Source organism: Myotis myotis, unplaced genomic scaffold (assembly GCF_014108235.1).
Source record: "Myotis myotis isolate mMyoMyo1 unplaced genomic scaffold, mMyoMyo1.p scaffold_m19_p_2, whole genome shotgun sequence".
In the NCBI taxonomy this organism is placed as follows: domain Eukaryota; kingdom Metazoa; phylum Chordata; class Mammalia; order Chiroptera; family Vespertilionidae; genus Myotis; species Myotis myotis.
The window spans coordinates 194,469,974-194,614,152 of NW_023416324.1; the positions used below are offsets into that span (position 1 = coordinate 194,469,974).

The window sequence follows — 144,179 nt, forward strand, 5'->3', positions numbered from 1 at the left end:
GTCTCTGGGGACCCAGGACTCATACGGGGAGAAACTGGACTGTCTGGCAGCAGGCAGAACTCGGAACTCGGAACTCGAGGGCAGCTTTCCCTCAGAGGTGCCTACAGCAATTAAATTATCAGGACACTGAGATGTGCGAGGCCCCTTAGGGCAGGGCTGAGAATCCACCATAGTTCCTTGCTCTGCCCTTTGATTCCCTGAGACCCCGCCCCACCCAGGCTGCAGCAGAGGCTTTTGCATATGAATGCCCTGGCCCTTTGTAACCTGAAAATTACCTAACAAACTGCAGCTGGGCCACAGACCCAGAACTTCCAAGAGAAGGCCCAAGGCCCCACAGCAGCTTGCATTGCTTCACAGCTGGGCCTCATCAGGGCCCCTCCAAACTCCAAAAAAGGAAGGGGAATCTGCAGTTCTCTTCATAGCTCCTGCTGGGTAACCTCCAAGAGCCAGTGTACCCAGTGGTCAGAGGGGGACCATCCCGATTACAACTCCTCAGATCCATAAGGGACACACCCAGGGGGCAGACTCAGTGAGCACCAAAGCCCCACTGAAGCAAGTCTTGCCCCAGAAGGGTGTCTTCAGCACAGAAGTTCTCCCACTGCAGACACAGCCGATTCTCACTGCCAATTGGCCTGGAGGTCAATTCCTCCCAGTGATCCTACAACAATCAAGGCATAACTACAACAAGACTGTGCACAAAGCCCACAAGGGGTTGCACCAAGAGTGTCCACCTCAGGTAATGGGGGAGGCTGAGCCACTGGGCCCTACAGGACACCTAGCACACAAAACCACTCTACCAACACAGGGAAGCATAAAAAATGCAGAGACAAAGAAACAGGTCACAAATGACAGAAATGGAGGAAAGCAAATGACTGGATATAGAGTTCAAAACCACGTTTATAAGGTTTCTCAAGAATTTTATGGAAACCGCCGATAAATTTAGTGAGACCCTCAAGAAATCTAGTGAGACCCTCGAGGATATGAAAAAGGACCAACTAGAAATTAAGCATACACTGACTGAAATAAAGAATAATATACAGAGATCCAACAGCAGACAAGAGGATCCCAAGAATCAAGTCAAAGATTTGAAATACAAAGAAACAAAAAATACCCAACCAAAAAAGAAAAAAGAAAAAAGATTCCAAAAATATGAAGGTAGTGTAAGGAGCCTCTGGGACAACTTCAAGCGTACCAACATCAGAATTATAGGGATACCAGAAGAAGAGAGAGGGCAAGATATTGAAAACCTATTTGAAGAAATAATGACAGAAAACTTCCCCTACCTGGTGAAAGAAATAGACTTACAAGTCCAGGAAGCGCAGAGAACCCCAAACAAAAGGAACCCAAAGAGGACCACACCAAGACACATCATAATTAAAATGCCAAGAGCAAAAGACAAAGAGAGAATCTTAAAAGCAGCAAGAGAAAGAAACTCAGTTACCTACAAGGGAGTACCCATATGACTGTCAGCTGATTTCTCAACAGAAACCATGCAGGCCAGAAGAGAGTGGCAAGAAATATTCAAAGTGATGAATAGCAAGAACCTACAATCAAGATTACTTTATCCAGCAAAGCTATCATTCAGAATAGAAGGTCAGATAAAGAGCTTCACAGATAAGAAAAAGCTAAAGGAGTTCATTACCACCAAACCAGCATTATATGAAATGCTGAAAGGTATTCTTTAAGAAGAGGAAGAAGAAAAAGGAACTCTTCCATTTGCCACAGCATGGATGGAACTGGAGAGCGGATAAATACCACATGATCTCACTCATTTGTGGAATATAATGAACAACATAAACTGATGAACAAGGACTGATCCAGAGACGGAGAGGCATTGATTGGACTGTCGAGCCTTGGAGGGAAGGTAGGGGAGGGTGGGGGTAAGGGGGAAAGATCAACCAAAGGACTTATATGCAAGCATATAGGCCTAACCAATGGACACGGACAACGGGGGGGGGGGGGGGTGTGAGGGCATGAGCAGGGGGGGTAGGGGGTAACGTGGGGATAAGGACACATATGTAATATCTTAATCAATAAAAAATATATATATATATATATATATATTTTTTTTTTTAAAAAAAACAGACAAAAAAAACCACAAAGGAATTTAAACATTTTATTTCTATTATTCACTAAGGAAAATAATTTGGATATGTCTGTTACATCATATGATTTCGGGATGAAGCGATTCTGAACAATATGGTAGAATTGCCAGGGAAGTCCAACTTATTTCAAAAACAAAAGCTTAACATTTGTTCTTTCATGATCTCAATGAGTATAATATGACAAATTCCAAATTCAACTAGCACTCAGTAGGTGAATGAACTGATTAGGCAGGAACTCTGAAACGTGTATTTCATTATTTAGAGCTGCAGAAACCTTCAGATGAACATAAGTGAGAACTACATGTGCAAGGGCCTGTTTTTTACCTCATAGGTCCACAAGAAAGAAACATCAACACTCCTAAAAGAAGGCAGCTACACATTTGCAGATGAAAACAATCAGCTCTACATAAAACAGCTGGAAATTTAGCAGGCATTTTAATATACCAATGAAGAATCTGAAAAATGTACTCTATTAAGACCATATGGAACCTACTCTTAAATAAAAAAGCCTGCCTGTTAAAGATGACATTCCAAGAAGTATCATGATATGTGCAATTCACTTTCAAGTGTTTAGCAAAAAAATAATTTTTTAAAAATTAAAAATATAAAAGTATGAGACATATAGACAACAAAAAGATAAAACAAATATTGCAAAACAAATAATCAGATTAACAAATTGTTAACAAAATTGCTCACTGTTGAAACTAGATAGAAGGTATATGGTTGTTCTTTCAGTTTTTCTTTGTTAAAAATTCTTATGATAAAAATTTGAAAAGGAAGGTTACATACATCCTAAGCCTAGACGAGTAACTGATATATCTCTTCCCGCTTAAAATAAATATAAAATATATAACAGTAATAATCATATTTTATTTCAGTTTTTTTTCAGTGAACTATAAAAACCATTCAATAGAGTTGAGATATACCTGGTACACAGAATTAACTTTGATATGATAGGAGCTCCTGAATATAATAGAAAGGGCTTCTAAAATTTCTTGTTTCTGCCTGGATTCATTCCACTGGGAGCATTTAAATATCCAAGCCCTACAGATTCAGTTAAAGTTAGCCAATGTAAATGAGAAAGTTAGTTCTTTGCTTTTCCTTTTTTTATAGGAAGTTGACCTGTAGCTTCCAAATACTTATTAATGAGGTCCTCTTGTGTGGCTGGTAAACATGGCTGGTATCTGCAGTACTCCATTGTGTACTCTCCCTTCCCCTGGGAGTTAAAAAAAAAAAAAAATAACAGAGATTTAAGAAAACTTTTTATAACTATCAGGTAAAGTCATGCAGACAAGATTTCACAAATTCCATCCTTTTGTAGAGTAGTCTCTTAAAGGGCACTAAAGTAAAACTTAAAACACTTGCTTACCTCTGTACATGACCTAAGCTCAGTGGAATAACCAAACATATCATTTAGAGGGACCTAGAAACAAACACAGTAGATATTTTAGCACTGCTTATTGAAAATATTTGAGAAAAAAACAGAGAATAGCCATTTAATTCCTTTAGACCAGTGGTCGGCAAACTCATTAGTCAACAGAGCCAAGTATCAACAGTACAACGACTGAAATTTCTTTTGAGAGCCAAATTTCTTAAACTTAAACTATATAGGTAGGTACATTGTTATTAACCTAATTAGGGTACTCCTAAGCTGGCCTTTGCTAAAAACGTGGTATTTTGTGGAAGAGCCACACTCAAGGGGCCAAAGAGCCACGTGTGGCTCGTGAGCCGCGGTTTGCTGACCACTGCTTTAGACTTAGGTTTCTACTAACAACTCTTATTTTAAAAGAACTTTAGCCAAAGAGAAACTTATTTTTGTTTTACTCCAAGTAGAAATCCTATTTGAATATAATTTCATTTGACAGTCACAACTAGAGACCAAATGTTTCGGTTGCATACAGTGGCCATCACGGACAGCCTTCCCCCATCCCCACTCCACTCTCTGGCCAGCTCAGCACTCAGAAGTGTTTCTCGTGTGAATTTGTTCAAACAACTTTCCTTGGGACACCTTGATGACATGCTGACCGCACTGTCTTCTAGGAAGCCTTATGGAATGTGATAAAAGACTTTCTCCCAGGAGATTTAAGTCAAGAAAGGAAATTAAATATTAGCCCAACAAATTAGAACATAAATAAAGCACCTTTGCAAATAAAGCTATAATGAGAAAGATAATTAAATATCTAAGAAAAGAACTATATTTTCAGCTTTTGCACTTAAGAATGGCTCTAACAGCAAATTATAGAAATTGCCATATATATATAAAAGCCGCAAATTCAACACTCAAATAGCCAGGGAAATGTGTCAATTCGTTCTACAATTTCCCAAAACAAATGCTAACTCTAATTTCCTGCTGTAGTTAATAAAAGCAAGACTGGCAGTGACCAACAGTACTTACATCTGCATACAGTGTGAAATAGTCCTCAACTCCGTCTTGTCCGGTGATTACCCCATGGCGCCGGTTAATTCCTGCAATCACTGTTCCCTGAAATTCATTCGGGGCCACAACTTCCACAGACATAATGGGTTCAAGAATACATAATGTTGCATTTGCTAAGGCTAGATTTAAAAAAAAAATAGTTTATTAATATTTAAACAAACTGGAACAATTTTCCATCAGATATACAAAAAGGGAGATAGAAGGTACTCTCCCAAAGGTACCCACAAAAATGACAAGGTTAAAATATTTAATCTGGTCTCATTTTTCTGATATCAGTAACAGTCACTCTTCTAAATGGAAATTTCAATAAGACAAAGCTAAGTTTTAGTATTTCATTACTGTATTTTTGACCTTAAAAATCATTAAGCTACAGAGGATAATATAAAAAAGGGGTCTTAAAACCATACTAAAGTCCTTTACCATTCCAATCATGCAGTTGAGAGTTACTTATTCTCTCTGAAAATCTGCAGGAGTAAAGACACTAACTGTTAAGTCTTTGACCAAGGTAAGCCAATTCTTTCTTGTTGGTAAGCAATAGATGATAATTGAATTGAGAAGTTTGGTTACCCAAAATGTTCACCCTAAAACTCTCAGATGGCATTCAATGGAGATATATGCTTAAAAGCTGATTTTCTTACTGAGCTTGGCAAAAACTTTATTTTACCCTTTATATTTCTGTCTTTCATGGAGAAATAAGAATTAGATGAAGAAACAGCAAAGTAATTCACTTTTCACGTTAACACCCTGCCTATTACCTGGCAAACAACAATAACGCCCCCCCCAAAAAACTTCTCAATTCAATTATCATCTAGTGCTTTTCCTTTGCATATCCATACTTAATCATATCTATACACTTAAATAATTAAAAATTAAATAGTACATATTCAACTTTTAGTTAATATTCACAGATATACAGGCTTTTCTCATGGATGTATATGTGTATATTATAGGCATATACATCTATATCTATATTTCAAATAGGAACAATTAAAAAAGACGAGGCTTTGCTAATTGATAACCATACCAATTCTCTTGCTTTATGTAACCTCTAACCTCTATCTCCAGGAAAGCTACCAATTTCCAGTTGAGAACCAGCATAGAACTATTGGTGACTTCTAATTTGGTTTAACTGTACTTTTAAAAAGTATCACAAGGCATACATTTACCAAATCATCACGTTACACACTTTAAATATCTTACAATTTTGTCAATTATCTATACTAATAAAAGGGTAATATGCTAATTAGGGCAGATGTCTTCCGGACGTCCATCTGGACATCCATCAGACAAAGCCACAGCGGCTCTAGGCCTGGGGCTCACGGCAGCCATGGGCTCAGGCAGTGTGAGCCCCAGCGGCTGCGAGGCCAGGTGCTCAGGCCTTGGAGCCGCTGCCACCGGCAGCAGCAGCATCAGCAAGGTGATGGGGGTGGTGACTTCCCCTGATCAGCTCTGTCGCCTCCTGCAGAGGGAGACCAGACTGCGGCTTAGGCCCGCTCCTAAGCTGTCAGTAGGACATTCCCTGAGGGCTCCTGGACTGTGAGAGGGGGCAAGCCAGGCTAAGCCCCCCTCCCCCCCAGTGCATGAATTTTTGTGTATCGGGCCTCTAGTTCTCCAATAAAGCTGAAAAGAATATTAAGTTAATCCAACTAAGCTATCAGCTTAAGATTAAAGTGAAGAGGCAGGTGTTTTAATCTCAACCATGGCTAAAAAAGTCTTATTTTCTTTGTAACTTTATTTCCCTTTTCCTGGCCTATATAATAAAAGCCTAATATGCTAAGTGTCCAGTTGTCTGTTCAACCAATCAAAGTGTAATATGCTAATGATATGCTAAGGCCACTCAACCGCTCGCTATGACGTGCACTGAACACCAGAGGGCAGACAGTCGACCTGTCACTATGACATGCACTGACCACCAGGGGGCAGACGCTCCGACTGGTAGGTTAGCTTGCTGCTGGGGTCCAGCCGATTGGGACTGAGCGAGGCGGGCCGAACACGACCTGGAGCCCTCCCATGGTCCCTCCCCAGCTGGCCAACCTCCCGAGTCCCTCCCCGGCCCTGATCGTGCACTGGTGGCGTCCCTCAGCCTGGCCTGCACCCTCTCGCAATCCAGGGCCCCTCGGGGGATGTCAGAGAGCCAGTTTCAGCCCGATCCCGCAGGCCAAGCCGAAGGACCCCACTGGTGCACACACCAGGCCTCTAGTTTAACATAATCTTCAGATTGACAGGATTTCTAGATCACAGATTTCAACTGCAATTTTAATAGACAGCTGGCATAAAGACAATGGGAAGATTCTCTCTCTTTCACAACTGAGAAACAAAAACACAAATTACTAATATCTTCCATTAGTTTCAGTAAAATAAGAGATTAGCAACCTAGTCAAGATATGAGCAACCTTTTCCAACCATTGCCCCCCACCTGATTTCAGGACACAACTTTGAAATTTCTTCGTTAAATAACCCTGAAGCCAAACTGCTGTGTTGTCATTTGCTTTTCCCTCTTAAAAACAATGAATCAGATATGTTTGCAATTGCTTAGGGGTGTTCATATGCGTTTTAATATGTATATTATTCTGTGCGAGAAAGGCTGGCAATTTTAGCAGTTTAGCAAGAAGTCTGCACTGTGAATAAGGTTTACTGAATTCTTTCAAAATACGGTGCCATCCTCAAAATGTCTAAAAGCCTTCAATGTCCTACAAGAAAAAATTATTTATAAATTTATGGAGTTCCCCATATCTGACTAAATCACAAAGAAATATTATGACTGTAGTTAATGTGTCTTTAAAATATTTCTTAGAAATCTGAATATTTCTATCTTTTTATGAAAAACAACATATAGATTGTGATTTTAAACATATAAAAATTAACAGGTAATTTAGGAGAACAAAGTAGGCTTTTAATTTTATATAGGACTCTATCCTCACTTTTGTTCTATGAATATTTGCTCAGGACTAGCCAGGTTCTCTGGTGTGCCACCCAGTGCCCTGGAGAGGGAAGACCAAACCAGCAAGCAAAAACAGTGAGTGATGCGGCGTGTGCTAGGACACAGCATACCTTGTTTAAGCGCCCCTTCTCCTGCGCGGATGAAAGAGATTTCATTGGAATCAACCATGTGATGCGCTCCATCTTGCAGGACAAACCGGAGCCCAGAGAGTTTGTGACCAGACAGAGGGCCCTTCTCGCAGGCATCCAAAAACCCCTGTTAATGAATGAACACCACTTCTGGAGTGAGTGGATTTCCCTTGCAGATGCATTACCAAGAGCCCCCAAACATTTTAGTATTCAGAAGCTTAACATTTTTATATATGCTATATTTCATGCCTCATTTAAAAAGTTTTAAAAGTTGAACAGCCTACTTAATTATTTTGGCATCTAGATGAATAATCTCTTGGAAAAGGGTATTAGTTAAAGGTGTTAGTTGGTTTGAAAGTGATGCTGAGGGTGATAACAATCACTTTTTCAAAACCTTTTCAGGAATTATATAACTCTCATAACCCACAATAGAGACAGCATGATCTTAATTTTACATGGAGGAAACAGATGAAAGGCAAATCAAAGGAACTCCCCAAAAGAAACCCCCTCCAAAAGTGGCATTTATTTAACAGCTGCAATTCTTCTTTTTTAAAAAAATACCTTGAGGTATAAATGACATACAATAAACTACACATATTTAAAGAGTACAACTGATATGTTCAGTTCTTTTTCACCCAACCCCTTAAAATATACATGTAGAGCGCCTACAATTCAAGTTAGTTTTTCTTGGCAAAACAATCACATGACTGCACATATACTACAATATATTTCTCTGATATTTAAAAACTGTAAACTCTGTATGTTAAAAAACAATCTAGCTCTCATTCATCTACATTAATCTTGAGGAATAGAAGATAATTCAAAAAGTGTGTGAATGACAAAATATTGTCTTGAAACAAAGTATAATGAATAAAATATGCCAATCACAAAAAATGCTATCACCACTGATACCAAAATTATAATCTGTTAATAAAGATATATAAGTTACAAGGTTAAAAAAAAAACAACGAAAAACCTCAATCTATACGAACAGATAGTTGTTAAAAGTTTACAGCTGTCTTAAAGCCAGTGACCTAGAAAGCAAACAAAACACAAACCACTTACATGTGCAGAGCACTTCACACTGGCAAAGAAATGTCACAGTCTTATCTGATCCTCAGTTTTGGGAGGGGTTCAAGTTTAAGTATTTCACTCTCACTTGACAGATAAAGAAACTGTCTCTGAACACTGTGATTTACCAGAGCACAGTAACTAGAGCAGATTTAACAGCAGCACCCAGGTGTTGGGAATCTTAAAGCTCATTCTACAAAGTCGCCTAAAATCTTCATAAACCCCTAATGACTACTGCAAATTTCAATCACTGATTACAATCAATGGAGTAGTTTCAATTTATCAAGAGAAATACAGTGGGGCCTTGACTTCCGAGTGTCCCAACTAACGAGTTTTTTGAGATACCAGCTGTCTCTAGGCCGATTTTTTGCATTGAGTTGACAGAGTAATTTGAGTTAACGAGCTTCTTAACGAGCTCAGTCTCAGAACGAATTAAACTCAGTAAGTCAAAGCCCCACTGTATATAACTTTATCAACTCAACAAGAGAAATAATGATGATTAAGAAACAAAATGATTTCCCTTCATTGTTATACATACATTTATAGCTCTTGAACTTAATGAATGGAAGATTCTAAATTGGATAGAAAGCTTAGCAATTAGATAAAGAAGCAGTACTTTAAAATGAACGAGGGAAGACAATGTGAGAGAAATGTGAGTTGGTACCTAATAAACTCATGCTTTTTATTTTCATGTGTTTTTGTTTTGTTTTCACCTTTTCTACAGCAGGCACAAACTGTTTGGGAACATTTGACCCAAATGTTTCATCTGAAAACTCCAACTTAGTGTAGTTCTCTGGCTCCAGAGGCTCCAGGACACCTATCACTTTTCCAAACTGGCCTGCACCACCCGATTGCTTTTTATGTGTAAACTCAAACCTAAAAGAGATTTAGGAGAAAAAAAAAAATCAACATAGCATTTGATTTACCATATGTACTTACAAATTAAATCATTCCTACCGATTTAAATGAAAAACCACATTTCATTATTTTTACTTTTTTCTTTGAATATGATGGCCTTGCTATAAAATTTTATTGTAGAATTTATTTGAAAAAGGATCCTTTCCTTTCTGTTTTTACTTAAGAAGTGAGGATGGGATATACCACCAAAATAACCCATGGCCTAAATTCCACCAATTCTGAATTTATTCCCCAAGTAGAAAAGTAAAAGTCAAGTAATTAAAATAATAAGTCAGGCTCTGGCTGGTTGTTCTCAGTGGTTAGAGCTCTGGTTGGCCTGCAGACCAAAGAGTTTGATTCCCATCCCCAGCCCTGGTTGGGGTACATGTGGGAGGCCACCAATCGATGTGTCTCTCTCACATCGATATTTCTCTCCCTCCCCCCCCCCCCCGCCCCCCTTACTCTCTTTAAAAAATTCAATGGGAAAAATCCTCCAGTGAGGATTAAAAAAAGAAAATAATTAAGTCAGTCAGTCTAAGGTTCTTGTTCTAGGAACCGACATTCTGAAAAGCTTACCCATTTCTTTGGAATGCCTCCCTTTCCTAGGATAGTATTCTCTCCTTAAACCTCTACAACCAAGGACAGTTATTTGAAAATGGAAGCTCAGCAGTTAATTTATTCAGATAGTTCCTATCTGGTTTTATTACTTGGACATTATGGACTGATGCAATACAAGAGAAGGGAGTTTTAGGTGAAATAACACCCCAAAAAGATTAATAGCAAAAAGATAACGACTAAACATAAGTCATTCAAAGAGACACATATATAAACCCAGGTTGGTGTCTACTTTGAATCACTAAGAGCAATATAAATAGAACAAAGTGAGCAGTTTACACACATACTAAGCATATGCACTGAGCCAAACCGGCTAGGGCCATACTAAGCATATTTACATAGGCTACTATTTCATTTAAAAAACATTTCATGAGTATCTACTGTTTACAAGGCATTTCTTCCTTTAAAATAAAACCTTCCTCAAGACATCAGGTAGAAGAGATCAGCTCCTTTCAAAATTGTCTGAAGGTAACTGTAGAGTGGTGGACATTAATGAGTGCATGTTCCTGCATACATATCTTCGAGTGGTTTGGAAAATGTAAATATCAATTTTGGTAGGAGATGCTAGCTTAGAATAAGTAGATTTCATAAAGAGGCCCCGACAGTGTCTGATGAAATGCCTTTAAATAATCTTCCAGTGGTCAAGAGCTTCAGGATGGCCTGGGATAAACAAAATGCTAAAAGGTTAATCACTGGGAGGGATGTAAACAGCCATCAGAACGAAGAGAAGGAAAGCAGAAGAGAAACAACTGCCAAGTCACCACAGGTTTACTGAAGGTTCCAAAACTGTGGTCCACTGACATATTCTCGGGTATGCCTGAGTTTTTGAGACATTTTACATTTTGTTCTCAATTTATAATAATATAACATCTACACAATATAATCTAGATCTGTGCTATCTATATGGTAATCCATAACCACCGATATTTATATTTAAACTAGAGGCCCGGTGCACGAATTCGTTCACGGGTGAGGTCTGGCCAGCTGGTCCTGACCCCCCATCAGTGTTGGGGGCGCTGATCAGGACTCCAGTTGGGCCAGCTGGCTGCCACAGTGCGCGTCATAGCGACGGGTCTTTCTGGTCGTTCCAGTCGCTTGGCTTTTATATATATATATATATATATATAGATAGATAGATAGATAGATAGATTAATTGAAATTAAATAAAATGTAAAATTCAGCTCCTCAGATACAGTAGTCACATTTCAAGTGGGCAACAGCCACATGTGGAGAATGTCTACTGTACAGGACAGCAAGACAACATTTTCATCACTGCTCAAAGCTCTATGGCAGAACTGCTGCAGAAGACCCACTCACAAACAAGTCACCCATGCAGCTTCAGGGACCACGTGTGAATTTAAAATCAAGTGGATGTCAAATAACAAAACACCTGTGTGCCAGGTTTGTACCAAGCACTTACTTGTTCTATACCACCAATTGATGTACTGTTTTTATCATCATTTTACAGATGAGAAACCTAAGGATCACAGAAGGTTCGTAACTTGCCAAACATGATATAGCTATATCATGTGCAAAATCCAATGCTCTTAATCAAACATTTTTCTAGAAGGCTAATAAAAAAAGAATATAAAGTGATTTAATCTGCAAATGATGCAATCACTTCAAGAGCCGTTAGAGGGTGCTGCACAAATAGACTGTACACTACTTCAAATAGAGAACAGGTGGGAGACCATAGGCATGCTGAGAGTTAAAGAACCCAGGCGCCTGTGGTCAGCTCACTGACGTGCTGCAAAAAGCAATTTCGTTTTGGCAAAACATCACGTCTCACATTAAAATTAATGTTAGTTAGAATTGTGCTGGTTTTGTTGTTTATTTCTACTTTATAGATTCATTTGGACTTTATAGTCAGACCAAAGTTGTAAACAATAGGTGTTTTTACTTAGTTTTATGTTTATAGTTATATAAAATCATAGTTTAATTTATCTGATCCCAGAGACCAATAATAATTTTGTTCTTTTTAAGATAACCCATATGTTATTTGAGGATAGTGATCTCTTGATAACCATTCATGAAGCTTTAGTAAGATTTCAAGGACTCAAATATAGAAATTATATAAGGAGATTTTCTTAATGTAGTTTATTTAACATTTAAATAGGCAGCTAATTTTTTAATGCAATTATATTTTTAAAAAACTTAAATTGAGATGTGTGCTTTTAATAAATGCTGGTTACATCACAAGCTTTACTATTAACCTTGATCTACAGAGATGGCAATTGTATTCATAAAGCTTCCAAATGGTGACCTTATCTAACACAGACGTTAACTAGCTATTTGAGAAACTTTAAAGTTCATTTTCAGGAAAAAGCTCTTTCTGCATCATCAAAAGGTGATAATCACTCTTTCCTAAACACTATCAAAGGAGCATACAACTCAAACAATTCACACACACACACACACACACACACACACACACACACACACACTCACCCTAAGAGGTTGGCTGATAGATGAATGACTCATACCCTTTCCCCTCAAAAGAAAAACAACCTTCAATTTTTTTAGAAAAAGTCTTGAGGAGAAGCTAACCTCTTTGTCCTCTAGTTGCTTGACAGTTGTTGGCTAATAGTACTAAAAAAGATGGAAATGCCTTACTGCTTCCTTTTTTTAAAAAAATCCATTTATTCCAAAGAAAGACTATAAGTAAACTGAAAAGGGTATTTGAGGAAGACAACACATTACAAATACATTCTTCACTTTTTTAAAATACCACCACAACATATGCCTAGCAAAACACAAAAACAAAAATATACCCCTTCAAAAACCCATTTTTGAGAAAAAGAGCAAAAGAATCTTTATTTCTAAGCCAACAAGCTAAAGGGCAGGTTTGACCATACATCTGATGAAAAGAAACCTTAGCTTTCTGATCTAAAGAAAATCCAAAAAGCCTAAATTATAGCCTCTTTAAAGGTGACCCAAGAAGGTAATTAAAAAATCTAGAGTGAAAATGCACTGCCTACTAAAAGTTTGGGCTTGCTTAAACAAAGGAGATTTAGAAACCCCTGCTTTTGTTAGAAGCTTCTTCAATGTCCTGGCTCTGTATAAGTTCAGTCTTTAAGGGTGCTTTAATCCTTAAAGTTAAATTTTCAGTGACTAGAGGAAGATGGAAGCAGTGTTACATCAAAATCTTATCTAAGTCAGTGATTCTCAACCTTCCTAATGCCGCGGCCCTTTAATACAGTTCCTCATTTTGTGGTGACCCCCAACCATAAAATTATTTTCGTTGCTACTTCATAACTGTAGCTTTGCTACTGTAAACAATATGTAATTATATATGTGCTTTCCGATGGTCTTAGGTGACCCCTGTGAAAGGGTAGTTCCACCCCCAGGTTGAGAATCTAAGTGAAGGGAGACAGGGGTGCCAATGCATTTTTTAAACTTCTCCTGATCCAAATTACATAATCCTCCAAATTAATGCTATAGTGTGCAGTCTCTCATACCCTGATTTGGGCAGAACTGGCCCAACCCCACAAAAGCTGGGTAAGAGCAGGCCTGTCCCTGGACTCACAATGGGAGGGGTTAAGAAGGAACAGGCATCTGTGCACTGCAGGGAGCTCCTTTGCACTTTGTCCTGTGTGTGACACTGTGGGTGGTGCATAAGGAAGTTGTGCTCCAGCCTGCAAGTGAAGCAACCCAACTGTCTTTCCACGGAGAGGAATTTAGAGGCTCCATGAAGGTTAAGGCCAAAAAGCCCCTCCCGCACTTCTGCGAAGGGTGACGTCCGGCCGACCATCCCCCAGCCCCTCCCCACACGGGGCCCTCCCCGCCAGATGCAGGGCTCTCCAGGCGGCGGAAACCCAGAGTAAAAGCACGCAGGGCAGGGCGGGGCACAGGAGCTGCCAGTCCCGCAGCCAGCGCCCTGGCGCAGCTTCCTGAACCGGAAGGAGGGAAGGAAGGAAGGAGGGAAGAAGCAGGCGAGCCCGCCCACGCCCAGCCCAGCGGGGCCAGCCGACTCCTCTGCCTCCTCGGCAACCGGCTGCAGGCTGGGAGGCGAAGGCGGCGCACTCGTACCTACAGACCCGTGCTCTCCCAGCTGCCGCTCGGCAAGGATGGAAATCCCCCCGACCCACTACCCAGCCTCGAGGGCGGCCTCGGTGGTGGAGAACTGCATCAACTACCAGCAAGGGACCCCCAACAAGGTGTTCCTGGTGCAGACAGTCAAACAGGCCAGCATGGAGGTGAGTCTAGCGGCGCCGACACCGGCTCTCAATACTCCCAAGGGTCCCCTCCCTCCCTCTTCGTTCTGGGATTGGCTGCTGGCTTCAGGTCTACAGGGGTTAACATTTCTGGGGAATAGTCGACTCTCCAGTCTCTCGGGATAGCCTGGGGCCTGTTTGTTTTCAAGGGAAGGCAGAGACACGATATTTTTATGGGCACTGTTACAAGGATTTGGGGAAAATGTTCCCAATGAGAGGCAGCATTTTCCTAACGACGAGTGAAACCTGTAGGATCCATTCAAAAGAATCTGAAAACTGCTATGACATTGCTCACCTACTACACAATCTGGATCAACAGAAGCCCCTATCTTGCAAACGATTCATTTTACAACCAATCCTTATTAGGCCCTTTGACCAAAATGATGGGGGAAACAGAGCAAGAGAAACTGACAACCAGTATCAGTGTGGTGAGAAGCTTCGCTTTAACCACCCAAAACACTAGTACAACCAACCGTAAGTGCTGTGCTTGCTCTCTCTGGCTAAAGGGTTAAATTAAATGCATAAGACCTCAGCAATCACTAGTCTTGTTTCCATTTTACTAAAATCTCATGGGTTTGAGATTTTTCATTATTTAACTGACATTAGTTTAACAGCCTTTAAGAGCTGACACGGAGTAGATGTTAACTGCACTAGATAACATAATTAGGTATAAGTGCCCGATTGTATCTTGATTCAAAAGTGAAATACCTAAACATTTGTCTTACTGTTATAAAATTTATTAAAGTATCATTTTTCAGGCCCAATAATATACAGGTAAAATCAAAACTTAACATGTCTAATCACTTTGTAGTAATCTGCTTCAAAATGGAATTCACCGTCACTGAACACGGTTTGGACATAAAGTACCCATAGGACTCTGTGAAAAATCTTTTCAATGATGTATCCTTTTTGCCATCTTTAGACTTAAAAGCTGTTTCAGAATTTCTTCTATAGAGATTTAGGATCTCCTATTCAAAGGTTGAAGTCCTCTGACTGAAAGTGAATTGGAACCCATTTTATTTACATATGGTTTCATCCTACCCTTTTTTTGCATCCAAAATAAACTTGACAGGGGTCCTGCTAAATTAGATGTTATATACATGGCAATATGCTTTTACAGTCCAAGGCTTTAATTACTTACCCCCACCAGTCAGGCACCCACTCTCCCCAAAATCAAATAAGAATGGATTCTTCTAACAATGCAGAGAATTGAGTTATTGTTATAATAACTCACTACATTTTCTTAATTTTAGGATATTCCAGGAAGAGGACATAAGTATTGCCTTAAGTTTTCTGTGGAAGAAATTATCCAAAAAGTAAGTGAAATGTCCTTTATTATTAAATAAAATTTCATTCTAAATAATCCAGATCACCTTAGCTGATCAAATCATAGGATTAATTTGTATTTTGTACGTTGTTAAATTTGTAAGTTGTGAAACCCTGCCTTGAAAAAAAAAAAATGACATACAAGGGTCAGTTTTTACTTTTTTTGTGTATTCTGAGATACATGAAGTATTTCTATTGAGCTTTTTAAAAAGTAGACTCTATATACTTCAGTTCAAATAAATTCCCTTTAAAATGTTATGTACTCATAGGGCAATCTGAACTCATGCCAAATATTAACAAGTGAAATAAATTACTCTCCAATCATCACCTCTTTGCCTTTTTCTCATTCTGCTTTTAATTTCTTGTAATTAAAGAAAGCAAGTGTTTTTAGATATTTATGAGCAATATAATGGCCCACTGATATCGTCATGTTCACATGAGAATCTTTCAGTAATGGGGAGGGAAATTTTTATATACTTCTCAAATTATTAATGAGACAAATTTAAAAGGAAGGACTTGCAATTTGTACTGTAACCATCTTGAAATTTAAAAAAGCTTGCCCTTTTGTTGAGCATATTCAGAAGAGAAGAGATACAGGTTAACATAAGGAGATCCATTAAAAGGCATCTGAGCTGCTAGACAACCATCTTTACAAAGCAGAACCAATGTTACAATCTTCTCATTTTATATCTAGATGCAGGTTGCTGTATCTGAGTTTGAGAAAATTACTGTTATTCCAAGAGCAGAGAGTAAGAGTAATGGAAAGAGTTAAAAAGTAACCAGAGCCCTAGCCGGTTTGACTCAGTGGATAGAGCATCAGCCTGAAGAATCCTGGGTTCTATTCTGGACAAGGGCACAGACCTGAGCTGCAAACTTGATCCCTGGCGCTAGTTGGGCCACATGTGGGAGGCAACCAATCAATGTGTCTCTCTCACATCCATGTTTCTCTCTCTCCATCTCTACCCTTCCATTCTCTAAAAATCAATGGAAAAATATGCCCTGGTGAGAATTAACAACAAAAAGTAACCAGAGTTTGGAAATGGGATACAGTCAGACTAAAATCTAGCATTGAAAATGGACATCTCATTAATACTGAAATATATTCCAAGTTTTAAGACAAATTTAAAAGATAATGAGACGACATGTAGATGTATTTTAGACACATCTAAGAAAATTACTAGGCCAGACCTAATTAGATTACCTCTGGAGTAGGCACTCTGAAGTCAAGACTGAAACAACACTGTTAGGGGCCAATGATTTAAATATTATATCTCAGAGAACAAAAATAGTAATGGATTTACATGTAAAGATCTTTTGCAAAATGTCTCAAACAGCAAGTGATAGTGAACTGCACAGCTGAAGTTCTTTACCCTCCAATGGGACAAGATACTGCACCAGAAGTCAACTTCACATTTGAAGGAGAAATTGGAAAGAACCCCGATGAAGAAGATAACACATTTTATCAAAAACTCAAGTCCATGAAGGAACCACTAGAAGCAGAAAATATTCCAGGTATATAAATATGGCATGGAGAAATATTTTTTGAACTTTAAGATCAATATCAATGATCTATGCTCAAAATTATTACATGTTAATACTGTGTTGGAAACATATGGACTTTTGCAAAAATATCCATTACCAATCTAATTCAACAACAGAATCTCTTGAAACTTTATAGACCCATGGCCTAATTAAATTATTTTCTAAACACATTTGAAGGAAACTAAGAGATGATTTAGAATTTAGATTTTGTAAATGGTTAATACTGTAAATATAAAGTAATTCCATTTATCATGCTTCCCTCTCCAGACAGTTTTGGAAATATATCTCCAGCAATGAAGCCAATCCGACATTTAGCCTGGGTTGCCTGTGGTTATATAATATGGCAGAATTCTACTGAAAACACATGGTATAAAATGGTAAAAATTCAAACTGTCAAGCAAGTGGTAAGTAATGTCTATAAAATTCACTCGTAATAGGGTTAATGTTTACTGAAAGTGCTCTGATTCGTTATTAGATCATTAGTGCCCCATTATAATTTTGCATTTAAAATAGTGTACCACGTAATTTGAAGGAGAGGTCAGTTACAGTCAAGGCCAGAGAAAGTGAAGCTGCAGTTTCAAGAGAGTGAAGTATTGTTATAAATAATTTGGCATCAGTTTCTGTGCTCAGCTTAATACAGATTATTTCGTTTGGCAACCTAAGTTTTGTATACAAATTACTAGCCATGCAATATTGAAACTATCTCTGCTGTTTTCTTCTACTGAAATGGTAGTGCCAGAGCTATTAGAAACATGGCTGCCGTTTTCTCTGGGGATCAGCCAGACCAAAAATATTAGCATCTTAGGGTTGTGGAGCTTGCTGTATGTAATTTTCTTTTATAACCCAATGAGTCATAGTTTACAACCTCTTATCTTACTTGTTGCTAGCCTTGTGTTTTAAGTCTGACTATTCTGAACTGCCTCTTTCTAGACCTTAAAGAGATAAAAATAAATTCTTTGATTTTAGCTTTATTAAGGGGGTTAAAAAGAAAAAAAAAGTCAACTTGTGGTATCTAATGGAAAGAAAGAAGACAGTGTACAAAGAAACCACCACAACAGTTTCAGTCGGCTCCAGAAAGGACAGACTTTCTAGCTTGTTGATACTGCAGCAGCACTTAGAGCACCTTTACTCCAAAGGCTTCTGCAACCAGTTACTAGATACCTATAGGCACCAGAGGACAGGATACCCTATTACAGTACTCAGAGTGTGGTGTCAGATACCTAACATAAATATTAGAACAACATTTTAAGAAACTGCCCTTTTCTAGTGCATTTTTGTAGACCTCAGTCCTGATTGCAACACTCCTATAGGGGTACTGTGGCCTCAAATAACTGTAACTGGTCCAGGTTAAAGAGGCTACATAATCATAATTTTTCAAGCCATGTCTTAATAGTAAAATATGCACAAAGACAGGGCTAGTAGTTTTTATGAAAGAAACTATGACCCTTCACCAAATGTAGTTTTTAAGGCATTAATGAAAATCTCAACACAAGAGTTTAACCCCTGCTTCAGGCTATATATATATTAGTAGAGGCCCAGTGCATGACATTCGTGCGGGGGAGGGGTGGGGGGGGTGGGGGGGTGTGTGCAGAGGGGAGGTGTGTTCCTCAGCCCCGCCTGTGCCTGTTCCCCATGGGCCTAAGCGCTGCCAGCTGCCATGGAGGTGGGCCGATGGGCTCACCAGCTGTCCTCCCGACTTGTGGCTGAGCTATGTTCCCCCTGTGGGAGAGCACTGACCACCAGGGGGCAGCTCCAGCATTGAGCGTCTGCCCCCTGGTGATCAGTGTGTGTCATAGTGACTGGTCATTCCGCCATTCAGTTGATTTGCATATTACCTTTTCATTATATAGGATATCTTACCTATTAAGACCCAACATGTAAGAAACCTTAATACTGATTTTTACCATATCTTTTAAAGGACATTCTTTGCTGATATACTCAAAGAAAGAATTACTTCAGGATACCATAAGGAGAGAATTGTATGCTTTTATTTGACCCTGGGGCCACATTTATAATCACTGTTCACCAAAGGGTGTACTACAGGAGCTTGTGCTGCTTGGAGTCCAGGGCTTATTTCAATGTATCGATTATGTAAGCCCTAAAGAGTCCTGCCTCTGGTGATTGTGGTTTTAACTATGTAGATGCAATATTTGTGTTGCTGATGGTATAAATACTTTATATGCACAAAGCAATAAGCACAGATTAAAGCTTTAATTACAAATTCAGATAACTACACTCACTACATGTTACTATTTTCAGGGTTTTTTTTGTTGTTTTTTTTTTATCCTTACCTGAGGATATGTTTTTCTTGATTTTGGAGAGAAAAGAAGGGAAAGAGAGAGAAACGCTGATGTGAGAGGGGAAACATCGATTAGTTGCCTCCCACGTGTGCCCTGACCAGGATCAAACCTGCAACCTTTTGGTGTACAGGACAACACTCCAACTAACTGAACCACCCAGCCAGGGTTATTTTCAGTTTTTTAAAAAGTATTTCTATGATAAAATTGGTTTCCTTTCACGTAAACACTTATTTCAGTAGTTTATCCCTTCAATTGTGCTTTTCTGAACAATGTAAACATTAAGGCATTTTAAATGACCAACTATAGACTATAATACTCTTAAGCAGCTACCACAACTAGGAAACTATAAACAGAAAGTAAAGTAACAAATGAAAAGTCATAATTTTAAATTGTAGTTTGAAAAAAACATTTGTAAGAGAAAGTTTTTCTGACAGGCTAAATTATGACATTCAATTTTTATTTTTACTTAAGTGGGAGTATTATAAGCATCTAATGAAACATGATTTTTGAAATTAAAATATCGTTTTGCCAATGATATTGTTTTATACACCAGGTTTTTAATTTATTATAGCAAAGAAATGATGACTTCATTGAGTTAGACTACACCATTCTAATTCATGACATTGCATCTCAGGTAAAGTACCATTTATTTACTTTTATTTGATGCCACTTTGAAAATTGAGACGTTTTATAACCACAGTATGCTGTATTAATTTTGACTCTAAATCACAATTCATGTAAATTCAATAGGCACCAAGTTGAAGTATACTTGCAATTTAACTTGTTTTGTGCTCTTCTTTATGAGGACTATTTTGTTTCTAACAAGACATAAACCCAACTCTGTTTTCTTAAGGGTTTTCTGAATTTTATTCTAGCATTAGTTTCCTTTATTTGCAGGAGATTATTCCTTGGCAAATGCAAGTTCTCTGGCATCCACAATATGGCACTAAAGTAAAACATAATAGCCGTCTGCCAAAGGAAGCACAACTGGAATGAAAGAAGACCCCCAACATTGGATGAAGTGTCAGTATGCTTACTAATGACGTGTGTGTCAACCTTCACTGATATCTAGCTGAAGGGCCAAACAAATCCCTAACGTCACTCTGTGTAAATGTCTTAGCTACAGCACAGAACTGTATAGCTTCCATAATAAAGAGTGTCATGATGTAAAAGTGTCTTAATAACAGTAATAGTACTATGTATATCCCACAATAAAAAGCTTCAATTCCAGCCTCATAATAGCTTTGACTGTGTTGCATACTTACGGGACAGGGGCAGTAATGGTCTCTCTGAAAGCAACTTTTGGCTTTCCTGTGATACAAGGGCAGCCATATTCTCTTTCCATCCTCTAAAAATAGCAGGAGAAATAATTTCTTTGGTATATTTAAATTTAAAAAATAAACAGAAAGAAGAAAAATCCTAAGAATCTTAATTATTAGAAGCATTCATTTAAATACAATAGGTAAGCAAATGATTAATCTTAAATCATTTAAATATAAGGATTAGATACATGATATTAAAAAATACAAACTGCTATATAAGTGAATTCTAACTTAGACTGATTAATTTACACATACATCTTTAATATATCCACTAAAACTTCATTTTTTCATCTTATTACATATTAACTGGAATAGTATATGAAACTGTTGTCAGAATTTTGTACTCTCTCAACTTCAAAGGTATGATCATAACCAGAATTTTTAATCTTAAATCATATATCTTGTTTTCATTCAGATATACAGATCTTTCCTAGGAAAGTACGTGTCCCATCTATTCATTCTTTTATCTACATTATGATCTCCAAGTACTGACTTAGAGAATAAAACAAACAAGAAATGTTCTGAAGAGTGGGAATTGGTGGGCCAACGTTCTCAGCAAGTTTCTTCCTATAGGTTGTCTTCCTAAGGCTGGGACCAGGATATACTTAACAGAACTAACCTTGACCTAGGGATGGATGGATGGTGTAATGCAAGTCCCCTGCCCTTGATTCTGGAAGTCTGCCATGTTTTACAAATAAAAAGATTTAGAGATCAAAAATAATTAATTTGTAATACTTGGTAGAGGAAGCACATCTGGATACAAACAAGAGTGAGCTTGAACAACCGCTACTATGGACATTAGAGTTATTGACTTTTGTTCTTAACAAAGCACAGACATAAAGTGAATTTAACTTCCATGCTATTCATTACCTGAGCATAGATTTCCAGGTGTAATTCTCCCATTCCAGATACAATCGTCTCTTTGCTCTCGGTGTCAAAGTGGACTTTAAATGTGGGATCTTCTCTTGTAAACCTGCCAATACCTTTTGAAAATTTCTCCAGATCATTCTTTAAAAAAAAGGAAAGTCATTACATATTTTACTAATTGTGATATGCAATGTGACTGTTGAAAGAACTTTACTGAATGAAATTAAATACGTATGTAGTGAAGAAGTAAAGATACTCTACCATCTAGTTCCCAGGCCATACCCTCTGAATGTGTGAGCTTGGACACCACACAGCGAACAGGGAGGATATTGGTAGCTGATAGAATTTTCTTTCCATACAAGATACAAGAATCCAAGACTTAACTCTGTGTCCTTTCCTATTATATTGACAAAAACTGTCCCTTTGTGGAAAATTGCCCGTAGAGCAGAAAGGAGAATATGTGTTACTGTTACATAATCAAAGGAATCGGCATGTTTACTAAGATTCTATTGTAGACTCAAGAGGACGGTTAAGACCAACAGTAAGGCAAATGCTGCATTGAGACTTTCAAAACAATCTGCTTGGATGTGGTTTCACGCATCTTTATTCTCCTTAGATGTAATCTCCTCATGTGGTAAGCAGAATAATGGCCCTCTAAGGATATGCCCTAACCCCTCCCAAACCCGTGAATGCTACTTTACATGGTAAAGGGGACTTTGCAGATGTGATTGAGGTCACAGATATTAATAATTTGGGTGGGCCCAATGTAATCACATCGGCTTTTAAAAAAATGGAAGAGGAATGCAGAAGGGTAGGTGAAAGAGATGTGAAGAGGGAAAAAGGCAGGAAATATCTGAAGCACAAGAGGGACTCATTTCACTGTTGCTGGCACTGAAGACAGGAGAAGGGGGCCAGTCTCTAGGAGCTAGGAACAGCCCTCAGGTGACAGCAAGGAATGGGAACCCCAGCCCTGCAACCACAAGGAGCTGAATTCTTCCCGCAATCAGAGTAAACAAGGAAATAAATTGTCCCCTAGAGCCTGCAGAAAGGAACCCTGCCAATCAATATCTTGATTTTAGCCCATTAAGAACTGTATCAGATTTCTCACCTACACAACTATAAAATAATACATTTGTGATGTTTTAAGCTACTAAGTTTGTGGTAATTTTTTACAGCAGCAACAGAAAACTAACACACCTTTGAATCACCAGCATTAATAGCTATTACATGTGCGTGGAGCTGTGTGTCATGTATTTTGTATGTGTTACCTCAAATTCTAAGCACAAACCTGCAAGATAGAATTATCCACATTTTACAGGTGAGGAAACTAGGTACAGATAACTCAACTGACTTGCTCAAGGCTACAGAGACAGTACATGGCAAAGCTGAGAATGAACCCTGGGTTGGTCTATCTCCAAAGTCCTTTTCCCTTTCCCCTGCACTCGCCTGCAGGCACTCTCAACTTTCTAGATCATCCCTGCCTCCACTACTGAGATTCATAGCTTTGTGCAGTGATTTCTTCATTTAACTTAATTTACTCCAGCAAGCAGATAATCCTGAGACACCAAAAAAGCCAACCAAACAAACCAAAACAACTTTTTGGATATTGATACATTTGATTTCCCTCCATTATTATAACTATCAAGACAAAAGTCTTATATAAACTCTGAATTTAGGAATGAAGAGCATTACATCTTTACCTTCTAGCCCTGTATATTCTGAAGGGAAAAGCAAACAATTTAGCAAAGCACTCAGAACAAACTGTGGTATCAGCTATAAGACTTGCCTTTCCTCAGATTTCTGAGATGGAGTAATTTAATGTTTCTTGACACCTCAACATTCTCCTTTCTACAATGAAAAGGGTTTGTAAAATCTCAAGTTCCTCAAAATAAAATAAGTAGAAGCTATTAATGCATCCATAAGACAAACCAGAGTATGTTCTGTAAATGACATTTCCCAGATGACAAGAGGTCATAAATGTTCACTCAATGCATGAATGAGTTCATTTCAATACACCATATTAACATGACTGCTATGAATGTCAAAACCAAGACATATCAAAATCATTCATTAAGAACTAAATGATTACAGTTCAAGATCAGGACTAATTCTAAGGGCAAGGTAATGGGAATACAGAACTTATTCAAGTAATCTTGGCTTTGTAAAAAGCTAAATGACATAAAATCCAATCATAAACTTGTTATGAAAGTGAAAAAAAACAGTCTTATTTGCAGGCTCTCCATGTTATAATCAGGCACTTATTTTATAACTACCACAAATTTAGAGATGTATTCTAATCCATGAGGCAGTTAATCTATGCAGTACTTTAAAGTACTCTAAAGTACTTTAAAGTGAGGTTTTTCTACAATTTAGGACAAATGCCCATTTCCCCTCTCCCATCCCTTTATAAATCTAGGAGGTTAACTTACCATTCTGGAGCAAATGTTATACCTTTACTTAGTAAAGTGTTATTAAGCACAGTCTGATGAACACTTTAGTACCATTAATTTCTTCAAAATACTGAGGAGTAATTACTAGTGACTGACTGGTAAATTTTATATAAAAGGTGATCTCAATAGCAATGCCGGGGCTGACCAGCAGACCCTGAGGGACGGATGAATAGATTACTCTGACACTCATTTCTGTAAAAGAGAAGGCTAAGGGGCTTGTTTGACTTTAGGAACCAAAACAGCCCAATTGCCTGCCTCCTTAGGCTTTTTTTTGTAACAACAGCTTGAACTAAAATTAACCTCTAGATACAATCAGCAGGGTAAGTATCCTTGAGAAAGCACATGCTTCTACAACAGTGGTTCTCAACCTTCTGGCCCTTTAAATACAGTTCCTCATGTTGTGACCCCCAACCATAAAATTATTTCTGTTGCTACTTCATAACTATAATGTTGCTACTGTTATGAATCGTAATGTAAATATCTGATATGCAGGATGGTCTTAGGCGACCCCTGTGAAAGGGTCGTTCAAACGCCAAAGGGGTTGTGACCCACAGGTTGAGAACCGCTGTTCTACAAGGTCGGGTCTTAAAGACTAAACATAGAGATTCCAGCAAAATAGCTGGGGGCTCGGACTTGTTTGGAAAAGTCAAGGGAGGGGCTGCCACCTTTAGCAAGGTCCCCCCAGAGGCCCTCGGTCTTTCAGAGAATCCTCCTTACAGCCTTTCTAACCAAGTCCCATGCTTCCTCACACCAAACGAGAAATAGAGACCATAAGATTGCTGGTTACCACAAGGTACCATGTGCATTGTGGAGACAGATGAAAAAGAGCTCAAGTTTTATTGTGATATACTGAGTGTTAAATCAAAGTCCTACCTTGTTAGAAGGCTTCATTGCTATTGAAATGACAGGATCAGGAACATGAATTGACTCCTAAAATATTGTTTAAAAAAAAGAGAAGAATTCAAATATAGCACTGTATGGGTCAGGGTCAGGGATGGATTAACTTTAACACGTTAAGTGCTAAGCCTGTTTTGTCTTCCTTTCCGTTTAGCCCGCAATATCCGATTTCACCAGTGAGTGATGAGGTTTGGACGGAAAATATAGTGTCAGTCACCGATGACTGACATGGTGCTTAACATGTTAAAGTTCTACTTATAAAGAACAAAAGCACTCAATATCTTTAGGCTAGACAATATATATCTTGGTCTGTCTGCATTAAATAAATGAATATATTAACAGAATATTTTAATAAAGGCATCCACTTATATGATCTCCTCCCTCCCAAAACAACAAAAATAAAGTATTTATTTATTTACTTAACTGTTTAAGACCCTTAAGTTTATTGACACTTTCAGTTTAACATAATCATTTAATAAATCCAAATGCTGAGATGTGGAATTCTTATCAGCTGGCAGCTACATTTACTGTTGGTATCTTCTGTTAAGTTATTTAATCAAATTTATTATGATCACTGATAAGAGAAACAGAGAAAAGGCACTAGACTCTTTATACGTGATACCTCATTTAATCAACCACAACTCTGAGAGGCAGATATTATCTCCACTATACAAATAAAATCTTAAAGGCATGGAAAGATCATAAAGTAATGTGACTAAAGGCTAGTGGGTCATATAGTGCAGAGGTGAGACTCTAACCAGGGTCTACTTGCTTCAAAGCCTCAGTATTTTCCACAGCCTCCAGTCCCTTCATATTGTTCATGACAAGCCTGGAGAGAAAGCCTTATAATCATACTCATAAAGCATTCCTCTTATGTACAATCCCGAACAGCCTGTACATATTTATGACTTTTGTAGTGTCTTAAATCAACATTAAAACCAGACATTAGAGAATATTTTATGCAAAAACACTAATTATAAAATTATGGATCTGTTATATGATCTAGGAAACATTATAGTGTGTGCCTGTTCTTACATAAATGGACCAGTTCTTACATAAATGACCCATTGTGAATTTGTTCACTGCAAGTTACCTATCCCCTAATTACTCATACTCTTTCTTTACTGAATTCAGTAGAGGGTCTTACTGTAGCACAGCCTGCTTTCCCTAAAGGGGCACAAATGGAAAGTGAGGGAATTCAAAGTCAAGAACTGCCTAAGCATGTGTGGAGGAGAGACTATTCCATGATGTGACCTCTGTCTAGACCACGAGCTGAACTGGGCCAGAACGGAGATTGCTTGACCACAAGCCCCCCTTAGAGACTATCTGATGGTAATTAATGTTCACTCTGACATTAATAAGCAATGAGCTGGTTCCCAGAACAGGTTGTTGTCCTGACCTGGTCATGCATGTTAAGTAATTTCCACACCAGGTAACATCCATGTACTAGTAACTGTGACTATTCCCCCGTTTTTACCCCATATGATAATTTTCTGGCTCCTGTCAGGAGGGTGGAAACTGTCCACTTCATCTTGCAGCTGCCCAAAAGTGCCTCCTATGTAATTTTCCCTTAAGGAACTCTGTTAGTTGCCAGAATGGAGTGGCCTGCCTCTTTCTCCAGTTTTTCCCTGCTCTCCATTTACAGACGTAGGTTTTCAGGGTCAGGGCCTTTCTAGGGTCTACGTGTAATAAGAGCATGCTCTTCCCTTCAGGGTCCCTCAGTGATGAAAAGGGACCTATGAGTTCCACAGAGCAGGTTGTCACCAGTAAGTCAGACAGTCTAGTTGCATTTGGTGCCCTTCTGTTATGTGATCCCCAAGCCTGCCTAAATGTTAGTCTGGTCTTACAATTCTTGAGGGAAGGGTCTACTCTGGCTGCTGAGTTAGTAAGGAAGGAACATCCCATGGGGACCAGCCTGATGATGGTGATAGCAATTAGAGAGGTACCCACAATGGGGAAAAATCTCAGGGTAGAGTCAGAGCTAGTCAGATGCAACTAAATGTTGAAGAATAATGGAATGACTTTACTAAAAAACACCCAGATAAGTTAGTTTACACAGAGCACCTGTCCACCTGACATTTAAAGAGCCACAACCAAGCTATACTTGATGCCTGCAGCACTGCTCAGTGAAAACTTGTGGTTGTTTTTCTGAAATGTTAAATGTATCACATAAAAACACAGACTTTTGAGACACAAGTGAAACACAGCTTTGAAATTAAATGACTTACCATAGAAAGTCCACTATTATCTTTGTTTGTGAATGTGTCTCCACTAGCACAGTCAATGCCAAATAATGCACAGATGTCTCCAGCAAATACTTCCTCAACATCCTAAATAAAGAAATAACACAAAAATGACAAGTAATTACTTACAAGTAATACCAATCAGAACAGGGTGACTAAAGAGTACTTGCACAATAAGCACACTGCACATAAATAAATATGGCAGAATCTTACCATGGATTTTATAAAGAATTAGCTAAACCAATGCAACATCAACAATCAACCACAGCAAGCCAGACCTTAAACTGGGCCCTTATTTAAGCCACATCTCAATAGACAAGATTTTACTTTAAACAGAAACTCAGAGTTAAGGTATCACTTTGGAGTATCTGCAGTATAGATAAAACAGAGTCTCATAGTTCTAAAGTATTTCTATGGAATTAAAAAGCATGTACTATAGCCCAACTAGTGTGGCTCAGTGGTGAAGCATTGACCTATGAACGAGGAGATCATGGTTTGATTCCCGGTCAGGGCACATGCCCAGGTTGCAGGCTCAATCCTCAGTTGGGGGCGTGCAGGAGACAGCCAATAAATGACTCTCATCATTGATGTTTCTCTCTCCCTCTCCCTTCCTCTCTGAAATAATAAAAAATATATATTTTTTAAAAAGCATGTACTATATGTTGCCACAGTCCAACAATCAGATGTGTATGACAAAGGTGTACAAGAAAAACCTACAAAGGAAGTTTTGAAAACAAAGGCAGGAGAATGGAGCCCACTTTACTTAAATAATCTTAATTTCTCACAGATTCAAGCAGTTAAGAAAACAGGAAATCGAAGAACAAAGCATTGTGCCTCTGAACTTCCTTGTTTTTGTCCTTTTATATGGACAGTTCATTCATAACAGCTGTGGCTGTGAATGAGCAAGTATGTGTGTGTCATACTTCAATAGTTATACAGCTGTACAATTCTCCTAGCTTCTGGTCCATGTAACAGCTGTGACAATCTCTAATCCCTCTGGCTGCCCCCTGCTGCCTATCTCTTAAAACAGTAATTCTGTCCAATTTTGAAAGACTGCCTATTCATCTTCTAGGAGATACAAAGGTTATGGACACCAAAAATTACTGAACATACGAAGATTCTGCTCAGATTAATAAATTTCCCCAGGAATACAGAGCTGAATTGGGAAAGGGTGAGAGTAGGAGGCAACCTTGCACACTCAGTATTCCTACCAAGGCCTAATCACCCTATGGACCACAGAAAGCTAGGACAGATTCAGAGCCAATTCAAATTCAAGAGAAATTTATCTCCCAGACCACACTTTGAGAGGTTTTAAATCTTCAGATAGAGTCTAATACCATTATGGCCCTTCTTGGGGTTGGTTCTACAAATATAAAGCTTTAGTGTTAAACAGAACTTTCGGACCTGCCATATTTTAGAAAGTAAATTCACTGAACAATGTGTGAAATTATATGTGAGTTTACTACTCTCACTTACCTTTGAGAAGCACAGTTCCACTGTCCAGAAACCTATTATCCTCTTTGTAATGATGGCTCTTGAGGAAAATGTTGAATTTGTGGTTCTGAGTCATAGGGAACTAATTGCCCCTTCTCCTTAACCTTGGCCATTGAGGAAATACAGCTAACTCACAAATAGTGGTATAAACTGTGTTAACATCTACTAATTTAGCCTATACTAAAATGCTATATCAAAACTGCAGCACACCTAACTAAAAAGGAAGAAGCTAGGAAAACATTCAACTGGAAGTGATTTTCTTGTGGGGCTCAGAATACCAAGAAGACAGATCTATTTCACCTGCACTAGAGACTTTCTGACCTCTCAGTGACCAGGCACTTGCCTCCATCATGTCAGCATGCATGCGAACCAGCCGTTGCACCCGCACTTTCTTTCCTGTTCTCGTGTTGTAGATAGTGTCCCCCTTCTTCAGCTCTCCTTGATAATTGCGAATATAAGTTAGTTGTCCAAATCGACCTGCCTAGAAGTCAAGATTGGGTAAGGGCAGAAAGAATAAAAAAGAAACATAAGAATCAAAATCAGGAGCAAAACTTCACAACTATCTCCAAATATTCCCTTATCAATTTTAGTAGTTTTCAACACAGGTAAATTAAACGATTGTGTTATTCTTTTCGGCATCACAATCCGAGATACTACTTGTGCTTCCTCTGAAATAAAAGTTACTAGAAAAAATTTTAAAATTACTTATTAAAGGAATTATCCTTTTGTCTTATAATATTACTTTGTAAGTTCAGTTTAACATAAATATAAAAATAAGGTATAATGACTGTAAAGACAAAAAAAATCATTAGAAATAGCAAGACATTTAAAATACTTTGATACCTGGAAAGTTATACAATAAGAGTTTTGTAAAGCGACTGAATATAAAATGAATGATTAAGGATCAATTTCTCCTGAATAACAACTAGGTATGTATTTAAAGGTTGCCAATGCTTCCCATATTAATTTAACATAACAGCAATAAAAATCCCAAGATAAAATTTTAAACATGTAATTAGTGATTTTAAAAGTCACTTAGAAAAATGGATAAAAATAAAAAGTTTTGAAAAACTATGGTAATGAGAAGAAACTAAGACTAATATAAAAACATATTAAATATTCCAAAACTTAAAAAGTATAGAACTAGCACAAATTAGATTGAATAACCCACAGAATATAGTACAAATGTCTAAAATGTTTAATTCATTTATCAATAATGATAAAGAAAGCATGACAGTCAATGGAAAAGTACAACATTGTTCAAAACTGGTAACTGGACAACTGTTCTTGGATTGGAGAAACATTTTGGATCCTGCTTCATAGCACAGAGCAAATCAAATTCCAATTAGATTAACAATAAAAAAAATCCCACCATAAAAAAGTAGAAAAATAAATATTTTTAAATATATTCAAAGAATATTTATTTATAAATATTTAATAAATATTTAATAAATACTTATTAAATATATTCAAAGAAGAGGGTTTCTAAGGTTAAGAATGACTAAGGACAAAGACTGATAGATTTGACTATATAAATTTTAAAGTACTAATTGTTTTTAACAAGTCATCTTTATTAGAGAAAGTTCGTACAAATAATAAGATACTTTGATCCTCATTTTAGAAAAAGAGAGACAATTACAAAAGAGAAAATACAACTGCATAATAAAAACAGTATATGAAAAAAAATATTCTCTATCATTAGGAATTAAGATGAAATATTAAAATATTTTCATTTATGAAGTCAGTAATAATTTTTAATAAATAATATTCATTGCTAATAAAAGATTCACTGAAATAATCCAATACATTAATTCTGAGAGTATGAAAACAATTTGGCAATACAAACCATCAGATATTAATATATTCCATACCTTTAATTCTATAATTGCTATTCTAGGGATCCTAAGAATATATTCCTAAACACATTTTTAAAAGCTTTATGCACAAAAATTGGCACTGCAATGTTACTTCTACTTTTTAATTTAAAATTCTTTTTCCTCATTTTAGAGGTAATAAGAAGTATACTGTAAAGTTTTAAAAATAAAAATCTAGGAAAAAGCCCCCAAAATATAATTCCATCTATACCACTGTTAATACTTCCAACTTATCTACTTTTCTTCTCACATAAAATATTATGAACAGAAGCAACAATACCCCAACAAAAAGCACACCCAGTGATCAAATATTGGTTTATAAAACCATTCTCTCTTAAAAGAAACCAGGACCCCTAAAGAAGTGGCTGATTCTAGGGCTGGGGCAGGGAATATATCAGATAAGCCTGGAGCATCCTGTAGTGCCAGCAAGTGAGAAAGTAGTCAGAAAGCAAACACTGGAGAATCAGAGACTCAGGAGCCAACTGCAAGAGATGCAATGGCCAAATCAGTCAATCTAGGCACCAAAATAAGTAACATACTACTCAACTGTAACTCAAAGTACAAAATAAATACCCATAAGTATTTATGGGTATAAATAAATAAATACTGATATAAATAAATAAATGGGGATGAAAAGACAACTCTCCCATACAGAAGAATCCTATCTAATAAAAGAGAAACATGGTAATTAGCTGTACGTCCGCTACCCTTCCCATTGGCTAATCAGGGCGATATGCAAATTAACTGCCAGCCAAGATGGCGGCCGGCAGCCAGGCAGCTTGAAGCGAACATGAGGCTTGCTTGCTTCAGTGACAGAGGAAACCAACGTTCCCCACCTGCCTTGCCGGCCTCTGAGCTTGCAGTTTGAAACACTGTTACAAATATAGAAGCTAAACAAAACCCCAGAAACCTGCTTTCAGCCCGCCGGGATCTCAGAGCTGGAGTTGATACAGTGTTTCGATTATAGAACCCAAACAAACCAGATACCTGCTTTCAGCAACAGAGGCCTCAGAGCTGGAGCCAGAGCTAAAGCTGGCCCAGAATAAAAAGAAAAAGAAAAAAAGGAGCAGTTGGGAGCTTCAGTCACCCGCCAGCCTGAAAACAGCCCTCCGCCCCTCACCCAGACTGGCCAGGCACCCCAGTGGGGACCCCCACCCTGAAGGGTGTGTGACCAGCTGCAAACAGCCATCATCCCCTTACCCAGGCTGGCCAGGCACCCAAGCGGGACCCCCACCCTGATCCAGGACACCCTTAAGGGCAAACCAGCCAGCCCCCACCCGTGCACCAAGCCTCTATCCTATATAGTAAAAGGGTAATATGCCTCCCAGCACCGGGATCAGTGTGACAGGGGGCAGCGCCCAAACCCCCTGCCAGGAGCCGGTCCATCCTTGCTGCTTGACACAGTCGCTGCAGGGAAGAAACATCTGCACAGCATATGTTTCAAGGGACCTGGTGTATATGGCATACTGTTCTTAATGTTTGCTCACCTTCTTGGGGCTATTTGTTTTAACCAAGGTCACCTCTCCGAGAAAGGTTGTTTCCCCAGGTAGGGATTTTCCCCTGAAGTTAGGGAGGGAATAAAACCCCTTAACTAAGTGCCAGGCGGGTAGTTAATCACTTTAACTGGGGTTGAACCCCAGCAACCCCCTGATCGTCCTGTGGCTCTGTGTGTGACAGGGGGTGGGGCCACAACCTCCCTATCTGCCCTGCTCTGTTCATGACAGGGGAAGGCACCCCAACCCCCTGATCGCCCTGCGGATCTGTGTGTGACAGGGTGAGGTGCCCCAACCCCCATATCGGCCCTGCTCTGTGTGTGACAGGGTGCGGCGCCCCAACCCCTCCCCCCCACAGGCCCTGCTCTGTGTGTGATGGGGTAGAGCCATAACCTCCCCATCGGCCCTGCCCTGAGTGTGAGAGTGGCGGTGCCCCCACCCCCTGATCTGCCCTGCTCTGTGGGTGATAGAGGGCGGCACCCCAACCCCCTGATCCGCCCTGCTCTGTGCGTGACAGGGGGAGCTCCCCAACCCCCTGATCGACCCTGCTCTGTGCATGACAGGGTACGGAGCCCCAACCCCCCTGATGGGCCCTGCTCTGTGCATGACTGGGGGCAGCACCCCAACCCCGATTGGCCCTGCTCTGTGTGTGACAGGGGGTGGCGCCGCAACCTCCCCATCGACTCTGCCTTGAGTGTGACAGGGGGCGGTGCCCCAACCCCCCAATCGGCCCTACCCTGAGCGTGACTGAGGGTGGCATCGCAACCTCCCAATCCGCCCTGCTCTGTGCATGACAGGGGGCGGCGCCCCAACTCCCCAATCAGCCCTGCTCTGAGTCCAACCAGGGGCTGCCCTAGGGATTGGGCCTGCCCTCTGCCACCCGGGAGCAGGCCTAAGCCAGCAGGTCATTATCTCCCAAGGGGTCCCAGACTGGGAGAGGGCACAGGCCAGGCTGAGGGACCCCCCTCCCCCACCCAAGTGCACAAATTTTTGTGCACCGGGCTTCTAATAAAAGCTTAATATGCTAAGTGTCTGGTTGTCCATTCAACCAATCAAGGCATAATATGCTAATGATATGCTAAGGCCACTCAACCACTCACTATGATGTGTACTGACCACCAGGGGGCAGACGCTCCGACTGATAGGTTAGCTTGCTGCTGGGGTCCGGCCGATCAGGACTGAGCGAGATGTGCCGGACATGCCCTGGAGCCCCCCCTTGGGCCCTCCCCGACTGGCCCACCTCCCGCATCCCTCCCCGGCCCTGATCGTGCACCGGTGGGGTCCCTCAGTGTGGCCTGCGCCCTCTCGCAATCCAGGACCCCTTGGGGGGTGTTGGAGAGTCAGTTTCAGCCCGATCCCGCAGGCCAGGCCGAAGGTCCCCATTGGTGCATGAATTCGTGCACTGGGCCTCTAGTACCAAATAAGGGGATACTGCTCCCTCAAGGAGGTAGAGCATAATTCCCCACTCAGGTATGAGATGTGCACAGTAACTTCCTTCTAAAAAGTCAGTATAGAAAAGGGGAAAAAAAGAGTAATATTGGAGAAACATAGCCAAATCTGTCAGAAGAGTCACTTAGCAATAGGAATAAAAGCCTAAAAGAAGATTTCTATAAATAGCAGTTAAGTACATTAGCAAGCAACTTACCTCCAATTTAAAAGCCAGGCCTACAAATGAGTGGGAATTGTCTCTGTTGGAGTTCATTAAGATTTTGGTTTTTTCTTTTGAGTCACTTAAAATAAAAGAAATATAACTGTGAGATGCAACAACTGACATTTCTTTTACATAAATTTGTTTCCTCAGAGTATTATCTGAGAAAAAGCACATCAGTTACTACATTGTGATAAGATCAGAGGAAATGGGGAAAAAACCGCACAGAAATGGTCTTGTAGAGAATTTTCTAAAGATTTAAATCTTGAGGGATAATATATCACACTTCTAACTCACAAATAAGATATAATATGGGAAATGGGATAATAAATATTTTTGTATATGCCAAAATTGTTACCCAAATAGAAATGGTGATTGTTTTTGTAAAGTATGAAAAATAACACAAATACAACATAACTAGAAAAATCATTCTTACATTCTTTCATAGTGCACAATGTTAAAAGTATTTCTGCATAAACTAAGAATCAATTTCCAAGACTTACTCCTCCTGCTTGAGCATAGCATAATTCTGGACTTCAGATGGATTTGGGAGGTAGTCTAAAACAGCATCTAAAAGAGGCTGAACTCCTTTGTTCCTCAAGGCACTTCCCAAAAAGACAGGAGTAAATGACCTACTTAAAGTAGCTCTGCGGATTGCAAGCTACAAAAGAAAAAGAAAAAAAGAAATGATTAGTCAATCTTAAAAATTACATCTGTGTTTCAGATCAATTACAAACCAACAAATAAATGAATTAATACTCTTTGGAGTATTGGCTCTAGTGGAGACTAGGATCATGTAGGCCCTCTATAACTTAAGGTCAAAATTCAAAACAAAGGAGAAAAAAAAACCGAAACAAAACAATTCCTTTTTCAGGCCTAGGAAGCTGCTTTAACACTTTTGAAATGTCACTAATTTTTAATTTGGTAAAAATATATATATACAACGCTGGCCGGTGTGGCTTGGGGCTGAGCATCAATCCATGCACTGAAAGGTCACTGGGTTGGAATTCCGGTTAGGGCACATGTTCTGGTTGCGGGTTTGATCTCTTGCATGCGGTCAAGGGCATATAGCTTGGTTGCAGGCTCAATTCCTGGCCCTGGTAAGGGCACCTGCAGGAAGCACAAATCGATGTGTCTCCCTCACATCTGACATTTCTCTCTCTGTCTCTCCTCGTCCCTTCCACTCTCTCTAAAAAATCAATAGAAAAATATTGAGTGAGGACTTATTTTGAAAGTACTTGCCTTTAAATCAGAAATTGAGGGGATCTTTTCTTCCAGGAACATCTCACCAAGCTGCTCGTCTGAATTAGCAACACTTTCAATCAGCTCCTGGCGGTGGTCAGCTGCCGCAGCCCTGAATTCCGCTGGAATTTCCTCATAGCGAACAATCTGACTAAGAAATGTTTATATTGGTACTTTAAGGATGTACAATCAAATATATAAAGCACCAATGAAAATGTTAAACTAATAGCTAAAATATCTTTTTAGATGAGAAAGAGCTCTGATATATTTGTATTAATATGGCAAATAATACTAATGCATATCTTTAAAATTCAGACAGATAATGGGCAAAACAGGCAAAGCAAATTGCTCCAGATTGAACTATTAGTAAATGGAAGAGCCAAGATGCAAAGCCAACCTGGCTCCATGTGAGTACCTGAAAATTCTATTTACCAAATTATTCCAAACATCTCAGTCTCTTACAGGCAGGATTAGAGACCCAATTATTCCTTTCCAAAGTAACAAACCCAATCACACAATTTTAACACAGAATACTCCTTTTGTAGTAAAAAAAGTTTACTAATATTTGACAAAGGAGGCAAGAATATAGAATAGAGTCAAGACAGTCTCTTCAATAAATGGTGTTGGGAAAATTGGACAGATATATGCAAAAAAAAATGAAACCAGACCACCAACTTACACCATACACAAAAATAAACTCAAAATGGATAAAGGACTTAAACATAAGACGGGAAACCATAAAAATATTAGAAGAACCCACAGGCAGCAAAATCTCAGACATATGCCAAAGCAGTATCTTCACCAATACAGCTCCTAGGGCACTGGAAACTAAAGAGAAAATAAACAAATGGGACTATATCAAAATAAAAAGCTTCTGCACAACAAAAGAAACCATCAACAAAACAACAAGAAAGCCCACTGCATGGGAGAACATATTTGCCAATGTTATCACCAATAAGGGTTTGATCTCCAACATTTACAGGGAACTCATACAACTTAACAAAAGGAAGATAAACGATCCAATCAAAAAAATGGGCAAAGGACCTAAATAGACACTTTTCGAAAGAGGACATTCAGAAAGCCGAGAGACATATGAAAACATGTTCAAAGTCACTAATCATCCGAGAGATGCAAATCAAAACAACATTGTGGTACCATCTCACACCTGTCAGTCTGGCTATCATCAACAAATCAACAAACGACAAGTGCTAGAGAGGATGCAGAGAAAAGGGAACACTCATGCACTGCTGGTGGGAATGCAGACTGGTGCAGCCACTATGGAAGACAGTATGGAGTTTCCTCAAAAAGTTAAAAATGGAACTCCCATTTGACCCAGTGATCCCACTTCTAGGAATATATCCCAAGAAAACAGAAACACAGATGAGAAAGGATATATGCATCCCTATGTTCATAGCAGCACAATTCACCATAGCTAAGATTTGGAAACAGCCTAAGTGCCCATCAGCAAATGAGTGGATTAAAAAACAGTGGTACATCTACACAATGGAATACTTCGCTGCAGTAAAAAAGAAATTCTTACCATTTGCTACAGCATGGATTGAACTGGAGAGCATTATGCTAAGCGAAATATTTATCAGAGAAAGATAAATATTACATGATCTCACTCATTTGTGGAATATAATGAACAACATACTGATGAACAAAATCAGATCCAGAGACAGAGAAACATCAATCAGACTGTCAAACCTCAGAGGGAAGGTAGAGGAGGGCGGGTGTAAGGGGGAGAGCAGGGGTAATGGGGAGAGATCAACCAAAGGACTTGTATGCATGCACATAAGCCTAACCAATGGATACAGACACCAGGGGGGTGAGGGCATGAGTGGGGGTGGGGGGTGGGGGGGTGGGCAATGGGGTTATAAGGACACATATGTAATACCTTAATAAAGGGAAAAAAAAAAGAAAAAAAAAAGTTTACTAAAAACGACAGACTCTTCAACTTTAGCCCGTTCTCCATTCCTTAGTAGAGGCCAAATAGGTAAGAGACACAGATAAAATATATACAACCAAGAAGTGAATATACTTGATATTTAGAAATATTAGTACAACAGTTTTCAAAGTATCTTTAAAATGGAAACTAATGTCAAAAAAATAATAATCTTTTCAGAAAACATGTACCTAAATAAAAAAGCAAAAGCCAATTGCAAATACTTCTAAAGAATGTTCTTCATAGTCTTTAGAACTTAATTTCTTCCTTTCTGTTAAGCTCTTTAGTGCTTAGACTTTTATGTCAGAATCAAAATATACAAATCCAGTGGCCCAGGCTGGGAAAGGGTGCAGGTATATTAAGAAGTGCCATCTGTGGTCCTGATGTGCAACAAGTTTAAAAGCCTCTAATTTAGAAGACAGAAACTTGTGCCCTGGTAATTCTGGGGAAGTGGATTTGTTTATTTACAAATATTTTTTGAGTCCCTATTATGTACCAGATACCTCTAGGGCTGGGGAAAATAGCAATGAATAAAGCTGATAAAAAATCTGTCCTCTTGGGCCTTACATTGTAAGGAATAGATAAACTTGTTGTCATTACTCAGTTGTCACACAAGAGGTGTGAGAAACACTTCATCTGCTGGACAGCTCCCATCTTTTTCCTGCCCACAAGATGGCTGATCAAGATAAATTCTGTTTAACTGATCACGACACCCTTTACCTACCTGCCAGACCAGCAATCCTAGTTCCATAGCAAAGGAAGGAAACCCCTCAAGAAGTACCTTTGGAAAAACTGCCAGGCTGCTGAGGCCACTACTCAGAACAAAGGGTCACTTATGACTGACTCCCCCACATTGTCTAGATTAGTGGCACTCAAAGTGTGGTCTATAGACCTGCAACATCAGCGTCTTTGAGAGCTTTCCAGAATGCACATTCCAGGCCCCACCCTAAGAGCTACTGAATCAGAATCTCTGGAGGTGGACACAGGAATATGTGTTTGTTAAAGCTCTCCAGGTGATTTTCCTGAATGCCATGGTTTGATAATCACTGAGAAACCATAGTGATTTACATGCAAAAGTCACTCAAAAGTTGATTGATGAACCAAATACCATGTCATTTACCAATTTGCTTCTTGTATTGCCTAAACCACCTCTGTACAATCTTTAATTGCTTTTTACATAGTAGTCTTTTTATCTTTGCAATACCATGAAGTAGGTAGAGGGAATATTTATGATGCGTATTTTCTTTCCAGTTTTTATCACAATATCCAGGATGTAGCTGCCCCCTAAAAGTTCACAGACTGAATGAATGAATGCAACATTACATTACTAGCTCAGGCTGAAGGCCTCCTTCCACCATACCATGCAAGTCATAATACAATTCAAATATATTACCCAACAAGTAACACACTCTCCCTTGGAATGAATACTAGGCAAAATGGGAAGCAACTAGGATTAAAGGCAGTAAAACAAAATCATCATAGAGGATATTCTTCCAGCCATATTTCAAAAGTTGTTTGTTTAAATAACTCATCCTTTTCCTTCTCGTCAATATCTTTTAAAATGTAAGAGTTATTTAACAGTATATTTTTAATACTTACCCAAAGTCTCCATCAAAATAGATGGCTCGTTCCTCAATAAGATCTATAATACCTTTAAAGTCACCCTCCAAACCAATGGGTATCTGCACAAATGCTGCATTATGATTTAGTTTAGACCTGAAAAATAAAAATACACATTCTTACCTCCTTTTTTCTCCCCAAATCCCTTTGAAATTAAAAAAAAAAAAAATGTAATGGTAGATGCTGTTTACTTTGGGAGGGGGTGTCATCAGCAGTCAGAACAGAAGCTATAAAGCAGTTGAGAACAGACTGACAGCCAAACTCATCATGCTCACGAAGCTACAACCCTATTTAGGCAATAAAAAGAACTCTAAAAGGATAGTAGGATAACTATGTCCACATCTCATTCTTGAACAGCTGACTCTAGCCAAACAGAATATAGCTATCTGAAGGGAAGTTCTTGGGGGAAAACTCTCAGAGCAGGTGTTAAAGTCAGACCCTTATTATCAGCCTATAACTCCATCAGGCACACCTACTGAATAAAACCTACACTCACAGACAGGGATTCTCACTTAAGGAGAAATATGTTCTAGCTACCTAGATTCTACGTGCCCATCTATGATTATGGCTAGATAACTAGGAATCAACAAATATTTGAAGGAAACCAATAACTTGAAAGAGAGGTATGAGCTCAAGAAATAGTACTACACTCCAAGGAGAGAGATAATAGAAGAAAATAAAATGTAAAGGTATGAGAAGTAATTATCTCTATTAATAAAAATACTGCAATAAAAGAGAAAGTGTATGGAAATTAACTATATATAATTGCTGAAATTAAAAAGAACAAACAGGCTAAATAACTGAAGGGATGCGGATGAATAGCAGATTAGTGAACTAGAAGATTGACCTCAAGAATTAGTCATTGCCCAGTCCAAAACAGAGACAGAAAGTATGGCACAGAGACCAGATGCAGAAATTAAAACACAGAGACCAAATGAAGTTTCAAAATCTGTTTAAAGGGAGTCACAAAATGAGAAAACAGGTAAAAAGGGAGTGGAGTAAACCAAATTAGTCAAATAGATGCTAAAAGAGAATACTCCTAAAATTCAGAAAAAGACTTAGTAGAAAGAGTCCCTATATTGCCAACCACAATTAAAATATAGTCATAAAGATGAAGAGTAAAAATGTTTCATTTTCCCAAGAAAATTTTACAAGTATCCAATAAAGGACAAATTTTACTCTCATATTCTCAAAGATATCACTTTTATCAAAGTGCATACAGCAATACAGTCACTTAAAGTTCCTCAACACCAGATCTTTTGTCATCAGACACATCACTCTCAGTCTTTCCATTATCATGAACTTTGCTGCCTATGTCGTTCTTGTGTCTATCAGCTCTCTCTTGTGAAATGAGCTCCGCTTACACATCTACAAGAGGTGAAAAGTGAGACTGACTCTTTTCAAAGGCTATCTGAAAATATATAGAATTGTGCAATGCAACACGCTATAAATACCACTGGGTTATCCCTGGCACAGAGCGCAAGTGTTCCTGTTGTCTTAGCAGGTATTTGACCATGAGAGCAAGGAAATACAGCATACTACTTCAGGGCATTAATTAAATTCCTCAAGTAAAGGTTAAACTAAAGGGGATCCTCTAGGTTTGTCTAAATAAACACAAAGTACTTTTAGAATCTACTTTAGATTATAACTTTTCTAATTATAGCAAAACAGCATAAACTGCCAGATTACTTTCTGACTTCACCTTCAGCATCCCTACAATTCAAGTAGTATTTTCCCCATTTTGCAGAGAAGGCAGTTGATGAGGTCACACCATAAACCAAAACCAAACTACTGATTTCAATGCACCATTTACTAAATCACTCAATAAATTTAAAAAGGGGGTGTGGGGAATGAAAGGATAAAGCTTAATGACACTGAATTATTGTTCTGGATATAAAGTTTGTCATGCAGATCCTCACCCCCATTCCTCTAAGGATCAGTACCTCATTTGCTGCAGCGCCCTGGCCGGGTTGGAACCCATTCGGTCCAGTTTGTTAATGAACGTGAGAAACGGAACATTGTAGCGCTTCATCTGCCGATTCACAGTCATGGTCTGGCACTGAACCCCTCCGACTGCACAGACAACAAGGATCGCGCCGTCCAGCACTCTCAGAGCCCTTTCAACTTCTATTGTGAAGTCCACATGCCCTAAATGAAACAAGTGTGTGAGGGTCTTAGAGAGCAGCCTGAAGTTTTATAACATGCACAATGAAAAGTGTCTGTATCTCTGCTCATCACAGAAGGCTTCTAATTAGAATGTAAATTTTAAAAATCACCAATACCATTCACTCACCATAAGGTCCAGGGGCCCAACAAGATCACTTCAAAAAGATACATGGGCATGGGAACCTCTGGAATCAGCTGCCACATGCAAAAGGCACGAACCCTCCTACTCACAACTGATTAGCACTATTTTTCAGGGAAACCACAAAAGGATGAGGCGCTCTGGGTCCGACGTCACACTCCTCTAATAGAGACTCGGTCACGCTTCTGAGTATTATTCGATACACAAATACAAGCTGTGGCGCAGCAGAGGACAGAGCTCACTGTGCCGCTGCCCAACAAGCTGCAATAAAGCAGAAACCTCACCAGGAGTATCTATGATGTTGATGTTGACATCTTTCCACATGGTATAGGTGGCCGCTGACTGAATAGTGATTCCTCTTTGTCGCTCTAGTTCCATGGAGTCCATGACAGCACCAACTCCATCTTTACCTTTCACCTAAACACAAGTACAGCAATTCAGAGTTCTCTGTCCCTGCATTCTAAGAAGCAAAGCCATTTTTACAGAAATGGACCAGAGCGCAGGTAGTCAAATGACGCAATTAGCAGGGAAGTCTCATTTGTCAAACCGTATCATCTCATGACACAGAAAGCTGATTACAGATGCTGCCCTCCATTACCTGCCTAACCCTTTTTTCATCGTTTTCCGAAACTACTGCCATAGAGCAGTCACCCAGTCTTAGAGCCATCCTTGCCCCTTCGGCACTGCTCCTGCCCGCCTGCCCTCTGCTGGTCTGTGAGGAGCTGTTCAGAGAACAGCTTCTGCCTGCTCAGCTACATGTGGATTTCGAGGCCCGGGAGGGGAGGATTCAGCTTTTAAAGTATGCGATTTAAAACGATGATCTTCATCTGACGGAATGGAGAGTTAAGTTACTCATTGATATATAATTTCTTCAGGAGAGTTTCGAGATTTTCTTAAAAGTTTTTTTTCTGATACCTATTTTTTTTAACTATTAAGCTCATACCATGCATCATTTTTAATCTTTTTTTCCACTTAACATTATAAACATCTCTCCATAACATTAAAAAAATTATGTAAATACCTATTTTAATGGCTGCTTAAGGATACATCACATTACGTAATTTAACATTCTCAAAAGACCACCTACTCAGTATACCTACAATGATGATCACTAGATCGATCCCTCAGAGCAATATTTCAAGCCTACTTGACCTATCCACTGTGTAATATGATTTTGATTAAAGATCCACTGCTACCATTCTTTAAACCTTTCAGGTTTTGTAAAGTTTATTAAATCATAGCCACAAAACAATAGAAACCAAGCTCTAACTAATCGGGATCAACACAAACCATCTACCTCGTGCATCTTTGCAATTCTGCCAGTATAGTAAAGCACTCGTTCTGTTAATGTCGTTTTCCCAGAATCAATGTGAGCTGAGATTCCAATATTTCTTATCCTCTCATTAGGAATCTTCCCTGATGAACACCATCTGCAGACCTTCCAATTAACCTGGGGGGGGGGGGGGGGAGAAAAAAAAGCTCAACTTATTGCACATTTTACAAGGTAACAACAGGCAACTAAAATGGGTTGGTGGACATCTTTTCTCCAAGGAATCCCAACGAACACAAAACGTCATCTGAGATCATCTGGAAAGGAAGAGTAAATGTCTCAACCTGCAACTCTTGTAATCAAAGGAGAGACTGCAAGAGAGGACAGTATACAGTCTTAAAAAAGAATTAAATAAAAAAAAATATCTATAATAATAAAAGCATAATATGCTAATTAGACTGGATGTCCTTCCGGAAGACCTTCTGATGAAGCTGGGGCTGTGAGGGAAGCCGGGATCCCAGGTGCCGGAGGGAAGCCAGTGCCAGCAGCCGGGGGAAGGAAGGCCTGCTCTTGCATAAATTTTGTGCATCGGGCCTCTAGTATTAAAATAAATGATTAAACAAAAGGAGCACACACTTTTGGGGAATGTTACAGGTTTATGAAAATATACACTGGGGCTGATAAAACCAGAAAGACAGCTCCCAACAGCTACTTGACTAGGAAATAGCTTTTAGTTTAAATGTTACTGATTCCCCCCCCCCCCCCCCCACACCTTTATTGTGGTTCACAGCGAGCAAGAATGTCTGAGGCCTCATGTGCTCTATGCACTGGTGCCAAGAGCTCCAAGGCAGCCGACAAAAAAAGTTTCCAATTCCTTCTGCCCCAAAACAAGGACATTCAAAAAAAACCATACTTTCTATTAATCGGGGGAGCCAAATCTTGCATGTATGTAATCAAGATACAATATACACTTCTTCCTATAGGGCTGTACATCCAGAATGCACTGCGGCCACCTTTGGGGAAAGGAAGGCCGAGGCCTTGGAAAAGGTGGGTCAAGTATTCAGTGGAATCCGGGCGACAGGCGCGTAGCTGAGCCAACCCCCGGGACACCAGCGAGCAAGGCGGCTGAGGTCTGCACGACAGGACGACAGGACGGGCTCCACTCCCACCGAACCCTGCTTCTCTGCGCTCCCGGCAGAAGGCAGAAGCCAGACCACAGGAAAGCACCCGGGGTTCGCGGCCTCATCAAACCGCCCAGTGCAGGCTGCGGGGGGGGGGGGGGGGGGGGGGGGGGCAGTCGGACCAGCCACACTCTAGAGCAGCGGTTCTCAACCTGTGGCTCCCGACCCTTCCGGGGTCCAACGACCCTTTCACGGGGGTCGCCTAAGACCACCGAAAACACATATATAATTACATATTGTTTTTGTGATTCATCACTATGCTTTAATTATGTTCAATTTGTAACAATGAAAAAACACACCCTGCAGATCAGATATTCACATGACGATTCATAACAGTAGCAAAATTACAGTTATGAAGGAGCAACGAAAATAATTTTATGGTTGGGGGTCACCACAACATGAGGAACTGTATTAAAGGGTCGCGGCATCAGGAAGGTTGAGAACCACTGCCCTAGAGGGAAAAGAGCACTTGAAGAGTCGGAGGCCCCGGGTTCGAGCCCCGGGCACACTCCTTGTTCAACTGTCATCTTCCCTCGTCACTCCTCCTCCTCCTCAAGGTGCAGCCAGAGGAAGAGGCTCCATCACACACCGAGGGCACGCCCAGCCTCCCCGGGCGCCAGCAGCGGCGAGGGTACGAGGCGCCAGGGAGGGGAGGGGTGCAGCACCAACCCGGCCCCCGAGGGCCGCCAGGCCCAGGGCCCCCCCGGTTCTGCCTCGCCTCGCCGGGCACGGATACCTGCTTCCCCCGCCAGCCCAGGGCGGCCGGGACCCGCGGGAGCGGCCCGCGGCCCACAGCCGAGGCGAAGGCTGCTCCCAGCAGCCTCATGGCAAACACAGAGAACAAGTACGAAGGTCCCGCGGCTCCGGGTCGGCTCCGCAACCCGCACCGCAGCCGGAGCGTTCAAAGTCACGCCGGCGAACAGGGCCCGGTGAGCACTTCCGGGGCGAAGGACGCGAGGGGTCACCGAAGGGAGAGAGGGAGGAGCTTCCGGTCGTCAGAGCAGAGCAGCGCCCTCCACTGTCCGGGCGCCCTCTGCCGGTTCGGAAGAGAAAGTGCAATCGCTTTGCAGCTCTAATCAAGCTTTTGCATATTCCCAGAAAGATGCAAGCCTTTAAACGTGAAAGTTTTCCCCACATAGCAATGTGGAGAAATGTTTATTACAGAATTTAAGTGAAAAAGGTGCAAACTTTTTATCTATGCTATAACAAATATAAAAAAATATCTGAAGAACATGACCTGAAGAGAACAAGGAAAGATGAGAACTATCCATTATTGGTGCATTTTCTCATTTGGAGATGTTCCGTCATTGTTTGTTGTTAATTAGATGTTATATGTCCAGTCCAAGGAACACAGTATCCTGGATGATTCCGCTTGAATCTCTTAGCGGCATCTCAAACTTAGCGTCCAAAACGGAGCTCCTGATCTTCCTCCCAAGCCCTCCGCAGTCTTCATTGTATAAATGGAAACCCCGTTGTTGCCCATATCACAAACGTTCGTCACTTTGACACCCCTCTTTGACACCTCAATCTGTCAACATATGCTATAGGCACTGCCTTCAAAAATAGATCCGAAGCTGCCCCTTCCCCCAGCTCTCCAGCACGGCCACCTCGACAGGAAAACTGCAGCGGATAGCTGTGTATTCTCAACACGGTGACTATGCCAGGTCCTGGCGTTTCCTGCTGCAGACCCTCCATCCAGGAATTCATCGTAGCTGTTATCTGTACTTTTGTGTAGATTTGAAATTTTTCATAAAGTGAAATGGCATCCCCTCCCTGTCAGAGGAAGCACCTAGGGCCCTGCGTGAGCAGCTAAGCCAACGCAGCTCTACTCCCCTTGCCGGGTTGCTCCAGCCACATTGGCCTCTTGGCTCACCCTCTCGGGACCAGCGTCCTCGGTCCTCCCCAGGCAGCAGCTGCCTCTTCCCCTTACTTTCTTCTATCGGTTCAAAGAGCCTCTAGCAGTGAGCTGCTCCCTGACCAACTCTTCCAAACAGCAAGTTCCTCCCTTTCCATTTCTCAGGCTGCTTCATTTGCCTGCAGAGCACTTCTTAGATATGCCCAGGTATTATACATACTTGTTCATTGTCTGACTGCCGATGGGAATATCAGTTCCGTAAGGACAGTGATTGGGTTTTGTTAATTGCTGTAACCCTGTATGTACTAGATGTTCAATAAGTATTTGTTAAAATGAATGAATGAATAAGATCAAGAAAATAGAAATTACAAGGATAAAAAAAATCAGACTCACTGATGAATTTTGAACCTTTTTGCTTATCATCTATGTATTAATTTACAATAAAGGATTTGTAAGCTGCTTTGATAAATTCATTAAAATTGAATATATCTTTAAATAAACTTTTTCATTTATAGACTTTAAAAAATGTAGTATTTACAAGCTTTCATATGTATTTGGCTAAAATATATGTTAAAATATATAATTATGTAAATGGTAATAAAATTAAGGTTTTTACTTTAATTTTAAGATAATTATCTATGTATATAAAAGGCTAATATGCTAAGTGTCTGACCATCCAACTGGTTGCTATGATGCTCACTGACCACCAGGGGGCAGATGCTCAACGCAGGAGCTTCCATGACGCACACTGGCCATTTAGAGAGAAATAGCACCACGGACCTGGTGCCCACAAAGCAACACTTGGCTTCCCCCAAGTGTGACACAGGCCTTGCCACCACCCCAGAGTGACAGCCCACCAGGTTGCAGTGGATGCTGCCAAGACCCCATGGCACAAAATGTGGCTCACAGCCCAGCTCAGCCCAGAAACAGTCACTGTGGGTGTTGGGTAATGATGTCACGTAGCAATGCCCAGCTTCCTCTCCCTAGAGACTAGCCTCCTTGGAGTTTCTTCAGCCCAGGAACACGACTTGCTTTATAGCCAGGTGCAAACATTTTACATTTTAACCAAATGTCTGTGAAGCGTTTTCTTGTGCCTCATCTCATTTGATCCGCACAGAAGTCCTGGAGTAGGTAGATAGGAAACTCAGTGGAATCCTCTTTTCTTTTCATTAGCTGGAAAATGGAGATTTAGAAAGTTTAGAAACTTGACCCAACTGAAAAGGAGAAATGGTGGACCTTGAAAATGACTTCAGGTTTTCTCACTGCACAGAATATAGTCAAACACTGCTACAGTTAAATATTTTACCCTTTGTTCTCCCTGCATGATCTACAATAATAATCTGCTTTGTGTTGATAGTTACTGCTCTGTTGCTGACAGTTACCTGAAAGAGAAGTTGGGGTGCTTCACTGGGCTGGAAAAAGTTTAGCTACATCAGAAAGCAGGTCTAATGAAGTAAGTTTATTCTATACTATAAAAGGCTAAGATGACTCACATATGCACAATACATATAAAGTTCTTGCTGGCGCCAATCGCATGTGTGTGTTTTGATCTGTTATTGTCGATTGTGAATTTGGTTGATACTTGTGTTATGAAGGGCGAATAGCAATATTAAAATAGTTCTTCTAATTAATTTCCTTTCAATGTGCATGAATTTGTGTACTGGGCCACTAGTGTTAAATAAAAGTGTATCTATTGCCACTTTAACAAAATTTCCTTCAGTAAAAACGCATACTCATTATCTTGTGTGTATATATATTACTTTTCTGTAATTAAACCAAGTATATTCTTAATTATTTTTATTAATACCACTTGTAGCCAAAGTAACCAACTTTGTTTTGTTTACATAGAAATCTGAAAGACAGAAAACCAAGCACTATTTAGCTCAATTTTTGTGAGTACACATAATTGCCTCTGTTAAGTTTTAAAGTGGTATGTATGTGTGTGTGTATATATATATACATATATGCACACACACACACACATATATATATATACACATATATACATATATAATCCAAACTATTTGAACATTGTGTTAATTCAGTCATTTTAGAATATATAAAAATAAAGATAAATTGAAACTATCTTTAGTAGCCAAAACTTTGTATCATTTTTACTTAGAAATTGTCCAAATATCTAAAGATCAATTTAACATTTCTAAAGTTTTGAAAAGTTAAATGAGGATTTGAAAAACTAAAGTTCTAGCTAACATTTAGCTAGAGCGTTTGTATACTGTTAGAAGATAAACTGAGGCATGGCGAGAAGTTTGTTTGAGCAAAATCGGTTCCAATAGGGCAGCGTCACTCTGCAAGTGTTTTGGAGCGCTCCATCAGCTAGGGGGAAAGACTTAAGAGGAGGCAGAAGCAGAGGGAGGAGGTTCGGTGATTGGCTATAGCTTAGGCAGTTGTCTGATTGGGGAAAGCCTGTTTGTGTTTAGGTTTCAATTTCTTAACCTTGCGGCATTGCAGGCTCAGGATTTGCTTTGCTCTCAGGGGCTACTAAGGCATTAAAGCTTCCTCAAACTAATGGAATCCTCGTTTAATTAATTTAATAATACAAACAGGACAGTATCCCTGTAAAAGGCGAATTGTCTTCCCTATTCAAGAAGAGAGGAGTTTAAATATAAGCCCTATCGTTAAAAAGCCCGGAAAATAAAAATGTGTGGCCTTCTATATAAATAACAGGTTTCTTTAGACAAATCACACCAAGGCTCTCCTCTTTGGGGTCTTGTCTTCTCAGGTGCCTCTCAAGTGAAAGTCTTCATCATGTCACAGTTCCCCAAAGTGGTACTGCAGTTCCTTGCTCAAGGTATGCCAGAGGCAGTGCAAGTCTGTTAGCTGACAAGCCCATGAAACATGGCCGGATGTGCTACCAAATGTAAAGTATTCTGACGCTTGTCTCAGGCTGGTCACTGACCTGAGCATCATGTGCTTAGATGGCAACAGGGGTGGACAGAAGGATTCTCCCAAAGCAAGCTTCTCATACAAAGGCAAGACTCAGGTAAGTTTTCATGGACAAATAATATGAAATGGTGGGAAAACAGAGGATAAATGTGTTTATAGCCAAATTCACCAGAGGACACCAACGTCTCCTCAGAACCTCCAAACCCCAGCATGACATTAGGGCCAACGAGATCATCAGAAGGCAGTTTACTGCAAAACCTATGTAATCAGGGTCAGAGGGGCCTTAGAAGGTCTCAGATATGTATATAGTTACCAAGCTGAAGGTCCTATTCATTGCAGGAAGGGTCTACGTTGAGCCTTAGTAGAATCTCCACAGATGGTCCCAGCCTGATCAGCCTAAACCACTAATTTAGTTCATCCAGCTGCTGAAACAAAAAGACTGTAGACTGGTTGGCTTATAAACAATAGACATTCCATGTAGGTCTGGAGGCTGGGAAGCCCAAGAGCAAGGACAGAAGATTCGGTTTCTGGTGAGAAAATACTCCCTCATTCAAAGGCAGTCAACATCACTCTGTGTTCACATGGAAGTAAGGGCAAGGAAGCTCTCTGGGTCTCCTATAAAGTCACTCATTCTATTCATGAGGGCTCCACCCCCATGACCTAATCACACCCAACAGCCCCATCTCCAGTGACCGTCACACTGCCGCTTGTAGGCACCATCTGACTCCAATGTGCTCCGGCGCTGCCCCGTGACAGTAACGGACAATGGAGTCGTGAAGGTAAGGAAAGCTTATCCCTGAGACTGCCGGCACCAGGAAGACCTCCAAAGTGGCAAGGAGCCTAACTATGCAGCTTGGCCTTACTACCAAGGCCACACTCACCAATTGTTCATATCCTTACAATCCCCTCAGACCCAGGGTTCCAGAAAGATCAGTGTTGTCCGTTAAGAAAAAATCCTATGTGAGCTACAGGCTACAGAGAGCCTTCTTTTTTATACTGGTTGACGTCAGCATTATGGTAAAAATAAATTCTGAAAAACCTCATTTTCGGCATCATGTGAACATAAAGATTTGTCTAGTGGCCCCTTAGGAAGTACTCTGAGATAAGAAATAGGTATATTTAATTTCGTTTTTTCTTAATTTCCATGATAAATTGAGAGGAAAAAAGTATCCATGAATTACCTAATGGCTATATGATGCACAGAAGTTATACTGTTTTAAGAACAATTATTTATAAAGTGTTTTCATATTTGAATATAGTGATTCCAGTTATCAGTATAATGATTTAGGCAAAAGGAGAATAATGACAGTGCCTACTCTTGAGATTTTGCTCTAACAAGTGAATTTATGCAAAAGTGTTCTTTAAAATTTATGCCTTTTGACAACTACTCAATATGTTATATTATGTTATTAGTACACTAAATTATATGGAAAAGAAAAATTTTATCATCTTTAACTAATACATGCTAAATCACTTTCCATTATAAAAATTAATTGATACATATGCATCTTATCTTAGTGACTCATTAAAGGCATGAAACAACAACTAGTAAAATTAACAGGATATGATATAGAAAACTACAAGAGTATAAGCACAATCATGTAATTCTACTTCCCAAGTTAAAAAAGGAAGACAGTGGAATTTTTTGTCCGATTTTTCCCCTTGAAACAACAAAGACTTAAGAGATAAGATTTTATATTCTAATAGAGTTCAAACCTAACTTTTATAAAAATGAATTAATGCTTTAATTCTAGAATAAAAATGCTAGAGATGATTTTTTAAATGGTATAATTAAAAAGGGACCAATTGACTTAGTGAGTCAAACACACATCACCTGTCTAAGAAATTCTGAGACAATCACTCACTCAGGTTTGCAGAATACCAGATGCATTTTTCTAAATGTCACAGAAAGGCTGAGCAGAGTTTCTCCAAGGACACTCCGACTTCAGAATGTTAACCGTGGAGACAGATTAAGTGTTTGTAGGAAAGGAGAGTAGAAATACGCTACCTTAAGACGTTACACAGAAAGGTCAGTGTAAAGTCTGATAAATGTTAAGAATGCAATATAGAATGAAAATATACTGTATAAAGACACTACAAGGAGAAAACTCATGTATATTAGCAGTTTAAAATACTTTGAAAATGAACTATTTGATTGCTCTTTATCAAAATGATAACAAATTTCTCACAAGCCAGTACTAATATAGTTCTGCTTTATTTTTAAAAAATCTTTAAGCTACCTGGCTACCTAACACATTGTAAAATTTGAAGTAAATGATTTTAACCTCATTAACATGACCCTCGAGTAGTGTTAAATGAAAATTGAGACAATTTTTTAAACATTTAATTTTCTTAAAACTAATTATATAGAACTAGCGCCACATTCAATCTTGTATAAAAGAATACACAGCCAACAGGAAAATAACCGGGAAAACAAAATCAGCACGTGAGCTTTGAAAATTAGTATGATTTAAAGTGAAGAGTTTGATTAAATATTTAACAACTTTGCCACATTGCTGAAAATCAAAGTTTTATTTCTAAAGTAGGGACAACACAATGCTTGGCCTTCCATGAACACTGAGATATCAGAAGAAAGTTGCTAAGTACAGTACTGATTTAACAACAGGAGATTGGTCTTATGTGTATTACCCAGCACCATTACTGTCTCTGTAAAACAACCTAAACTGAACACATCAAATGCAAGGCTGTTTATTTTTTGTTGATTTTCACAGGTGATCCTTTGATGTTGAGTTTGTCCACGAAAACATTTGATCTTCTTCCACGTTCAATGCCTGGACATTGATGAGATTTCTCCCTGAGAAATATACATATAAAAATTAATACTATTTTTTTAAATGATCAACGGTTTACAAATCAATACAAACATGTTTAAAAAATCACTGTGATTTAAGCAAGGTTTTATCTTAACAATTTCTCAATAGCTTTGAAAAACATATGCCAGACTATTTTCCTTGACATTTAAGAAAGCCGCCGCTGCTTTCCTGAGATAGATTTAACTATGCCTGGTTTAACCATGCTGCCCAACATGGCAGCCACTAGAAATGTCATTTATATTTTAATAAAATTCAGTTCCTCAGTTGCACCAGCCACTGAGGATGTGTGATTTCATAGCTACATGTGACTAGTGGCTACATTTTTGGACAGTACAGATATAGAACATTTTCATCACTGCGGAAAATCACTTCAGAAGGTCCTATCGCATGGTTCTAGTTTACAGAAAATGCCCAATAGGACCATAAATTATAGGTCATTTATAAAGAACATGCTTTCTTTCACTGGGACCTGGATTTCATAGTCACTCTTACCACTGTTAGGCTTTTATCAATAAACTTTTCAAAGTGAGACAAATACTATCTAAAATTAATATGGGAGATTTCCTACAGAAAATATTAGTGCTCTAAACTCTAAACAGGTATTTTAAAAATAAAAGATGCTAGCACGTGAAATTCTGCACAAGGCTTCTGACATACATTAAAATCTGTTTCACATGAATAACTACATTATAGCATGTTCCTTAAGGGGGATATAGCCCTTATCTTCTGAAGCATAATTTGCTAGTGAGTTACTAATCATGTAATCCTGAATTATTGTTGTTTCTTAGGTATAAAATTAAACTTGTGTGGAATACTCAGATATAATGTAAATGACATCTTTCACAAAAATTGTTGATGAAAACAACTTGGATGTTAATGAGAACTTCTTGATAACAGAGGTAAAATTAGGTAACTTTTTTCCTAACTATTCTTTGAACAACACAATTTATTTTAGAAATAACTCTTACCTTCTTTTAAGTTCTCGGGCTCCTGAATTCTCATGCCCAACACTTCGCATCCTGGTGTTTTCCAGATTGCACCACTGTCTCCCTTGTTTGTACTTTAAAATCTCATTTTGCCACTCATCATCAAAAGCATGAGCATCACCTACATTAAATATTGAAACAAAGGAGTAATATTAAGGTATCAGTCAGTCAGTAAATGTCTTGCTCCCCACAAACTTCATTCTAGTCTGATGTTTCCATCAAGCTAACCTCAAGCTAGAGGCAGGAAACTGCTTCAAATACAAAGGCCTTTGGCTCAGGGTGATATTTCCTTTTCTGTTTGTTCCTCTCCTATTCCTATTGATAATTTTGTCATTGATGATCTGCTTTTTCACACACCTGCCTGGATATCACATCATTCTACCCAATGGACCCCTGGATCCAATTATACCGACTTTCAGTCTTTCTTCCTGGGTCTTCCTGTAATGATCATCCTTTTTCTCTGTAGTTGGGCACTCCTCCGGTGGCTAGCACTCCTATTATCCTCACCATCTTCCTATGTAATTTGGCCTCAATTACATAGCTTCTGTTGTCAATTTCCTAAGACAGGTTACTCATTTTGACTGTCAACTTATGTTGTTATGAAGTAGGTAACCTCACTTCCATAATAACAACAGATAAATGGCAATACTGGTTCTTTCAGACTGCCTTTATAATAATGTATTCCTTCACTAAATATTTCTTTAGTATGTTAATTATATTTCAACTAGAGGCCCGGTGCATGAAAATTCATGCACTGGAGGGGGGCTCTCAGCCCGGCCTGCCCCCTCTCACAGTCCGGGAGCCCTCAGGGGTGGGAGGTGATCCAGTTATCAGGGAAGGCGACACCCCCATCACACCTCTGCTACTGCCACTGCTGGCAGCGCAAACCTCAGCCAGCCCTGGTTACCTGAGTCTCGGGCAGCCCTGGGCGGCTGGGGGGCTGAGGGGACTGGGGGACTCTGGAGGCAGGTGTGCGGCAAGGCCAGATGCCTGCTGCCCCAGGGGGGCTGAGGGGACTGGGAGATGCCATCTTGTGGCTGTGGGCACCACCATCGTTGAGGGTGTGGCAGTCAATTAGCATATTCCCTCCCTATTGGCTATGGGCACACCATCTTTGAGAGTGTGGCAGTCAATTAGCATATTCCCTCCTTATTGGCTGTGGGCGTCGCCATCTTTGCGATGGTGTGAGGGTCAATTAGCATATTCCTTCTTTATTAGATAGGATATGACAAAATTATAAAGGTTAAAAGTAAAGAAAGGTTAAGATGTTGTGGATTCCATTTCATTGCATAAGAATAAGTTTATCGATATAAACAGGAGAACCAAGATGGCGGCATAGGTTAACGCCGGAGTTTGCTGCCTTGAACAACTACTTCAAAAGTGAAACTAAAAAACGGAACGGACATCACCCAGAACCATAGGAATGCTGGCTGAGTGGAAGTCCTACAACTAGGAGGAAAGAGAAACGCATACGGACACTCAGAGGAGGCGCAGTGCTGAAGTCAAATTCTGAGGTGCCGAGTGCGCGGAGGGCTGGCGGCGGAGGGCACGGTTGGCGTTTTCAATCGGGAGGGAGTCGCAGTCTCTGAGCTCCAGATCCGGGTGAGTCTTTAGGGACCCAGACTCAAACGGGAGAAGCGGGACTGTCTGGCTTCGGTCAGAGCGAGTGCAGCTTTCTCTCCGAGGTGTGCAGCGGGTGCTGGGACTCAGAGAGGCAGAGCCCCTGGAGACAGAACTGAGAGCCACCATAACTGCTCTCTCCGGCCCACCCTGTTGATCCTGTGCGACCCACCCCGCCCAAGCCCTGCACATAGGCATTTGCCGGATAGCCTCAGGCAAACGTCAGATTAGCACCTCCCTAGAGGACAGAAGTTCTCTTACTGCAGACACAGCTGATTCTCATAGCCACTTGGCCTGGAGGTCAAACCCTCCCTGGTATTAGCTACAACAATCAAGGTTTAACTATAAGACTGCGCACAAAGACCACTAGGGGGTGCACCAAGGAAGCATAACAAAATGCGGAGACAAAGAAACAGGACAAAATTGTCAATGGAAGATATAGAGTTCAGAACCACACTTTTAAGGTCTCTCAAGAACTGTTTAGAAGCCGCCGATAAACTTAATGAGATCTACAAGAAAACTAATGAGACCCTCGATGTTATATTGGGGAACCAACTAGAAATTAAGCATACACGGACTGAAATAACGAATATTATACAGACTCCCGACAGCAGACCAGAGGAGCGCAAGAATCAAGCCAATGATTTGAAATGCGAGGAAGCAAAAAACACCCAACCGGAAAAGCAAAATGAAAAAAGAATCCAAAAATGCGAGGATAGTGTAAGGAGCCTCTGGGACAGCTTCAAGCGTACCAACATCAGAATTATAGGGGTGCCAGAAGAAGAGACAGAGCAAGATATTGAAAACCTATTTGAAGAAATAATGACAGAAAACTTCCCCCACCTGGTGAAAGAAATGGACTTACAGGTCCAAGAAGCGCGGAGAACCCCAAACAAAAGGAATCCAAAGAGGACCACACCAAGACACATCATAATTAAAATGCCAAGAGCAAAAGATAAAGAGAGAATCTTAAAAACAGCAAGAGAAAGAAACTCAGTTACCTACAAGGGAATACCCATATGACTGTCAGCTGATTTCTCAACAGAAACTTTGCAGGCCAGAAGGGAGTGGCAAGAAATATTCAAAGTAATGAATACCAAGAACCTACAACCAAGATTACTTTATCCAGCAAAGCTATCATTCAGAATTGAAGGTCAGATAAAGAGCTTCACAGATAAGGAAAAGCTAAAGGAGTTCATCACCACCAAACCAGGATTATATGAAATGCTGAAAGGTATCCTTTAAGAAGAGGAAGAGGAAGAAAAGGTAAAGATACAAATTATGAACAACAAATATGCATCTATCAACAAGTGAATCTAAGAATCAAGTGAATAAATAATCTGATGAACAGAATGAACTCGTGATTATAATAGAATCAGGGACATAGAAAGGGAATGGACTGACTATTCTTGGGGGGGAAAGTGGTGTGGGAGATGTGGGAAGAGACTGGACAAAAATCGTGCACCTATGGATGAGGACAGTGGGTGGGGAGTGAGGGCGGAGGGTGGGGCGGGAACCGGGAGGAGGGGAGTTATGGGGGGAAAAAAAGAGGAACAAATGTAATAATCTGAACAATAAAGATTTAATTTAAAAAAAAAAAGAATAAGTTTATCAAACTCCAACCTTAAGAGAAATTCTCTTTCTAAAATTATATAATAATTTAAACCCTTTAGGTATTAAAATATTTTTGTTCAGGATATTTTTTGAAAATAGGAGATGAATATAATTTTAAAATTACAACCTGAAGAACTAGGATATAGGAAAGACAAATTCACTTCAAAATGAATGTAAAATCTAGAAAATGAAAAAAATTTACTTGATATATACATGATATGTTATATATTACATTATATCTATTTCTAACAATACCAGAAATTAAAAACTTATTGATATAAAAGCCTAAATATCCAAAAATACCAAATCATTTAAATAAATTATGGCCTATTCATGATGAAACTTTTAGGTAACCATTTAAAATGTTTTTGAAAATATCATAGGTTGGCTGTTCACAATTATAAAGGAGAATTCAAATACACACTATATAAATTATATAAACACTAAAATATTAACTTTGAAAAAAGTATATATGTTGATATATACATAACATTATTAGGAAGAAATACACTAAAACATTAATAGTTATTTTGGGTTGAAATTATGGATAATTTCCTTCTTTATACTTTTTTACATTTTTCAAATGTACTTCTTTGAAAATCAGAACTCATTTTGCCTACTGAATCTTATTAAATGACAATTCAAAATATTCCAGTTCCCAAATAGAAAACATAAAATGGTACTCAGCATTATCAAAACTTACTATAAAAACAGATCTACTATGAAATTATGAAACCACAATGTTATTACTTTGATAAGGTATTTCCTACACATTCATAAACTACCTCAAAACAACTTCTTATGAAATGTTTCTACAAAAAATATTCAAGTTCCACCAGTGCAGGTGCTATTTTAACTTTACTAGGAAGAATGTTATTTTCTGCAAACACTTACTTTCATTCATATTGATGAACTCCTGGTTGACCTCTTCATCTCCAGTCTTGTTGTTCTTTGATTTTTTGATAACATGAGCTCGGTCATGGAGATGATGACCAACAGCCATTTTTTCTAATCCACTGTCAGAATCTCTCAATGCTTTCCTAGTTTCCTTTATCTATAAAAGTAAAGAAAATAAAAATGAGCTATTATTTAAATACTAGAGACCTGGTGCACAAAATTCACGCATGGGTAGGGTCCCTAGGCCTGGCTGACAATCAAGGCTGATCAGTTTCCCTCACTGCCTGCACACCGCCATGGCGGGGTTCCCCCCGCCTCCACGCCTCCTCCTTCTCTCACTCCCTCAGCACCCTGCTGCCACCACTGGTCCCCTGCCATGTTCTGTGCTGCCCCCTGGTGGACAGTGCACGTCATAGCGAGCGATCAAACTACCGTTCTCCTGGTCGAACTCCCGAGGGGACACTTTGCATATTAGCCTTTTCTATATATATAGATACATAGAATGGATTTAATTCGAAACTCCTCAGGGCCTGTTTACTGCAGAGATTAGACCATCAATCTACTGTTCTAAAAATAATGGGCACTCAGTTCCACTACCAACTTGCAGTAAAATTATGGTAATAATTCTCTGATATTTCCTGAACTGGGTGAAATTAAAATGTCTAGGACAAATAGGACCAATATAAATTTTTTCAAAATTGTAATCAAATGTTAAAACAAAGAATAACTTAATTATAGAAAACTTAGTGCCTTTGACACTGCCCTTGACAATGTAATAGTAATATATGCTAGCATTCCTATAAATAAGGGCAGCTAATTATTCAGCAGTCATGTTGATGAGATTGAATCTCATGACTCCCACCTATGAAGTCTATGGGTTATTAGACTATCTATGCTAGCCAGAGCTATTAACATGGTTCTCTATGGGACATCTACATTTATATTCTGTTTACGTTTATGATGCATGTCATTTACAGCAAGTTAAAATTAAAATGTCTGAGATGAATTAGCTGCACTATTGCAAAAGCATCGTTAAAGATATAACTAATATGTAAGAACTAAAGAAATTAACCACTCACACCCATTAGATAGGAAAACCTAACTTTTTTACTATAATTACTAACAAAGAAATGGAGAAATGTGAACTCTTATACCAGTTTGTGGAAGCTGACTGTTTTAGTCACTGTGTGATAGTAAGTTGGTAATTTTTAATGAAAATGATACACATCTCCCACACCCAGCCAATGCCATTCCTAGATCTTTTGCACAAGGAAACTTTTGTAAATATGAATAAATGAAAAATTAGAAATACCCAAATGTTTATCAGAAAAATAGATTTAAAAGTTGCTATGCAGTCATATTTGGAATACTATTTTTTTTTTTTTTAAATATATTTTATTGATTTTTTACAGAGAGGAAGGGAGAGAGATAGAGAGTTAGAAACATCGATGAGAGAGAAACACCGATCAGCTGCCTCCTGCACATCTCCTACTGGGGATATGCCCGCAACCCAGGTACATGCCCTTGACCGGAATCGAACCTGGGACCTTTCAGTCCGCAGGCCGACGCTCTATCCACTGAGCCAAACCGGTTTTGGCTAGAATACTATTAAGAAGTTAAAAGAAACCAGAGCTACATACATATCAACTTGAATAAATCTGAGGCATATTATTGAGTAAAGTCAAGTTGCAGAGGACACATGAAATATGACACCATTTATATAAAATTTAGAAACTTGGCAATAATTCATTATTTATGAAGCATATATACTAAGTAACAAAATTATAAAGACCTGCATGAGAATGATAAATTCCAGATATAGGAAAATGGTGCTCTTTGGGGGAGGGAGAAAAGGAAAAGGGACCAAGGAGGGAGGAAGGCAATGGAAGCTTTAACTGTATCTGCAAAGTTTTTTGCTTAAAAAGAAAACAAAACAAGAGACAACTTAAACAGAGAAAAATGTTGTGATTTAAGACATATGAATATTTGTATTATTCTTTTTTTACATATTCAGTATTTTTATTTAAATTTTTAACAATTTACATATCTCTCCACCCTTTCTTTTAAGTTAGTGTGACAATTTCCATAGTAAACTACTAAAAGAGAAGCTTTGGTCAAAAATGGAATGAAATAGCAAAAACAAAAACCAAAACAAACAAACAAACAAAAAACCAAAATACAAACAAAACTCAATCACTGCTGCTTTTAAAAATCCAACACTTTCACCAATGATATTCAAACAAAACCACAAAAACAACATTTGTGCGATATGTGTCTTCAGAGTTTCCTTGCGGCTGGCTCTCCTCACCGTCATGCACATGGTGGAGCTGCCGTGGGGCAGTCTGTCAGTCTGTCAGTTTGTCATGCTGGATCTGCGAGGCTCACTCAACTTCACATTATCCGGAGGCTCTGGATGGAAAACTCTAAGGTCTTGAAATCCCAAATTGTCATGGCTCCATCGATGCCAGTAGTGCAAAATTTGCGACAGTCTTGCTTGTCCACTCATAAACAGATACTTGAGTGATGCTATTCTGGTGCAGCGTCTCCGAGGCTGTATTGCGGTCCTCGGTTGTGACCCTCTTGTCCATGTTGCGCTGGATGCTCTGTTTTGGAATGTCTAGCTGGGAGACGAAAGTCAAGCAGCCGCGGTCATCATAGCTAAAGAGCACTGGGCAGCAGTCATGGCGGGCGGCTACAACGCTATTCTCCGAGACAAATGACACACTCAGGAGGGGCAGGAACTCTGTTTTCAGACTTGAGACCTGCACGCTTTTTGAGGCATCGGCAACGGACACGGTGCTGTCGTGGCCGACCCAGGCCAGTCGACTCCCACTGGCGGGGAAGCTGACGCCATGCACCCAGCCACCAGTACCACTGCCACCAAACTCTGACATCAGCTGGCCAAAAGGCATCTTGCCGCCCCAGGGTGTGCTGGCTGGCTTTCCATCCACGTCTTTAATGTATGCAGAAAACACCCTGCATTTGAGATCACATGATCCTGCTGCCAGCAAAACATTGTTGGGATGCCTGTCCAAGCCGAGGACGGTGGAGCGAATTGGCTTTTTAATGTGCGTGCTTACCCACCGGTCATTTTCAGACTCAAAGTAACAACAGAAATGAGTCTTGCTCCACTTCCCACAGCAAATTTGTTCTCTAGTGGGGACCACTTGACAGAAGTGGCTGCACGGTTAATCCTCAGGATCACCAGGGTTGGCTTCCAGACACCATCTTTCTGCCTCCAGACACAGGCATTGCGGTCTGCCCCGCCAGCGACGATGCGGTCGCTCTTGGGAGCCCAGCTGATACCGGTGATGTGTCCGTTGTGCTCCTTGAGTTCATGAGCTTTCACCCACTGGCTCCCGTTCTTTTTATAGATGTGGGCTTCATGACTATTGGGGCTAAGGGCAATCTAGGTAGGATCCCTGTTCCAGGCATGACAGGTGATTGGCTCTAGTAAAAATTGATGCAGGGACATTATTCTTAGTGGTTTCAAAGGATAGAAAGCTGGAGTCGGGGCAGTCCGGATCAGCTCGGAGCGGAGAATTTTCGGACTCTGGTCAGTTGACGCAAACAGGCTCCGGCGGGTGCTGGCGGAGGACCCTATATTACTCTTTATATCTTTTCTGTATACTTGAAATATCCCATGAGTTAAAAAATTCATTTACATCAAATATAAGTTAAAAGTAGACATCTGTTTCACGAAACAAAGATTTCTTTTAGTGTCTATGTATCTGTCAACATGTAAAGTTAATAAACATCAACAGATATTTACATAAATAAAGGTTTGGTGGGGAGAAGAAAATGCTTTAATGTTTTTCATAGTGGCAGAGGTCTTCTCTCCTCCACATCCCCCCGCCCCCAACAGAACCAGGTCAAATTTGAATAATTAACCTTTGATAGGGCCAATCATTCCACAACTCTATAGAGCTCTACCACTGCTTAGAAAATACTTACTCCGCCTGGAGCCTGACGGGTTTGAGTTGAGGCCTGGAAAACCCTTGGCGGTTCATCTCCTACTTTGGAATAAGTCATAACTGAGGAAGAAGTAAACGAATGCCCATTTGGATCCATTGAAAGGTTACCCTACAAATATAAATTGTAAATTCAGAAAGTTTAGTCAAATATGCAGAACTAATGTCAGAGAACTCAAATAAGTAATAACACAACCAGAAGTTCTACTAAGGATACTATGCTATCTGTATAGTGTATCCAAATGGCACCACCAGGAAGGTCCTAACTTCCTTCCTTTTTAGCCACCAATTCCCACCTCCTAGTGAGAAATACAGGCACGTCACTCAAAGATCCTTAAGTCTTTGGGATCAAAGACCTATGGCTTAAACTTAAATATAGATGCTGTGATACTTTTAGTCAGTGGTTGATGCTTATGTGCTAATTTGCCAAGGTTGAGCCAATTAATCATACACAAAGGGTTTTACACCTCCTGTGGGTACCAGATTGCTAATTACTAAAATCATTCTGAAATGATCCTTAGATTTCAAATTAGAAGATTAAAATAACATGGGCCTTCTTTAGATTGAATCAAGTTATTGTTTTGATGTGAATATTGAGTAGAAAAGTAAGAATGGTAGGACTAGTTTATCAGTATTTGGATGACATGGATCTAATTCAGTGTCTAAACATCACTCCAAAATTTTCAGAATTTTTTAAACACTAAAACTTAATTACTTAAATGATACAATTGCTTTTAAGTAGATAAGTTATAAAATAATTTAAAAATCTAAATTCTTTTAAAATGTTTATTTACAACAGTGACCTTCAGCAGAACAAATGCTTTTGAGGTTGAATTTTTTTAATTTTGAAAGTTAATTCATGCTATTTTTCTCAAACTTGTTGGTTGTGGAATCAATGTTGTGGGTTGTGACCAGGATTTTTTAAAATCTGAAATAAAATAGAATATATCAACACATATTATAAATGGTATGGTCATTTTCTTAAACTTTTTTTCAGGTATATTTATTTAGTACACAAGTATTGTGTACTGTATCATGACATAGGACATATATATATATATACATATATATATATATTTGGTGAAAGTGTCACTTGATCACATCACTATTAAAGGCAGATGCTATGAATACGATATATTTTTTAACTACTGTGTATCATGGTTAAAAAGAGTTTGAAAACCACTATAATATCGGGTACCAATAAATGAAAACAATGTTCTCATCAATGTTTTAGTACTTACAAAGTTTCTTTGTAATTCCTGCATACTGTTTCGCATATTTAACATCATTCGGTCCATTGCCTGAAAAGGGCTGACATCTGTATGCTACAGGATATTAGGAAGTATGTTATTAACTATAAGTATAACACAATGGAAACAAATCACCCATTCCAAAACAGCTGAAACTTTTTTTTTTTCAATTTATGCAGTGGGATCTCATGCAGTAATTGACCAAGCAAAGATAATTTGAAGACTATACAATGAAAATGATTTGTCAAAGAATATAATTAAAGCATACACAAAATCCCAAGTAGCCAACATATAAATGATTAGGGAGCCATAACACTATAAATACAGGCATACATACATGTATGTACACACACAGAGATAAATACAGAGGGTGGGGCAATACTAGGTTTACAGTTGCGAGTATGCAAAATACAGAGTTTATTTTTGTATTATTTATTAACTAAGGCCTGGTGCACGGATTGGTGCACCGGTGGGGTCTCTTGGCCTGGCCTGCGCCCTCTTGCAATCCGGGACTCCTCGGGGGATGTCGGAGAGCCAGTTTTGGTCCAATCCCTGCAAGCCAGGCTGAGGGACCCCACTGGTATATGAATCCGTGCACCGGGCCTCTAGTATGCATATAAGACCTTTGGTTAATCTCTTCCCGCCCTCTCCATGTCTGTTCCATGTTTCCATATTTGTAGTTTTCGCTCCTGCATTGAGCATCTGCCCCCTGGTGGTCAATGTGCATCATAGCTACTGGCAAGCCGGCTGGCCGGCCGGCCAGTCGCTTAGGCTTTTATATATATAGATTATTGTATTATTTTCCATATGAACAACTGTAAACCTACTTTTGCCCCACCCTGTATGTACAAGACCATATAAATATATACACAGTATCATTCATCAACTCTCTTAAAACATATATAGCTAATATATAAACACTGATGTATTCTGGGCTGGCACAGCTCTAGCATAGACGAGTCTTCGAATCTTTCCTTCTTCCCTCTCTTAATACCCCACCACGCAAATAAATAAAACTTGGGCATAAGATGCCTGTGCCACCCCCACCAGGACCACAGGGCTGACAGAAGTTGAGCCAGCCCTTCTTTTTATCATTGTGGGGTCCAGGTGATAGAGGTTCGCTCACTCTACTAATTTGCCGCCTACCACTGAAGGCTCAGAGGGCACACCCTTGAAGCCTGATGCATGCTCCTTTACGAGGAGAGCTGAGAATTCCTCTAGAACAGTGGTCCTCAACCAAGAGAGACTGACTCCAGGATGGTTATCCAGGGAAATACTCAGCTTTGTTTGTCATAACTGAGGAGGCTGTATGACTGGCGTATAGTGCATAGAGGCCAGGAATACCACTAAACATCTTACAAAGCATACGGCAGCCCCCAGCCTGGAGAGCATTATGCTACACAAAATAAAGCCAGTCAGAGAAAGATAAGTATCACATGATCTCATCTGTGGAATCTAATGAACAGCATAAACTGATGAACAAAAAACAGACCCAGAGACATAGAAGCATCGAACAGACTGTAAAACCTCAGAGGGAAGGCAGGGGAGCGTGGATGGGTGGGAAGAGATCAACCAATGAACTCATATGTATATATGCATAACCCATGGACACAGACAATAGGGTGGTGAAGGCCTGGGTTGAGGGGCAGGGCAGGGTGAGAGAGGTCAATGAGGGAAAAAGGGGACCTATATAATACTTTCAACAATAAGGAATAAAAAACACACTGACTTTATAATTATTAAAACACAAAAAGAATTATCAGCCCAAAGTGTCAGCAGCGTCACATCTGAGAAACTGCTCTAGAAAAATCTATAATAATTTTAGGTTTTATCACTGGAATATTCACCAGAAATTAAAAAGTAAAGCACACATTCTAATGTGCCACCCAACGCACTGTCTACTACTATTAAACAGAGAGAAAGTTTGGTTCAAGTCACTCAAGCAGGAGGAGTCTTTCGAGTCCTGTTAGGCCCTGTGATTCATGCTGATATTTCATCCCTGCTGGAGGTCCTTTTGCTGTGTGCCAAGCTGGGACTCACCAAAAAATTATCATAGACCTATTTATGGTTTTGCCTGCTGCTGGGTTTTTATTGCTAGTAAAAAAAAAATGGATGGGAAAACCATATTCCCATAATTTTGTTAATATTTAGAACACGCACTTAACACAGTACAGAACACAAATGCACATTGAGGAGATACTGATACATCCTTGGGCTGCGATATAATTAATCTGCATTTCAGAGATTCAGGAAACATTGTGAATAACCAGGCTGCAGGAGAGACACAATTCTTAAAGAGCTGAAAGGGAGCTGGCCCAAGGAAGAGGAGGAGAAGAGGGAGAAGGAAGAAAAGAAGATCGGATGTTTGGGTATATTCTGCCCTATGCTCAATTCACTGTGAAATCAGCCATCAAGAGACGATTTTGTACCTTCTCTGGGTGGCCCAGCACCTTGGAGTGACAAAAGTAGGAGGACAAAGTACAGCTGAGAGTCCAGTGGGCTCGCAAGGCCTTCAGGAACTTCGTTCACATGCTCTCCTCTCTGCCCAGAACGCTTTCCCCTGACTCAGCATAGGCACTTTCTGCCCAGCATTCGAGTACTACCTTCTTAGAAAGACCCCCTATCTAAACTAATTTCTGTTCACCTCCCTCACTGTATCATTCCTCTGCATCATCTCCTTCAGAGTACTTGGAAGTACTTGGACGACCTGAAATCGTGCAGTTGTTTCCCACTCGATAAAAAGAACCTCTGAGATGGCAGGGCTGTCTTATTCACTACTATACTCCCAATACTTTAGAAACACTTCCTGGCATATAGGAAGGCTCAATAAATATTTGCTGAGTGAATAAACAAATTCTCTCTAGCTCAGCTCAAACCCCTATATCCAACTATTTATGAGATGGGTAAATCTACCCAGACAACCCACAAATGCCTCAAATACAAAAGGCCCCAAAGTGAAATGACACTTTTGGCCATTCCTGCCCTCTTATCTACAGCATATCAATGCTCTGTGTCTTATCTCAGTGGGATTCTCTTTCTCTTCTGCTCCTGTAACCCTATCAATCACCAAGTTCTATCCATTCACCTCTTTAATTCTCTCAATGAGATTATTTCTCATGATCAGCACAGCCATCACCCAAGTAGCAGTGATCCTGAATACTACTCACACTTTAACAGCCTCATGACCGCTCTGCCTCCACTGTGGTCCCTTCTAATTTCTCCCTCCCCTTCAAGCACAATGACCTGTTTAAATGAGAACCTGACTCTATTATTATTTTGATGAAAATTGGTCAACTGCTTCCTCTGCTCTTATGATAATGTCCATAGTCCTTACCAGGCTGAAAGAAGTCCTTGGTTACCCCTCCATCCTCCTCGACATCGACTCTCCAACTCATACTCTGGGGCCAAGTGATCCTAAATGTTTTTGTGCTCCTTAGCCTCCAGGTCTTTGCGTGTGCTGCTTCCTCTGTGTTGAGGACTCCTCTGCCCTCCCTGTTTTTCCTGGCTAACTCCTCCTAATCCTTAAGGTTTGTGGAGTCTTCTCTGATTGACCTCTATCCCCCACCCCCAAAGGGTTACAGGCTTTTTCCTATCTGTGCTCCCACAGCATGTCAAACTTCCTATCATTTTACTGATAACTCTGTTATAAATGCTTCTTTTCTTTGTCCCACTGAAAACTCTGATCAGGAAGGTTAAACTTTAAGGAGACAAATAGTTGAAGTCGGGCACAAGAGAATTAAAAAAAAAACTTTTTCATGAGAGTGTAGATGCATCCACAGGAAATGTTCCAAAGTCATGCTATTCTCTGCTACTCCTCAGACTGCCTTCCAATGTGTTAGAAAGTAGCATTACAGAAAAAGGACATGAGCCCAAAGAAACACAGGTGGGAGAAAAGCTGGGTGCAGCGCAGGCACATCTGGATGTGGGAAAGACAAAGCAGCACAAGCTGCCAGTAGAGACGGAGAGAAAGCAGCCGATCTGAGCTTTGCCGAACGTGCTTCTCCACCTAAGGGCTGGTGCTGTTCGCCTTAGATGGAAAGTCATCATAAGCACGTCTCCAATTTGTAATCCCTTTCGGAAATCAAGTGAATGCTCATTCATCTATTAAAATGTACTTTTTATTTTTGAGGACTGATTTTTATATATGTGGATAGGACTTACTTCAGAAAACACATGCTAACACACTCTAAAATAAACTTAATACATGAAACAGGTTTTCAGTACAAATACTAAAAAGCCACTACTATAAAAGTAAAGCTGCATGCCAATTCAATTTGCTCGAGTTAATGAAAAATAAATATGTTAGGAAATGGTGCTAAAATGGTTTGTGTCTCATGATATGAACCATATCACCAAAACTGCCAAAAGGCACAAGAGAATTCACTGCCTAGAAAAAAATCCCATTAATTTGGTTATGATATTTATTATATGATAATCCCGGGAAAAGAAAGAAATGCGCTATATACTCACCTAGTTCAGTGCTAGTAAAATTATGGAACCTTTTAATCAAACAGAACTCAGCATATATTTTTAAAATTCCCTGCTTATTATTCATTGTACAGCCTGACAGGAGCCTGGCAGGCAAATAGGAGACACCATATATCACTTTTAAATATGACTACTCTAGTATTTATTAAAGGCAGTTAAAAAGTATTTGCTATGGCTTAATACACACATATCTCAAAGGAAAAGAAAATTTACACCAAAATTAATTAAAACATAATGTACAATGATTAAGATTATATCATCTTTTCTTTGCTCAGCTATTCCATATTTTTAAAAGATCAGTTAATCTTGCCTGTAACTGATTAAAAGTAAAAATCTATATTAATAACATCTCAAAAGATTAGTAGAGATATTGGACAAAAATTTTAATAAATACCTCCTAAGAACTAATTTATGAAATAAAAAATACAGACTTCAGAAAGGATCACACACATAGATGTAAAAGTATTTAAGGCCTTCAATAGGCAAAAGAATGTTAAGTGTAATAGATGGAATAATAAAAATTTATAGTTCAAAAATTATACTCCTTAATAGGTAAAGATGAAAAAATTTTTTAGACACATGTATACAAATGAAAAACTTTCATTACTTGAGAGTTTCAAATGTTGAAAATAAATTTTGAATTTCTGGGTAAAAGCTATATATATATATATATATATATATATATATATATATATATATATGGTCAGTGATAATTTTTTCCCTGTGTAACTTATGTTGAAAAATGGAGAAAACTGTGTTTACATTAAAAATTGTATATCAAGTGATATATACTTATTACTGTATATCTACAACAGTAATCTCCAAAGTGTCTTGGATGCACCAATAAAATTCTTCTATTTCTTGTCACTGAAAGAAAAATAATTCCTCTTTTTATTTCTTTCTATTGATTCTGGTACCAACACTCAATCTAAATGTCAGATGCTCACATGTCACATCTTGAATGATAAACTGCCTAATTAAATACATTTAAAAATTGAATTATCTAATTTTAAATAAAATTAATCTTCTCAAAATGGACAGCTGGCTTAAAATTGGCCCCATAAAGAAATCATGAACTGAAGAAAATGCTAACAATACAAACCCAAGGAAATGGCATAGCTGATGCTTCTACTTTTGTAGGAATCTCTGTTTTCCCTCATAATATGGCTGGTGAAGATGACAAATGTCAAGAAATGGCCCCCCAAAAAGAAGAAAAACAGGTTCAAGGTCTATTTAAAAGCATCAGCATAATGGCTTACTGCTCCACCAAAACACTCATTTTGAAACATAACTTCACAAAAAGAGAGAAACTTTGTATTAAAAGGTCAGCTAGCATGCTCAAAAAGCCTATTGTTTTTTTGGCTGTGTTCTTTCAAACTTAGCACTACTCTCTTTCATCGTCTGCAGTCAATTTCTAATTTTTGTTTTAAGCACAAGTACCCAGGAAAGAAAGATTAGGTTCCATTTCCAGTGAATGACCAGCAGCTTATAGCTGATGTGGCCAGGCAGCCTCAGTAAGAACTTTACAGCTGAATTACAAACAGATCTATGCAGTATACTTACTTACAAGAGACTAAAATTGTCACTTCTTGCTTCTTTCACAAAAGCTATGAGTAGCTCATTTAGGACATAAATACAAAGCACTATATAAAGCTCTATTCTTTCCTTGCTCTGGTTATAGCAGATATACAAAATATTTCAATGGTCATGTGAATGTCACATTTGATTTTTCTTCCCTCTTTGATAATTTATCCTTTGATTTTAATATTAGACTTTTATAGAAATTGATAATATATATATAAAGATATATATGGTAAATGTAATTCTGTCCATTAAACTTCTTAGAAGTATTTAAAATATTTTGCTCTATTTAAGATGATTGAAAACAGAAAATATGAAAAGATGTTTTTGGTTTTTTTTTTTCCTGGAAGATTCTGGAAGTTTTCTAATTGATCAATTTAATGTTCACTGAGTTCCAAATATCTACATTCCAATTGCAGAGATTCATCTTTATAGAAACTTCTATGGATTTGTTACTCTAGAACTGCCATTCCTAAGGCTGAAAAAGCAATAGAAATAAACAGAAAAGAAAATAGTCAAGATATATAAATACCCTGAGATTTTTTTAAAATTTGTTTTTATTTCAGAGAGAGGAAGGGAGAGGGAGAGAAACATCAATGATGAGAGAGAATCATGGATTGGCTGCCTCCTGCAGGCCTCCCACTGGGTATTGAGCCCACAACCCAGGCATGTGCCCTGAACAGGAATCAAACTGCGACCTCCTGGTTCACAGGTCAATGCTCAACCACTGAGCCACACTGGCCGGGCCTGAGATATTTGTTGTTGCTATTGAGTATGTTTGCAACTTAGCTTTGCTCTCAGACAAGACTTAGGAAAATATACTGCAATTATGCAAGACTTTTGAATACAGTTAAAAGTTAATATAAATTTTGAAGATCTAAAATTTTAGATTGGCTTTGAAGAAGTCAATTGACTATGAAGAAGATTGGCTCTTCCTGGTCCAATAGTGATAATTATGCTATAGTTTTGGCTGCTATTTTGAAGTAGAAAAGAAAGTATTGTAAGGGACAAGAAATATATGTCCTTGCCTGTTCTAATTTAAGACATGGGAGGCATTTCTAAGGTGAGAACAAATCATACATATGCATATGAAAAACAATGCTTTAAGTTTGGCTTATAATATATAACCATATGATCCTAAAAGTTTAGGTAGCATAGTGAAATGCTATATAGCTAACAGTTCATTGTTAAAGGGTTAAGGTTTCCAACAAGTCCCTCCCTTTATAGAGTAGTTATTTCCATAACATAAGTATTAGTCATATCCTATCATGATAGATACATTTTACTATTATACCTTTCTTCAAATTCCCACTAACTTTAAAATAAAGAACTTACAGTCAAAAAATTTTCCCCATCATCACGTCCTGAACGATTATGAGCTCTTCTTCTACCATCCGAGATGCTAAGCAAGTCTCTTCCAAAAGGTTCAGAAAAACTTCTCATCATCTGTCGCATACTTTCTCGGTGTGCATGAAAAGAATCACTGTTGAAAATCATGTAAAAATAAGTGTTGGAATTTAAATAAGTAATAGGCAGATAAATACAACAATGAAGTATTCTGAGCTAAGATGTTTGTTAAAGTGACAAAAGAACACTTTAGAATAGAATCCTATTCAATAAAAGCCTAATATGCAAATCAAACAAATGGTGGGCCAACAGGCGGAACAACCAGTCGCTATGACACGCACAGACCACCAAGGGGCAGATGCTCAATGCAGGAGCTGCCCCCAGCCCACAGGCCCCAGGCTGGCTAAGGTGGGTGCCAGCAGGGCCTCCCTCCCCCGATTACTCCACTGGTCGCCTTGCAGAGGGAGGTGACTGGTGGCAGTGGGGGGCCAGGGCTGGTGAGTGGGCGGCGCCACACCAGCCAAGGTGGGTGCCAGTGGGGGCCTCTCAACTGCCTTGCTGGTCGCCCCATAGATCGGCCCTGATCGCCAACCAGGCCTAGGGACCCTACCCATGCACGAAGTTCATGCACTGGGCCTCTAGTTATATCATAAAAACCTACTATCCATAAATACAATTTATAGATAATCGATATCTCATAAAGACCTACTATGCACAAATACAGACTGTTCTTTATATTCACTATAATTCACTTATGAATAATAATAAAAATATATCTTTATCTTTTATGATATAAAAATGTTAAACACAAAGTAACACATCTCTGAAAATAAAGTGTTTCCTATAGAAACATACAATTTAGTGACTCTTGTTTTTCTGAATGCATTACATACAATTGGGTTAGAAATTTAGCAACTAAATGTGGCTAATTTAAAATGTTGCCCAGGGTTCTCTTTATTTAAATAGGAGTAGGTATATTTATATGTAGGGCAAATGCTAAAAAAGAAATCTTTATTTTTTGAGTGACATGAGCAAAAGGCGGCTTGTTGGGAAAAGCATTCAGATGAAAGTGGGCCTGCAGCCTGGCTTTTGCACCTGTTGGGACCACTCAGGAAGAAATCTGGCTGGACCCTGAAGTGAGTGCAACTCATGTCTACCCAGAACAGCAACTGCTTGCAAATAAGACTTCAAGATTTCTCTTGTTCAAGCCTCAATTCTTTTTCATCAACGCCAAAAATCTCTTGCAGTAGTCACCAACTGTTTTAATGTGTTTTTAAATTAACCTCCTACAGAGCTTATCAGGTGAGAAGTTAGTAGTTTTTATATATTTCTACCTATTCATATTGTTCTCCTTTGAAATTAATGTTTCATTCTTTCAGGAAAACTTTATTATTTATTAAATGTTATTATTTATTTATTTATTAAATATAATTTATTTATTATAATTTTATTTATTATGCCGGCCATACTGCCTCTTTCAAGATCACTGACACAAACCACAACCAAACACAGTGACATTTGGTACTAAATGTACTTTTTCTACTCCATGTTATTAATCTATCACAAGCTAGGAAAAATAAATTGTTACCCCCATCCCACCAAATTTTAACTCTTAAATTGATTCTGGGCCTGTTTGGAATAATTTCAACATAAACTTTTTTTAAAACTTAATTGTTTTTTTTTAGAGATAGATGAAGGGAGAAGGAAAGAGAAACACTGATGCGAGAGCCAAGCATAGATTGATTGCCTCCTGAACACCCCCTACAAGGGATCAAGCCCGCAACCCCCACATATGCTCAGACTGGGAATCAAACCAGCAACTGTTTGGTGCATGGGATGACGCCCAACTAATTGAGCCACACCGGCCTGGGCATGAAAGTTGGCTTTTTTTTTTTTTTAAGGACTGGTATAGTTTCACTTCAGAATAAGTCCTGCTTTTAAGGCTCAAATACAAATATATATATATATATATATGTATGTATATATCCACACGCACATATATATTTGGGGGCACAGCTTCTAATTTTATTTAGTCTGTATAAGAATATAGATATTTATACTTAAAAACAAAACCATTACATTATTTATTACATAAGGGTCTCAGTTTGATATGGCAGTCCCATTCATCAAGGGGAATTCATTCCTTCCTCCCTTCCTTCCTTCCTTCCTTCCTTCCTTCCTTCCTTCCTTCCTTCCACTATACATACTAGTAGCAAAAACTTGCTTAGCCAGCAGATTGTTATGAGTCTCATAATAATAAAAAAATGTTCCCTAGTTTCAATGAGGTGTATGGGTACATAAAGAATATACATCAGGCAATCCAAATTTTAAAGTTAGAAATAATACATGTAACATTCAAGAAAATCTTGAGGGTATGGACCATGACTTCTACAAATTTATGTTAGAGTCCACAGGGCTGAGCATATAGTAGAAACTTAAGAAATATGTGGAGAATGAATTACATAGCTACAGGCAATCTATTTTCCCAAATAATTAGAAGCACAGTTTAAAATGGTAGTATGGCATAAACCTTTGATACTGAGTTGTAGGAATGACTATGATCCCTCCCATTCTATAAGTACTCCCCTACTTTTGCATGAATATTTATAACTAGTGGCCTGGTGCACGAAATTCATGCATGGGGGGTGGTGGGGAGTGTCCCTCAGCCCGGCCTGCACCCTCTCCAATCTGGGACCCCTCGGGGGATGTCCGACTGCTGGTTTAGGCCTGATCCCACTTCTGTCTGCCAGCCTGATCGCCCCCTAACCGCTACCCTGCTGGCCCAATTGCCCCCAACTGCCCTCCCCTGTCGGCCCAATGGCCCCCAACTGCCCTCGCCTGCCAGCCCGATTGCTCACAACTGCCCTCTCCTGCTGCAACCTGCCTCCTCCACTGCGACCTGCCTCCTCCACACAAGGTGGCGAAGACGCCACGACCAGCCTCCTCCACGCTGCATGGAGCCGTGGGCTCACCACATGAAGTGGCCGCCAGACTCCACCTCCGCTGTGCACATGGCCATCTTGTAGTGGCCATCTTGTGATGATGTCGCACGTGAGGGCCACCTAGGCTTTTATTAGTATAGATGTTTACTTTTATTTTTAAATACTAGAGGCCCGATGCACAAAATTAGTGCAAGAGTAGGCCTTCCTTCCCCGGCTGCCAGCACGGGCTTCCCTCTGGCACCCGGAACTTGGGCTTCCCATGCAGCCCTGGCTTCGTCTGGAAGGTCACCCAGAAGGACTTCCAGTCTAATTAGCATATTATGCTTTTATTATCATAGATGTATTTTTAATTGATTTTGGAGCGGAAGGGCAAGGGATAGAGAGATAGAAACATCAATAATGAGAATCATTGATCAGCTGCCTCCTGCAGGTCTTCTACTGGGGATTGAGCTGCAAGCCTGGTATGTGCCCTGACTGGGAATCGAATCATGCATTTCTGGTTCATAGGTTCATGTTCAACCATTAAGCCACACTAGCTGGGCTACAATGTTTATTGATAGAACTAAGCATTAAGATATGATTAGATGCTATCAAATGGCATTTCTTGACCCAGCCAACTATGCCATAAATGTGTTGTACTCCTTAACTACCCAATGAACCAAAAAATGCACCAAATCAAGTATACCTTAAAAATTCTTTCAGTGTAGGGTTTATAGTACCTCATTCTATAAATATTATATCCTACAATATGTATAATTAAATTATAAGAAATATCCTTATAAAAGTATTTCTGAGAACATAAATTTTTAAGTGCTAAAACTCAGAGTAGCTGTTAGGAGTCTTATAAAGGGACCCTGAAAATGAAAACTTTAAATTTTAGCTGAGTATGCTAAAGCTAACTTTATTAAATGATTAGAATTAGAATACTATTTAGCACCAAACTACATCATCTTAATGAAGACCTTACCTCAAACTATATGTCTGAAAACAAATATGTAAGTAACCTCAAACATTGTTCACAAAAGTTTATCGAGTAAGGTACTTTTTATTTCCTGCTATGACAATATTCTCAATCAAGAAAATATCAGTCAAGCCCCGCCAGTGTGGCTCAGTGGTTGAACGTTGACCCACGAACCAAGAGGTCGCGGTTTGATTCCTTGTCAGGGCAAATGCTTGGGCTGTGGGCTTGATCCCCAGTAGGAGGCAGCCAATTGATAATGTTTCTCTCTCATCAATGTTTCTATCTTTCTATCCCTTTCCCTCTCTTTCTAAAAAATCAATAAGAGCATATTAAGAAAAGAAAATATCAGTCTATATCTTTCTTGTATATGAAATACATTTACTTTCAACTCAGTCAATGAATATGCCAAAAGAAGTGTCCTCCAATTATCTCCAAATTGCAAAATGAAATTAAAAAAAATTTAAGTAGAGAGTATAAAAATGTAAGTTTTAGCTTCTGTGAAGGAGATGGAAAAACAACATCCTATGAATATATGCAGTTCTTTGACCAAAGACACATATGGTGCCCATACGAAGAGTTGGGTGCCTTAAGGAAATGCTAACAATTTATGATTAAAAATAAGGCTGATAGATATGTCAACCTGCTTCTGAGCCTTGAATAAGTGCTAACTTATAGCTTATAAGTGCTAACATAGATATTCTTTGTAGACTTGCACGATCAGAATTCCATTTCTGTAGCTCAGAAGACCATGTTTCTGTACAAAGTAGAAATTTTTTGATTGTAATATATGCAAACTTTTATAGTAAACTAGAGGCCCATTGCACAAAGAGATTCGTGCAATATGCCTTCCTTCCCCTGGTTGCTGGCACCGGTTTTCCTCCGGCACCCGGCACCCAGGCCTTCACTCCGGCCGCAGCGGAGAAACCAAGCCTCTTCAGTCTTCAGTTGTCTTCAGTTGTATTCAGTCTTCACTCTGTGTCTGCATATGCAAATTAACCACCATCTTTGTTGGGTTAATTTGCATACTCATCCTGATTGGCTGGTGGGCATAGTGGAGTGACACCAATTTGCATGTTTCTCTTTTATTAGTGTAGATAATCAACTCTGTTAGGGTATAGGATAGATACCAAAATAACTTTAACCTCAAATTAGTTTTCCTGCCCAAATATACACATATTTTTATTTCTTCTTTAGCAAATATAAATGGGAGGGGAAAGTAGCATCTTTGAGAAAAAACTGCATGCCAGGAAGTACCACCCATTGTTTTTTAGCCTTTGTGTTTTTAACCAAATTACAAGTATTATTTATTTACAAGGTATATATGAAGGTATGCCATAAGTCGATTTTCATTGAAATAACTTCAGAAGATATATATAACATAACATATATATAACATATATAACATAACATAAATAACATAAGAAGATACCAATATAAAAAATCACAAATATATAAAACAAACTAACATATCACTTTTAAAGTTTCCTTTTAATTTTCTGTTGAAATTTAATATGTGCTATTATGTGAAGGTAAACATTTAAAATGAATATATTTGAACTTAAAACCACATATTTTAATTGTGTTTTTACTCAGATATTTTAAGCATTTGACAATTTGACCACAGTATTTTACCAGTCCCAAACTATTTAATAATTATAATTTTATATCCAAGAAGTATATATTTTTAATCTTCTCACTTTTAAATAATTAGTAAAGTAACAAAGTGTGCTTATATTGATATCCTTGGTTCCGAACTGATGGATTATTTAGGAAATGGTACTGTTCAAATTAGAAAGTGCCACATCAATAAGGGCATCTGTTGAATGCAAATAATTGCTTTCAGCAATAAATACCAAAATGTCAACAAGACAAAGAGTCAAGGACACCAGATTATCATTACACAATATTTATTGAAAACTTTCTACATGTCAGACATTAAACTACCCACAGGGAACCCAGTAACCAGACACATAATTTTAGCAATAGGGATAATGCTTACATAAAAGATGGCATGAATTCCTTATGTTTGACTTATATTAATTAATGGATATTCATTTCATTTGAGGTTGGGGTAAAATGGGTAGGTCAAATGACGTTACCTGAAATAAATATAACAGGGTTGTGTTTTTTTCCCTCTAACCTCTTCAAAGTATGTTTACTCTCTATATAGTTAGTTGCAGAGCAAAGAAATTACAAGCATGAATCAGTTTTATAAAGTTAATGACAATAATTTTATCTTACATTTTTATGATACAGCTTCCTACATTTAAAGAAGGCGATGACTGAACTGATGTTACACGGACATGTAACTGATGGTCTTTTCCACCCTAAGCACAGGGAAGCGTGTTCTTTGAGGCATGCCTACTATTTGTGGTCTGTTACTATTTCTGACCCTGACCCTTGGGTTCATTGCCTTTGCTCAAAAGAGTCACCCAAGAGTTTAAATTACACTTTTGCTAGACAGCTTAAAGAAGGTACTAATTATACATTCACAGTTTAGTTAAGGCCATTGCTCTTTTTGATACGATCAAGGACATAATACAACAGAAAAGCTGTGTATCATAATCTTCTTAACCCACTGTACTGAGGTCACAATTTCATAAGAACCACTTCAACAGCTCCACTAATCTATGGATATATTTAGTCCCTACTCTCAGAGGCTTTTCAAAGAGCAGATCATAATACAAACTTTGAAATCTGTTAAAACGGCACTGGTTGTAAATGTCCCGATAGCTTCTAAGCAAGTGAACTAAAACAGCACAATGAGTTTACTGTTTAATGAATAACCTTCAGAAGAGTTGGTACAACTGAGCTTTCTCGGTCACACTAGAAATTAAAGTCTCCTGAAAGTATTAATTACATTTTCTATAGTCCTCTTTGTTTCATTAGCTTTGATTCCTTAAATGTGGGTGTAGCTATTCCACTGTTATTCTCTCAATTATTACTTTGATGTTATATGGTTTTAAACATTTAAGTCAATATTTTCCTTTAAGAAAATCTACATGGAAGGTAAACTGTTAACATTTTAACCTTAAAAAAACAGGATCCCTAAGTTGCCTAGAGAAATAATTTAATTAAAAGGAAGATCTAATTAAATTAAGGACACCAAGTCAAAATTCAAACTGGCAAAACACTTGGGCAAAAACGGATCACAAATCTTCCTGTTCTAGGGACGCAATTACATTAGATCATTACTCTTCTATAATCAACAAAAGAAGAATTTTTTTAAAAAACCAGAAAACTAGATCATAATGGAACTAATTCATTTCTGGATGTCATCCTCCTAAGGCATCACGTTAATTTCACTTGGACCGGTCCACGGGTTGGCACCTGCTACCTGGGGTGTTAAATGCACCCTCTCCCTGCTTCCCTGCCCTCCCGCACTGCTGACCGAGGCAGAGTCCCTTCCCGAACAAGGCCAGCTCTGCAACAAAGCGAGCAAGGAAAACAAACATTGCACATGGCAACTCCCACGCCCCTGGAGGTGAGAGGCAGCACAACTAACTCTCCAACTTCGTGGTGCGCTCAGAAACACGATTAAAAGTGCTGTTTTAGAGAATGTTTCCCTTTTCAAAGAACTGCCCTCCTACAAGGCACTCCGCAGCCCTCATTTGGAGTTGACACAGGAGTGGGGAGGTCCTGAGAGCCTGCATCCTTCTCGCCATCAGTTCCACGGGGGATGGCCGTTACCCAGAGGCAGTTACCGCCCCTGCAAAGCCCCGGCAGCGGGGAAGCCGCACTCCCGAGGAGGAAAGCCAAGGGCCGGTGCGGGCACCGACGTCTGGCCAAGTGAGAGCAGCTCTCACCCCGGGTGCGGGGTGCGGGGTGCGGGGGAGGGCTGCTCAGATCCGGGCTCTCCTCACGCCCCCAATCCTCCTCTCCTCCCCCCCCCCCCAAGTCCTTTCCCATCCCAGCTCCCCAAACTCTTCTCACTTCACCTCACGGACCCAAACTCTCTTGCTTCTCTCTACGCCCCCCCCCAAACCTCCTCTCCCCTCCCTCGTTCACCCCTAAGTCCTCTTCTCCCTTCTTTCTCACGCCCCCCCACCCAAGTCCTCCTCTTCCTCAAACTGCCTCCCTTTCGCCCTCTCAAACTCGCTCTTTCCCCTTAAAATAGTTCCCTAGAAAAATCCCTGAATTGCCGCGCGATGGCGGGGACACTCACGAGAAGAAGGGGTCATCCTCAAACCCGCTGTTCAGCATCCGGAACATGCTGGCGGTCGGGGCCGCGGCGGAGCGGACAGGTCGGAGGACGGTGTAACTCGCCGCAGCCACGGCTGGACCCTGGCGGCCCCGCTCAGTCCTGGCTTCTAGCTCGGCTCGGTCGGTGGTGGCCGCCCGGAAAGGCGGAGCCGGACGCAGCGCTGACTTCCCATTGGACACTGGTTCCCCGACGTCACAGAGACGAGGCGGGGACAATGCGCCGCTGCCATGACAACTGGGATCAACACGGAGGTACGAGTTCGGCCTGGTGCCAGCCAGGCAACCCATCTTCAGCCTCCCCGGGACGAGGTAGCTTGTTCTGAGGCCTGCCGCACACAAAAATTAGACCGCCCTCTGCGTGACCTTGGGCACATCGCCCTTGGCCTCGAACTCCAAGTCTCTTTCCAGGAAAGTGGAGATGGGTCAAGAGTTGGGCCAGGTAGTATCCAAAGACCCATCCGCGGGCCACATTGGGTGACCCACACGAGAGTGTCTTATAACTGACGTAATCTGTGGTAGTTGGTCCAAGCTGTGCACAGATAATGAGAAAAAAAATGTGCGCCCTAACCGGTTTGGCTCAGTAGATAGAGCCTCGGCCTGCGGACTGAAGGGTCCCAGGTTTGATTCCGGTCAAGGGCATGTACCTTGGTTGCAGGCACATTCCCAGTAGAAGGTATGCAGGAGGCAGCTGATCGATGTTTCTCTCTCATGGATGTTTCTAACTCTCTATCCCTCTCCCTTCCTCTCTGTAAAAAATCAATAAAAAAAATATATATTTTAAAAATGTGAAAATGTTTTTGGGTCCAGTTAGTAAATAGTGTTCTCAGTGCTTGAAGGTAGCAGGATGGATGGGGCCTATCAAATTTCAACATTTGCCTTTTGTAAATCTAAAACCCAAAGCAGTATATACCAAAGTGGGAAATGCTTAAGTTATAAGTACACATGGTATTTAAAATGAGAAAGAAAAAAGTTGCTATCTTTTTGATCCTCTTTCCAGTCTCTATTTTAAGGAACAAGTGTCACTTTGTTGATGGCAGGTCTTCAACATTGCTCCACAATTCCTTAACCTAACAGCAGGGCTCAGACACGAAGCTTGCAGCAAGCAACTCTATCCAACTGAAATTCCATTATATACATTTTTAAAAATATATTTTATTGATTTTTTACAGAGAGGAAGGGAGAGGGATAGAGAGCTAGAAACATCGATGAGAGAGAAGCACTGATCAGCTGCCTCCTGCACACCTCCCAGTGGGGATGTGCCCGCAACCAAGGTACATGCCCTTGACCAGAATTGAACCCGGGACCCCTGCGTCCGCAGGCCGATGCTCTATCCACTGAGCCAAACCGGTTAGGGCTATACATTTTTATTTTTATTATATTATACTAGAGGCCTGGTGCTCGAATTTGTGCAACAGTGGGGTCCCTTGGCCTGGCCTGCAGGATCGGGCCAAAACCGGCTCTCCGACATCCCCCAGCCCATCTGCTCAGTCCTGGTCGGCTGGACCTCAGCAGCAAGCTAACCTACTGGTCAGAGTGTCTGCTCTCTGGTGGTCAGTGCATGTCATAGCAAGCAGTTGAGTGGCCTTAGCATATCATTAGCATATTACGCTTTGATTTGTTGAACGGACGACTGGTCAACCAGACACTTAGCATATTAGGCCTTTATTATATAGGATGGGAGTGTTTGTTTTTTTTTAAGGCAAGTGACACTGGTTTTAAACTTAAAGCACACATTTGCCTGGGGGCAGAGAGAGAGGGGTGAGGGATGGAGGGGAAAAACGGGGGACATCTGAAATACTTTCAACAATAAAGATAAATTTAAAAATATAATTAAAAATAGATTTAAAGCACACATTAATAGCTGGTCTTTAACAGTTTAAGTGAAAAGTGAGATAATTTAAAGAAACAGAATAGGTGGAATTCGAACATGGTGGGAGAGACATCATAACAATGGTACTCATATTATTGAATTTTGCAAAACACTGTCCTGAGGTCTTCCAGGAACCTAGAGGCAGGTGGAGGAGAAGATAGGAGAGAGGACATTAAAGAAAGAATGATAAGACTGTAAGAAGATGGAAAAATGCACCTTGCACATCCACCTTTAGCTTACGGGACTCCCCAACCTCTCCAGGGTGATTTTCTGTGGGTTTAGAGGGCCATCTATGGCTCCACAGGGCTTCCTGGGATGGAGCCAGAGAAGTGGCACTCAGCCAGCGTGCAGAAGCGTGCAGAGCCTGATTTGGAGGTGGCAGGAGTACTCAGGGGTTATTTTGGGAGCCGGAAATTTAATCCTTTGGACTTTTTACCTCCCCACCTTTAGCCAAGTTCTCTGGTAGCCTCCTTTTTCTGAGACAGGTGGCATGAGGTAGGGCAGACTTCACAGCCCACGAGAAGATAGGGTAGCTCTTCTCCTCTGGCCTCAGAAGGAAGCTCAGGAGGCATATACATATTGGGACATTTCTAAATTAGTTTCAAGGCAAAAAAAAAAAAAAGTTTTAGAAGACCTGAATTACGTTCTCTTTAAAATAATATGACCGAAGATGTTAAGGAGGCCATACTTGGGACAAAAAAACTTAAATGAGATGGGGTAAGTTATTTATGATGAATGACAATATTAAAATAGTTCTGGATTAAGGTCAAATAAAGCAACTTGTGAGAGAGTTTCTCCTGTTGTTCCCATGGTGATTTTTCTTAGACTCACATCATTAAACCGTGAAAGCTTTAGTGGCACATGTTAGTCAGGGAGTTACCTGGAGCTTCTAAAAGCAGTTTTGGCCTAATGACAAATGCTTAAAAAAAAAAGTTAGTGAAGGAAATAGAGTTGAAGCTAAAGAGACCGCAATCATTTCAGATCTGATGGGTAAGATGTGGGAAAGAAAAGAAGGGGTCAGTCGGGAGAGGATGAGTAAGCAGGGGAGAATAGAGATGCAGAGCAAGACTAAAGGGGAGAGGATCCAGACTTGTCTGTAAACAGAATCACAATAGCTAATATTTATTGAATGTGTGCCAGGCACTGTTGTAGGCACTTCAGGTGTGTTAATTCATCGAATCCTTACAAGATATGTATGGAGTAGAGATGGTTTTTATCCCCAGTTATAGATGATGCAACCAACACACAGAGGGGCTAAGTAAATTGCAACGGTTCACACAGATAGTGACTGAACTGGGCTGGGTGCCTGGAGTTCTCCCTAGTGTGGGCTGTTTGCTGGGAATGGGGATGCTGGGCTACACTTACAGATTCAGTATGAAAGCAGGTAATCAGTTCTCAAAATCATGCTGACAAACTAAATAATGGGACCAAACTAAAAAGTATGAAATTCAGTGAGAATATATTCAAATCTATTCAATTTTAGAAATATTGAGTGCCTAACCTATTCAGGCACTGATCTAGTCACTGTGGCATTGATGAACAAAACAAACAAAAATCCCTGTTCCTGTAGTTTATATTCTTGTGAGGGCAGAATGAAAATAAAGGACATGGAAAGTAGTGTGTTAAAAGGAGAAAAATCTGAGCAGGTTAAGGGAGAGGAGGTGTGCAATTATAATCAGGAAGTTTGGGGTAGGCCTCATTAAGAAGGTGAATTTGAGGAAACTTCCTAGAAGGAAGTGGACATCTATCAGAAGAGCATTCCAGGCCTGTGCAAAGGCCCTGAGATAGCATATAGTTGGTGTATTTCATGTGCAGTCCATTCATATGTTTTGAAACTTACCTTCAGATAAAATGAGATAAACCAAGTAAAGAGAAAATTACATATTAGGATGATAGCTCCTACTTATACTTCCTTGTTCCAGGCATTGCATTAAGTTCTCTACATATATTTTCTCATGAAATCCTTGTCACAACCCTGTATATTATAATATGTTTACTCCAACATTATGTGTGAAAAAACTGAGACCCAGAGAAATTTGGTGATTGTCCATTCAAATTCAAAAGTCAATTCAAATCCAAATTAGTCCTATTCCAATATGTATATTCTTTCCACCATCCAACTTTGCTGTCCTCGAAAAATTAACCATTTCCTGAGCACCTCTATGTACTAGGTACTTTTAGATATATAAACTATAACTACACTAGTACTTATGGTTTACTTGGAACATTATTGACCAAGTTGAGAGAACAGAGAAAAGGATGAAACCCAAGCCAACCCTACAACTCAATTAAAAACACTAAGAGTTCCAAATGTCAATGAGTCTTTTTTTCTTTATTCATTAATTCACCAAATATTTCTTAAGGCCCAATTATTTCCCAGGCATTATTGAAGGCATGGAGGATATAAAACTCTGGCCTCTTGGAGCTTACATTCTAGTGCAGCCATGGGCAAACTACGGCCCGCGGGCCGGATCCGGCCGGTTTGAAATGAATAAAACTAAAAAAAAAAAGACCGTACCCTTTTATGTAATGATGTTTACTTTGAATTTATATTAGTTCACACAAACACTCCATCCATGCTTTTGTTCTGGCCCTCCGGTCCAGTTTAAGAACCCATTGTGGCCCTCAAGTCAAAAAGTTTGCCTACCCCTATTCTAGTGGATAGCTCTTTCACCAGCCAATTCTGCGATCACCCTTGTTATAGCACTTTGGAATTTTCCAAATGCTTTTAAAGACATTATCTCAAGTGCCCAAGAAGAAATAAACAGGCTCTTGAGTGCTGGACTTTCAGACTTAATTATAGCTCCATAAGCCATGGGTGTTAGCCCATTATAAACACCTTTACTTCAGTTAATTTCAATGTGTCTGTGTCTGGGGTTTCATTGTCCTAGTCCCTTTGTCTTAAACTATGAACAGAGGTGGTCTGGAAGTGAGACATCATAGCGAATTCACAGGGGGTGCCATGGGGCATTTAAAATTTTTGTGAGAAACAGAAACTTGACATTTGTTGGACATTGTACAAACTACTAGCTTGACATAGTTCACATATTTTAATATTGTATTGTGCTACATTCCTTTAGATGATGTCATCTTTGAAAAGCTAGGTTTTAAAAAGTTTTTATGAGGACTTGGCCCGGAAGTTCAGTTGGTTAGAGCATTATCTGGATATGCTCAGGTTGTGGGTTCACTTCCCTGTCAGGTCATATACTAGAACAAGCATATCAAACTCGTGGCCCATGGGCCACATGTGGCCCACAATGACTATTTTTGTAGCCCAGTCAATATAATGGTATGTAAGAAACATTTTATTTTATTTTTAAAAAATATATATTTTATTGATTTTTTACAGAGTGGAAGGGAGAGAGATAGAGTGTTAGAAACATCAATGAGAGAGAAACATTGATCAGCTGCCTCCTGCACACCCCCTATTGGGGATGTGCCTGCAACCAAGGTACATGCCCTTGACTGGAATCGAACCTGGGACCTTTCAGTCCGCAGGCCAACGCTCTATCCACTGAGCCAAACCAGTTAGGGCTGTAAGAAACATTTTAATAAAAATTTCATAACTTAATTTTTACAATATCCTGTTATACATAATCCTATCTAATAATAGACAAACTTGGTAATTGACCGTACCTTTGCTACACTTCCCATTGGCTAATCAGCGCGATATGCAAATTAACCACACACAAAGATGGCGGCTAATTTGCATATACTGGCTGGGAGCGAAGACTGAAGACACCGTAAAGGAAAGTCAAGCAACGGAGCTGAGGTAGCGGAGATGGGTGGGGGAGAAGCAGCAGAGATGGGCAAAGTAGGAACGGCAGAGAAGGGTGGGGTAGCAGCGGCAGAGATGGGTGGGAGAGAAGCGGCAGAGATGGGCTGGGTAGCAGCGGTAGAGAAGGGCGGGGTAGGAGCAGCAGAGAAGGGAGCAAAGCCCTATTCTTGCAGGAATCTTCCTGCAAAGGGCTTCTAGTCTATACTAATAAAAGGGTAATATGCTAATTAGACCAGATGTCTTCCAGACAACCTTCTGGACATCCTTCCTGACAAAGCCAGGCGGGGCAAAGCCACCCGCCCCACGATCCCAGGCGCCAGTGCCTGGCCAGAGGGAGGGAAGCCCAGGTCCTGGGTGCCTGCAGCCGGCCAGAGGAGGGAATCCTGGGTCCCGGGTGTGGGGCCAAGGCAGAGGTGGTTAGGGGTGATCAGGCCAGCAGGGGAGCAGTTAGGGGTGATTAGGCAGGCAGGCAGAGGTGGTTAGGGGCGATCAGGCAGGCAGGCAGAGGGGTTAAGGGCAATCAGGCAGGCAGGCAGGTGAGCAGTTAGGAGCCAGCAGTTCTGGATTGAGAGAGGCAGTCAGACATCCCCCTGAGGGGTCCTGGATTGGAGAGAGTGCAGGCCAGGCTGAGGGACCCCCTGCCCTATGCATGAATTTCATGCACCGGGGCTCTAGTTATTAATAACGAACTACAATGTTCACTAATGACTGATTACTATAATTGTGTTGCATTCATTTCTCTTACATGCCTTATGTGCAGGTGCACTATTTCTCTCCACTAATACTAGTAGCGAATATTTTAGCAGCTGATTGCCATGTCATTAGTTTTGGGCTGACTTGTGAGCAACAGGAAATATTTCGCTTTTGGAGAACAAGAAAAATAGGTTTATTTGCATTTGCTTATTAATTTGTGCAGCTTTTCAGTGTCTGGTAAGTTAATGTTCAAGAAAAAATATTAATTTTTATTAAAATGTTCTATTATTTTATGTTAACGATTACTCATTTATTTCAGCCCTTTGTACTCAGCATATCTCTATTGAAATAAACCTATGTTTCTATGAAAATTGAAGCTTTTGTCTTTTTGTGACCCATATAAACTTAAACCTTGTTTATTTGGCCCATGTTAGCCTTTGAGTTTGACATGTTTGTACTAGAATCAACCAATGAATGCTTGGTGTTTTCTCTTTCCCTCTCTAAAATCAATTTTTTAAAACGTTGATATGATGAAAAGGAAGTACCTGTGGAAATCAATGTGGAACAGGAAAAGCTGGTGGCAGAGTTCAGTCTGTTTCCAAAGTCTAAGAAGTTGAGCTGTGCTAGACCAGCACACATCCGTTAGTGTGATTATTGAAGAATGATATAAACTTTTTTCCTTTTGACTTATGTGTATTATTTTCTATATGGCTACTGAGTACTTAGAACATAAATACTTAAGTTTGTTTGGACCTCCCTACGTAATAAACAGAACTATTTGGTGTTTTCTTGGCCCTACGGGGCACAGTGAAAATATTACCAAGGCACTTACAGTTTGGGGACCCTGTCTAACCCCACAACCTTTCTCATTTTCAAATTTATTTTTTAAAATTAATTTTCTCTAGAATTAATTTTCTCTAAAAGGTATGATTTTTCTTTTTAGTGTTTATCTTCTTTCCAGCCAGCTCTTACTAGTCCTCTAACAGAGTTGCATTATTCCCTTATGAATGATGGGGAACGGTGCATAGCAATTAAATGACTTAACTAGTAAGAGCATATAGATCCCAAGGTCTTCATACTCCCCATCTGGGCTGCCTCTAGGCCATATGGCATCTTTGTTCAACTAGGAACAGGTGCCTTTTTCAAGATACTTCATTAATGGGGAAAACTGTTTAATAAGTATACAAATCAATAAGATGTTTGATATGACGGGGGCCCTCTTAGGTATTGCACACTTGTCCATGGCAGCCCCACTCCCAAGCCTGAGACCTTTTCACTAACAGGAGTGTATGAGTGCCAAACTCCATCCACAAACTCAGGTGCAAAAAATGTAGTTTTATTTTTCGGCAAATAAACTTAATATAAATTAAGTTTACTCCCATTCCATGGGGAGTGACAGCCCCTTTCCTCAGAGAGAAAATGTCACGGTGTAGTTAGTTGGCTGTATTTTGGAAATGCTTTATAGTTCAAACTGCTATATTTCCCTCACGGGGTGGAGCCAACGATGCTGAGCATCGCACAGTGTGGGGCGCAGGTGGGTACAATGAAGAATCGTCTTGTCCTAAATGCCAACAGCACCCTTCTCCCTTGAGAAGCACACTCTCCAGAGCACAGTTTTCCTCCAGGGAAGTAAAAATCCAAAGCAAATTTGAGTTCACCGAGGGAATTTCCCAATGTTAAATTCTCCGTTTTGGTGCCTGCTATAGAGGTGAGATCCAGGAGTCTTGTTCACACCAAACTGTGAACAAGCAGTGGACTTTCCCAGTTGTGTTAACTTTTACAGCTCATTTTTTCTAAGGATTTCTATATTCATGGCTGGGAGTTTATTCTGCATACATTCTAACTGGGTCATATTTTATTTGGAAAAAGATCAGACAATGTCGCCTTCAGGGGTGTTGGTAACAAGAAATACGCCTATGTGGAAAGATGCTCTCGGCGGCCTCTGGGGGCAGAAGCTGAGGCCTCAGTCCCTGGGTTGGAGTCCTAAGGTTCAGGTGGCAGAGAGGGAGTTGGTAGGAGAGAAGCCACAGAATGTTCTGTTCTAGTGATGGGAGGCCAGAGAGGATGGAGATGCTAGGAAATCCTGGGAAGGAAGTGAGGACCCACAGTAGAGACAGGGCTGAGCCAAAGATTCTATTATTGTTGATAACATGGGCAAAAGTTTTGGCCTTTTCTACATTTCTTAAATGTAAATCTTTGAGGCTTGGCTACTTTGGAGCATATCATAATCTTTTTAAAATAAAGATAGAAAAGTGTTCACTTCCATTTAGCGCTAGTTTCCATTTCGAAAGTGTCTACCAAGATTTTTACAAACGTCATCCCAACTAATCTTCTCAATAACCCCATGAGGGAGGCATCATCTCCATCTTGTAGGTGAGAGCACAGAGATGAAGCAATTTGGTCACCAGGTTCCTTTAGTTGGCAACTGGTAGTACAGGGATTCGGATCCAGGTATGACCACGTCAAAGCCATTTTTGTCTCACTACACCCAGAGTAAGCTGCTATAATGAAAAAGGATTCGATGGTGCAAAATTACATATACCTGAAATTGTCAGGCTGTCCAAATTTTGACATAGATTGTTGGGTTTAATTACATAAGGTTTTTGAGTCTTCCTGATAAACAAACAACAAAATGTTCTTTAATTAATAAAATCAAGGCTAGTACTCTAAAGGCAAAGAATTTGAATGACAATGTAAAATACAAATATGTTACACTAACTTTTCATTAAGCAACAAAACTCAAACTTTCCACAGAGCCCATACTGGAGCCATGTGTGGTTGATGAAAGTCCACAGCTAAAACCTGGTTAATTTTTAAAATTCATTTTTAAACTGGGGTATGACTTATAAATGGGTAAATCCACTAATCTTAAGTGTACAGCTCAATACATTTTTACAGATGAATAAACTTAGGCCAGCGCCACCCATTTGAAGTTATAAAGCATTTCCAAAATCCCCCGGAAAATCCCCTCACGCTCCCTCTCAGCCCGTCTCTTTCAAAGGTGACCAGTATTCTGAGACTTGCTTCTTAGGCTTAAATTATGCCTGAAAAATTAATTCATGTTGTTGTATTTAGCAGTAGTTTACTCCTTTTTGTTTCTGTGTAGTACTTTATTGTATGAGTTTACCACAAGTAATTTGCCCATCTACTATTGATAGATTTTTTGGATGATTTCTTTCTTTTTTGCTTTTAAATCCAAAGCTCTATGACCATTCTTGTGCATGTCTTGATTAGTTTTTAAAGTCAATCTAACATTCAGCTATTTTAAAATCTTTATTGTCAGTGAGATTCGAAAACCTTTTTTTCTGCAGACAATTTCAGAAGGAGAATTTTCATATTGAGTCAACACTTTGATGTTTGTGACTGTCTCTATTTCTTTTGTGTATGGAATAGAAGAAATACTTTGTTGCTTCTTTAAGAAAATGAGTAATTTTAGAATCATAGAGCCTAAAACAAGTTGAATAGTAGAAAGCATTCTTTAAGAAATACTGTTGAGGTCATCTACCTCAGGAACTGTTTGATGTGACTGTCTAAAGCATTATTTTAAGAGTTATTTTTAAGTCTCTGATAAGATTTGGAAAGAATTCAAACTGTGGGTGGATGTCCCACTGAGAAGGCAATCATTTGAGAAGTCTGTCTAGGGAACGAGAAAATTATTTTGGAAAACACCAAGAACTTTGAATGCCTTCATCCCTTTGTCATTATGCTTAGATGCTTTTACTGTTTGAAATGGTAGGGGGAAAATCTGCTTCCATTTTAGAAGAGTTGTTCTTAATTTCAAGGGCATGCAAGTTTTAATACAATCTGGGGCTTATATTTTAAGGTGACAAAATAAAGGGGCAACAGGGAAAAAAGAATGAGTGGCTGCAAGCTTTACCTGCTTTCCTTCTAATTCATTTCTCCTTTGGATCTGGAAACCCCCTGGGGACACAGCCTCGATCCAGGCTCATACTGCTGAATGGCACTGGCAGCCTGTTGGGGGAAACTGAGGCAGTCAGGCCTGAGGTTGCTGGTTGGCAGGAAAATGCTGTGGCCTGCTGTGAGTTCTTAATAATAAAAGCTGAAGTGTGCTATGTGCTAGGCACACTGGTTCAAACAGTTCCATTACTATGACACAGAGGTAAACCCAGGCTTTAAAGAGTTAAATAATTTGTCTAAGGACATACTATTAGGAAGTAGAAGAGTTGGGATTGGAAACCAGGCTGTCTGGCTATAGAATCTGGGCTCTAAATTAATACCCCAGTATCACCCTGCTGCCCCACTGAGCACAGACTAAATGTCTCCTCTCCCTCCCATTGAGGGTGAGGTTTTACTTAGAGCTGGAGTAAAAAATAAACACCAGTGAGAGGCACACAAGAAATAAAGGTGAAAGAAATGGGATAGGTAAGATGATAAGAATTAATAATCATCAGAATAAAAACAAACATGTATTGAGTTTCCATGTGACAGGCATTGCTCCAAGTGCTTTGTGTTTTAATTACCTTAATCCCCCCAAACAATCTAAGGAGATAGACAGTATAATTATGTCCATTTGACAAGAGAGGAAGTTAAGTTCAGAGAAGAGACCTTGCTCAAGGTCAAACCTCCTGGAGTCAGACCAAGAGCCTGCTCTTACCCCTGGGCTGTCTGTACAGCCAGGGGCACCTGGAGGGGTGGGGACCAAGAGGCACTGAAGGGGGCTTGATCTCAGCTATTCAGCTCCAGGTGGTTGTCCTGCAGAAATTCATGCCCGCTGGTAATATGGAATTTCACATGGCAACTCCCAAGATTTTAGTTAGCAATTACTTACAAACAAAATACGGAGCAGGCCAAACAAAACCAGCTCCTGGGCTGAATCTGGTCCACGGGCTTTGAGCCTGTGATCCAGTTACTGAGCGTGTGTGTTCATGGCCTGGAAGGACACCTGAACCCAGTAACAGCCACGATGGGCTTCTGGTGTAATTCAAAACCGTGTTGACGGAGAACCCTGTTTGTGAGAGTTGGGAGGTGCACCGACTCCTAGCAGAAGCTTTTGTGAGCGGACACCAGGCACTACCTCATCGCTGGCTGTCCATATCTTAAAATATCAGGTCCAATAGGCAGTAGTTTCACTTTTGCAGGATATTTAGATGACAAACTATTGTTTTCATCTGATCATCAGAAGTGTAGCACAAGTTTATCCGGTTCTTCGTATTACATTACCTTTCTAATTCTGTTCTGTCTTAAAGTGGATCTGAAATCATCTTGCCTGAGCTCTAAAATGCTTGCATACCCATTTTGTATTTGTTGAACACTGTCCTCCCTGAATAGCTTTGGAAATATTAGCCTCTAATGTATGCAATAAAGCCTGTTCTTCCATATACAAACAATGTTAAACTCAATGTGACTGGATGCTTCCCAGATTGCTTATTCCCTCTTATTGTTAGACACATGTTTACTTGCTACTCATTTTGTCACCAGCCAGCATGTACAGGAGAGCCATAGGTTTTAAACAAAAAGTTACTAGACAACGTTTTTAGAATTTCATTTTCTTTTCCTTCACTGTTTCCCCTTCAAACCTTTATATTTATCCTGGGTAGGTTCTTAGGAAAATTAAGTGTCATATTAGTTTCTTAAGGTTGTCATAACAGCACCACAAACTGGGTGGCTTTAACAGCAGAAACTTATTCTCTCACATTTCTGGAGGTTAGAAGTTAAGCTGAGGCCCTAACCAGTTTGGCTCAGTGGATAGAGCATCGGCCTGGGGACTGAAGGGTTCCAGGTTCGATTCCGGTCCAGGGCATGTACCTTGGTTGCAGGCACATCCCCAGGAAGGGGTGTACAGGAGGCAGCTGATCGATGTTTAAAACTCTCTATCCCTCTCCCTTCCTCTCTGTAAAAAATCAATAAAATATATTAAAAAAGAAAAAGAAAAAAAGAAGTCAAGCTGTGGGCAGGGCCACGCTTCTGCTGAAGGCTCCAGGGAAGAATTCATCCTTGCCTCTTCCTAGCCGACAAGCTTCGGTGTTCATTGGCTTGCCCCTCTATCTCTCCAGTCTCTGCCTCTGTTATCAGTCATCAAGTGGCTTTCTCCCCTGTATGTCTGAATCCAAATCTCCCTCTCTTATAAAGACACTAGTCCCTGGATTTGGGGCCACTCTAATCCAGTATGATCTCATCTTAACTAGATTACGTCTGTAAGATCCTTTCAAATATGGTCACATTCCCAGGTTCCTGGGAGGCATGGGACTGCATTATTCAACGCAGTGCATACATCTTTTAGTAACTTATTACAGGCTCGGTGCACAAATTTGTGCATGGGTGGGGTCCCTCGGCCTGGCTGGCAATCAAGGCCTACCGGGAGGGAAGAGCCATGGGGGGGGGGGGGGCACGGGGACGGGCAGGGGCCATGGAGGTTAGCCAGCAGGGGGTGGGGAGGTGCTGTGGGAAGTTGGCTTTGGGAGTGCACTGACCACCAGGGGGCAGCTCATGTATTGAGCGTCTGTCCCCTGGTGGTCAGTGTATGTCATAGCGACTGGTCGACCAGTCGTTCCTGTCGTTCGTTCATAATGGCTGCTTAAGCTTTTATATATATAGATACACAAATAATAATAGGGACACTATTAAAAGCTGTTTCTATACGTTACATGTAACAGACCTGGTAAATAATTGTTTACAGTCTTTGACAAACCATGCATATAAGTTTAAGTGAAATCAGCAAAAAGGAATTAGGTGTATGATTTTGGGATTAATCTTAAAAGAATTTTTGTTTTTTATTATTTTGCATTTAGTACTGTTTGAGAGACTTCAATAAAAATTTAAATTTTTCTTCAATTAAAAAAATGTAAATAAAATGTGGATTATGTCCTCAAAAAAAAAAAAAAAAGAACAGGGACAGAACAAAACCTTCTAAATGAATCATCATATAAGTCAGCAATCAGATGTCAAGCTAGAAAGTGTGTTAACTTTACAGAATTTCATTACTTTATAGTATGCACTTTGGATATTAACCTCATTCCTTGTAACTTCAGGAATTCCTACCTTTTCCACTCTCATTCTCTCCTTTGCCCTATTTTCTTCACTGACTTGTTGAAATTTCCTTTATTTGATCATATTCTATGAATATGTGTTTATAAAACACTCGATACGTTTCTGGAACAAAGATTGGTAGAAATAAGTAAACCAATAAAATATCACTGTTAATTTGACGGTAGTGTTGAGATGTTGGCCTCCATTTGAGACCAAACTCATTATGAGATGTTTCCTAACATGATAAAATGCCAGCGTGGATCTCAGAGTGATGTCTCTAATTGCCTAGACCTTTTTACATGAGGTATCTGCATGAGTTATAACTCCTTTGTGAAGATAAAAAGGCTGCAGCAAGAATCGCACCAGTGCTGCGAGGGCTGTCAGACCGGAGGGCATCTCACATGAGATTAATGATGTCTGCCTTAATATAAGAAAAGATTTAGCATGGCCAAGATTACGGATTCCACAGAAACCTGCCAGCACTCATTTATTTGGAATAAATATTATTTTTAATTAAAGTCCTAAGGTGGGTTATTCCTGAGCTAATGAGATCTACAGTGATTTCCTTTAGGAATTAATTTTCTTTCTTAATTCTGTCATTTTGACGATTACAGCTCATTCAATCTCACTCATGGCAGTCAGCTCTATAGGACATGCCGATTTCGAGCTAAAGGCGCTAAATAGCCCTGTATTTGTTTTTACACCATGCTCTCATTTTTCTAATTATATCTATCATTTAACCCAAACACTTTTATAGATTTGTCTATCCAGCTTATCTGCATTTGGTGAGTTGGTTTTATAAAATAAGATCACTGACAAGAGTGTAATTTTAATTCTAAGTGAAATGACAGGAAATGTAAAATCCAGAAATTATAGCTTTACTGTTTTTGAGTTTTTAAAAAAACTGATTCTGGTTCTTTGCTAGGCACTATGCTGAGTGTTTTATGCACATCAACTCTAATCCACAAAGGACCTCTGCCAGAGCAGGATTCCTGTTCCTGTTTACTAGGTCATGGAACAGAGGTCAGGAGGTCAACTCTATAGCTCATATTAACAGCATGTCATGCAGCCTCTCTACCAGCGGTGGCAATCACCCAGTTTTCAGCAGAACTTCAATAAACATCAGTTTATCAGTATGTGGTTTAAACAGGTTTCCAGTGACTCAATAGGATTGGTGTTCTGGTCACTATTGCTGTGCAATAAAGCACCCAAAACTTTGTGGTCTAAAAGAACCACTTGAGCCCTAGTCAGTTTGCCTCAGTGGATAGAGCATCAGTCCATGGACTGAAGGGACCGGGGTTCGAGTCCAGTAAAGGGCACATACTTTGGTTCTAGGCTCAATCCCCGGCCCTGGTCCAGGCACGGGCCAGAGGCAACAAATTGATGTCACTCTCTCACATTGATGTTTCTCTCTCTGTCTCTCTCTCCCTCCCTTGCACTCTCTCTAAAAATCAATGGAAAAACATCCTGGGGGTGAGGATTAATAATAATAATAAAAAGAACCATTTGATTATGCTCATAGGTTCACAGGGAAATGAAGATGGCGTATCTCTAAGGGCCTCAGCTTGGGAGACTGGCTGGAGGAGTCTTCACTCACAGGCTGGTTGTTAACTGGAACCTCAGTGGGGACTGTCAGCCAGAACACCAATGTGCAGACTCTCCACAGTGCCTTGGTTTTCTTACAATTGGGCAGCCGCTGAGTTGTCATCTTACATGGCAGCTTAGGGCTCCAGGGGTGGCTATCTCTGAACTAGCCTTGGAAGTTATGATGTGCCACTGGTGAATTCTGTTGGTTACAAGCAAGTCACTAAGAATATTCCAGATTCAAGGAAGGGGACATAGACCCCACTTCTCAATGAGAGAAGTATCAAAGAATTTGCAGACATGTTTTAAAGCCATCCCAATGGGTAACTTCATATTGCTACCTGTGGCTTATATGTTGGAGTTGGGGTTCTTATTTATGCCCCTTGTTGGACCCTGCCCCTTCCTGCCAGCTCACTTGCTTTCCAGAAATATAAGCATGCTCCAGGCAAATGTGCCTCTATTACTAGTGGGGGCGATTGCTCCTAATTTCTAGCTGATCTGTTACCTTGACAAATTGGCCTTTTCAACCTTTTCTTCCAGAGCCAGAGAGAGCCAGAATCTGCCTGTCACTCACCTGAGATGCTTTCTCTTGGCTTTTCAGAAGCAAGAGCAGGCTGAAAAAATGCAAATGCATCGCTTCACTGACGTGAGATCATGCACTTGGTTAAATCAATCTTTAGTAAATGAAAATACTTGCTGACAGGAAGACCCTGCTGGTGGAGACAGAAATCATTGATCAAAGGCTGGTTGACAAATGTAGAATTAGAATGGAATTGAGCATTTTCCATGTGCTTACAATATAAGATCAATGAACGGTGGTTTTTTTTAAAAACCTCTAACGGATGAAACATTGAATAAAGACATGGAAACTACTTAAATGAAAGAGAAGATGAGGCACTAGAGTTAAATTAATGACTTGTTGCCTCTTTTCCCCTGGACCCTTACCCCAAGACATCATACCTTTATGACTTAAAAACAAGCTGAGACATTCATGCCAGATCTCTCTAAGTTATATATAGTAGTATTTAGGGTCAGAGAACCACTCTTAATTGATCAGTATGGGCCTGGATCAGAGAGCTGCGCAGCAATGGTGATTAGGATTCTGAGGATCTAAATGCCACTTACTCCGCCTGAAATGTGTGCACACAGCTATTGTTCCTGCTTAATATAACCTCATGCGAAGGTGCTGGTCTAGTAGCCGCTGGGAGCTGAGAGGGAATATGCCACCCAGCTTTCACCATTAATAGCTTTCAGAATTAACGAACATTTGAATGGGTAGATATGCTATATAGCTAGGTTTCTTCAGGATTTTGCTTTATTTTTTAAAGGAAATATTATCTTATGATTCATAATTATCAGGATGTTTTCTTTTACGATGAGCTGAAATACATTTTCCAATCTCTCTTGCAACAGGGGTGGGGGGGGGGAGATAGACATTTGACTAAGTTCTAGTTAATGAGGTATAGACTTCCAAGTTCCCTTTAATTTTAATATCTGAGTCTCCTTTTTAAAACACACACACATATTTTTATTGATTTCAGGGAGGAAGGGAGAGTGATAGAAACATCAATGATGAGAGAGAATCATTGATTGGCTGCCTTCTGCATGCCCCACACTGGGGATTGAGCCAGAAACCGGGACATGTGCCCTGACCAGGAATCGAACCATGACCTCCTGGTTCATAGGTCAATGTTCAACCACCGAACTACACAGGCTGGGCAGGGTCTTCTTAAAAGGGAGTACACCCTTCATGCTGCCAGGAAGGCAGGCATATGGAAGGTGAGCGTCAGGGCTTCAGCCTCAGCAGCCTAAATGCCCCACGGGGTGGAAGCCACCTACTGAGAATGGCGGGACAGGAGCCTGGGTTCCGGATGTATGAACCCACCAGACCTGTCATTAAAGGACTTTTTCTTGAGAGAGAAATAAACATTTTTCTTATTTAAGCCACTGATCATTGCTGCTTTTGTCACTGTGTAGGAAAAACTAATTGGTGTACTTAATTAATCCCAATTGATACACTGCCCTGGAAGATAATTTATCAGTGGCTGTCCTAGCAGTAAACAGATTACATACTCAAAAGGTTAATGAAGGCATTACATACAGGGCTGTGAGCAGGGCCAGGGGAACCAATCAGGGCTAGTAGCTACAGGAAGCTGCCTCCAGATCTGAGGGGCAGAAGGAGGAGCTGCTACTACAACATGGTGAGAGCTGTGTTCCTGGGAGAGGGGCTGGCCTACCAGAGTTGTGGCCTTGGGAAAGCAGCCACAAGGGACATGTGGCCCCACGGGGGTACAGATAACCATTTTCTCTCCTTCTTCCTTTGCTTTCCCACCAGCGCCTCCTATCAGCTGAACCTAACCAGAAGCAGAGGGCAAGGAAAACTGGGTGATGCCAACTTATAGGTCAGGCTCCTGGAACACTGCAGAGAGAGAGAAAAAAAAAAAGAGTGAAGAATGATTCTGAAGGGATGATGGAGAGAACTAGCTACATACAGTATGCTCTAATCATAAAACAACTTTTTAGTTTTTAAGTAATTTGAAGAGATTGGTAGAATTTTTTTAAATTAAGGTATTACAAATGTGTCCTTATTCCCCCTTTGCTCCCCCTCCCCTGTTTATGCCCTCACCCCACCCTGGTGTCTGTGTCCATTCGTTATGCTTATTTGCATGCATACACGTCCTTTGGTTGATCTCTCCCTCTTTTCCCCACCCTCCCCTACCTTCCCTCTGAGGTTTGAGCATCTGATCGATGCTTCCCTGTCTCTGGATCTGTTGCATGAAATCATCTATTTGAAAGCTTACTTATGGTTGCTGCTATTGACTAGTTTATGTGCGAAAGGTACATATCCTGTAGCCCAGCACTTCCACTTTTAGGAATCTACTCAGCCATGAAAAAGAATAAAGCACCATTTGGAAAATTATCCAAGGCATATATTTAGGGAAAGAGTTAACGGCAGACCAATGTGTTCTCATGGTCTGAACAGAGAGCCATGTGTCACTATCTACAGAGATGTGGTTGTTCCCCAACAGGGAAAGGCTGAGAAGGACAGTGTCACCAGGCAAGAAGGACAACGCAGCCACAGAACAGGAGGGGCAGGCATTTCTTCATGTTTACAAACTGGTTACATATGAGAAATGTAACTTTCCTTCTGTGTTTTTAGTATTTTATAATGAAAACATTAAACCCAAATCACAAAAACATGGAAACCATCATGTAAAAAGCTGAATTCTTGATGTAACTTTTATTTTGTGTATTCTTTTATCAGGTTGCATGAATTTATTCAAGGTTAGCAAATGAGCAGATTTAATATGTTATACATGACCATTTGCTGTCATGTTTAAATGATATAATTTTGAGAAAATATATAAATGAATATTGAAAACAGGTTGAAGTAATGAGCAGAAAGAGCATTAATTTAGTAAAGTGGTGGTCATTTATATTTAATTTAAAAATTGCATATCTGAACTGGAACCCAATATTAAACCCACCTTACTGATATTTAAATTATATTGCCTTTTTTCACTCTAAAAGTAAGAATACATTTCAAATCCATGCTGCCTTTGTTAGTAAAAGAACAGATTTTTGTCATAGGTTGTGGGAATTATAACACAGGTTTTTCAAAAAATAAGAGAAAAAGCACAATATTTATATTTTTTAAAGCACAACGTTTTTATAACTCTTTCCAAGTGTTCTAAGGTCTCTGTAAATGCCTTTCAAAAGGATTTAGAAATTAATGAGCAATGTCTCTTGGGAATTATAATGCACAGTTATTATAGCAAGATAAAAATCCTTTGAAAGTGGAAGGCTGAGTTAAGGACCTCAAATAGAAATCAAGTCTCTGGTATTTTCTAGGCTGTGGTGAATGCTAACCTATTTACCAATCACTTGTCACCTTCTCTTATTAATTATAAAGAAGGTGAGTTAAAAGTCTCTGAGCACCTTTGCTGAAAACAGTCCACATGATCTTTGAAATGCAAGTATGGTTGTTGGAGAACAACTGTTAATATTAAAATGGTTTTTTCATTGAAGGTTCAAGTGTTTTTGATCCAACAACTATTAAGTAACATATGACTCTGGATGCCAATTATGCTGTATGGTAGGGTATAACATTTTTTAAAAATGAAATATTTCAAAATGGAGAAAATTATATTTATGAGAGATTATAATTTTGGAAGGCATTCTATTTTTACTTCATACACAGCTATTTGAAAAAAAATTTTTTTCAAACTATTAATAAATAAGTTCTCATGAGTTATCTTCTCCAGGTCAATTAGACTTACTATAGTAGAAAGAGGAAAGAGAGAAGCCACGTTGAGGCTAAATTATCCAGTTACAGAATTGCTTTAAAAAATCTACTCAATCTTTAATATAGTCATTCAATCTATTGTGCTGGTATTTGGAAAACATTTATCTCTCAAATATTTATCTTTTAAATTCTATTTTATGTTTATGACATAATTTTTGAGGAACATGCACAGGTAGATAGACTATAGTTATGGATTTTGAAGACATGGGATTTTAGCTGTTCAAAGATTACAGAGGGAGCCTGCAGTATAATAGGTTTTTTACTCTGTGGGATTTAAACCTGAGGACCATGTTGCAAGATACAAATATGAGAGGGTCAATTCAGTTCATCATTCTGAGAACTGCAGCAGGATCATTTTGCCATTCCTTTTCGAGACCTAAAAATAAAATGGGACACAGTTGAGTTTAAAGTGTTGTCTTATAGTATTGGTAGCCTTTATTCCTTGAAAACTGACCTGTAGCTTACATTGAGAGCAACCACAGGAGATAGTAGGGGGACCCTGAATGACCACATCCACATCATTTGAAGTTTTATTTATACAATAAAAAAATTAAACCAGAAAGAAAGTTTGGGCAAGGATAGGACAAGTAAGATTCTTGCTTACAGTCTAGCCTCCCGTTAGTCCCTATGTACTCTGTACCCCTCCAAAGGCCTCTGTCAGCTCAGAGACATTTGGAGATATAAATCAGAGAAACTAAACTAATCCTATTGAATAAAAGACAAAAAGGGTAATTGATCATACCTTTGCTACGCTTCCCATGGGCTAATCAGCACCATATGCAAATTAACTGCCATCAAAGATGGCAGTTAATTTGCATACTGCAGGCAGGACTGGCCAGCGCCAGACGCCATCCGGGCCCCGTGTGCGGCCCTGAGCAGCCGGGCTTAGGCGGTGCGATCGGGTCCCCTAAACCCCACCCCAGCCGGGACCCCCGTGTGCTGTCTAAGCCCTGCCCCCAGCCAGGACCCCAGTGTGCCACCTAAGCCCCACTGCCAGCTGGGACCCCATGGCGATCCCAGAGCAGGCAAGTGTGGAGGGCAGGTGGCCCCCAGGTGGGCCTGCTCCTGGGATTGCCATGGCTGGGCTGAGGGAACCCCACCCCCCAGCGCACGAATTTTGTGCACCGGGCCTCTAGTCCTATATGATAAAAGCCTAATATGCTAAGTGTCCAGTCAACTGGTCGTCTGCTCAACCAATCAAAGCATAATATGCTAATGATATGCTAAGGCCACTCAACTGCTCACTTATGACATGCACTGACCACCAGGGGGCAGACACTCTGACCAGTAGGTTAGCTTACTGCTGCTGGGGTCTGGCCGATTGGGACTGAGCAACATGAGCCAGACGTGCCCTGGAGCCCTCCCGTGGTCCCTCTCTGGTTGGCCAACCTCCTGCGTCTCTCACACAGCCCCGATCCTGCACCAGTGGGATCCCTCGGCCTGGTCTGTGCCCTCTTGCAATCCAGACCCCTCAGGGGATGTTGGAGAGCCGGTTTTGGTTTGATCCCGCAGGCCAGGCCAAGGGACCCCCTCCCCCCCGGTACACAAATTTGTGCACCAGGCCTCTAGTTGGATTATAAACCTCATCTATTTATCTTATATACATGTATACATATTTACATATATTTATTGTGGTAAAATACACATATAAGTTGCCATCTTAATCATTTTTAAGTGTATAGTTCAGGGTTTTAAATACATTTACATTGTTGTGCAACCATCACCACCATCCATTCCCTTAACTCTTTTAATCTTGCAAAACTGAAACTTTATACTCATTAAACAATAATTCACCTTTTTCTCCATTATACTTTCACCATTATACTTTCTTTGTTTATGATTTTGACTACTTACTCTAAAAACCTTATATAAGTAGAATCATAAAATATCTGTCTTTTTGTAATTGGATTATTTCACTTGGCATAATGTAATTATTTTAGGTATATACCCAAACACCTATTTATTTTTGCACTGGCTCCAAATAGCTTGAGTAATTTAAATAACCAGACTGTTAATTAGACTGCCCATTTGACATGAACAAATCCACTCTTCTTTCATAAAAAAACCATGTATTAAAAGCTTTCTTTGGTGTCAGGCATGAACTAGCTTCTGGAGATATAGTAATAGCAAAAATAACTTAGAAATATATTATAACAGAACACTTTCTTTGATTTAGAAAAACAAACCAACCACCAAACAGAGCTGAATATATTGATCAATGTCCATCCCTGTGATAAAAGATGAAGATGATTTGAGAATTCAGTGTTCTTTTTTACCTCCACTTTTATTCCTGTTCTGCTGTCAGGACTCAGATCAAGATTATTTGTTTTTCCGTTATTCCATAAGGAAGTTCTAAAGGATGGCATTCAAACATTTTCTAAGTAATTCAAGCATGGTATCAATTGAGTAACGGCCAAGGGCTGATTTAAAATCTCTTCTGTAATAATACTCACAAGGAATTTTAGGGGTGGGAAAAGGGGGAAAGGAGTAACATGGGTGTAAGAATTCTAGATTAACTCATCCATAGTTTAGTGACCAAAAATTTTCCATGTCTTGTTTCATTTCTAGCTTTTTTTCCCTACCTTATTTGCTCACTGAAAGATTTTTCACTTGTTGCCCAAACCAAAGGAAATTTGTGGAAGGATCTAACCACAGGCAAGTGAACTGTGTCTTTTACTCCAAACTGATGCTTTCTGTAACATACAGTAGAAAGACAAGAGTATCAGGGAGCACACAGTGGTCCACATGGCCAGGGAAGGCCTTATTGGCAGATGTAATTCATTCTTAGAGGTAGTGAAAGTTTCCGTTCAGGTGCCATTGCACATCTCGGCTCATGTCATCTTGGCTGACAAGCAGTGGTGGGTGATGCAAGACTGCTGATGCTAGGGGCCAAATGAAGAGTAAGCTTATTCAGCCAATTCTCCACCAAGAGGAAGGAATGGCCAGAGAATGCCAAAGTGACCAGGAACCTAAAATTATGCCTGGATTTTTAATATGATTGAGAGGGAAGGGCCACTTGGGTCTTTCACAAAAGGGACTTTTCCCTGGGTTAGAGCTGCAGCAGTTCCCAGCCTTCTAGAGCAGCTATCAGAAGGAAGGAAGGGGTGGATGTGAGTTCTTGTGGCTTCAGGAGCTTTCTTATCCTTTCAGATCTTCGCTCAGTTGTGAATTCTTCCATTAAGCCCCCCTTAATTCTATAACTTGGAGTAATTTCTCTCTTCTTTGCAACCATGTCCTCTCCTCTGCTACTAAATATTGTATCTCTTATGCCATATTCATGCTGAGCTTCACAACTAAGCCTTTGTATACTCACCTGCCCTTACTGTGCCTGGCCCAAGCTAGGTATTTAAAAACAGGTTTAAAAAGTGGGTAAATCTGACCGAAGAAGACCTACGATTCCTTAAGTCAGTTAGGTCACTATCAGTGCAGCAAGTAGGGTTTCCTGTGGTCTTGGCAGGGAGGGAAATCTGGGAACACTGGGGAGAGCTGGAATGGGGTCTATTGGCCATAGTATTTCAAATACAAACAGAGGGAGTACACTACATTGAAATTAGGATGTAGCTTTTTAAATCATTATCCGTGCAACTATTTGCTCATTTCATTAAGATGGTTACCATGCCAAAATGTTACATTGGCATAAATAGTAAACTTTTCCTATGAATGGCTTTCTTTTAGGTAATTTTACTAAAAATAAATCACAGTAGGCAAGTCCACACTATTGGTATCCTCATTTCACAGCTCGGATGCCTGAAGTGTGTCCTGTCCTTATATCCTTATGGATCTTATTCTCTTAATTAGGGAGTGCCAGGAAAGTTCTCTTATTCCATTTTCCCTGAGAATGTACTCACCTCAGAAATGAAAATCCAACTTGTATTATTAGTACTCATCATTTTACACAAAATCAACATTTCAAAAAACACTTTGAGGTCTCATGTAGGTCCAAATTGTTATCATTATTCAAGTGACATGAAAGGTACTGTTCTGTTTTAGGCTTATTATGTTAGGACACTAAAGAAGGCCTGAGCTCGGTGATGTGTTTGATGGTGTTCAATGAGTCCTTTCCATTACATTTGATTTGGCATGTGTGGTAATATTGTAGTCTTCAATAGGAACACAGATAAGCGCAGTTAATACATTAAAATTAATCATACTGAAGATCAGCAAGAAGGGCGAATAGTCTTTGAGTTCCTGCAGGGACTAAAGTTTAGTTAATTAATTAAAAAGATAACCGATTCTTTATTTCTATAAAAAAATGTACCTTTAAAATACAAATCTCTTGCAGTTCAAGTTTTTGTATTTGAGCTACTTACCACAGAGGAACACTGGAGTTACATATAATTAGAGTGGATCATAATATTTTCACTATTTTATAGATGAGGAATGTTAGTAATACTGTGAAAAAAACACCTAGTTCAGGTTCTTTGGAGAATCACTGATAGGCCCAATGACAACCCATATTCTTGCCTGGAACACTACAGTATACTTTTCAGAAGGGTGAAAATACTTTTATAATTTACAAGTTATGCAAAGAATAAAATAAAAAAATATTTCAGAAACTTCAATCTTTTTTTAAAGTCACTAAAAAAATATATATATCTACATTAAAAACCATACAAACCTGAGTTCATACTGGGCACTAACGGCTAAAAAAAAAAGAACACTAGCATTTATTTAGAATGTGAAAACATGTTTGTATAAAAACATGTATCTATCATCAGTCTCTTTTCCATAGCTTTTGCAATTAAATGTAAGCTCTTTATAGTTTTTTGTCTTTTTTTTTGGTTAATTCTCACCATAGGATATTTTTCCATTGCTTTTCAGAGAGAGTGGACGGAGGGGAGAGAGAGAGAAAGCGGGGGGAGAGGGAGAGGGAGAGAGAGAGGAAGAGGGAGGGAGGGAGAGAGAGAGAGAGAGAGAGAGAGAGAGAGAGAGAGAGAGACACGCATTGATGTGAGAGACACATCAACTGGTTGCCTCCCACATGTGCCTTGAACCAGGAGGGGGCAGGGAGCGAACCCACAACCCAGGTACATGGCCTTGACCAGTTATTGAACCCAAGATCCCCCAGTGCATGGGCCATCGCTCTACCCACTGAGAAATACCGGCCAGGGCTTTATATTTTTCATTTTTAACAAGGATTAAATTTTAGTGGTTTCAGAAAAAAGAAAATCATTAGATGTCCTATAAATTGGTAATTTTATCCCCAAAACTGTTCATGCTTATATTGTATTCTGAGGTACAGTCTTCACAGAGACTAAATTAGAGTGAGAGCAAACAACAGAACAAAATAGGTGAGGGAAATATTTATGTCAGCTGTTGAAAACTAAAGGCAAGGACTAAAAGCCCTTATCTCTGGCATGTTCAGTATGGAATGCATAGTTGATTTTCATTCAGCCACTAGAGAAAGGTATTCTACAGTGACAGAGCCTTCTCAACATTACAACTAGTTGGCTTCCTCTACAGAGAACAGCAGATGGCTAAGTAAGACTGAAGCGAGAGCTCTTACCTGTTTCCTTGGAAATGACTCCCCTGTCATGGACATTTTGCCAAGTGGTTAGGTCTAGCATGAGCATGTGATTTCTAAAAGAATGAGTGGGATCTGCTAACATGTTTAAAAGGAACTTAGTAAAAGCTGATCTCTAAGCAATAAGACATCAATTTATTTAATCTTTAAGAAATTTTTTTCAATAAATATGTTATTCTTTAAATATTAACATGCTCATTCTGCTTAGATTGTTAAGAATGCTTTTTATTGTTCCTAAAATTTCCCAGTAAGGTGAAATAAAAGATTCAAAGACATGGTAGATGAAATCTCATATTTATAGCATATAGTTTGATTCTCATATATGCATGATCAAATAGTGTCTTTAAATGACAGTTTGATATTTTAAAAATTGTACTTAGAAATGATACTGTGTGCCATTTACTTTAACATTGATATTTTTAGGATTAGCTTTATTAACAGCAGGGATTTTCATGCATTCCTCAATATTATACTAGTTTTAATATTCAGTGTTTAAGTTCAAGTCAACAAATATTCAAGCCGACATGAGAAATGAATTAAATGAGATTACCTTTTTATATAATTGGGTCAATTCTTTATAAGAGTAAAAAGTTAAAATGGGATATAAAAACCTAAATTTCCAATGTTACTGTTAATTCAACCATATGTATTAATTAGGCCACAGGACTGCCCATTAGCCTTTCTTGTCGAAGAGCAATTAATCTCTTGAACCACTTCTCCTCAGCATCAGCTTTCTCAATAAATAACTGAAATAAAAAAAAAAAGAAAAAATGTTATTTTGTACTAATCACTGGGGTTTGACCTTACATGATGCAAAGCACCTTTATGAAATATATCTTTCAGCACAAGATTTGAATACTGTTTAACTCTATGACTTCTTAACTGAAGATCATCTATTTGGAATTAATAATGATCAGATAGCTTTGGATTAAAAGGACTAATATCAACATCATTTGCTTAACAATTTTATACCTTACAAGTGGGGCTGGCGCCAGCAGTAGGTGTGAGCGCCAGGTGGGACCGCAGCATGCAGGAGCAAAGAATTTTTAGTAACCACCAGAGGTTTGCCCCGGTGACAGCGACTGGTGCCCCACCTTGGTCTGGCGCCCCTGCTCACCTGCTCCACCATCCTGCCACGGCCAACACCTATCATTTTCCGTGCACACCCCCTAGTGGTCAGCGACTGGTTGTTCAGTTGTTCCACTGTTCAGACTATTTGCATATTAACCTTTTATTATATAGGATTTTGTGAAGTTTATTTCCTACAATCTTTCTGAGAGACTGAGTGAAATGACAGCATTTCACAGAAGATAGCAAAGTATGTCCATGACAAGTTCATAGTCAATGAACCATCTAAGCTGAGCCTGAATCAGATCTTTTAGTGCCAGATTAAAAACACAACAAAACTCCTCTTTCTGTCCATTTTTCTTAGTCATAGAAATACTTCTTCTAGAAATCAGGCAACATGAATTGGGACATACCACAGTCAAATACATGTAACAGCTCCAGTTGCCTACTTTTAGCAAATTGGAACATATGAATCCATTTCCTTCAATGGTCGTCTTGTTGCCAACACAAAAGGGCAACAGTCTGAATTCATTTCAGTCAACTAGATTTCAACTGACAGTCTTAGGTTTAGGATCTTACGTTTGGGTGAGCCAGAGAATTGTCATCTTGGTACTTGATAGCAGTAGGGATGCTGCTCGGGTCTATTTCTTTTTCATGACTGGGTAGATCAGCAGCTACTGACACTGGTCCTGATGCTGCAGGCACATGCTTCACTTCACTGGCTTCCACCGACTGACATAAAACACATATTATTAATTGCATCACAATATGCAAGTACAAGTCTGCTTTAATAATATTTCTGATTTTGAATAATAATTGCTCAATAGTCTCTTTTGAGATGAAAGTCAACATGAAGAAGCCTTAGTCTATTAAAAACAAAATTATTCCCAAACAAGCAAACAAATACAAAAACATTGGGAAAATGCTTATCATTTCTTATGATCAGCATAATTTTAAGAAATTGGTACTTGGAGTCCATACTATTAAAAAAATATATTTCATATATGTAAATTCTATTACAAAACAAGGTTGCAACAAATCTCCAGCATTTAGTTGGCCTCTTTAAGTATAAAAAGCGAAGTCATAGGTTATTTATTTATTTATTTAAAATAACAGTCTTACTGAGATATAATTCACATATTGAAAATCATATAGCTTTTAGCATACCCAGAGAGTTTTGTAACCGTCACCACAAGCAACTTTAAAACATTTCATCATCCTTTCCAAAACTCCATACCCATTAGAAGTCACTACTCTCCATTTCTTCCCAACCCTTGGCAACCACTAATCTGTCTGTCTTTATGGGTTTGTCTATTCTGGACATTTCATATATAAGAAATCATACAATATGTGTTTTTTAGTGACTGGTTTCTTTCATTTAGCATAATGTTTTCAAGGCTCATCCATGTTATTCACATATCAGTATTTCATTCAGTTTTATTGCTGAATAATACAGGCACCGCGTTAAGGGCTGGGGACAAAAAGGCTAATAAATCATTGTTCCTGCCAGGAAGGAGCCAGCAGTTTGGTGCTAACTCGGGATGGTTCTAATATTTCCTCCCCTAAGAAAGGAGAAAGCCAGGGAAGCAGTTATTAGCAGCAAGGTTTCAGGGATAATATGAAATGGACTAGATGAGAAGTTGAAATTAAAAATTAAAATAAAAAATGAAGATAATTGGGAGATTAATTCAACTTCTTTGCCCCCTTTCTATACCTATTGGTTCTACACCTATTGTTTTTTCAATTTCCATTTTCTTTTTGACCTGTCTATTTCTGAACACTCACTTCTTTAAATGAAGGGAAAAACAGATTTCACTGAGAAAATCATATAGAAAAAAAAATGAAATAGGCATGAATGAGTTAATCCTTTCTTAGAATAACTTATCTTAGAATTAAAAATCCATCTATTTAACCAGTATTTATTAAGTACTACTAACTGTTAAGCACTGAGTATACAAAGAGAATAAAATAGTTATGTTCCCTGTCCCAATTGGAGATTACACTTTCCTAATGGGACTGACAAATTACTAACGAAAAATCCTATCTAATAAAGAGGGAATATGAATGGCGGTGCCATAGCCACACCCCGCCGGGGGAGCAGCAGGCAGGCCGTGCAGCTGGACCCGCCCCCAGGAGTCCTCCAGACCTTTCAGTCCCGCCGGGGGATGGGGGGGTGGGGGTGGGGGTGGGGGCGCGGAGGGCGAGCCGGCAAGTGGGCACCGCAGAGAGCAGACAGCAGGCCCTGCTTGCCCCTCACCTCGCGTTGAGCAGGCAGGCCCTGCAGAGAGCAGAGAACCACAGGGAGCAGGCCTAAGCTATCAGTAGGACATCCCCTGAGGGCTCCCAGGTTGGAGAAGGTGCAGGTTGGGCTGAGGGAACCCCCCCTCCCCGTGCACGAATTTCATGCAGTGGGCCTCTAGTACATAATAATACATATATAAACACAAATTGTAAAAAGCGACATAAGACACATTTAAAGAAATATTTGTTAAATTTGAATTGGAAGTTCTATTCTTATATTTTGGAGCCAATACTTTCCCCCCACAGGTCTCAAATATTTCTATGACTCCAATATACTGGGCCTAGAAGACTCGCAATCCTTATTTAGAAGATATTATACTGACTCTTTATAAAACTGAAGACATAGATTAAACCCAATATTCTGCAAGGAGAAAAATGGGAGTATCCTAATCCAGTGAGGTCCAGGACATCACTGTTTGGTCATCTATGTTGCTGTGCAGAGACTAGAAGAGCATGCCATTCTGCATATCTCGGCCGTTCTTTGATAGGGCTTAGTTAGGAGACTAGCTGTCTGTGTGCAACTGCCTTGAAAAATTGTGGCGTGCTGTTATTCTAATTGCCAAAAGTATGGCAGAGATAATATTTTATTATAAAAACTAAGTAACCTAATTCTATTTTTTACCTTCACTGTACATATTTCTTTGAGAAGTTATGCAAACATAAGTGAAGTTCTCAGAGGTTTGAATCAGAACATGGAAGTTATTATATAATAATACATAATTAAAAATGTGTGAAAACAATCATTAATTGCTTCTTTATTTAAGTGAAGAAAATAAAATTTGATGATTTAAAAACCCTCAACATGGCCACTATCAAACATCCGTCTTTGAACAGTACTGCCACCTAGTGGTTCAGTTTGGAAAAAATTGTTTTCAAATTGTACTTCAAGTTAAAGAACAAATTACCCTCTTTTTAAACAGAGGCGGATATCTGCCAGATATAACAATTTAAGGGATGAATAACTGGTAATATTATTATGGAAAGCAGTCTGAAAACAAGCTGCATCTTGTTCCTGATGTTGATGATATACCGGGAGCTATTAGATTACTCACAAGAGAAACATGATTGCAGAGGGTGACACTAGTCCAATCGATAAGTGTTGCAGACGACACTGTGTCTAGCATGTCATTAGTAACAGCCACTTTTCTGGTAACGGCTCCCTAGCTGAATTAGTGGAATTAACATTGCTAAAGACTCTACCAACTGAAAGGGTGGATAGTATAGAAAAGCCTTTTTTAGATATAAACTTTATACCAATGAGTGTAGAACTTTCCAGGAGAGAAAGATGTTGAAACTTGGGTTGTGGGTAATATAGTCCTCAAGAGAGTCTTTGCTATGCATCAGGGATACCCCATCACCTCTCCCATGATCTGGATTAAACAGTACTCAAGATAATTTACCTCCCTGTGCTAAGTAATCTCCTAATAAATAATTCAGCTTTGTGGGCATCCTGAATTCCTACTATATACTGGAGACACAGACATTTTAGAAACTAAAAAAAGAATATCACTTTCTAAACTAAGATTGGTCCTGTTTTATATTGCAGTCGAATGTGAATTTATTCACTGTTGGCCCATCACTGCTTTTCTGATAATTTTGAAATGCAGCGACTAATAAAAGTCCAGTGTTGTATAGCTAATCCTATTTACATTCACCAAGGTAAACGCCATCTTCCGAGGCTTTTTAGCATATTACCCTGTTGGTACCACTTACTATATTTCAATGCATGCTTTCTTTATATTACAACAGGGAAGGTTCATTGCGTTCACAATTACTAGACATTTGATAATAGGAAAAAGAGGCTCTGGAGTTGGACAAATTTGATTTAGATGCTGCTTCTTGTCATTTACTAGCAGTTTGACCATGGTTATAAAATTTGCTGAGCTTCAGCTTCCTTAGCTATAAATAAGGGTTATTGGGATATTAGATAAATTATATATGCTAAATGTCTGGTATTAATGGCAGCCATGTAAGTTAAATTTAAAAAGTGGGGCTAGGATACAACATTGTTTCTCATAATTTGCTCAGTGCTTTAATGTTTTCAAATTGCTGTGTTGAAACAAACTAGTCCAAAGCTGATGCCTATACAGGAAACCAGCACATTTAAAGCTACATAAAGCTCTGAAGTAATTTTTAACTATTTTGCTAGTAATACAATAGGTCAACAAGCCTCAAATATGGAGAATTTTAAGGTATAGAAACCATAAAAAATTACAACAATCTCTGGTCCAACCACAATGGGAATCCTTGTACCTACAATTCCTCTTTAGGAAGCCATCGACAAATATATCCCTCAGTGTTCAGTAAGAGGAGGAGGTGGGGCAGGAGCAGGAGAAGAAGAGTAGTAAACAGCTTTCATTTCTGGAGTCTTCCTGTGTGCCAGGCACTTGGCTAACTGTTCTACATACAGTATCTTGTTTATCTTTTAAAGACCTCTGCCATGGGTATTATCCCCATTTGAAGATAAGAAAGCCAAGGTTTAATAAGGTTATATAGTTTAAGGATGTAGATAGTAAATAGAATCAGAATGTGTTTCCAAGTCTGCCTGACTCTACATTTTATGCTTTTTGACCACTGCTTCCCAATTGCTATACCCAAGATGTCTGCAAGTTGGTTCTGCTTTTGGAGGAAAGAAATAAAAATGTTGGTAAAATATTTTAACTAAATACATTTCTAACGGACTCAACTCAAAGTGCTGAATTAATAACATTTCTAGGCTATTTTTGCTTTTCTGTCATACTTATCCAACCTAAAACTAGCTATTTCTAGGGTTTCCAGAATTGATTTTATTGCTTTTTATGATCATTGTGAAGGGAAAACTATTTTAAAAATAGTTGAAACAGAAGATGGGCTTCCTTCACATAGATTTAAAAAGGTTCCTTGTGGAGGCAGAGGCCCCTGCTCCATCTTGGTTCTCTCAGTCATTAACTTATGTATACATGTAGAATATTTTTGAGTAATTGGTAAGTATATCATGTCTTTGTCAGATGTGTTACTAAAGATTACATGTATTTTCATAGTAAAATGTCTTTTCCTACCAAAGAAACATATATTCCCAAAAGCAGCCTTAATTAAGACTGAAAGCACATACAAAATATTCAATAGAAATAAAATGCTAATCAAAGCCCCTTTTACTAGATACCCATCTGACAAGAGTATAGATATATGTTACTATTTGGGTATAATTTCATTGTTAAAGGCCTTTTCTAACTTTTCTCTAGCAATGCGAATTCAAAAAGTAGATACCAGTATTTACGCTTGAAAGGAAAATCATGTATTATGTTCATGAAATGCATATTATTGTTGTAGAACTGTGTTGACATTTTACTTGGTCTTTTCAGTGAATGTTAAAATAAAAATGGCATCAGACACATTTTTACAGTATATTTTTTGACAAATTTAACTTAAACTGATTCTCACTGGTTCATTCTCTCTCTCTCAATAACATGCTGACACTCTCTCACCCTACTTCATCTATCTGTTAGCAGAAGCTCTTACATTTAAGTGAAATCCATTAATAAAGCATCTCTTCAGTTGGAATCTAAAGGTTTATTCATAATACCTGGATGAAAACTTACCTTTTTGACTTCTTTACTTGATCTGAATGTCTGCTGAACAAAAGAATCACTTTCAATGGCTTCAATTTCTTTTACTCTTTTTACTTGTTCTACCAGGGTGGTTTGGTCTAAAAAAAAGGGGGGGGGGAATTGTCAGTGTATTTTTTGGCATATAAACTTGTTAACGACACTACACCTAAGCGGAGTTCTTTATTTCTATGAAGTAATTTTAACTCACAAAATTTAACTGGATGAAAAGAAAAATTTAACTGGATGAAAAGCTATAGTAATAGTTAGGCTACAGCAAGAAACCTTTCTTCCCCTATGATCTGCAAGCATAATGTCCCTACATACTAAGACTTTCACCTAAAACGTAAAATATTGCTGAGAAGGCACTGCTGTTAATGATCTAAGCCAATCTGGGCTAATCTGGTGGGAGAACTTTTAAAAAACAAGTGAAAAAAAAATACCCTCATTATTTTGAAAATACACATAAAACTAAAATAAGAACACAATAAATCCACCTGTACTCACCATCCAGCTTCTATAATCATTAACTTTCTATTATTCTTAATTAATCTATCCATCACACTTCAGTGTGTATGTGTGTTCTGGTAGACCAGGAGTAAAGTAAATCCTGGATATCATACCATGTTACCACTAAATATTTCAGTAGGCATCTCAGATAGGGCTTAAGAAAAAAAATTAAAAATAGCACCATAACAATACCATCTTCATATCCAACAATATTACCAACTAGAGGCCCTATGCACGAAATCTGTGTAAGAGTAGGCCTTCGCAGCCCCAGCTTAGTCTGAATTTGGATGGTCGTTCTGCTGTTTTATCGATTTGCATGTTACGCTTTTATTATTATAGATAATTCTCTTAATATCATCTTATACAGTCCATGTTTAATTTTCACAAATGTCCAAAAACATGTCTTTTTATAGTTGGCTTGTTTGGAACAGGATCCCAACAAGGTCTACACATTACACTTGGTCAATAAGTATCTTAAATCTCTTTTAATCACGTCCTGTCCACTGTCTTTCCTTTCATTGCCATTTATTTATGGAAGAAACCAGATCATTTATCCTTTAACAATTTCCACATTCTGGGTCTGACTAATTTTTATTCTCATGGTGTCATTTTACATGTTCCTTTACCCTTTGTAGTTTGTGTAAACCAGTAGTTAGATCTAGATTCAGTTTCAATTTCTTCTGACCAAGAATACATCAAAGGTGGTGCTGTGCAATCCTATCACATCATATCAGGATGCGCTTCTCCCACTTTCAGTGAGGCTAAGATTGAGCAGTGGGTCCAAGGTGTTGTCAGCCTGACCCTTCTGTTATGAAGTTCTTTATGACCTTTCATTGAAAGGTTTTAGCAGATATCAATGTTTGCTGCTTAGATCTATCATTGCACAAGAGGTTGAAACTGGTGATTTCTAATTCTATTATTCTTCCTGCATTTATTAGCTCTAATTCCTCTATAATGAAGACCTTGCCTCATTGACGACTTGGTGATTGTAAAATATAGTCTAAACAGGAAAAGGCATAATGTATTTTCAATTATTTCCCTCTATTAACTTTGATACAAAGATGACCAATATGAGTTAACATTTGTATTTTTAATGTATTTTAGTCCATGGTAGTTGTTTTCATATTTTAAATTAGTCTACTTCTTCAGGTTGGTTTCTGCATCCTTTCGATATGATCTCTAGTAGTTAAGGTTTGAAAAGATGTTCCAGGCTCATTTAATAGTTTCCATCCAGGACTTGAAATTAGCTGTATCTCCAAAGACCCTGGGCTCCTTTTAGTGAGGAATGGTATCGAGAGAGAATAGCCTGGGCAGCAGGGGTGCTCACTGCGACTGTATTGCCATTGCTTCTCAGCCTTGTCAGTGGGTGGGAGAGGAAATACAAGTACTCCCTCTGCTTAAAGTTCCCATCACTCCACTCCACTTTTACAAAAGATCTACATTAGTACATGCTTTTGTTAACTGAAAAATCTGAAGAGGATTTCACTTTTATGGAAAAGGCAAAAGTGAAAATAACATTCAGCTTTTGTTTTGCAGCGAGAGCCAGAGCCAACACTCCCATCTTTGGAAGAATATATTTTCCCACATAAAAGCAAGCACTGTTAAGTATCATGGAAGACCTAATAGCTCCACATGCTTTAGAATAAAAGCTCCTGTGGATTTTAATTATGCAATGTACTAATTGAGCATGTGAAATGAGAGATTCTTTGCTCAGTGAATTTATTAATATTAACACATCCCATACCAGTGGATAGCATGTTTATTAGTGTTAATATAGCAGAGAAAAATTATCATGTGTACCATTCCACATGATCCAACTTTAATTTGCCAATATGAAAACAATTTGTCTGTATAGGTCTTCATTATCTCTCTATTATTTCAAAATCACTAATTCCCAAGCGAAGTCAAATATTTCTGACTTCAGGATATCTCATATGTATCAACTGTTTGACCCCTTGGAATTTTCCTTAACATATTCTCTCATTCGGATTTACAAAGCACGTCATTAGTATTAAATGTCAGAGGTGAGCTCACCAACAGTACTTGCTGTATAAAGCTTATAGTGTTCATAGATTTAAATATGGACATACAACCAGCAAGTATGTTTAACAAAATAGCACTGGAGAAATTATAAAGAAAGGAAGGAGAAAGATTAGAGAAAACCAGAACATGATCTCTGGGTTTTTCAGTGATCATCCAGGACTAACAGTGACAAGCAGATAGGGGAAAGCCAGTTTGCCTGACTTACAATCTGAAAATAAACCAGCAAAGCTTTTGCCTTTCCATGTGGGAACCATTTTATGGGTGGTATTTAAACTAAAGAGTATGATACTTAAATTAAAGAGTAAAAGTGATATTTAAATTAAAGATTGTAAGATTCATGGGAGATTTACATTTTCAGTCTCATAATAGCTCAGCTCCATGCTGTCTAAAAACAACAGGCATAAAAATGTTTACATTGTTTCACACTCGAAATTCTAATACCAATGTCCACAAATGTATGCCTTGAGTATAACCCTGTCATTTTTGGCAGCAGAATAAAGCACATTGATAATATATACTAAATAATTTCAAACTGAGGTTAAGCTATATATGCCAATTTGTCATTTTAAAATCCCGTGCCAATTGTAAGACTGAGAAAAACGTGAGTGAAAACTAGTTATTGTTTATATACTTGGCATGAATGCCTAGCATACAAAGTATCTTGCATTCATCAACCATGAGGTAAACATAAGTGACAAAGTTACTGGGAGAATTAAAATTATAGGATTAAAAAATATTAACGTGGTAAATATGGAGGAAACATCTAGCACTTGATGCTTTTTGATAAACATACCATTGGTAAATATAATGACTTTCATAGGCTGTCTGTAAGATGTCAGTAGAAGGGAGACATACTTCATAGTATTAAAATAACAAATAATTGAGTCAGAAAGCTAAGTCACTATAGACTACAACAATCAATACTAACTCACTGCATGGAAAATCATTTTGTTTCTTTTGTGATGAAAAATTAAAATCAAAAAGCTTATTAGTTACCACTGATGTTATATTATAAAAATTAGGCTCATCTGCTACTTCGTTATATATTTGACAATTTTACATGTTACAACATTTACAGAATTTTCTTTTAAAATGTTATCAAAAAATGTACACATTTAAAATTAGTAAATCAAGATGACAAAGTCCAATATAAACCTTTTATTTGAAAAGATAAAATTTTAATCTGTATGCCATTTATAGACAATAAACATAAATAGATCTCTAAACTGGCAGCAGTGCTAGGCTGAACACAGCAGATGGCACTATTACCCAAGACGTAATCATGGAATAAAAGAATGGGAGTTTCATGGAAGGTATCTCACACATGAAAATCTCATCTTCAACTGACTCCTTCTGAATATTAATATTTTATGAATTTATCCAAAGTTAAAATGCATTTTATGTTACAAAGAGTTTGGGTTGGTTGGCCTCATAGTTATTGAGTTACTTATGCTACTTTACTCTTCTCTTCCAGGAAAAAAAATTTATATACTAATAGCACTGCTACAAATCCATAAATAATACAAAAGGATTTCTTCAGTTTAAACTGACTTAAATTTTCATCAAGAATGCAAATATCCTTGAAATTCCTTTTTAGAGTAAAATATACATACTGAACACAAAACATGCAAGTACTGAAATGTGAGGCATTTTCAAGAATGAAAAAAGCAAACAGTATCAAATTGGCTATTCAATGAATGAATGAATGAATGAATGAATAAATAAAGCTATTCAACAAAATCTATAAACAAATAAAATATCCCATAAAACTTACTTGAAATTTTAGTTATTAAAATAATTTCCTATGAGCACAAATTTTAACAGAAGACAGTCACTGCTTTGTCTTTTAAAACAAAGCATACAAAGTACATGTCAGAAATTCATCCAACCCTAACATTTTAAGGGTGTGTTCATAAGTCCCATATCCCTAGGGCATAAATTTTCAGAACCGATGCCCACAAATAATTTGAAAGGTGAGAAAACTTCTTCAGTAGAATGTGGCTTCTTTGTTAGTTTTCTGGAAGCTTATGACACAGAACCAAGTTCCATATGTTGATGAGGCTCCTGAAGTGTCTCTAACAGCAGCCCCCCTTGGATAGACTCCCAGACAGACGCATCTTACATTAAACTGTTTTCCATATCAGATTTGGTCACAGGAGTGACTTTAATGTGGACGTACCAGTGAAGAATTTCTGATAGACGTTTCAACAAGTGCGAGTGAACTGGGTACCAGGCGAGGCTTTATTAAAAATAAAACCACACTGAGCCTCATTTAGCTCCTCTCACCTAGAATGCTCTCAACTTTTCTGAGTCCTTCCTGTCATTTTAGGCCATCCTTTTGGTGATGCTTTCCCTTGCCACCTGTGAGGAAAGGGGTCTCTTCCCTAACTCGTTTGGCTTTCCCCATATGTTGCCTTGCACTGATAGTAATCTCTTCAAGAGTGAAAGCTTAATTTCTCCAACTATAGGAGACATACCTTTTTGTGTCAATTTAGGACTTAGTGTAGTATGCTTTACTATTTGGTAAGCTGTCAATACACATTTGTTGAAAAAGTAAAAATTAGAGGAATTAAAGTAACCATTAAAAAAACTTCATGGGGGTTGTCAAATATCAGAAGTTTCTGTAACTTACAAAATTAAATGTTTTTGCATAGCAAATATAGTCAATAATAGTGTAATAGCTATGTATGGTGCTAGCTGGATCCTGGGAATGTCAGGGGAACACTGTAAAGTATCTAATTGTCTAACCACATTGCTGTACACCTGAAACTAATACCAAATAATATTGACTATAAACTATAATTGAACAAAATTAAATTTCATTAACTGGTTAGTTTTAACAGCTATAGGTTTACACTATCTGGGTTAAACCCTGTCTCTGCTACTTACTAGCTGTGTGACCTTGGGCAAGTGATTCAAGCTGTGCTGGTCTCTGTTTTCTCCAGTGTGGCATGGGGATAATAGCTAAACATCACAGGATAGTCAAGAGGTTCCCTCCATCCCTTCCTCCCTTCCTCCCTCCCTTCTTCCCTTCTTTCTTCCCTCCCTCTCTCCCTCCCTCCCTCTCTTCTTTCAAATATTTGAGCCCATTCAATGTACCAGGCATTGTCAGATAAGTTAGGGTTTAGAAACAAGAATTCCTTCTCTTATGAGCTTATGTTTTAATCAGGGAGACAAATAATAAACATGTAAATACACAATATAATATCAAGGAAAATAGAGCAGGGCAGAGGGCTAGAAAGGAGGAAGGGCACTATTTCAGATTGGTCACCAGGGAATAACTCTCTGACAAGATGATATTATAGCAGAGAGAAGGAGCAAGTTGTGAAAACCAGGGAGAGGACACCTGTGCTCAGTATAGGGCTGAGGGAGCTAATTTAGTGACTGTACCACAGACATGGAAGTTGGCTGAAAAGATTGCATAGAAACTCAATTGCTGACCATATGGTTTGAAGATGGCAACCTTTTTTCAGCTGGTAGTAACCAGCTTTAGCTCATACTTCTTGCAGCATCACCTGTGGTGTGGCAGCCTTGTGGGAATGATCGGAAGAGGGGCCAGGCCTGTGCATATCTTTGAGGAGGCACAAAAGGCCCAGGTGGATGTCATCACCCACCAGGACATGGAGTCCACCCTGACTCACTGAATGCTACAGGGTGAGTGGGGGAAGCAGTGCTCTGCTGATGCCTGGCCTCCTGGGCTCCAGTGATTCAAGAGATGGGAGGTCCTGTCACTTCTTAAAGGATGTCTAGTAACACGAACTGCCCAAAATGGTAGTTGTGTGGTAGACATCGTGTTATAAAATAAACATGTTTTAGTTTACTGTCCGTAGGTTGACAGGCACTTTGTTTTGATCATCAGTATTTGGAGTGCCTTCCTAGTAAGTAAGGTCATAGAGGCTAATTTTTCATTTAAATGGCTGTTAAAAAAGCCAGATGAGCTATTCTGGTAGCAGAAGTAACAAAAGTTTACATTTATGGCAGTCTGCCGAGCTAAGCATTTCACATGAACTACCTCATTTAACTACCATGAGAGAGAACAATTTTTTAAAAATATATTTTATTGATTTTTTACAGAGAGGAGGGAGAAGGATAGAGAGTTAGAAACATCGATGAGAGAAAAACATTGATCAGCTAACTCCTGCACACCCCCCACTGGGGATGTGCCTGCAACCAAGGTACATGCCCTTGGCCGTAATCGAACCTGGGAGCCTTGAGTCTGCAGACTGACGCTCTATCCACTGAGCCAAACCGGTTAGGGCGAGAGAACAATTTTCAATCCCATTGTACAGATGAGAAACTGAGGCTAAGTAACTTTAGCCAAGGTCACTTGATTAGTTAGCCATATAAATGTGATCCAAACTCTGAATTGTGATCCAGTCATTATTTCCTGTTGAAATAAATTCTTGACCCACACCTGCTAAACAAAAACTTATTTTTTTCTTCCTTCCCATCCATTTACAAGAAATAATAACTGTTCTTGGTATTGTTCTTATTCTACATTTTAATGCTATTCATTCAGTAAAATGCAATGCAGTTTTATTTGTAGAGGAGATGCCATATAAATTATCTTGGTCTTCTGGTATTATCTTGAGCTAGATTACAGATGTATATTTTCAGAATCTTTCACATTTGAAAAAGCTTTAAAAAAACTACGTCACATTCCGAAAACCTTTATTAATAAATAAGAAAAATAAAATTTTTAGGAAACCTAGCATTCTTTCACTTAAGCATGAAATCAACCTGAGTAAATTACCACTTTAGAGTTGTTCTGTATCTATTACATAACATTGGTGTTACAAAAATCTAGAATAGTTTTTGAGAATTTGGCTAAGCCAATAATCACTATGTAGTCCAACAATAGCGACTACTGCCTTATGCTTGTTTCAAATGTGATAAACATGGGTGGTCAAATCCACTTCCATGGAGTGATAAGAAATAATCATTCCAACAAAGCTAAAGCTACTGGAAGTTTTCTCATTTTAATAGGATAGAAGAAATATAATTTGAGGTATACAAGATTAATAGGGCAGAATACAAACTCTGAAGTTGCCATTTGCTGTCCATTTTAATTCTAGAATTCTTATTGACTCTAATTAAAATTCTGTAGATGGAAGCACTGTATGTTTGTAAGGAACTTGCAGTGAATGCTGTCTGCCAGCCATCTCCAAACACCCCATAACCACACACAGCTCGCCTGTCAGGAGAGCTAACACAGACATCGCAGGGCACACCACATTTGTCACTGTGGCTAATATCAGAGATACGCAGCTCCTTTTTCTTAGCACACAAAAGCAAGATATGTAATTCAATGCTCAATTTACCCTTGTCTCGCAGGAGATTTTTCCCCGCTAATTGATAGAAATTAAGCCATTAATCAAGCCACTAGCCATCATTCAAACCAGAGAAGATGAATACAAACTTTCATCATAACCACCTTCCCCATTTTAGTGTTCATTAGCATTAATTTTTAATGCAATTATGCTATTCTTTTACGCTGAGCTCATAAATTACTGCTCTTTTGTTGCTGGCTGGCCTTGTAAAATCCAAACTAATGCTTTGTGCTCTGATCTTAAAGGCAATTACTAGGTTCTTCTATCTTTTATATCTTTGCATCACCAATAACCTTTATATATAACGAACACTCATGAATGACTATGCCTGTTTGTTATTTTAATGCCTTTATATAAATCTCTGAACATGTAAATGTAGTCAAATGTATGTACAACATATATATACACATATAGACATATCACATATATCACAAAATATAAATGCTATTATAAATATAGGATCTCACAAATTCATATTGTAATTTATGTTCAAATATAAAGACTTCATTATGGTTTCTTATCATTAAAATGTAATGCATTATTAAAGTTATAATTTTTATAACAAAGAAGGGAGAGAAAATAGAAACAGTGGCTGGCTACTATAAACATTTGTAGGGTCAAACAATTACTAAAAATAGAAAGAATGATTATGAAATATCAAAATTCCTTAGTTCTTTACCTAGGGTTACTGTTTTCTGTTTAAATCCTTACTTTAAAAAATAACTGTTGAAACCTGAAAATTAATGATATGAAAATGAAGAGTACTGGAAAATAAAAAGAACCATTTATCCAAAAACATGTTTTAAGCACATATAATAACTTCATATTCTTATATTTTGCAAAGTGGATGCATCAGTTTATTAGAGGATAATAATAGAATGCAAAGACAGAATTCCAGAAACAAAAATACTGAACCAAGAGGCAACATCCACTCAGTCCTCCATCCCAGGGAAGGTAGATAAGATGGACTCTCCATAGTCTCCCAAAAGCATTGGTTATGCTCATTCCTGGGTGCAGAGGAGATAAAAATCTACAACTCTCTTCTTGTATTATCCCAGTAATGCCTAGGCATGTGTTTTCAGGTTATGTGCTGGCCTCCTTCTAGCAAGAGAAAGGTTACATATATGGCATTAAGATTAATGAAATAAAACTGAATGGGGAAATGTCAGTAGCACTGGTGTTGGTGCCAGCCCAGTCACCTTTTGGAGATACACAGCTGTTGCCTACCCCTAACTCTATAGGATAGGGGTAGGGAGTAGAGAGTACATTCAGGAGTTGTGTCCCCCCAAATAAGGTTTTGAACCATTAACTTATTAAGATATAAAAAAGGTGATGATTGGCTTGCCTTATCTCATGTTTCCTTTCATGGCTAGTTATTAGATTTCATCTTTAGTAGGAAGTTATACATGGGTTAGAAGCAGTGAGGCTTAATTCTACAGGGATTCTGAACCAAGGGGCTTGTAATGTCAGGATAAGTAGACAGCGTAAACTCAAGTATTTTGTGATCATTCCTTCATTATGTCAGAAGCAAAATAGGCACCTCCACACATGTATTGAATATTTAAGTTGTTGGTATAAAGTTGTGAGTTCTAATACCTCTTCTTATAAGCATTTTGTGTTTGGGCTCAGGAGCTTAAAAAAGGCAGTCCATGGCTTCACATATTTCCCTGATCATATTGATGAAAATGTTGGGGTTCAGAAACTGAAACTGAAGTTAATTCACCCAACATATATTTAGTGCCTTTTTATGCCAGGTGCTAGGCTAGGTGCTAGCGATTTCTGGTGGAAAATTACTTGCTTTTTGTTCTCACAGAGTCCATGGGCAAAATGGAGCTAACTTTTATTTAGAAGTTTTACTTGCAGGCAGTTATAAGCTGGTAAGAATAGGGATTTGTTGTGCTTACAAAGTGCTTTTGCACCTGTTATTTCACTAGATTCTGAAACAGAGATGATTTTTGGTAATAAACGATACCCCCATTCTTCAAATCAAATATTTGATATTCTGATAATTTAAGAGATACTATGAGAGGCTGAGTTTGGATATCAAACCAAATCTTTGTATGCTTCCCATTGCACCAGGTGGCTCCTTAGCCTTCGAATCTCTGATAGCCTGTATGATGAATAGTTATGATTGCTTATACTTATTTTAAATGCTTATCAAATTCATACAATTTTGATCTTTAAAACAGAGCGGGCCAGGGAGAATGGTAGCGGATGACAGAAGATACTAATTTCTCATTCTTAAAAGCAGAGTATAAGGTTTGAAGAAACCATTATATATTTCAAATTGTAATTTAAAAAATTAGCTAATTTTTTTAATTAGCTAGTAAATTAGATAGTATTGGGGTACTATCTATACTAATATATTAATAAAAGGGTAATATGCAAATTGGTCATGACACCCTCACAGTCATGACCGGATATGCTAATTAGTCACAACCACTATGCAAATTGACCATCAGTCCAACACACAAGATGGCCACCCCCCTGTGGTCAAAGATGGCCACCCCCATGTGGCCACATGATGGCCACCAAAAGATGGCCTGCAGGGGAAGGCAGTTGGCAGCGACTGAGCCTGCAGGAGAGGTAAGTTGGGGGCGACCAGGCCAGCAGGGGAGGGCAGTTGGGGGCAACCGGGCCTGCAGGGGAGGACTGTTGGGTGTGACCAGGCCGGCAGGGGAGGGAAATTGGCTGGGCCAGCAGCGGAACAGTTAGGCGTCAATCAGGCTGGCAGGGAAGTGGTTAGGTGGTGATCAGGCTGGCAGGCAGGCGAGCGGTTGGGAGCCAGCAGTCCTGGATTGTGAGAGGGATGTCTGACTGCCCGTTTAGGCCCGATGGGCAGTTGGACATCCCTAGAGGGGTCCCAGATTGGAGAGGGTGCAGGCTGGGCTGAGGTACAACCCTCCCATCCCCGTGCACGAATTTCATGTACCAGGCCTCTAGTCCTATATAATAAAAAGGTAATATGCAAATAGACCAAACAGCAGAACAATTAAACAACCAATCAAAGTGTAATATGCTAATGATATGCTAAGGCGGCTCAACTGCTTGCTATGACATGCACTGACCACCAGGGGGTAGACAGTCAACTGGTCAACCAGCTGATATGATGTGCACTGACCACCAGGGGGCAAATGCTCTAACATGTTAGGTTAGCTTGCTGCTGGGGTCCAGCCCATCGGGACTGAGCGAGAAGGGCCAGATATGCTCTGGAGCCCTCCTTCAATCCCTCCCCAGCCCAATCATGCACTGGTGGGGTCCCTTGGGCTGGCCTGCACCCTCTCGCTTTCTGGACCCCTCGGGGGATGTCAGAGAGCTGGCTTAAGGCCAATCCTGCAGGTCATGCCCCTTGGTGGGGTGCCAGATGCAGGGCTTATGGTTGGCGAGTCCTGCTGTGGCAGCCCAAGCTTCTCCCAATCAATTGCAGCAGGCACATTGGGGCTGGGATGAGCGGGAACGGCAGGTAGGAGCTGCAGGTGGTGTCGGACTGCAGTTTTCAGCTGGATCCCTGCAGAACACCCAGAGGGACCCCACTCATGCGCGCGGGTCTATAGTTTATGTATAATAACAACACTCACTCAAAGGATCGAATTTAATAAATTTTGACATATGTATACAGCATGTCACTAATGCCATGACCCAAATATAGAATATTTCTATTACACCAAAAATTTATTTGTGCCTCTCTGTGGTCAATCTCTATCTCTATACCCTGATCCCAGACAATCACAGATCTGCTTTCTGCCAGTGTGTATTAGTCTGCATTTTCTGGAATTTCATATAAATGGCATACTCTTTCTCATCTGATGTCTTTCACTCAGCATATTTTTGTGATAGCTCCACATTGTTAGGAACATCTATTGTTTGTTCTTTCTATTACTGGTAGAATTTTATTATATGAACTAGAGGTCCATTGCATAAAATTCGTGCACTGGTAGGGTCCCTAGGCCTGGCCGACGACCAGGGCCGATCAGGGCCTTTTGTCTGCTGGCCAGGGCCTTCCTTCTCCTGGCTGCCAGTTGCTGGCCAGAGCCTTCCTTTGTTCTGCACTGCCCCCTAGTGGTCAGTGCACATCATAGCGAGCAGTCTAACTCCGGAGGGGACAATTTACATGTTTGCCTTTTATTATATAGGAGGATATCCATAATCTGTTTATTCATTCACATGTTGATGGACATTTGGGTTGTTTCTAGTTTCTGGCTTTTGAGAATAAAGTTGCTGTAATACTGATGTAGAAGTTTTTGTGTGTATATATATTTTCACTTCTTTTGGGTAAACATGTAATACTGAAATGGCTGGTTATATGGTAGGTTTGCATTTCCCTGATGACTAGAGATACTGAGCATTGGTTAATGTACTATTGACCATTCACTTCTTTTTAAAAATGTGTTCAAATATTTTGTTCATTATTCAATTAGGTTGTTTTATTATTGAATTTTTTGCATATAATGAATATACATCCTTTGGTAATATGTATTGCCAATATTTTCTCCCATTTTGTTACTTGCCTTTTTGTTTTTAATGGTGTCTAACAAAGAGCAAAATCTTTTTAAATTAAAAAAGTCCAATTTATCATTTAAAAAAATGATTTGTGCTTTCTGTGTCTATCAAAGGAATATTTGCCTACCTCAAGGCTGCAAAGATTTTCTCCTATATTTTCTTCCAGGAGATATAATTTTAGTCTTTATATTTAGGTCTACAATACACATCAAGCTAATTCCTATGTATAGTATTAATGTTCATTTTCCCCCTTAAGGCTTCCCAGTGTTTTCATCACCATTTATTGAAAATGGTTTCTTCTTCTCATTGAACTGCTTTGGTAGTTTTTGCTGAAAATTAATTGGTCATATATATGAGGGTTGATTTCTGGTCTTTCTAGTCCAGGGGTGGGCAAACTTTTTGACTCGAGGGCCACAATGGGTTCTTAAACTGGACCGGAGGGCCGAACAAAAGCATGGATGGAGTGTTTGTGTGAACTACTATAAATTCAAAGTAAACATCATTACATAAAAGGGTACGGTCTTTTTTTTTTTTTTTAGTTTTATTCATTTCAAACGGGCCGGATCCGGCCCGCGGGCCATAGTTTGCCCACGGCTGTTCTAGTCTGTTCCATTTACCTATATACTATCCTTATAGTCATCCACAGTCTTGATTACTGTAGTTTATGGTAAGTCTTTAAATCAGAGAGTGTAAATCATCTGACTTTGTTCTTTTAAAAAACCGCGTTGATTATTCTATGTTATTTGCATTTTTTTTTTGTAGAAACTTTGCTCCTAACAATGTACATTGAATTTTAGCATTACAATGCAAAGTATAATACATAATAACATTCAGTTTCAGGAATAGGTTGAAATACAAAGGATTACTAAAATTAGATACTCTCCAAATATTAGTTTGTTAGGCACAACACTTAAAATAAGAAAAGAAAACATTGCCAATTAATTAAATCAACTTTAAAAATAGTTTCTGGGACTGACCAAGTTGTAAAAATGTTATTTATCACAAACAAATGCTGATATTTTAAATTTTATTTCTTCTGGTTTTAAAATAAAAAACTGAGCCACATTCATGCTACTTCATTATTATGAAATAATATTTTAAATGACTAAAAAATGTTGATGGCAAGATTTTGTTTTGTTTTTGTCAATGAATGTAGTTTATAAAATATAAACTACAGGTGTAACTGATAAAAGGAAAACCAAAAAGGAGAATAAAGAATGACAGACTAATAGAAGAAGCAATTTTTCAGAGATTGTAAAGAATCAAGAATGAGTGTGTGTGTGTATTGATTCTAGAGAGAATCAAGAAAAGCCCTAAAAGCCACAGTATCTATGTTATTAAAGTAGTGCGAGGCTCTGTGTGTTTCTGTATGTTGAAATAGTTGGTCAAGCTGCATCAAGAAATTGATACGATTATTATTTGGTTTAATTTATTGCTGTTAACTTTGCATAGACCTGAAATCTCCTCTATAATGTTATGAAAATTATATGGTAGTCATAGCTATGAATTATAATGCATAACTACAGTTTTTTCAATTAAAATATTATGGTGAGATAGCCCAATAATTTGATATTTTAAATTCTACTTTAAAAGAGAGTAGCAAACATTTAAGTTGGAAATCTCACATCATTAATGATCATACCTCTTATAAAAATGGAGAACATTTCCAAATGTTCTAGCCTGTTTCCATTACATTATGATATCAATAAAACAAATCATACTCAATTCTTACATTTACCATATTAAACTGAGACATAAGTAGAGCTATTCAGCTATGATGAGGAGCAGAATATAAACAAAGAAATAAAGGAATTAACAGATAGGAAATGAGATACATAATTTAGCCCATTCCTTTGTGACTTTGACAGAAATCAGCTTTCAGAACAAAGTAATATTAACCATTCATTTGCTTCTTAGAGTGTTTTTTTTTTTCATGACACAATGCTTTAAGTCAAGAAGTTGCAAAATAATAGGCAATCTAGCTCTATTACAGATAAAGTGACTTAAGATTATTATTCTTAAAATTTAGCTTCATAACTAACTACACTATCATTAGCAAGCCTTCCCATTAAATTTCTAACTTCTTAGTTAAGATATGGGATCTACCAAAGTGCAAATATCATCTTAGGATGGAGGAAGCATTTAGCAGCGATGAGCTTATTGTTCCAAAGAAGAGAACAGGGCCCTGTAGGACTGATACATTTAGAGAAAGAAAAAAACCCAGGAGATACGGAACTGATGACAGAAAGATCAGGATTGTGTGGGAAGTAAACCCTGGAAATAGGGTAGGGTAAGGGGTTCTGAAGATGTGAGCAGAAGGGGCAGGACAAAAAAAGGGAAGTGTGATGGTGACAGAACAGTTACAACAGTTCTGAATCTAAGCAGATCTGCCAGTGACAGCCCAGTGTGGGAGGGCAGTGGCTCTAGGGCATCATCTCTACCCACAGGAACATCCTTTCTGAGCAATCTATTCTTCACACATTTTAATTCTTATGGATCCGCATCAATTACCAATATGTGATTGGTGTTTTAAAGAACTGTGATCTTTGGGAATGGGGAGATGGCAGTGCTAGTGGCAATCATTTTGTAGTATTTCAAAATCTGAGCGGAAAAATCTATAATGGATCTATACAAGTGGAGAAATTTATAAGCCTCTTAAGGTGTATTTGCCAATGTGTAGCACTTGTAACGGAAATAACCAGGAAATATTAGTTATGTTGGACATAAGCAAACTTCGAATAAAAAATGTAAAAAAATATGAATAAAATTCTAATGCATGAACACTCAGATTGACTACAAATATAAATTTTACACACACACACACACACACACACACACACACACACACACACTTCTGGGCCTAATTAAACTCATTTAACAAACCCAAACTGATATCATATAAAAATATTAGTACTAAAAATAAATCTTTGAAAATGAAACCACTGTGAATCCATAGTTAATTTTAAATATTTCAAGTAGAGTTTGTACAGACTGACTCAGGGCTTGGTCCTGGCAGCCAGATGGACAGAGGAGGTCAATGATCCAGAATCAGTGAGACAGCGATTAGAGAGCAAAGTAAGTCCCTGGAAGCAATTACTGTCTGATATGTCAGAAAGCCATTGGACCAAAATTGTCCGAAAATTGATTCGGAAGATAAGTTTCAGTGTCTCCCTACTGCCCTTTCTAAAAATCTTATTTAGTAAATACATTCATAAAGCCAGTCACTACCTCCAACAATAATTACTCACTGCAAAAAGTCTTTGTTTCAAAAGTGATGATTGAAGGAAGGTTCTTCTAAAGAAGACAAGTTTACTGATTGCCAGGGAGAACATATTTATTTCTTTGTGTCTGTCAAGGCTGAGATACTGCAAAGCTGTAATCTCTACGGGAATCGGATCTGGTTCAAAAGGTTATCAACTATCTTGAAAGTTCTACAAAACAGCAGTGGGTCAACCAGCAGGCATTAGGGAACCAAACATGTGTGACAGTGTAACAAAAATAGTGCTTGGATCATGCTAAGCATTCACAAAGAAATACAGTAGGTATCTGTTGAGTGATGGGTTGAATATAGGCTATTGCTGCTAAAGAATATGGCATTCCTTTGTTGGGGAGGGAAACTCCTTGAAGATTCTCTCTTTTTGGGAATATGGCAGATACTTGTTTATTGCCCTCAAGAAGTGCGTAAGTACTTAAAAGAACCTTTCACTGTCCTTGGAACTACAAGATGATGAGCTTATAGGAGCAGGGTTGTATTTCTATTTCTTCTCCAACCCATGATTCAATAGAAGTGACCACTTCCTCATTCTTGAAACTTTTTCACTTGGCTTCTATGATACCATACACTCCGAATTTTCTTTCTTCTCACTGGTCACAATTCCTCATTTTCCTATCCTGGCCCTTCTATATGTTAGGTTTTCCCAACATTCAGTCTGGGCTCCTTCTCTTCTCTATCTTTAATCTTTCTCTATGTGACCCATAGCTATAAATACCATCTATAGGATGATAACCCTCAAATCTTTAGGACTAGTCTTTGACATCTTTACCAAACTCTAGACCAGTTGTGGGCAAACTACGGCCCGCGGGCCGGATCCGGCCCGTTTGAAATGAATAAAACTATTGAAAAAAAAAGACCGTACCCTTTTATGTAATGATGTTTACTTTGAATTTATATTAGTTCACACAAACACTCCATCCATGCTTTTGTTCCGGCCCTCCGGTCCAGTTTAAGAACCCATTGTGGCCCCGGAGTCAAAAAGTTTGCCCACCCCTGCTCTAGACCCTGATTTTTTCTCTTACCCCCTAAATTTAAACTATCACTTTTCACTTACTTCCTATCACATTTAGAATACAATTCAAACCCCATACTCTTATTTACAAAACCCTACATCATCTGGCTCCAAATCTCTAAACTTTGCCCTGTGATGGTGAACCTTTTGAGCTCGGCGTGTCAGCACTTTGAAAAACCCTAACTTAACTCTGGTGCCGTGTCACATATAGAAATGTTTTGATATTTGCAACCATAGTAAAACAAAGATTTATATTTTTGATATTTATTTTATATATTAAATGCCATTTAAGAAAGAAAAATCAACCAAAAAAATGAGTTCGCGTGTCACCTCTGACACGCGTGTCATAGGTTCACCATCACTGCCCTAGTCACACTGGCCTTCTTTATGGTTCTCAAGCATTCTAAAAGTGCTTGCTTTTAGGTTCTTTGTAGAAGCTGTACTCTCTACCTAGAATGTTCTTTGCATGGCAAGTTCCTTCTCAGTGTTCAGATTTAGTTTAAATGCCAGGTCCTCAGGGAGGCATTCCCAGAGCACTCAGTGAAAAGTGGCCACAGTCACTCTCTAGTTCAAGAGTAACCAGTGAATTGAGCAGCTATTAGAGGAGTTGTAAGCAAGAGATGATGACTACCCAGATCAGGGGTACCAGAGAAGATGGAGACATATTTTAGATGAAGAATTAACAAGAAATTTCTTTAGGGTGAAGGAAAGAGAGAAATCAAGCTGATCTTCAATTTTTTGGATCAAGTAACTAAATAAAAGGCAGTGCCATTTACTAAGATAAAGAAAACTTAGAGGTGCCATTAAGAGTTCAGTTTTAATGATGATGACATTGAGATGCTTGTATGTTAAGATATATATCTGGAAGTAATAAGGAAATACAAGAAATTACTCCAATGAAAAAATGATAAATTCACCTCAGGAGAAAAATTATAGCAATAGAAAAGAACCAAGTTCTAGTGAAAGCCAACACTTGGATATTGGGTAGAAAGAAGAGATAGTGCTGGCCAGAGCTGGCAGGAAAATCAGATACTTATTATAAAGTGAAAAAGGGGGTGTTTCATAAAGAATGGTATAAATTGTGTTGAATGCTGCTGCCAAGTTGAACATGATGAGGACAATCATACTAGATTTGACAAATTAGAGAGTATTGATTATTTTAAAAAGAGCAGTTTTGTCTTTCACCTACTGGCTTATAATAAACTGATGAACAAAATAGAAACAGAGGCATGGATATATGGAACAGACTGACAGCTGTCAGAGGGGAGGGGGAAAGGGATACTGGATGAAAGATGGTGAAGGGATTAGCCAAAGAACATATATGCATAACACATAGACAGACAACAGTGAGGTGATAGTGAGGTGGGGGGAGGGTGGCAAAGACGAGGAAGGTAATGGGGACATCTGGAATAGTGTCAACAATAAAAATAAACTTAAAAAAGAAGAAAGAGCAGTTTCAATGGAGTGATATGGTAGGTCATTTTGGAGAGGGATGAAGTTTAAATGAAGACTTCTGTTTCCTAGATAATGGAGGATAAGAGTCAGTGGTTTCCACCTGTGGGTCGCGATCCCTTTGGCGGCCGAACGACCCTTTCACAGGGGTCGCCTAAGACCATCCTGCATATCAGATATTTACATTATGATTCATAACAGTAGCAACATTACAGTTATGAAGTAGCAACGAAAATAATTTCATAGTTGGGTCACAACATGAGGAACTGTATTTATAGGGCCAGAAGGTTGAGAACCACTGCATCTAAATGATACTTCTGGTGACTACGACAACAAATAATACTGGATAAAATATTTTAAAAAATCAAATTAGATGTATTTCTGAGATCACATAAAGTAAGAAATCCACAAATATAAAAAATGAAGTAAATAAGTCCTAGTTGTCCTCTAACTCATAAAGAAATAGAATCATTTGCAAAAAATGTTTTTATGAACTAATAAGATAATGGTGAATGCAAACTATAATTGAACATTGAACATTTTTTAAAATAAACACTGGCTCAGAAGAACTTTCATAGAAAAGTTCTACCAGACTGTCAAATAAAAGATAATTTTGATATTACACAAAGATTTCCTAACTTACTTTATTAGGCTAGCACAAATGTGCTTTCAAAACCAGTTAATAATATTACAAAAAAGAAAAATCTATACAAGCAAATCATTAGTGCAGATGCAAAAAGGGTAAAAGAAACCATGTACCTATTTGCAGTCACTTCTCATCCCATTCTCACCCCCAAGCTGTAGGCAACCACGGTCTACTTCCTGCCTGTACAATTTGCCTATTCTAGACATTTCATGTATATGAAACCAATCAATATATGGTGTTTTGTGACTGGCTTCATTCACCTAACAATGTTTTCAAGGTTCAGCCATGTTATAGCATATGTCAGTTTTTCATTCCTTCTTATGGCTGAATAATACTCCATTGTATGAATCTACCACATTTCATTTATCCATTCATCATTTGATGGTCATTGAAATGCTTTATCTTCTTGCCAATTATTAATGTCTGCCATGAACATGCATCTAAAATTTTTTGTACAGATACATATATTCATTTCTCTTGGGTATACACCTAAGAGTAGAATTGCTGAGTAGAGTTAATTGTTTTTTTGAACCCCAACATGGCATTTATTTTATTTTCCTTGTATCATAGTTTTATATATTTTCTCCCCCACTATCTGACATACTATAGACAGCTAAGATACGTGTACTTCCATAATACTTAGCACATAGGAGGGATTCAGCAACTGCAAGTTGGCTGAGTGAATGGACTACATGAAATTAATCCTAGGTTGAAAGCTGACTTGAGAGCTAGAGCCCTACTTAAACCAAGACAGGACTAATCTAGGAATGATACCTCTTAGGTGGAAGGTGCTTCTAATTGAGTGGAAAGACCACAAATTTAAGCAATATGAATCCCATAAGACAAAGAACTACTTCATAAAAAAGTGCTGTAGCAGCTGTATAAAGTCATAAATAAAATAGTATATTATAAAAAATTTCTGGCAGTGATCTGGTAATAGATTTTGACTGAATTGATTACTCACTGACAGTACTCAACATAGTACTGCAAATGCATCAACTATGTAATGAACAGCTATTAAGTTTATTGATTTTCTGATTTCCATTGATAGCCAAGAGGCCAAAGCTACACATCAATATTTGTGTTAGTAATACCCAAGAGCGAACAATTTTGACAAATGAAAACCTCAAAAGTCTAAACAGTCCAAATGAATGAAAATTTGAGGGCAAACCTCAGAATTTAAATGAAATACCTAACCAATGAACTAATACATCCTATAACTCAGTGAAGTCAGTGTTTATCATTCCCCCAACAAACTTTTAATGTTTCCTTTATCCTAATGATGGGTATGCTCTCTCTTTCCTTCCAAAATCAGGATTATAAAATTATATAGCTTCCAGCTGACACTTAGATAAACTTTACAAAGTAGCTTCATATAGTTAGTTCTTACAAAATTCCTGAGAGACAAGCATTGTTTTCTTCATTTTTACACGAAGAACTAAGTTCAGTGTGATTAAGAGATATGGTCAGGGTCACTCAACCAGGAAGTAGAAAGGTCAGTGTGTACATGTATGTCTTTCAATGAAAAAATAATATAAAATAGTAACAAACGATTTCATCCTTCCACTCTTAACACATTTTTTTCACTTATTACCACACACTTGTTGACTATGCCATTGCTAATTTTTACTGTATATATTATACATTGTACCATGCTTTTTCATCCCTACTAAACAAATCCTCTTAACGCCACAGCCCAGCTCTAGGAAAGAATGCTACCTTTTCAGAAGACACAGGCTAATCTCAGAGAATGCTTTCATGAGTTCCTGCAACCATTCATCACCTTCAAGGTCTATTCCAGTGGTTCCCAAAGTGTGGTCCCTAGACCAAAGCATCATCGTTACTGATAAATGCAATTATCAGTCCCCATCCCAGACCTACTGAATCAGAAACTCTGAGAGTACTGCTATTAATTTCCAGGTGGTATTGAGGCACACTAAACTATACTTTTAAAGAAATCTACCTGTGTGGAGATGTATAGTGTATATACGCATATAATTATATTTTGCATTTATTTGTAATTATATCATGGTATTAGACTTGCTTTCTTATGATGTTGATTTAAGCCAGAGTCAGCAAAATGTTCCTATAAAGAGCCAGACAGTAAATAGGTTAGGTTCTGCAGGCCATACAGTCTCTGTCGTAACTAATAGATTCTGCTGTTGGAGCACAAAGACAGCCATAGACAATATGTAAACAATGAGTGTGGCTTTTGTTTCAATAGTACTTTATTTACAAAACTGGGTGGTGGGCTGGATTTGGCAGGTCAGCTGTACTTGCTGACCCCTGATTTAAGCTGTCATTAAAACACATTTCCATTACCTGAGCTTCCTGAGTGACTGAGGGCCGTGTGTGCATAATCAGGAACCAAACGTTTCATGAATAATTCACACTGGAGATATTGCTTTATAAGAATAAAATACAGATAATGTGATAAATTAAGGTTATGTATATTCCTTTCAAGGCATCCATAGAATTAAATTTCAAAGTTAAAGCTTTTTGAGGGGAAAGGTCTTAAAGTGCCTGTTCATGCCTAATAAGGTGTTATGTACTTAATAAGTATTCATTTATATCTGCTGATTTAATGACTGGTGGGCTTTGTGACAATAGAAATAGTCTACTTTGTCAATTGTTGTTTAGAGCCAAGTTTATTCTTTTTTAGGTATGGAGACAACATAAAAAAATCAAGGGTTTGTGATATGTAAGCTGAGTTTGAATCCTAATTCTTGTCATATTGGTATGACTACAAGAAAATTACTCAACAAAATATTTCAATTTTTGGCTAACTGCATTCAAGATAAAGGAAGAATATTATAAAAGTGGATCGATAACATAATTTCAAGCATTCCATTGCTAAACCTTTTAAGCACCCTCTTCCCCTTTTTTTTATAACCTCAAGTATGATTTTCATCCTAGTCTTAAATCTTTATTAATATGATTGATCTGGTTAGATAAAAATATCTATTTTCTCTAGTTCTGTCCATGTATGGAGCATTTCTTATAAAAGAAAGAGTTGTTTTGAAGCACCTCCAAAAAGGAGGTATAGGGCAAAAAATACTTCCTATATTCTCTGCTCAGACTTCTCTTTCCCTTTTCAGCCCCCAACAGAAAACAAATTAAAAGTCAATCTCAAGGCATGAATGCAGAACTGACTAAAACTGCTTCAAAGGCTCCTACTCCTGGGGTGGGAGAGTTTGTTGGCGCCTCCAAAGCAAGGTAACTCACTCAGCAATTGCTTAGTTGTGAACAATGACCCACTGCTTCAGCTCAGTAGGTGATGATTAGGGCTTCTTGTAGCATTTGTTAAAAGGGATTTAACAACTCTTACTTTACTTCAATCTGCTTCCCAGAATCCCCTGACTCTGCTGAAGATAAATGAAGGTGTACACTATTGTAAACCCCCCAGAGTCAGGTCAGGAACCACTGCGTAGAGTGAATTAACATAAAATACTAGACTCTCTTTCTGCCTATTTCTGTAATGAAGCTTGTCCTTCCAGAATGAGTTTTCCTGATAGAAATGGCCATTTTTTTTTTTTTTAAAAGCAGGTGACATTTAGAGCTTCTTTCTCTGAACCATAGTCTTAGAAACACTTTCCTCCCCTAAACCTGGTTTTGCTTTTTCTCCTTTAGCAAAGTACATTTCTGATGGTTCAAGGGTAGGGAGGTGGGTGGGGTTGAGGTGAGGGTGGAGGAGATGGGGGAAAATGAATTCTCAGTTATAAAAACAGCAATGAGACAGTTGGACTACACATGATCTTTAGGATTCGTCACAGATCTATCATTTTATGACAATACTTATTTCTAATGGGAAAGAGAAAAAACAAAATGGAACTTAGAAGAGAAATAAAATTTTAATAAAAAGTACCTGAGACAGAAGTCATTTAACCAGAACTTACTGGCAATTACTTTACAGGAAAAAAAAAAAAAAAAAAGAAAGGAAAAATAACAAGAGAACCTCACCACCCCTGAGCCTACTTCTGGGGAATGTCCTGGAGCAGAACACATTTAGATCAATTTCCTATTCCATCTGCAGTTAGCTAGAGAGCATTCTGTAATGAAAATAGCCTAAGAGTAGCTTTGGCCAGATTTGTTCAAAATTATCCAATCTCAGAATGAGAGTACTATTTAACTGAAAATATATTATGACTTTAAAAATTGTCTTAAATTATTAGTTAACACTGTTAGGAAAGACTTATATTAAAATGGATACAACTTAGAAGTTTAACAAAAAAAACCTTCATAAACAAATGCTACTGAGATATGAAAAATTATCTTCAACATATAATTGCCCTCATCCTTATATTCTACATAGAAGGCAAAACTTCTGGATGAAGAATATAAGAACATTCTACTGAGATTGTTCCAACCCATACACTATTAGGTGTCAAAAGTACTAAAGGTTTTCACTGCTGGCATGTTCTGTGATCATACATGAAAATGACAGAGTTACCTTCACTTTTACTATTTTGGCATAAAATTTGATAATCAAAGATGACAGTAGTTGCCTAATAATATTAAAGTGTTAAAATGCTTACCAAGTCTAACTAAAAATTTAAGTTAAAGTCCCCCTTCAGGAATTGCCTGTCGGTTAAAAATATAGAATCTTAACAAGGTCAATTATATTAAAACCATTAACCTTCTTTATTTGGGACCTAAAGAGCCACACCTACTCAGGCAACTCCCGCCCCCTCAAAACAACAACAACAACAAAAACAAACCCCACAAAAAACAAAAACAGAAAACCTGGTGCTCCCAATATCCTGAATAACTTTGAAATTGACTGAATTATTGGGCTGTGAAAGCCAGTTTAAGTTTACATCTTTCTACAAATAGGGTACTATGCACCTATACATTATATACCCACTTAATGTAGTACTTACATTAAAGACACTTCTCATTTATATATCTGCCAAATTAAAAACAAACAAATGCCTTTTAATGGGCACAGTTTTCAGTGAAAGTGCTGCTATAGCTATTATTTTATTTATTTTAGAGTTCTTTGGGCCTATATCCTAGCAGACAACAGGACATAAGATATCTATTATATAAATCACTTAACTTGGAAAATCATGATAAAATTTCCGGTTTCAGTTGACCTCAAAATAGGGCAGCAAAATATAATTGAAAAGCAAAAGTCTTATATAATTTAACGTACTGAACTCACTTAAGTAACAGAATAATAAATGATGTCTCCATTCCCTGCACAAATTATTAGAGAGGTTTGTCTTCAACTGCTAAAATTACACTTAGTGAATCTGTTATATTAAATTAGTGCTAGATGCTGCTGTTAATCTTTGTCCCATTAAGTTATAAAAGCAATGCATTTAATAGCTGCACAGTCATCACAATCTTAGCTGTACATGTAGATGAACACTAATCAAGATCACTCAGCAGGTCAGCAGATTAGAATCAGAGTCAGTCTCCATGTCCTGGGCTCCAGGCTGAAATTTCTCTTAGTACACCTACAGACCTATTACACGCAATCTCAACATTGTACCATAAATAAATATATACATTATGTCTACTTTATCTAAATTAAATAGACACAAATGACTGTTATACCTTATTTGATAATTCATTTTTAATTTTTTCTAATAAAGGTATTAAATACTATTATAGGGAATGACTACCTATAAATATACAAACAAAAGCATAGCACTGCGTCACTACACATTGCTTTTATTTTCTGCACAGGTACCCACTTAGTTTCATTTTAAATGCACAGAATAACTGAAAGAATCACACTAAAAATAATTTCATTTTGTTTTAAAAAATTTTAAGGTGATAAATTGATTTTCAATTAAAAGAAGCCACCAGAGTACTCTTGTTTTTGTTGTAACTAGTTCAGTTATAGTTACCCACTAACTATTTTCACTTTTTTTCAGGGCATAATAGATAATGTTCTTTGTTTTTTTGTGATAAGAAAACACTTTCATACATCATCTAAACATTTCCTAGTTCATAAACTCAACTACATTATTTTTCAGAAAGTTAATAAGATACCAACCCCTTTTCCTGTTTACTATCAAATCATCCTAAATGTCTTAATCTGTTAAAAATGATATTAAAAAAAGCTACAATAGTTTAATAGAAGAAGAAATATGTGATTTTTTTAAAGGATGATTGAAGTTTGACACGAGATTAACAATAACTCAACTGACAACATTCCAGATAAAATAAATTTCTTTTATATCATATACAAAACACTGAGCTTTAAAGTAAATTAATTTGACATACTTATTGATATTCTTTTGACTGGTTTGTTTCTTCTATGTACTGTAAAATACTATGGCATCTCACATCCACTACAGCTTTATTTTATATTGTTCTATACACCTTCCTAATTTGTCCCACATTCTTTTTCTTATAAAATGTCAATATAAAGATTAAGCATACGTATACAAAGATCACAGCTAATGCCAGATGTTGAGAGAGTCTCTGGTGATGGAAGATTCCACACCAGGTGGTTGCGCCAGCCTAATGAAGCAACACATTCTCACGAGGGATGCAGAGGGTGGACTTGGAGGGACCTGCTCTCATTTAGTTATTTATGAAAGTGTACAGAAGGATTTGAAATCAAAGTAAAAATGAAATTAAATCCAAGGCTTCCCGTGTATATAGCAGAAATGGTGTGGGGTTTTTTTTGTTAAAGGTTTTACATTTTGTCTTCAAAATTCAGGCTGAAAAAAAATCTTTTATGTGTACTTTTGTGACACGACATTAAATATATTTCCAAGTTCTCTACCAAGTGGTAAACATGAAAATAAATAATTTTTCTTTAAGGGGATTAAAATACAAACATAATTTCTTAGGACTTATTATGTTTCTTATATCAAAAGACTCAAAAATGTGAGTCCAGGTTAGTAAATGGAACGACCATAAAGCATGACCTTAGGCAATAACTAATGAACCTGAGAGCATTTTAATATATTTTCTTATCACCAAGTGAAGCACTTTAAGTTATTACAGCTAGGCTGCATGACCTCATACAATTGAATCATGCCAGAGCCAAATAGGCTAATGTCTTTGATCGCAATTAGATAAAGGCAGGATGTTAACTTTTACTTTAAGAAGTGTTAAACAAAGAGACTCAACTCCTGGCTTAACTTAGTTAGAAATAAGCTACTCATTTAACAGTAGAGGTTAATGTGGGAATGGCCTCTTTCACCTGCCAAAACGAAAATTAATTTTATTTTAAAAATTATCAGGGAATATTATTTCAATAACAGACACTTTGCTAGAGCTTCTAAAGTTTCTAGTAACATCTTGATAAACTGATATCTAAGCACCTCCTCTTTAATGTCTAAAATTTCCAATATGTTTAGCATTGGCTGAGAAAAATCCTCTTGTCAGTCATCATCACAGAGAATTGCTTATCTGAGCTGAACATGGCTGGTCACAACAGAGAAATTAAATGATAAAACAGTACAATAAAATAATGTGATGCAGGTACTAATATTGTATTTCATCGACACTAAGATGCCATTGGTTGCAATACACAATTCTTTTATACCCCAGTAAGAAAGAAAAAGCTGTCAATCTAACTAAGGCATGATGCTTTCTTATCACTTAGATTTTTTTAACTCATTAAAATAGCTCTTTTAGACGAAAAACAGAGTTTTAAAAATCATGTATCATTCTTATGTATAAAACAATGAAAAACAAATTGCCTAGGGTATTTCTAAAACTTTTTCTGATTCAAAACCTGACTTCTCTGAATCTTTCAACTTAGGCCTGTTGGTGTCTATGTTTTTGCTGACGATAATGTTCTCTTTGACATCAAGAAAGTGAGGCAACCTTTCCTAAAAGGGTGCTCCAATATCGTCTCTGGGGTTTTCTGCCAAGTTACTGACACTTGTTCTGCAAGTTTTGATTGGAAATTTAAAAAATCAAAGTCTGATAGAAAATTTTGGCACTTATAAAATCATACCACTGAATAAATTATCAGTGACTGGTTAAAAAATGAAATATGATTAAATATGAATACATGACTACGTATTCATTCTTGCGGTAAATCACGACTGTAACTGATTAGTTCAACTGCTTAGAGCTGAGTTTCCAAATGCTTGTCTATGCATCACTGCTGGCTAAAAATCAAAATCAGTGGAGAAACTTTAAGAAAATATATAGCTTCCTGGGTCGACTCCCTCAAAACTCTGAAAAATATAAGGTGTTTGGAACGTAAATATTTTAAAAAAACCACCCTCAGGTGATTCTGATATATGCCAGGTTTGGAAAGTACCAGTAGAGTACAGAGCTGTTGCTGTGGAAGTCTAGATCAAGGTCCAATTGCTGTGCGGGCTAGTTAGCTGTAACATAGCAAAAAGAGCTCTGAATATAAAATTAGAACATAAATTTTCAGTTTCAGCTCTACTACTGACTAGTTGTATGACCTTGAGTAAGTCACTTAAATGGTTGAGTTGCCTTATTTACAAAATGAGAATATGTAATTCATAGGGTTGTTGTGGAGCTGAAATTAGGTAATCTGTGATTAGGTACCAGCACTGGTAAAAACACTTGGTATAAACTAAAAAAATGTTCTCTCACCTCCCCCACCACCTACATGTTTACTCCAGGCTTGTTCATACTGACAGATTTGAAAAATGTAAGCAATTTCCTCAAGGCATTCCCCAATTCTCTCAGCTGCAAGTAATCTCCCCCCGTCTCACACGCAGTCTACCTGTATTTCCTTATTGGAGCTTATTTCTACTCTGTTAATACTTATTTATGCACATTATATATTTCTCTCTCCGCGCCGCCCCCCCCCCGCCCCCGCCCCCGCCAAAGGTTGAAAACTTCTTTAGAGCAAGAACTTTGTCTAAATTGTCTGCAGCTCTCACATTTAACACAGCCCTTGGAACAGATATGGGGTTTGCTAACAGAAGGATATGAATGAAAGAGCAAGGCAGAGATCCAGTTTCCATATTGACCTCTCCCTTTAAACCACCATTTACTGTAAGAGGTCACTGCTGCTCAGTCAACACTAAAAGTCAGGTAAGGGGCATCACAGTGTGATTTATCAATTACTCATGAGATCAACTCACATTTACTTAAAGGCTGGTAGGGGGAAGGACATTTAAAGAAAGAGCAATATATTTGCATTTTCTTAGTCTGAAAATACCTGTAATGGTTCTGGGGAAAGGATGAGGATGTGGTACAGTACTCCTTAGCATATAAAGAAATAATAATTGGTATGGCTGCTATATAGTCAAGTGAGCATATGTGATGAAACAAAACTTAATCTTTTCTTTGATGCTTGTAAATAAACCTTTAAGATCATCTAAGTTTTTTAAAGTACTGACTGGGAATCATATATGAGGATACACATCAACCTAGGCAGAAAACTCTTTTTAATTAAAGTTAGAAATTTTTCTGCAATTAAATTATAGTTGACATACAATATTATATTAGTTTCAGGTGTACAATATAGTGATTTAAGTTTTATTCTGTACTTTTTATTGTTTTAGGGGAAAACATCTTTGAATAAAAACTTCAGGTCAGTGAAAATCATGACCATCTAATTCAGTGGTTCTCAACCTTCAGGCCCTTTAAATACAGTTCCTCATGTTGTGACCCAACCATAAAATTATTTTCGTTGCTACTTCATAACTGTAATGTTGCTACTGTTATGAATCGTAATGTAAATATCTGATATGCAGGATGGTCTTAGGCGACCCCTGTGAAAAGGTCCTTCGACTGCCAAAGGGGTCGTGACCCACAGGTTGAGAACCGCTGATCTAATTTATAAGAGCCTGTAATGGAAAATAATAAGCTCATGTAAATCTACCATATGATTAAAAAATAATTCACAAATCTTTCTAAACATAACTTCGTGGTGGTACAGTCGCCAGTTGCAAAAAGTAGCCAGATAGTTACTGTCAGATGTGAGAAAAAATAAAACCTACAACACTTCAGAGCTCATACACTGATGAAGTGGAAAAGGGTTCTTAAATGGAAAGTGCAATCTCATTCTAGCCACATGGGTTTTAATTCACAGGAAAAGACTTGATTAGAGGCAGACTCTGGTTGCTTGGGTGCTCAGTGAGAGAACAGATGCTATTAATGATCTTAATATATTCATACTACATCCTTTGTGGAAGGTTTAAAAAGATATATTAGAATCAGAACTAAGCTGGCTTAATGTATGTAATAAAATATTTGCTTTTAGCTCCTTGTTTCTAATGGGATTTAAATGGTTATCTTTTTTTTTAGAAATAAAAACATTTGAATATTAAAAATATGGACTTATTTTCCCAAAGTACAGCCTACAATTATCTTCAGGTAATGACTAATGACACAACCAAATGGACTTTTTAGTAAACAAGATACATGAAGCGGCCTACAGTCTTCATTTTTAGGTTACCAGGGAAAAACAATTAGAATTTTTCTAAATCATATTGATAAAGGTACAATAACGTGGATTGCTAATGAATAAATTCTGAGGAATCATACAGAAAAATAATGAAACCAGCTGAAAAATAGGCTCTGTAGATTTAGGACTGGGTTTAATTTGTTCAACATTTGGGTAAAATATTTAGCTTTCAAATAACAGATTAAGAAAAACTACCACACAGAGAGTGTGTCTTCTGTTTTACATTCTAGCAAATATATTAGTTTGTTATAACTGGAGAAAACTAGAACGTTCCCTTTATCTATGGATTACAATAAAAGTTCAACCATGTTATTGATGAACTTTCTTACCATTCTTAGATTTAAAGGTTTCCCAAACAATGTCTACTTATTTATCTATACTCCTAGTTATAACTAGTAATTAGTAACTTCCGGGAAATAATATTATTTCCAAATACTAATTAAAGCATTTTATCAACTATCTGGAATCAAGCATTGAATATTTGATTCAAAAATTTCTGCCTTTGAAAAGCACAAATATACACTGCTGCTAGAGGACTGCCTGAAGAGATTAGAAGTAGACATTTTAAAGCTAGTATGCACAACTTAATCATGATTTTCTTACATGACAGGTTATTTATTCTTACATTTTACAGGCCAGCAAATCTTCATAATGGTATATGTGGATTTCAACCTGTTTTGAACATCTTTTTATACCAATCGTTTATTTATTTTCATTTAAAAATGATAGTGAAATTCCCTTAATAACCAGTAACATCTTTCTTGTTTGTACTCACTCATTCTTTCTGCCCACGTGGGTTTCACTTCTAAGCTCATTCAAAATGATGTTTTCCAAGCCTGTGCCACATGACTTGTTCATATAAATGGAGCAAATTAAACTGTCTCCACATATATCCTATCACATTTGTAGCCCTGATTCCTCTCTTTAACACGTGGCCAAGACACCGTATTATCTGCCTGCAGAGGTTGACCTCAGGATATTAGATTCTGCCACATAGCTCTCTTGTACTGAACCGAGGGGAAACACTTAATCACCCCGTCCTTTTCAGGAAAAAATCAACTTTAAATTTGCCATGATGAAAAATCAATAAACCAGTAATTGCTTGGCTTATCATTGCATGGAGGAACAAATTGGGAAGCGAAGCTTAGCGTCCACACAGATTTCAGTGCGACACATGGAGTTTCAGGATCACTAAGCTAGAAAAGGAAAAGGTCTCAGAGTGATAATTAAATCTACTCATGCTGATTTTCTGCCAAATTTATTTCCCAAGCGTGTATAAAAATGTTTCACTGCTTACTAGTCAGGCATAACTAATCAAATCAACATTACGCAAACATATACAAGAAACAAAAAATGCAAATCCAAGACTGTAGGCATCAGAATAATATATTCTTCAGAATGAATATTAATGTAAAGTTACTTTTAAAATAAAAAAAAAACCTTACTTAAATTTGTCTTTTTAAGATTTAAAGTTTATTTCTTTGCTGGGTAAATGCCAATAAAATTTTTTATTTCATCAGCCATACAATATTTTAATTACCTCATAACCTTTCAACTCAGAATTGTAAAAGTTTTCAATTAAGCAGCAACATTTAAAAACAAATCTCAAACAAGGAAACATTAAATATTTTTAATTCCCAGAATGATCTTTCTAGCTCATTTTACTTGGGTTCTCTATGCTTTGCTGATGCAAATACATGCTATCACATCTAAATTAGTCTATTATTTCCATATATTTTCGCCACATTGAATGTGAACTATCAGACAGACCTGTTATCTAAATTAGGATAGACAAATAAACACAGATCTATTGTCTATAAAATAAAATGAGAAATATATATCATCTTTCCTACAAGGAAAACACATATTAACTGACAAGTGTTTAGTGGTTTAAAAATTATTACTACTAATAGACCTAATTTAATGCAGCAAATTAGTATAGTTCCAATGGAAGTGCAAATGTAATCACCCTCAAACATTCACATTAAGAGGAGGAAGGAAGATGAAGCTTTTCCTTTTGCTTTTGTTAAAAAATGATTTTATGTTTGTCCTTCAACTGGCTACTGGGACTATGATAATTAAAACATTTAAAACAGCACAAGCCCCCCAGTCTCTAATCTGAAGCTCAGGTCAGCTGTCTGTAGATTCTAATTTGTCCTCCATTTGTATTCATGACAAGAAAATACTGAATATTTAACAGCAAACCAGCAGGAGGGGGTACTGTGGGCATAGAGGTTAAATAATTTGATTTCTGTGCAGATTACACGTAACATTCAGCACTTAATCTCACACCTGATTTGGCAATACAATTACAATAAAAATAATGTAGGGACATTACAACTGTAAAATAGAGAACAAGAACTTCTTTTCCAATGGGCTGAGAAGCAATAATTTTATTTAAAGTATTATATTTGTTTACTATATTTCTAAGGTCTAATTTTTCAATAATAAAGGTAAAAATGCTTTACAAAGTGTGATAGGTCATGAGAAAGGTGTAATTTCTATCTTCTTTAATGGGCACATAGGTTGCATCCATAGGCTGCATTATTAAAAAGCAGTGAGATGTGCTAACAAAACATAAGGAAATGGAGGGAGGAGATTTTAAGAAGTTTTCTAGTCCATTCTCCTGCCTTTAGGCAACACTACACTAAAACAGAAGCTTTGTTTTGATCTAAGATAAATGTCCATCTGTTGAAAAATCCAAAAGCTGTTTTAGGAGAACAGACTGCATCTAAATGTTAGTTAAGAGAAAAATTAAATGGAAAACTAGAAGTTGAAAACTCAATTTCTTTATAACATCATGGACTTGATTATAAAGTTTACATGAACAATTGAATTAAAAATAATATTTGCTGGATTAAGATTTATGTTACACAGGTAAAACATAAAGGAGTATTAGACTTATTAGTCATATGAAAATATGCAGAGGAGAACCAAGATGGCGGCATAGGTTAACGCTGGAGTTTGCTGCCTTGAACAACTACTTCAAAAGTGAAACTAAAAAACAGAACGGACATCACCCAGAACCACAGGAACGCTGGCTGAGTGGAAGTCCTACAACTAGGAGGAAAGAGAAACGCATACAGACACTCAGAGGAGGCGCAGTGCTGAAGTCAAATTCTGAGGTGCGGAGTGCGAGGAGCCGGCTGGCGGCGGAGGGCGTGGTTGGCGTTTTCAATTGGGAGGGAGTCGCAGACTCTGAGCTCCAGATACAGGCGAGTCTTTAGGGACCCAGACTCAAACGGGAGAAGCGGGACTGTCTGGCTTCGGTCAGAGCGAGTGCAGCTTTCTCTCCGAGGTTTGCAGCAGGTGCTGGGACTCAGAGAGGCAGAGCCCCTGGGGACAGGACTGAGAGCCCCCATAACTGCTCTCTCTGGCCGGCCCACCCTGTTGATCCTGGGAGATCCGCCCCGCCCAAGCCCTGCACAGAGGCATTTGCCGGATAGCCTCAGGCAAAGGCTAGATTAGCACCTCCCTAGAGGACAGAAGCTCTCTCACTGCAGACACAGCTAATTCTCATAGCCACTTGGCCTGGAGGTCAAACCCTCCCTGGTATTAGCTACAACAATCAAGGTTTAACTATAAGACTGCGCACAAAGACCACTAGGGGGTGCACCAAGGAAGCATAACAAAATGCGGAGACAAAGAAACAGGACAAAATTGTCAATGGAAGATATAGAGAGTTCAGAACCACACTTTTAAGGTCTCTCAAGAACTGTTTAGAAGCCGCCGATAAACTTAATGAGATCTACAAGAAAACTAATGAGACCCTCGATGTTATATTGGGGAACCAACTAGAAATTAAGCATACACGGACTGAAATAACGAATATTATACAGACTCCCGACAGCAGACCAGAGGAGCGCAAGAATCAAGTCAATGATTTGAAATGCGAGGAAGCAAAAAACACCCAACCGGAAAAGCAAAACGAAAAAAGAATCCAAAAATGCGAGGATAGTGTAAGGAGCCTCTGGGACAGCTTCAAGTGTACCAACATCCGAATTATAGGGGTGCCAGAAGAAGAGACAGAGCAAGATATTGAAAACCTATTTGAAGAAATAATGACAGAAAACTTCCCCTACCTGGTGAAAGAAAGAGACTTACAAGTCCAAGAAGCGCAGAGAACCCCAAACAAAAGGAATCCAAAGAGGACCACACCAAGACACATCATAATTAAAATGCCAAGAGCAAAAGACAAAGACAGAATCTTAAAAACAGCAAGAGAAAGAAACTCAGTTACCTACAAGGGAGTACCCATACAACTGTCAGCTGATTTCTCAACAGAAACTTTGCAGGCCAGAAGGGAGTGGCAAGAAATATTCAAAGTGATGAATAGCAAGAACCTACAACCAAGATTACTTTATCCAGCAAAGCTATCATTCAGAATTGAAGGTCAGATAAAGAGCTTCACAGATAAGGAAAAGCTAAAGAAGTTCATCACCACCAAACCAGTATTATATGAAATGCTGAAAGGTATCCTTTAATAAGAGGAAGAGGAAGAAAAAGGTAAAGATACAAATTATGAACAACAAATATGCATCTATCAACAAGTGAATCTAAGAATCAAGTGAATAAATAATCTGATGAACACAATGAACTGGTGATTATAATAGAATCAGGGACATAGAAAGGGAATGGACTGACTATTCTTGGGGGGGAAAGGGGTGTGGGAGATGCGGGAAGAGCCTGGACAAAAATCGTGCACCTATGGATGAGGACAGTGGGTGGGGAGTGAGGGCGGAGGGTGGGGCGGGAACTGGGAGGATGTAATAATAAAAATGTAATAATCTGAACAATAAAGATTTAATTAAAAAAAATCAATAAAATATATTTTAAAAAAATAGAAAGAAAAAAAAGAAAATATGCAGAAATGCAAATGCATTTTGATTTTATAGTTTTCAATCTTTTCTTTTTTGTATAAGATCCTCAACACCTAAGTAAACCTATTTCTTTTTTCTTCTACTGAGTGGTAGCTATCTCTTTATAAATGTGAAGTTTATTACACTAATTTGTAACTCACTATCAAAGAAGAATTTATTTCAATAAAACTAAGGACAAAAACAATCATATTGAGACAATAAGTAGGAAATACAACACTAACGATTTTCTTAAGCTGACTTTCTAGATTGATAAGATCCAATGTCACATATTTTAAGTTAACTCTACTCTGAGTTTGTAGAATTCCTGGGGAGTCATCATTGTTACTTATTACACTAACTGGCCTGTTCTGGGTGCTGGGTATACGCAGTGTCAACACGCTAGCATGGTCTCCACTATCTTGCAAATCACATTTTAGTGGTGCACTTATTATTATTATTATTACTTAAATGATAAAAAGGCAAGTTGATCCAATTAAAAATGAAAAGAGTATGAAAAGAAAAACAGGACACTGTAATTTCAAGAAGCTTTCAACATTTGTTTGTACACAGGCTCACATTCAATAACCTCAGGTGTTTTTTTTTTTTTATTACTTTTGCTTAATTCCTGTCTTTCTTTAGTTTGTGACATAGCAGTTCTGTGGGCTGCTTTTGCTCTACCTCTCTTAGGATTGGCAACTTTAATGTAGCTGATATAGTGAAGGGAAAAAAAACAACCCAAAACTTCAATGCTATTGACTAATCTGAATTCCAAACTCAGGCCTTCCCCAATCATATGACTTAGTTTCTGTGTATTTGTGTAAACAATTTAACCACCTGCGACTCAATTTCCCAATGTGTAAGATGGGAGAGCCAGACTAGAAAACCATTAAAGCTTATTTATTCAATGAGTAAGTTTTAATGAGTGCCTATGATTCATCTTTTAGTACTTAGAGATGCGAACAGAACAATACAGGGTGACCTGAATGCACAAAACAGAATCACCAATTCTAGCCTGATGGGTATTAGGAATTGGTGGGACCCATAAGACAGCTTTACTTGACACCTAATGTTACTTAAATATATGCTTAACGAAGAGCAGTCTATGATCAAGGAAACTGAAAACTTTCTTTGGGGCTGAGTCAGAGGACAGTATAAATGACACTTCTTCCTAGCAGCCTATAAGAATAAAGTTCAAATGTGTCTTTCCTCAAATAGCAAGGTGGCTTTCTGCTCCCAAGGGTTCAGCGATGTCTTTCCTTCTAAATTTTGTATGTAAAAATCTTAATTTTGTTGAGTTTGATTCAAATTAGCAGTTTTAAGGATCTCTAATTTCACTTCCTCAGAGATTCACAGAGTTCCTATGTAAATATAGCTGTGATGATATACTCTGGATTATACAGACTACAATAATCCTGGATAGTCACTTCATGATAATGAATTTTTCCACTGATTTTTAGAGAGTGGAAGTGAGGGGGAGAGGCAGAGAGAGAAAGGTTGATGTGAGAGACATCAATTGGTTGCCGCCCACATGCACCCAACCAGGGCCAGGGATCGAGCCTGCAACTGAGGTATGTGCCTTTATTGGAATCGAGCCAGAGATCCTTTA

General features: G+C 38.6%; 4 protein-coding genes and 1 pseudogene across 5 annotated transcripts in view; 1 reads left to right on the forward strand and 4 right to left on the reverse strand.

The window, feature by feature from the left end:
• Positions 1-2,102: 2,102 nt before the first annotated feature.
• Positions 2,103-44,363, reverse strand: GFM1 (G elongation factor mitochondrial 1). Its single transcript, XM_036349412.1, has 18 exons — positions 44,164-44,363; positions 42,274-42,426; positions 41,261-41,393; positions 40,615-40,819; positions 38,651-38,767; positions 35,107-35,257; positions 34,368-34,525; positions 33,862-33,946; positions 29,193-29,330; positions 27,341-27,442; positions 25,089-25,145; positions 21,769-21,906; positions 20,842-20,924; positions 9,396-9,558; positions 7,594-7,738; positions 4,501-4,661; positions 3,475-3,528; positions 2,103-3,321 (listed from the first exon to the last, which is right to left on the reverse strand). The coding sequence occupies exons 1-18, from the start codon at positions 44,251-44,253 to the stop codon at positions 3,190-3,192; spliced, it is 2,265 nt and encodes a 754-aa protein (XP_036205305.1). The 5' UTR covers positions 44,254-44,363; the 3' UTR covers positions 2,103-3,189.
• Positions 14,077-20,815, forward strand: LXN (latexin). The gene is made up of 6 exons (XM_036349413.1): positions 14,077-14,390; positions 15,662-15,724; positions 17,069-17,246; positions 17,544-17,680; positions 20,148-20,210; positions 20,474-20,815. Exons 1-6 carry the CDS (start codon positions 14,262-14,264, stop codon positions 20,570-20,572), a joined length of 669 nt encoding a protein of 222 aa, XP_036205306.1. The 5' UTR covers positions 14,077-14,261; the 3' UTR covers positions 20,573-20,815.
• A 6,245-nt stretch (positions 44,364-50,608) lies between the features above and the next one.
• On the reverse strand, positions 50,609-77,029 carry MLF1 (myeloid leukemia factor 1). 2 transcript variants are annotated; one of them, XM_036351785.1, is made up of 7 exons: positions 76,843-77,026; positions 68,763-68,910; positions 61,350-61,433; positions 60,092-60,220; positions 56,135-56,294; positions 51,989-52,127; positions 50,609-51,001 (listed from the first exon to the last, which is right to left on the reverse strand). In XM_036351785.1, the coding sequence occupies exons 1-7, from the start codon at positions 76,887-76,889 to the stop codon at positions 50,896-50,898; spliced, it is 813 nt and encodes a 270-aa protein (XP_036207678.1). In that variant the 5' UTR covers positions 76,890-77,026; the 3' UTR covers positions 50,609-50,895. The 2 variants fall into 2 exon arrangements, with proteins under 2 accessions (XP_036207678.1, XP_036207679.1); XM_036351786.1 differs by having other exon boundaries at positions 50,913-50,997; positions 76,843-77,029.
• On the reverse strand, positions 58,167-60,019 carry LOC118677036 (annotated as a pseudogene).
• A 24,871-nt stretch (positions 77,030-101,900) lies between the features above and the next one.
• Positions 101,901-144,179, reverse strand: part of RSRC1 (arginine and serine rich coiled-coil 1) — a 342,660-nt gene continuing 300,381 nt past the window's right edge. Inside the window, exons 8-10 of the mRNA XM_036349070.1 lie at positions 108,570-108,676; positions 103,270-103,422; positions 101,901-102,368 (exon numbers count right to left, since the gene is read on the reverse strand). Coding sequence (XP_036204963.1) covers positions 102,276-102,368; positions 103,270-103,422; positions 108,570-108,676 — 353 coding nt within the window. The 3' untranslated portion in view covers positions 101,901-102,275. The remainder of the gene's footprint in view (positions 102,369-103,269; positions 103,423-108,569; positions 108,677-144,179) is intronic.

Coding starts and splice junctions, on each gene's coding strand:
- LXN (XM_036349413.1), top strand. CDS start 14,262: ATGGAAATCCCCCCGACCCACTACCCAGCCTCGAGGGCGGCCTCGGTG. Junction 17,247..17,543: donor AGAAGCAGAAAATATTCCAG/GTATATAAATAT, acceptor TTCCCTCTCCAG/ACAGTTTTGGAAATATATCT. Junction 17,681..20,147: donor TTCAAACTGTCAAGCAAGTG/GTAAGTAATGTC, acceptor AATTTATTATAG/CAAAGAAATGATGACTTCAT.
- GFM1 (XM_036349412.1), bottom strand. CDS start 44,253: ATGAGGCTGCTGGGAGCAGCCTTCGCCTCGGCTGTGGGCCGCGGGCCG. Junction 25,146..27,340: donor ATAATAGTGGACTTTCTATG/GTAAGTCATTTA, acceptor ACAATATTTTAG/GAGTCAATTCATGTTCCTGA. Junction 3,529..4,500: donor ATTTCACACTGTATGCAGAT/GTAAGTACTGTT, acceptor GTTTGTTTCTAG/GTCCCTCTAAATGATATGTT.
- MLF1 (XM_036351785.1), bottom strand. CDS start 76,889: ATGTTCCGGATGCTGAACAGCGGGTTTGAGGATGACCCCTTCTTCTC. Junction 68,911..76,842: donor GAGGATGACCCCTTCTTCTC/GTGAGTGTCCCC, acceptor GATTTTCAACAG/TGATTCTTTTCATGCACACC. Junction 51,002..51,988: donor GCCCGAGAACTTAAAAGAAG/GTAAGAGTTATT, acceptor TATATTTCTCAG/GGAGAAATCTCATCAATGTC.